The 144179-nt window shown below is 43.3% G+C and overlaps 1 protein-coding gene across 4 annotated transcripts; it reads left to right on the top strand.

Annotated features, from left to right (window-relative positions):
- Window positions 1-54055: 54055 nt before the first annotated feature.
- LOC121574941 (protein FAM107B) lies at window positions 54056-108071 on the top strand. Of its 4 annotated transcripts, none has more exons than XM_041887643.2 (5): window positions 54056-54522; window positions 78992-79058; window positions 86111-86339; window positions 107096-107258; window positions 107366-108071. In XM_041887643.2, the coding sequence occupies exons 1-5, from the start codon at window positions 54499-54501 to the stop codon at window positions 107477-107479; spliced, it is 597 nt and encodes a 198-aa protein (XP_041743577.1). In that variant the 5' UTR covers window positions 54056-54498; the 3' UTR covers window positions 107480-108071. The 4 variants fall into 4 exon arrangements, with proteins under 4 accessions (XP_041743577.1, XP_041743578.1, XP_041743576.1 ...); XM_041887644.2 differs by lacking the exon at window positions 54056-54522 and adding an exon at window positions 68054-68080; XM_041887642.2 differs by lacking the exon at window positions 54056-54522 and adding an exon at window positions 78529-78746.
- Window positions 108072-144179: the final 36108 nt, after the last annotated feature.

Raw genomic sequence — 144179 nt, 5'->3', positions numbered from 1 at the left:
CTGCTAACAATATGCTTATCCAAATCAATGTGACATCACAGAAGCTACGAAAAAAACAATGTTAATGCTGTTTTCACCACCTTATTGACTCCAGCTCTCTCCAACCAAAATGCCACGTTATTGACCTTGGAGGCCCATGTTGGAATCAGACGGGCTGCAGTAGGCTGTAAAAAAACATTGGCCGTCATAGTAGTTCAAGAGAGCTTCACATTTTAACCGCATTTCAATTCCGTAACCTTTTGTTCAAGTGGCCACAGATTGGATCGGTTTCTGGAAGAGATTGCTTCCTGAATCGTAAATGTTGTGCCCGTGTCATGGGCACATGGGTGCTCACTCTCCACTCTTATCAAAGCCTCAAGGTCAACATTGTTGACACTCAGCTCTCCATCCTGACCCCAGCACAACAGTAACTGGCTAAAATATGCAAAGTGTTGGTCACAAGTCCCCAAAAACCTCCAATATCTCAAGACGGGTCATGCTGAGACCCCAGTCTCAAGTGGCACTAATACTGTGTGTTTATTCACAGCAGTTTGGAATCATTATAAAGTGACAAAAGCATAATTGCTTGGATGTGACATTTCATGTATTGTGTTATATAACAGCCTGAAACAGTGAGCCATCTCCTTAAAGGTCTCATTAGCAACCTTGTGATCTTACAGAGAGCAGAGGTCAAACACCTCGAACACTCATTGATTTCTAGCACAAGTATGGTTGCAAAATTCCGGAACTTTCAAAAAATTACCTGGTATTCCAGATATCCTGGTTGGAGGATTCCGGATGTCTTGTTTATTCCCTCCTGATTCCGTTCTTTCAGTCCTTTCATTTCTCTTGGTGCATCTGTGTCTCTTTCCCAAGTTTGCCGCAATCCATTTGTTCACCACTTTGAACTGTGTTTGTCCAACGGGCTTGAAAGCGTCACATCACAGGAAATACTTCATGACTGTGGCCGTTATTCGATAACTTGCTGTGTGATATTGATGTCTTTGTAATCTTACCACATTAAATAAAATGGATGGCCATCAATACATGAACCAGAAGTAAGATGGGCCTGTGTATTTGAACCATAAGAAATATGCATACTGTAAATGTGACCAAGCTGACAAGCATCAGTTTCATGCATTTATTTTGGTTGCTTTGAACGGTTGTAGGCTATGTACACTACCGGTCAAAAGTTTTAGAACACCTACTCATTCAAGGATTTTTCTTTATTTTTACTATTTTCTACGTTGTAGAATAATAGTGAAGACATCAAAACTATTAAATAACCCATATGGAATCATGTAGTAACCAAAAAAGTGTTAAACAAATCAAAATATATTTTATATTTGAGATTCTTCAAATTGCCACCCTTTGCCTTGATGACAGCTTTGCACACTCTTGACATTCTCTCAACCAACTTCATGAGGTAGTCACCTGGAATGCATTTCAATTAACAGGTGTGCCTTCTTAAAAGTTAATTTGTGGAATTTAATTCCTTCTTAATGCGTTTGAGCCAATCAGTTGTGTTGTGACAAGGCGGGGGGGTATACAGACGATAGCCCTATTTGGTAAAATACCAAGTCCATATTAACAGCTCAAATAAGCAAAAAGAAACAACAGTCCATCATTACTTTAAGACATGAAGGTTAGTCAATACGGAACATTTCAAGAACTTTGAAAGTTTCTTTAAGTGCAGTCGCAAAAACCATCAAGCGCTATGATGAAACTGGCTCTCATGAGGACCGCCACAGGAATGGAAGACCCAGAGTTACCTCTGCTGCAGAGGATAGGTTCATTAGAGTTACCAGCCTCAGAAATTGCAGCCCAAATAAATGCTTCACAGAGTTCAAGTAACAGACACATCTCAACATCAACTGTTCAGAGGGGACTGTGTGAATCAGGCCTTCATGGTCGAATTGCTGTAAAGAAACCACTACTAAAGGACACCAATAAGAAGAAGAGACTTGCTTGGGCCAAGAAACACGAGCAATGGACATTAGATCGTGGACATTTGTCCTTTGGTCTGGAGTCCAAATTGAAGATTTGTGGTTCCAACCGCTGTGTCTTTGTGAGACGCGGTGTGGGTGAACAGATGATCTCCACATGTATATTTCCCACCGTAAAGCATGGAGGAGGAGGTGTGATGGTGCTTTGCTGGTGACACTGTCTGTGATTTATTTAGAATTGAAGGCACACTTACCCAGCATGGCTACCACAGCATTCTGCAGCGATACGCCATCCCATCTGGTTTGGGCTTAGTGGGACTATAATTTGTTTTTCAACAGGACAATGACCCAACACACCTCCAGGCTGTGTAAGGGCTATTTGACCAAGAAGGAGAGTGGAGTGCTGCATCAGATGACATGGCCTCCACAATCCCCTGACCTCATCCCAATTGAGATGGTTTGGGATGAGTCGGACTGCAGAGTGAAGAAAAAGCAGCCAACAAGTGCTCATCCCACGGGGGGGCCAGTATGACAAAAAAATAATGTATGCACTCACTAACTGTAAGTCGCTCTGGATAAGAGCGTCTGCTAAATGAGTAAAATGTAAAATGTAAAATGTAAATCATATGTGGGAACTCCTTGAATGAGTTGGTGTCCTAAAACCTTTGACCAGTAGTATATATTCTAAAGATGTTTACTTTGAAGGTTAAAAGCACCATAACAATGTGGTTGGGAGAAAAAAATCAAAGGTTGTCTAACATCAAAGTATTACCTACATCCAGCATGTGTGCCTATCTATCCCTGACCAATATGATACCATCTCCAGAATATTATTCATTTTTCAGTTAGTTTGGTTCAGTCCAAAAAGCACTTTGATTTACAACTTTGGTTCCATCAGTGTCTCTAATGAATGCCATTTATCTGTGTCTCTCAGTGCATAGTGGCTTTGATGATTTGAGGGCACCTTATACTTTGAGCTGTATTCATCCAGCATCAATGGAGTTTAAATCTACCGCTAGCATGCTGTATGTCTCACATGTTAGCTTGATCCAACAATCTATGTAATCTAGGGAAAGTTGTAGAGTGTGCTTTGATCTAACACTGCTCTAAGAAGATAAATAATGGGGATGATGTAAGTGGATGCAGGGGAGCAGTCCGTCAAATGAATACATTCTTTGCAACCCTTTTGATATCCATCTTTATACTGCATGTGCAGGTCTACAGGGCTGACTGTTCATACTGGGGAACCCCAAAGATTATGAACACACTACATAGACTACATAAGACTACATAGGACTATATAGGAAGGTGGCGGACCCTTATGATGTGGTGGAGAATGAGGCAACACTGAATAATGAGGTATTCAGAACGGCCTCTCTTCTTTGTGAGGGGAGCAACTTCACTCTGACCCTACAAACAGTGCTGATACAGTAATTAACAGTGGACAGACAAAGCCACTGAGAGCTATTTTCACAGAGAGCGGAGCAGCCAGCAAAAGGTTCCCCTGACAAAGAGCAAGTACACTACGGTACAGAAGACAAGCCCTGTGCTTTGCAAATGTAATCGTAAAACAATGCCAACGCCTCTGAATGAGCCAAAGCGAGAAGGAAGCTTCAAAAATGCTGGCAAGGTGCTCGGGAGCTGATGACATCATGCCTATTTTCTCTCCTTTCTCCCTCTATCTATCCGTTGGTGCATGAGAGAAGTATTTGATGTATGAGGGAGGAGGGAGGAGGGAGGAAGTGAGAGATGAAAGGGATGTATCAAAGTGTCAGGGGATGAACTGTGTTTATGCCAAAATCACTGAAACGCCTGAGCGTAAAATAAATGGGGGGGGGGTTCTCACCTGCTCTGTTTAACCAATCCAGTAAATGTGGAGGAGGAGTTAAGATGGAGTGTCACCTTGTTAAAGTCCCAAAGTGAAAGTTCTGTCACAGGCTCTCTTTCCATTTTCCCTGAAAACCAGATGCATCTGGTTGTTTCTGCCCCGCAGAGGGTGGTCAGGGTCAGACACAGAGGAAGGGAGGAATATAGAGAGAGAATGGAGGAGAAAGAAAGGTGTAAACTTATACACACAAAAATGCAATCCTGTATTATTTAAAAAAGAACACACAAATAAAACAAAAGAGAACTGTATTTCATGAGGTGGTTTGATGTCAAACTCCTACAGGCTTGTTATATCATGACATATATCTTTATTTCATTATTAATGGGAATTCAATATAGTGTTTATTTGCATATCACCTCTACAGTCACCTTTTGTGCTACATTTCATCTCCAAAACAAGCCGTCAGCCTTCTCAGAGCTATTCTGGCCATCTGTGTCTTCACATAAGCTCCAATAACTTTGAAAAGGTTTCAACCACAGGCACTTGAAGACAATCTCAGGATTTGTTGTTCAATATTTGTTGTGTAACAATTTGTGATGTGAGAGTGAGGCATTCTGCAAGATGTAGAAATGGATAACAGACTTAAGGTCATCCAGTATGAAAATGTATGCACTCACTAACTGTAAGTCGCTCTGGATAAGAGCGTCTGCTAAATGACTAAAATGTAATCCAGAAATTGTTTTTGTTGTCATTGTGGATGTATTGTTGCATAAATCAACTATAAAGAAATTAAGTCATTGCTGTCATTATTATTCTGGTGTGTGTGTGTGTGTGTGTGTGTGTGTGTGTGTGTGTGTGTGTGTGCGTGCATGTGTGTGGTTGCAGTATCTTGTGGCCAAAACCCTCATAGCGTTTTAATCTGTGCTGGGATGCTGAGGAGCCCTGTGGCATGGGCAGTAATAATCTCGTCGGACCTAGACAGAGTGGTGCACTGATGGGATCGGCAGATAGCTTTATGTCCCCTTTCCTCCAGGACAGTAGCATTGAGTTTAGGGAGGAGAGAGAGCACTAGAGAGAGACAACGAGAGTGAGAGATGGAGGCAGGGAGAGAGGGAGAAAGAAAGAAAGAGTGTGTCCTATAATAAAAGAGAAAGGGGGAATTGAGAGAAAGTAAAATGTTCTGCTGTATGAGCAATGTCACTATAGTTTGATTGCTTTTATTGCAGAGGCACATAACTATACTCATTGTAAGTATTTACAATCAAAGAAGAGATCAACAGCTTTTTCAAAAATTGCTCTACTGTGCAACCAAGATACACAATAAACAAATAATTATCAAGTTGTTATCATCTTTTATACAGTGCAAGGACAGTCGCTCTTCTTTGTTACTGTGAAATAGAACACTGAGTAGTAAATGAAGAATAATACGATTGGATTATCACATGCACAGGTTCTCAGATGTAGTTGCAGTTTTATTTTACCCTTATTTTACCAGGTAAGTTGACTGAGAACACATTCTCATTGACAGCAATGACCTGGGGAATAGTTACAGGGGAGAGGAAGGGGGATGAATGAGCCAATTGGAAACTGGGGATGATTAGGTGTCCATGATTGTATAAGGCCCAGATTGGGAATTTAGCCAGGACACCGGGGTTAACACCTCTACTCTTGCCATTGGATCTTTAGTGACCTCAGAGAGTCAAGAAACCCGTTAAACGTCCCATCCGAAAGACGGCACCCTACACAGGGCAATGTCCCCAATCACTGCCCTGGGGCATTGGGATATTTTTTTAGACCAGAGGAAAGAGTGCGTCCTAGTGGCCCTCCAACACCATTTTACTAAACTTTTCGGTCCAAGTATTACCTGAACCAAAAACAAACTTAGCTCCAACTTGATTACATTATGCATGTTCATTTATTATTATTATTATTATTATTATTATTATTATTATTATGTCCTCACCTCACACCCTCTTGGTTCATGGCATTCCAACATTCCAATCGTCCTGCTACGCCACCATGTCAGTGTCAATTCTCAGTTAATCTGATTATTCTCTCATCATTGATTTGACTTACTTATTTCAGCAATTTTAGACTTTGCTCTGCAATTGTCTAATGCTATCCTTAATCACTATGATGAATAAAATATTTTTTCTTGAGTGTACTTTTAACAGAGCTGAGACTGTTGGTTATCAAAACGACATGCCAGGGTAATCCTACACGAAAACACAGCCATTATTTTAAGTGTTTCTAAAATTCCCTATGGGAAAAATGAATGGTGGAAAAAACAATTGGAACCATTTCCCTGTTTGACCGCTAGGTTTTATGGGTATTATGACACCTCCACTGTGTGGCTCTATAAACTTTGATTTGATTTTATATCAACGTGTGTCAAATATGTAAGGTGAAAAAAAAAATGGCCTACGTTTTCTCAAGTTGGAGCTACGTTTGGGCCAACACTTCTTTTTACTTCAGGTAACACTTGGAACGATAAGTTGAGTTAACAAAAAAAAAAAGGCTGTGAAACAACTAGATTTTTTTTACAGTGTATATGCTCACACACACAACCACACACAAAGAAACACACATGGCCTATTCACAGAGCTTTTAACTGTCTCAATTCAAACAGGCTCTTTGCATCACTAAGCATGCAGATATCCATATGAATGGACAGACAGACGATGATGACAACATAAACCCAGAAAAATAAACTGGACTACATGAACCATATCCTGCAATCATGGATCTCTTACTATAAACAATCAGTGTCCATTCTCTCTCCATTGTCTTCTCCTCGTCCTGATAAACCCATTAGCTGTTGTTCTTCAGTTTCTGTCCGTTAGAGGCTGGGTCTGCATCATAGACTGGCACACAAGCAGTGGAAACGCATCCCTCTGTGGTGTCTAAAGTGTACCAACAGTGCCACCATTAGACAGGCAGATGTATTTATTGAAAGGGTTTTGAAAATGCAGATAATAAAAAATCACGAACTTAGTGTACTTTAAAGGCAGATTTAATGAGTCTGAATACAAGTTGGGATTTTTTAAAATAGCAAAGACATTTTCAAAGACATTTTTGTAAATCAAACAAACCTCAACAAGCTTTAGGCCTCTGAGCTGTCAGCCTGCGTCTCCTCTCACAGTAATGTGTGTAGCCTACATCTGACTTAGATTAAACGGACAATCTCCGGTGATTGTACAGGAACGAACCGCAGTGTTATTCTGAGTGGAATTCATTGTCATCCATCATTCCTCCATCTCCTTCTCTTGTAAGTGGAACATCAGTGTTGGATTTCATGATTAATTAAATCACTTATTAATTAAATCAATATTCAGTGTGCTAACAGACAGATAAGCTTTTGGTGGTGTGTTCAAGATGATTTTGTTTAGTGATGATGGGAGGAGGACACAGTTATTGTTGGTTTATACACGCCAGCCTCCTCCATTGCTTTGATGTGATGGAATTGCTCTAGTGGTGTGCTGAAATGGAACCTCTTCCACCACCCAAGATTAGACGTGGTCACAAAGAAATAATTACAAATATTGATCGTGCGTACAGTGCGAGGAAGCGATCTCGGACAGGAGAGATAGAGTTCAGCCTTCCAGGCCGAATTGGTTTCTGGGGCTGTGGCAGAGTGAATTACACTGTGCCTAATGCCGTGCCCCTCAGGAGAGAGAGAGAGAGAGAGAGAGAGAGAGAGAGAGAGAGAGAGAGAGAGAGAGAGAGAGAGAGAGAGAGAGAGAGAGAGAGAGAGAGAGAGAGAGAGAGAGAGAGAGAGAGAGAGAGAGAGAAAGAGAGAATATTATCTCTCTCTGTGTGTGTGCGGTGAGGAGGTATAATGTTGTGATTTATTATGACCATTGTGTAAGACACGGTGAGCTGAGGCACAGGGGACCTCCTTTCTCTAACAAAGGCCAAATGCAACCCAGCGTAATCCCTCGATGGCAGGAACCAAGACACTCACAGAGCATTCGGAACATCCTAGTCTTTCTACGGAACCAAATGATGTATTAGCTGCATAGAGAATTAGCTTTTATACATTTGACTTGCAAACCTCGGGACTCCCTTTGTCCATGTTACAGTAATGTCTAATGCTTGCAAGTGGCAATACTATATCTTTTGTTCCACAATATGTGTTTCACAAAGACACTTGCTTTTTATGTTTATGCCTTAAAAAATATATGTTTTCATGCCTTACAATTCTATAGACTATACAGATAGACACACACACACACACGTACATACATAGCAGCAGCACTTTTCTATGGCTCGATGGTTTGGTCTGGGTGAACGGCGGGATAGGAGTTGTCCTTCATCTGCAAGGTTTCAGCGCCTGTCTGTGTCTGAACAGAATCCCACTGTAACCTTACATTTCTCCCAAGGTCACAGTCCGAAAACCTTATTAACCTGAAACACTGAGACACAGTTGTTGTTTGTAACATATTGTCTTTATCTGTCTACATTGTTCTTGTTTGTCTGGCTTTATAAATAAATGTGTTTGCCCCCTGAAACATTTTGTGAATTTTCTCAGATGAACACGCCATTGCAAGCTGTGCTCTCCAGAGGTGGACAATGAAAATGTATACATGCATTGATCCAGATGAAACTCCAAGTGAAAGGGCTCTCAGTAGCTAGAAACATGAAGAGAATACAAGTAGCTAAAAGAAAAACCAACAAAGTATGGATAAATGTCACACAGACACGACACTGTCTCGCTCCCCAGACTGTCTAGCTCCCCAGACTGTCTCGCTCCCCAGACTGTCTCGCTCCCCAGACTGTCTCGCTCCCCAGACTGTCTCACTCCCCAGACTGTCTCGCTCCCCAGACTGCCTCTCAGATGTAGTGAAGGCCTTGCATTGCTCCTCTCAAACAAAGGCTTTAGGGTCATACTGCCCCACTGTAGCAGATTCTCTTGATGTCATAGAAAGTGTAAGGGCAGAGAGACAGAGGCCACTCAACTATCAATCTCTCATTACTTCTCTTTATTACTCTGTCGGTCTGTATCTCTGTCATTGTCCCAATGTCTCTCTCTCTCTCTCTCTCTCTGCACAGCCTATCTGTTGTTTTTGAGCTACACTAAACTGTATATTTTTCACTGTGATATATTTTGAGCTATGCACACTCGTAATCTGTTTCACATTAACGTTTGTGAGGGATACGCACAGCCTATATCTTTTCCTTCACAATTATGTTTTGGAGCTGCTATGCACACACTATATCTGTTTCACGCTGATGTTCTCTGAGCTCACATTGTGCACGGCTCCACTGACCTTAACACCCACGGTTCGTTTGGTGACGGACAGGTCCATCTGTATTTTATTCACCCGGTCGTGCACATGCATCTGATTACATCACTGATTCTGCCCCAGCCCTCCCTCCTCTGTGGCGGAGCACGTCATCGAGGTCTTTAGCTCTGGTAATTACCCAATGCTCATTGGGTTTGATTAATACATTGTGGCCGCTGACTGGCCCTAAAATGAGTCACCCTCTGTTCATTATCTCAGTGGCGGCTTCACCCTACCAGGGCACCAGCGGCCATCTTTCACTGGCCTGCTGTCACCTTACTGACAGGCTAGCTAAAGCAGCTGTTATCACATCCAGTCAAATCAAAGTCCAGGGTAAAACAACTCCATACACTCGCTCTGATATGGATATTACACAGGGTTTTCTCCTAGCTGTGTGTTTGAAAAGAATGTGCAGCAATCTTTAATATTTTCAGATTTCAAACTCCTGTCTGACTCTTTCAGTTTCAAGTTTCCTTTTGTTTCCCAATGGCCATTTCACTCCTTACCCTTAATCACCGATCTGTAGATGAATATATGTTCACAGAAGAAGTCACTGGTGCCGTATCAGTTTGGTACTACCATGGTATTGCATGGCAGTGTCACGACTTCCTCCGAAGCTGCCTCCCCTCCTTGTTCGGGCAGGATTCGGCGTACATCGTCACCGGCCTACTAGCCACTGCCGCTCCATATCTCATCATTCCATTTGTCTTGTCTTGTCAATTACACACACCTGGTTCATATCCCCTCATTAGTACATGTATAAGTGTTCCCTCTGCCCCCCCTTGTCCTTGTGGGTGATTGTTATTTGTGAGTTGAGTGTAGCTCGGTTGAGCTACCCGTACCTTGCATTTCCGTGGATATTGTTCCCCGTGTGCCTGTATTTGGTTGACGCTATCCAGCATAACTGTGTCCTATGGAATAAACTCTGTATTCAGTGATTTACCTCCTTCAAATCACACTCACAGAATCACCCACCCGCAACTATGGAGTCAGAGGGAGAGGAGCGCATGCCTGGAGTCGTGGCACGGGTCCAGGAGCATTCCACAATGCTGGCCAGCTTGGGGGAAGCGATGAATCGGGTTCTTCAGGTCATCCAATGCCTGGAGAGGAGAGGACCGATCTGTCGAGACCAGCTGGTCAACCGGATCCAGCCACCTACACCCCAGCACCCGGAGGGATCCAGATATCCCGACCACGGGAGTTTGACGGGACGGCGGCGCTCTGCCAAGGATTCCTCCTCCAACTGGAGCTCTATTTCTCCAGCATCAGGCCGGCCCCATCGGAGCGGGAGAAGGTGTCCGCCCTCGTCTCCTGCCTCTCAGGGAAAGCCCTGGAGTGGGCCAACGCGGTGTGGAACGAAGGAGGAGCCGCATTGAAGAACTACGGGGAGTTCGCTCGCCTCTTCCGGGCGGTCTTCAATCACCCGCCCGAAGGTCGAGAGGCGGACGAGCGGCTGGTACACCTCAGGCAGGGGACGAGGACCGCGCAGGACTTCGCTTTGGAGTTTCGGACTCTGGCAGCGGGGTCCGGGTGGAACGAGCGGGCCCTTATCGACCATTTCCGGTGCCATCTGCGGGAGGACGACCGACGGGAGCTAGCTTGCCGGGACACCATGTTGTCTTTCTCGCAACCGGTGGACATGGCCATCCGTTTGGACAACCTGCTGGCAGTCAGAGGACATCCTGGAAGGGGTCTGCTCGTTCCCACCCCAGCCGACTCGGATCCCGAGCTGATGGAGCTGGGTGGAGCCGCCATCCGAGAGAGTGGAGGACGACAGTGACAGTACACCACACGGCATCGTCAATGCTTTTTTGGGTCTGGAGGCGGCAGGCAGGGCACTCTCACATCACCCCAGGTATCGAACACCCACACTTGTTCAGAGCCCTCTGCTGCGCACTGTACCATACCCATCTACTTTCCCGATCACATGGTAGTTCCCCAGTGTAAGGCGCTAGTCGATTCAGGCGCAGCTGGGAACTTTATGGACAGGGCATTCTCACGCCGTCTAGGTATTTAATTGGTTCCCCTATCCATTCCACTCCCCATCAGAGCACTTGATAGTCTACCATTAGGGTCCGGGTTTGTTCAGGAAGTTACTGCACCAGTCACCATGATTACCCAGGAGACTCATTGTGAGCAGATCACTTTTTTTTATTATTGAGTCCCCTGCTTTCCCTGTGGTATTAGGTATCCCTTGGTTAGCACTCCACAACCCCACCTTCTCATGGCCGCAGAGGGTTCTCACGGGGTGGTCGCGAGAGTGTCAGGGTAGGTGTCTAGGTGTTTCCATTGGTGCAACCACGGTGGAAAGTCTAGACAGTACCTCCACCGTGCGCATTCCCCCCGAATACCTCGATTTGGCTACCAAGTTACCAAGTTACCAACTCATCGGGCGGGGGATTGTGCGATAAACCTCTGGGTAGACGCTGTACCTCCCAGGAGTCATGTGTACCCCCTGTCGCAGGCTGAAACGGCGGCTATGGAAACATACGTCACCGAGTTCCTGCACCAGGGGTATATACGTCCCTCCACTTCACCCGCCTCCTCAAGTTTCTTCTTTGTGAAGAAGAAAGACGGCGGTCTGCGCCCTTGCATTGATTATCGACCACTGAACAAGGAGACGATCAGGTTTAGTTATCCTCTCCCCCTCATTCCGTCAGTGATCGAATCAATGCCTGGGGCGCGCTTCTTCACCAAATTAGATCTCAGGAGTGCGTACAACCTGGTGCGTGTTCGGGAGGGGGATAAGTGGAAGACAGCATTCAGCACAACCACGGGGCATTATGGTGATGCCCTTCGGTTTGATGAATGCTCCATCCGTCTTTCAGTCCTTTGTGAACGAGGTGTTTCGGGACATGCTTGGTCGGTGTGTAGTGGTCTACATCGATTACATTCTGGTGTATTCCGCTACGCGCGCCGAGCATGTGTCCCTGGTTCGCAAAGTGCTGGCCTGACTGTTGGAGAATGACCTTCATGCCAAGGCAGAGAAGTGTATGTTTTTCCAGCAGTCCATCTCCTTCCTCGGATACCGCATTACCACCTCAGGGGTGGAGATGGAGGGGGATCGCATTTCAGCCGTGCGTAATTGGCCGACTCCCACCTCCACACAGAGGAGAAGCCCAGAGACAACACCCCCATACTCCCGGCTTCCTGCATTGTGGCGCCGGTAGTATGGGCGATGGACACGGATATAGAGCAGGCATTACGCACAGATCCATCTCCCCCTCAGTGTCCAGCTGGGCTGCGATACGTGCCTGCTCTTATCGGTGATCGTCTGATCTACTGGGCACACACGTCACCCTCCTCTGGTCACCCAGGTATTGGTCGTACAGTGCGCTGCCTGACCGGAAAGTACTGGTGGCCTACCTTGGCTAAGGACGTGAGGGTGTATGTCTCCTCCTGCTCGGTGTGCGCCCAGAGTAAGGCACCTAGGCACCTCCCAGCGGGTAAGTTACAACCTTTACCAATTCCACACCGACCATGGTCTCATCTAAGTGTTGATTTCCTGATTGATCTTCCCCTCTCCCAAGGTAAAACCACCATCCTGGTCATTGTGGACCTGCCGCCTCCTTCCTCTGCCCGGTCTCCCCACGGCCCTGCAAACTGCGGAGGCCCTGTTTACACACGTCTTCCAGCACTACGGGGTACCAGAGGATATAGTGTCTGACGAGGTCCCCAGTTCACATCCAAGGTCTGGAAGGCGTTCATGGAACGTCTGGGGGTCTCGATCAGCCTGACCTCTGGGTTCCACCCCGAGTCTAATGGGCAGGTGGAACGGGTAAATCAGGATGTGGGTAGTTTCCTGCGGTCCTACTGCCAGGACCGGCCGGGGGAGTGGTCGGTGTTCTTGCCATGGGCCGAATATGCCCAGAACTCTCTCCGGCACTCCTCCACTAACCTTACGCCATTTCAATGTGTGTTGGGTTACCAACCGGTTCTGGCACCGTGGCACCAGAGCCAGACCGAGGCTCCTGCGGTGGATGTCTGGTTTCGGCATGCGGAGGAGACGTGGGACGCTGCCCACATCCACCTCCAACGCGCCGTGCTTTGTCAGAAGGCCAACGCTGACCGCCACCGCAGTGAGGCCCCGAACTTCGTACCGGGTGATCGGGTCTGGCTCTCGACCCGGAATCTGCCCCTCCGCCTGCCCTGCTGGAAGCTGAGCCCGCGGTTTGTGGGCCCGTTTAAAGTCCTGAGGAGAATCAACGAGGTCACCTATAGGTTATTACTTCCCCTCGATTACCGTATTAACCCCTCGTTTCATGTGTCTCTCCTCAGGCCGGTGGTGGCTAGTCCGCTCCAGGAGTCTGAGGTGCGGGAGGTCCCTCCGCCTCCTCTGGACATCGAGGGGGCCCCGGCGTACTCCGTCCGTTCCTGTCACGACTTCCTCCGAAGCTGCCTCCCCTCCTTGTTCGGGCAGGCTTCGGCGTTCATCGTCACCTGCCTACTAGCCACTGCCGCTCCATATCTCGTCATTCCATTTGTCTTGTCTTGTCAATTACATACACCTGGTTCATATCCCCTCATTAGTACATGTATAAGTGTTCCCTCTGCCCCCCCCTTGTCCTTGTGGGTGATTGTTATTTTTGAGTTGAGTGTAGCTCGGTTGAGGTTCCCTGTGTGCCTGTATTTGGTTGACGCTATCCAGCGTAACTGTGTCCTACGGAATAAACTCTGCATTCGGTGATTTACCCTCCTGTGCCTGACTCCTTCAAATCACACTCTCACAGTCAGTCTACTGTGGTATTGTAATAGTATTGGTACTGTTTTACATTTCAGTACTGTTTCAGTACTGAGCTCTAGTATTACACTGTCTCCCAAGCCTTATTTGGTGGCTCTGTGATCAAGAATGAACGCACACACACACACACACACACACACACACACACACACACACACACACACACACACACACACACACACAGTTCTTAAATGATCTCTCTGCCCATATCAGCACTCACTATCTTAATAACGTAATACTTCCTATTTTCCCAATGACACCCGCTCCCATTATTCTCCAGTAAATGTTGGTGCAAGGGGAGGGTTTAGGGATGAAAGCTATCAGATGAAAACAATCTCCAGCTATTTCTTTCTGTTGTTGTTATCAGCATGAAATGATATTAAGATATTAATCATGGAACAGGATGTGGGGATGAGGATGTTTGAGTTAGTTTGGTCTCTTTCTTCTTCTCTTTTCTTCTTGGAAAATGTCTGACATCAGAAAAAGGTGATTCTCCCTTTTCTCTGTTCTGTCTTTTATCCAGCAGTATTTGCAATTAGTTTTGAGCGCTGTGATTTTCCTATTGTAATTGCCAGTCTAGCCCCATCAAGAGACATTGTATCATATTTATCCACAGCACAGTGGAAGTGGCAGTGCTATACCAAGCGTCATTGTAATATTAAGAGGCAGTAGTGCTATAATGTACTGATCATTCACTGGTGGTATACTGTAATGTAGTTGTCAATTAACAAGGTAGTAGTAGAAGTAGTAGTAGAATTAGTAGTAGTAGTAGTAGTAGTAGTAGAATTAGTAGTAGTAATAGTAGAAGGAGTAAGTGTCTTCACTGACATTTTCAACCTGTCCCTGACCAAAGTCTGTAATACCAGCATGTTTCAAGCAGACCACCACAGTCCCTGTGACATAACATTTGATTTGATTTGAGTAGTTGTAGTAGGTGTTAATAGTTATATAAACTACAGCAGTAGTGGTAATAGTATAGTGGTAAAATACATAATATATTGCGCTCCTGATAACATCACATACAGTATTTCTAGAAATAGATTTAGTACATATAACCCATGACATCAATCCTTTATTGTTAGCAGCAAAAATATGAGTGTGTCCTCTGAGGTGGTGGCTGGCCATGTGGAATGAATTGAGTGCACTGTGGGGCAGGCAGAAAGGCTCTGGAAGCTTGACCACAGCGTCAGCAGGTTAAATCTCAGAGGCCCAAACCATTCTCCCTGTGTCCTTGATCAAGTTTCCCTACCAGGGAGGATACTTGGGAAACTAGGCCAAACAGCAGAGTGGAAGATTTATATAGAAATGTCAGATTAATCCTCTTCCAACCACTTGCAGTGGGATTTTGCTACTTGCGCCAAGAGACGAGTCGAGATGAGAGATGGTTGCAATGTCTTTTTGTTTGTCGCGCATTGCCAACAGCTAGATTTGTTTTTCACAGTCAGTGACTGGAGTCATCAATGCCTTCCACCTTCTCAGTACAACACCAGATCTGGGCCTGTACATGGCTGCACTCACTAGTTGGTTGACATTCTTTTTTTAAATCCCTGGTAATGTCTGCTTATCCCACTTTCAGTCCCATCTGAGTAACAAGCTACCCACTGGACACAAACTGATTGAATCAATGTCAACCTAATTTATCAACATATTGTGATGTGAAATCCACATGGAAAATACATTGTATTTGAAAAAAGTCATCTTTGGTTTAGATGGAGACGTAAACTGTTGTTTTGAGGATTACATTTCAACCACAGGATTATGTCATCATGGTAACAAGATTTCAACATAAATACACTTTGTATAAAATATGTTGAATTTGTACCTTTAAAACAACCTCAGATCTTCAACCTTATATCCACTATCAGAAAAAAAACTATAAGCTGTGCAGCACCTCCTACTGGAGAATGTATCTACAACCATTTGGTCTCCCGTCCAGGGTTTTAACCAAGCCCAGCCTGCTTAGCTATGATATGTCACTGATTATTACCAATGTGCTATCGTGCGAATGATTGTTGACTGATCTCCACTTAAAAACGAAATATTCACTGTTGCTGTTGAAGTCATTCCAGAGGGTAGGTTTAACGGAGCAAATAAAATGTGACCATCATTTATCACTGATATATCATCAATGATACTATTTAAGCCTACATAGCATTTGCAAAGTCATCAACAGCTATTGTTTCAATTCAACACAGAATTAAACTAAAAATAGACAATAAAATAGGCCTAGGGTTTCAAGCTCTGGTTGATTTAAAATGTAATGATATTTAGTGATATTGAATTGTGTTTGGTTGTCAACTCAACCAACGAGTTGTATCTTCATTACATTTGAAAATCAACCAAAAATGGAAACCCTAGGCCTATAGTATTGTCTATTTTTAGTTGAATTCTGGATTGAATTGAAACAATAACTGTTGATTACTTTGCAAATGCTATATATGCCTAAATAGCATCCTTGATGACATATGAGTGATCAATTATGGTCACATTTTATTTGCTCTGTGAAACCTACCCTCTGGACCGAGATTTGGGTGACAACTAAATAAAATTCAGAAATAGTTTTCTCATTGGAATTTGGTTGTGGTTTTAGATGGTTGAAATCATAATGATAACACATTGGAAATTCAACTAACTTTTGGATGTATTTTTGAGTGGGTGAATATAGGTTGTAATCTCATTGACCAACATCTCAACAAAATATTACCCAATTATCCACTTTGAAATGACATGGTGTGCCTAGTGGGTAGCTCATCCCTCTGTACGGCACAATGCAGCGCTGGTGCCTGATATGTAAATATCTAACACAAACATTTTGTCCAGCAACTTCCTCTCCCTGTTGTGCAACTCATTAAATGCATCTCTTCTCTCTTTGAGTGCAGGATGATTTCAGCCACGTGTCACCTCTCTCCTCTAGCCTCTAGCTTGTAGGCTTAAACATGCTTTGAAATCTCCTGAAGACAGTGGTCATGTCCAAATACCCTTAATAGCGTACTACATACTTAAACTGCATACTATGTACTCATCGTTGCATACTATTTAGCATGTACCGTTTAGTAAAATGTATTATGCCACGGCCGAACGCAGTAGTGGCTCCTGACTGGCTGAGTAGGTGGGGCTGGGCCCAGTGTGGGTGGATTTTTCCAAATTCAACAGACATGCATCCATTAACAAGCCTGATAATAGCTATTTTCCAATTTGACTGATTTCTCTAAACGCTGAATAGAATAGGAATGGAGTTATAGGCCTACTCAGGCTGGTTATAGGCAGAGTATCCCATTCGACCCATATAGCCCATCTATCCTATTTAAAAAGGACTGATCATTTGGTTCCATTTCATCATATTTATTAGTGAAACCAAAGTGCTTTAACATATACTCTACAAAAATATAAACACAACATGCAACAATTTCAATGATTTTACTGAGTTGCAGTTCATATACAGTGGGGAGAACAAGTACAACAGGTTTTCCTACTTACAAAGCATGTAGAGGTCTGTAATTTTTTATCATAGGTACACTTAAACTGTGAGAGACGGAATCTAAAACAAAAATCCAGAAAATCACATTGTATGATTTTTAAGTAATTAATTTGCATTTTATTGCATGACCTAAGTATTTGATCACCTACCAACCAGTAAGAATTCCGGCTCTCACAGACCTGTTAGTTTTTCTTTAAGAAGCCCTCCTGTTCTCCACTCATTACCTGTATTAACTGCACCTGTTTGAACTCGTTACCTGTATAAAAGACACCTGTCCACACACTCAATCAAACAGACTCCAACCTCTCCACAATGGCCAAGACCAGAGAGCTGTGTAAGGACATCAGGGATACAATTGTAGACCTGCACACGGCTGGGATGGGCTACAGGACAATAGGCAAGCAGCTTGGTGAGAAGGCAACAACTGTTGGCGCAATTATTAGAAAATGGAAGAAGTTCAAGATGACGGTCAATCACCCTCGGTCTGGGGCTCCATGCAAGATCTAATCTCGTGGGGCATCAATGATCATGAGGAAGGTGAGGGATCAGCCCAGAACTACACGGCAGGACCTGGTCAATGACCTGAAGAGAGCTGGGACCACAGTCTCAAAGAAAACCATTAGTAACACACTACGCCGTCATGGATTAAAATCCTGCAGCGTACGCAAGGTCCCCCTGCTCAAGCAAGCGCATGTCCAGGCCCGTCTGAAGTTTGCCAATGACCATCTGGACGATCCAGAGGAGGAATGGGAGAAGGTCATGTGGTCTGATGAGACAAAAATATAGCTTTTTGTTCTAAACTCCACTCACCGTGTTTGGAGGAAGAAGAAGGATGAGTACAACCCCAAGAACACCATCCCAACCGTGAAGCATGGAGGTGGAAACATCATTCTTTGGGGATGCTTTTCTGCAAAGGGGACAGGACGACTGCACCGTATTGAGGGGAGGATGGATGGGGCCATATATCGCGAGATCTTGGCCAACAACCTCCTTCCCTCAGTAAGAGCATTGAAGATGGGTCGTGGCTGGGTCTTCCAGCATGACAACGACCCGAAACACACAGCCAGGGCAACTAAGGAGTGGCTCCGTAAGAAGCATCTCAAGGTCCTGGAGTGGCCTAGCCAGTCTCCAGACCTGAACCCAATAGAAAATCTTTGGAGGGGAGCTGAAAGTCCGTATTGCCCAGCAACAGCCCCGAAACCTGAAGGATCTGGAGAAGGTCTGTATGGAGGAGTGGGCCAAAATCCCTGCTACAGTGTGTGCAAACCTGGTCAAGACCTACAGGAAACGTATGATCTCTGTAATTGCAGACAAAGGTTTCTGTACCAAATATTAAGTTCTGCTTTTCTGATGTATCAAATACTCATCTCATCCAATAAAATGCAAATTAATTACTTAAAAATCATACAATGTGATTTTCTGGATTTTTGTTTTAGATTCCGTCTCTCACAGTTTAAGTGTACCTATGATAAAAATTACAGACCTCTACATGCTTTGTAAGTAGGAAAACCTGCAAAATCGGCAGTGTATCAAATACTTGTTCTCCCCACTGTAAGTCAATCAGTCAATTGAAATAAATAAATGAGGCCCTAATCTATGGATTTCACATGACTGGGAATATAGATATGCATCTGTTAGTCACAGATACCTTAAAAAAAGGCAGGGGCATGGATCAGAAAATCAGTCAGTATCTGGTGTGACCACCATTTGCCTCATGCAGCGCTACACAATCCATATGTTTAAATCAAAAGCCCTGATTAACATGACATCAATAACGCAGCCACATCCTGAGTCCCCTGTGCTAACACATTCAGAAATCAAAAGAGGGTTTAGTATTTCATTTAAAAGCTCTGACGAAGGCCAAGAGAACAAGACATTTTCAATGAGAAAACTAAAATCCACTTTGGGTGATATTTTTAAAGACTTGCAGCCTAAAATGCAGCCTACCATGCAATACTTGTGATCATATTAGCCTAGTTTTGTTGTTGGCTACTTGAATAGAACTAGGGCCTATCCCTCGCAGTCCATCTTTTCAATGCATTGTGGAAAGGTGTGCATCGAATTCTACTAAATTAAGAGCCAAAATGAGTATAACATCCTGGCATTTAAACCATACTCGGTTTTCGAAAATTCACATAGGCCTACTATAAAACATTCTATTTTCGCATACTGAGAATGCATCATGCGCGATTGAGTTGTTTTCCGCTATTTGTTGATTTTGGTAGCGCATCCCCATACAGTGCCTTGCAAAAGTATTCATCACCCTTGGCGTTTCTCCTATTTTGTTGCATTACAACCTATAATTTAAATTGATTTTTATTTGGATTTCATGTAATGGACATACACAAAATAGGCCAAATTGGTGAAGTGAAATTAAAAAAATTACTTGTTTCAAAATATTGGTGCGTGCATATGTATTCCCACCCTTTGCTATGAAGCCCCTAAATAAGATATGGTGCAACCAATTACCTTCAGAAGTCACATAATTAGTTAAGCAAGGGGCACCACCAAGCAAGCGGCACCATGAAGACCAAGGAGCTCTCCAAACAGGTCAGGGACAAAGTTCAGTGTTGGGTTATAGAAAAATATCCAAAACTTTGAACATCCCATGGAGCACCATTAAATCCATTATAAAAAAATTGAAAGAATATGGCACCACAACAAATCTGCCAAGAGAGGGGCGCCCACCAAAACTCACGGACCAGGCAAGGAGAGCATTAATCAGAGAGGCAACAAAGAGACCAAAGATAACCCTGAAGGAGCTGCAAAGCTCCACAGCGGAGAATGGAGTATCTGTCCATAGGACCACTTTGAGCCATACACTCCACAGAGGTGGGCTTTACGGAAGAGTGGCCAGAAAAAAGCCATTGCTTAAAGAAAAAAATAAGCAAAGACGTTTGGTGTTCGCCAAAAGGCATGCGGGAGACTCCCCAAACATATGGAAGAAGGTACTCTGGTCAGATGAGACTAAAATTGAGCTTTTTGGCCATCAAGGAAAACGCTATGTCTGGCGCAAACCCAACACCTCTCATCACCCCACAGTGAAGCATGGTGGTGGCAGCATCATGCTGTGGGGATGTTTTTCATCGGCAGGGACTGGGAAACTGGTCAGAATTGAAGGAATGATGTATGGCGCTAAATACAGGGAAATTCTTGAGGGAAACCTGTTTCAGTCTTCCAGAGATTTGAGACTGGGATGGAGGTTCACCTTCCAGCAGGACAATGACCCTAAGCATACTGCTAAAGCAACACTCGAGTGGTTTAAGGGGAAACATTTAAATTTCTTGGAATGGCCTAGAACTCAATCCAATTGAGAATCATTGGTATGACTTAAAGATTGCTGTACACCAGCGGAACCCATCCAACTTGAAGGAGCTGGAGCAGTTTTGCCTTGAAGAATGGGCATAAATCCCAGTGGCTAGATGTGCCAAGCTTATAGAGACATACCCCAAGAGACTTGCAGCTGTAATTGCTGTCTTATTTCTTGTTTGTTTCACAATAAAAAATATTCTGCATCTTCAAAGTGGTAGGCATGTTGTGTAAATCAAATGATACAAGAAATCCATTTTAATTCCAGGTTGTAAGCAACAAAATAGGAAAAATACCAAGGGGGGGTGAATACTTTCGCAAGCCACTGTATCTAATTGATCAGCTGTTGTCAAAGCCAAAATTAGTATGAAATCTGGGCATTTAAAGTATGCTAGATTTTCGAAATGTCGCATACAATTAAACAGTATTTTTTGGCATTATCAAACGTCCTACTATTTAGGACGAAGTATGAAAAACTAATGTATGCACTCACTAACTGTAAGTTGCTCTGGATAAGAGCGTCTGCTAAATGACTAAAATGTAAATGTAAAATGTAGGACACAAGTATGGGTATTCAAGTATGGGTATTTGGACAAGGCCACTGTCATAAAAAGGTTGTGTTGTCTCAGTACGTACACTACCAGTCAAACGTTTGGACACACCTACTCATTCAAGGGTTTTTCTTTATTTTTACATTGTAGAATAATATTGAAGACATTAAAACTATGAAATAACACATATGGAATCATGTAGTAACCAAAAAAGTGTTAAACAAATCAACATATATTTGATGACAGCTTTGCACACTCTTGGCATTCTCTCAACCAGCTTCATGAGGTAGTCACCTGGAATGCATTTCAATTATCAGGTGTGCCTTCTTAAAAGTTAATTTGTGGAATTTCTTTCCTTCTTAATGCGTTTTGAGCCAATCAGTTGTGTTGTGACAAGGTAGGGGGGTATACAGAAGATAGCCCTATACGGTAAAAGACCAAGTCCATATTATGGCAAGAACAGCTGAAATAAGCAAAGAGAAACGACATTCCATCATTACTTTAAGACATGTACATTTCAAGAACTTTGAAAGTTTCTTCAAGTGCAGTCGCAAAAATCATCAAGCGCTACGATGAAACGGGCTCTCAAGAGGACCGCCAGAGGAATGGAAGACCCAAATTTACCTCTGCTACAGAGGATAAGTTCATTAGAGTTACCAGCCTCATAAATTGCAGCCCAAATAAATGCTTTACAGAGTTCAAGTCACAGACACATCTCAACATCAACTGTTCAGATGGGACTGTGTGAATCAGGCCTTCATGGTCGAATTGCTGCAAATAAACCACTACTAAAGGACACCAATAAGAAGAAGAGGCGTGCTTGGGCCAAGAAACACAAGCAATGGACATTAGACCGGTGGAAATTTTACCTTTGGTCTGGAGTCCAAATTTGAGATTTTTGGTTTCAACCACTGTGTCTTTGTGAGACGCGGTGTGGGTGAATGGATGATCTCCACATGTGTATTTCCCATTGTAAAGCATGGAGGAGGAGGTGTTATGGTGTGGGGGTGCTTTGCTTGTGACACTGTCTGTGATTTATGTAGAATTCAAGGCACACTTAACCAGCATGGCTACCACAGCATTCTGCAGCGTTACGCCATCCCATCTGGGTTGGGCTTAGTGGGACTATCATTTGTTTTTCAACAGTACAATGACCCAACACACCTCCAGGCTGTGTAAGGGCTATTTTAACAAGAAGGAACACTTTTTTGGTTACTACATCATTCCATATGTGTTATTTCATAGTTTTGATGTCTTCACTATTATTCTACAATGTAGAAAATAGTAAAATAAAAAAAAGCCCTTGAATGAGTAGGTGTCCAAACTTTGACTTGTAATTCAAAGAAGCACCCCAACTCTAGTACAATATTTCATTCACAGTTTCTCCCTCTCTTGTTCTCTTTCTTTCTATCTCTGTATGTACAGTGAGTTAAAAAAGTTTTGATCCCCTGCTGATTTTGTACGTTTGCCCACTGACAAAGAAATGATCAGTCTATAATTTTAATGGTAGGTTTATTTGAACAGTGAGAGACAGAATAACAACAAAAACATCCAGAAAAACGCATGTCAAAAATGTTATAAATTGATTTGCATTTTAATGAGAGAAATGAGTATTTGATCCCCTCTCAATCAGAAAGATTTCTGGCTCCCAGGTGTCTTTTATACAGGTAACGAGCTGAGATTAGGAGCACACTCTTAAAGGGAGTGCTCCTAATCTCAGTTTGTTACCTGTATAAAAGACACCTGTCCACAGAAGCAATCAATCAATCAGATTCCAAACTCTTCACTATGGCCAAGACCAAAGAGCTCTCCAAGGATGTCAGGGACAAGATTGTAGACCTACACAAGGCTGGAATGGGCTACAAGACCATCGCCAAGCAGCTTGGTGAGAAGGTGACAACAGTTGGTGTGATTATTCGCAAATGGAAGAAACACAAAATAACTGTCAATCTCCCTCGACCTGGAGCTCCATGCAAGATCTCACCTCGTGGAGTTGCAATGATCATGAGAACGGTGAGGAATCAGCCCAGAACTACACAGGAGGATCTTGTCAATGATCTCAAGGCAGCTGGGACCATAGTCACCAAGAAAACAATTGGTAACACACTACGCCGTGAAGGACTGAAATCCTGCAGCGCCCGCAAGGTTCCCCTGCTCAAGAAAGCACATATATCAAATCAAATCAAATCAAATTTTATTGGTCACATGCGCCGAATACAACAGGTGCAGACATCACAGTGAAATGCTTACTTACAGCCCTTAACCAACAGTGCATTTATTTTAAACAAAAAAAGTAAAAATAAAACAACAACAAAAAAAGTGTTGAGAAAAAAAAGAGCAGAAGTAAAATAAAATAACAGTAGGGAGGCTATATATACAGGGGGGTACCGTTGCAGAGATCAATGTGCGGGGGCACCGGCTAGTTGAGGTAGTTGAGGTAATATGTACATGTGGGTAGAGTTAAAGTGACTATGCATAAATAATTAACAGAGTAGCAGCAGCGTAAAAAGGATGGGGTGGGGGGCAGTGCAAATAGTCTGGGTAGCCATGATTAGCTGTTCAGGAGTCTTATGGCTTGGGGGTAGAAGCTGTTGAGAAGTCTTTTGGACCTAGACTTGGCACTCCGGTACCACTTGCCGTGCGGTAGCAGAGAGAACAGTCTATGACTAGGGTGGCTGGAGTCTTTGACAATTTTGAGGGCCTTCCTCTGACACCGCCTGGTATAGAGGTCCTGGATGGCAGGAAGCTTGGCCCCAGTGATGTACTGGGCCGTACGCACTACCCTCTGTAGTGCCTTGCGGTCGGAGGCCAAGCAGTTGCCATACCAGGCGGTGATGCAACCAGTCAGGATGCTCTCGATGGTGCAGCTGTAGAATTTTTTTGGAGGATCTGAGGACCCATGCCAAATCTTTTCAGTCTCCTGAGGGGGAATAGGCTTTGTCGTGCCCTCTTCACGACTGTCTTGGTGTGTTTGGACCATGATAGTTCGTTGGTGATGTGGACACCAAGGAACTTGAAGCTCTCAACCTGTTCCACTACAGCCCCGTCGATGAGAATGGGGGCGTGCTCAGTCCTCTTTTTTTTTTCCTGTAGTCCACAATCATCTCCTTTGTCTTGGTCACGTTGAGGTAGAGGTTGTTGTCCTGGCACCACACGGCCAGGTCTCTGACCTCCTCCCTATAGGCTGTCTCATCTATACAGGCCCATCTGAAGTTTGCCAATGAACATCTGAATGATTCAGAGGAGAACTGGGTGAAAGTGACCAAAATGGATCTCTTTGGCATCAACTCAACTCGCCGTGTTTGGAGGAGGAGGAATGCTGCCTATGACCCCAAGAACACCATCCCCACCGTCAAACATGGAGGTGGAAACATTATGCTTTGGGGGTGTTTTTCTGCTAAGGGGGCAGGACAACTTCACCGCATCAAAGGGACGATGGACAGCGCCATGTACCGTCAAATCTTGGGTGAGAACCTCCTTCCCTCAGCCAGGGCATTGAAAATGGGTCGTGGATGGGTATTGACAATGACCCAAAACACACGGCCAAGGGAACAAAGGAGTGGCTCAAGAAGAAGCACATTAAGGTCCTGGAGTGGCCTAGCCAGTCTCCAGACCTTAATCCCATAGAAAATCTGTGGAGGGAGCTGAAGGTTCGAGTTGCCAAACGTCAGGCTCAAAACCTTAATGACTTGGAGGTGATCTACAAAGAGGAGTGGGACAAAATCCTGGTGTGCAAACCTGGTGGCCAACTACAAGAAACGTCTGACCTCTGTGATTGCCAACAAGGGTTTTGCCACCAAGTCATGTTTTGCAGAGGGGTCAAATACTTATTTCTCTCATTAAAATGCAAATCAATTTATAACATTTTTGACATGCGTTTCTCTGGATTTTTTTGTTGTTATTCTGTCTCTCACTGTTCAAATAAATAATGTCTTTGTCAGTGGACAAACGTACAAAATCAGCAGGGGATCAAATACTTTTTTCTCTCACTGTATGTGTGTGTGTGTGTATGTGTGTGTGTGTGCCAGTATGACTGTCATCTTGTACTCATTCCACACTTGTCAGTATACTGCTAACCTACACTACTTATATATATGTTAATTTGCCTCTATTTACAAATGTTCAACATCTAAAGAAGCTTGGTGCCATTGTGGGGGAGTTATATCAAAGTCTATAAAACCCAGAATAAAGCATTGAGGATTTATCTATCCTCTCTAATGACTGTTTATTCAGTTTCTGGCTGATCTGTTGATCTTGATGATGTCGTTGTTTTGTTATAACTGAGGCGTGGGCGGTGACGGTCCCTGTTGTGGAAGACGGGCTGACAGTTCAGGAGCAGCCATATGCTGCGTCTACATTTCCCTGTTGTAAATCAGCAATAGTAGAGAGAGTGATGTGCTTACGCCTCGATCACACTGACAGAGTCATTGCACAAAATGGTATGCAACATCATCTGGATATGTATGCAACAAAAGTTCAACATTCACCTTCTGCTACCATTTCTGTCAAGCCGTCTACGCATACAATTTGATGCATTTGTTTGATAAATCAAACGTATGCACCAAACAGAACGCACTGCAACTGCCTCTGCAACGCAATGCTGCAAGGCAAACGCACCGTGCCATTGGAAATGAATGTACTTTTGGTGTAACAAAACGCAATGTCGCTGTCAGTGTGATTGTCTACATTGCATAGGTTGTGTTCTGTGAACCACAGAAAAAGCAGGATGGCTCATCATCTCCTCCTACTGGAGAGTTGATAAACTTCTTAAAACAGACCTCACGCATTACATTTTCACAGAACAGCCTTGAAATCACCCTTCAACTCTTAATCCTCCCCAACCTCGCTCTCCTCTTTCAAATCCCCAACCGGAAAATGTTATTTAGAAGAAAAAAGTGTGAACCTTGGTGCAAATGAAGATAATGTCTGAAGATGCGGAGGGAGAACGTCTGACAAATCGCACAGCGAGAGAGAAATTAATAGATTACACAACGTCAAACTGTGACTGTCTGTGAAAAATGTGTTGCCACTGATAAGTGTTAATCTTCACTGATTTAGTGGTACTTTTGAATAAGAAATCGAGCAGCTACGGAAAGAAACTATTGTGTCACATTCAGGCTTCATGTCAACACCCGGTCAGGAAACAAATGTCCTCAGTTTGCTTTTTGATATCATTAAGAGCATGTTGATATGACAGAGGTTGCGAGGGCTGTGCTTATGTGATTACTTTAACTTTCAGGGATAGTAAAAAACAGATAACTCTGATTTATCATGTCCAAAGATTTGAAGCTGGAGCAAACAACCAAAGCACAGCACATTAACCTAAAAGCTCCTATACAGTTGAAGTTGGAAGTTTACATACACCTTAGCCAAATATATTTAAACTAAGTTTTTCACAATTCCTGACATTTAATCCTAGTAACAATTCCCTGTCTTAGGTCAGTTAGGATCACCACTTTATTTTAAGAATGTGAAATGTTAGAATAATAGTAGAGAGAATGATTTATTTCAGCTTTTATTTATTTCATCACATTCCCAGTGGGTCAGAAGTTTACATACACTCAATTAGTATTTGGTAGCGTTGCCTTTAAATTGTTTAATTTTGGTCAAACGTTTCGGGTAGCCTTCCACAAGCTTCCTACAATAAGTTGGGTGTATTTTGGCCCATTCCTCCTGACAGAGCTGGTGTAACAGAGTCAGATTTGTAGGCCTCCTTGCTCGCACACGCTTTTTCAGTTCTGCCCACAAATGTTCTATAGGATTGAGGTCAGGGCTTTGTGATGGCCACTCCAATACTTTGACTTTGTTGTCCTTAAGCCATTATGCCACAACTTTGGAAGTATGTTTGGGGTCATTGTCCATTTGGAAGACCCATTTGCGACCAAGCTTTAACTTCCTGACTGATGTCTTGAGATGTTGCTTCAATATATCCACATCATTTTCCTTCCTCATGATGCCATCTATTTTGTGAAGTGCACCAGTCCCTCCTGCAGCAAAGCACCCCCACAGCATGATGCTGCCACCCCCGTGCTTCACGGTTGGGATGGTGTTCTTCGGCTTGCAAGCTACCCCCTTTTTCCTCCAAACATAACAATGGTCATTATGGCCAAACAGTTCTATTTTTGTTTCATCAGACCAGAGGACATTTCTCCAAAAAGTATGATCTTTGTCCCCATGTGCAGTTGCAATCCGTAGTCTGGCTTTTTTTATGGCGGTTTGGAGCAGTGGCTTCTTCCTTGCTGAGCGGCCTTTCAGGTTATGTCAATATAGGACACGTTTTACTGTGGATATAGAAACTTTTGTACCTGTTTCCTCCAGCATCTTCACAAGGTCCTTTGCTGTTGTTCTGGGATTGATTTGCACTTTTCGCACCAAAGTACGTTCATCTCTAGGAGACAGAACGCGTCTCCTTCCTGAGCGGTATGACGGCAGTGTGGTTCCATGGTGTTTATACTTGCGTACTATTGTTTGTACAGATGAACGTGGTACCTTCAGGCATTTGGAAATTGCTCCCAAGGATGAACCAGACTTGTGGAGGTCTACAATTTTGTTCTGAGGTCATGGCTGATTTCTTTGGATTTTCCCATGATGTCAAGCAAATAGGCACTGGGTTTGAAGGTAGGCCTTGAAATACATCCACAGGTACACCTCCAATTGACTCAAATTATGTCAATTAGCTTATCAGAAGCTTCTAAAGCCATGACATCATTTTCTGGAATTTTCCAAGCTGTTTAAAGGCAAAGTCAACTTCTTGTATGTAAACTTCTGACCCACTAGAATTGTGATACAGTGAATTATAAGTGAAATGATCTGTCTGTAAACAACTGTTGGAAAAATAACTTGTGTCATGCACAAAGTAGATGTCCTAACCGACTTGCCAAAACTATAGTTTGTTAACAAGACATTTGTGGTGAGGTTGAAAAACAAGTTTTAATGACTCCAACCTAAGTGTATGTAAACTTCCGACATCAACTGTAAATGTCCAGCACTCGTTGTACAAAAGAAACTCTTCTTCTTCATTCGCTGGAAAATCAACCAAATCGTTTTACAGTCTAAATATTGACTGTGAAACTCTGTAAAAGCCGTTCTTTTTGGGCTATGGAAACGAAAGGAGAGATAGAAAATGGCCTTGAGATCAGAATGCAGTCTCCACTCCAGTAACATGTCACAAGATGTTAAGATCAGCAGGACTCTGGTATATTTCCCCAGTAAGTGGAGTAGTATTGATTGGCAGAGCACTCCTTTGACACCACTGAGTGGGAGAGCGGCTGGGTGAAGCTGTTTCAAAAATGGCTGTGGCTATGTTTGGGAAAAAGCTATGCACCTAGACAGATGACAGCAAAAGTGTGTTTCTATGAGCTCAAAAGAGACAATTAATCTGCTGTACCTCAGATCACATCACCTCCAGGCTACCATATCACAAACATGTACAGTGGCTTGCGAAAGTATTCACCCCCCTTGGCATTTTTTCTATTTTGTTGCCTTACAACCTGGAATTAAAATTGGGGGGTTTTATCATTTGATTTACCACTTTGAAGATGCAAAATATTTTTTCTTGTGAAACAATCAAGAAATAACACAACAAAACAGAAAAGTTGAGCGGCCATAACTATTCACCCCCACAAAGTCAATACTTTGTTGAGCCACCTTTTGCAGCAATTACAGCTGCAAGTCTCTTTGGGGTATGTCTCTATAAGCTTGGCACATCTAGCCACTGGGATTTTTGCCCATTCTTCAAGGCAAAACTGCTCCAGCTCCTTCAAGTTGGATGGGTTCCGCTGGTGTACAGCAATCTTTAAGTCATACCACAGATTCTCAATTAGATTGAGGTCTGGGCTTTGACTAGGCCATTCCAAGACATTTAAATGTTTCCCCTTAAACCACTCGCGTGTTGCTTTAGCAGTATGCTTAGGGTCCTTGTCCTGCTGGAAGGTGAACCTCCGTCCCAGTCTCAAATCTCTGGAAGACTGAAACAAGTTTCTCTCAAGAATTTCCCGGTATTTAGCGCCATCCATCATTCCTTCAATTCTGACCAATTTCCCAGTCCCTGCCGATGAAAAACATCCCCACAGCATGATGCTGCCACCACCATGCTTCACTGTGGGGATGGTGTTCTCGGGTGATGAGAGGTGTAGCGTTTTCCTTGATGGGCAAAAAGCTAAATTTTAGTCTCATCTGACCAGAGTACCTTCTTCCATACGTTTGGGGAGTCTCCCACATGCCTTTTGGCGAACACCAAACGTGTTTCCTTATTTTTTTCTTTAAGCAATGGCTTTTTTCTGGCCACTCTTCCGTAAAGCCCAGCTCTGTGGAGTGTACGGCTTAAAGTGGTCCTATGGACAGATACTCCAATCTCCGCTGTGGAGCTTTGCAGCTCCTTCAGGGTTATCTTTGGTCTCTTTGTTGCCTCTCTGATTAATGCCCTCCTTGCCTGGTCCGTGAGTTTTGGTGGGCAGCCCTCTCTTGACAGGTTTGTTGTGGTGCCATATTCTTTCCATTTTTTAATAATGGATTTAATGGTGCTCCGTGGGATGTTCAAAGATTCAGATATTTTTTTATAACCCAACCCTGATCTGTACTTCTCCACAACTTTGTCCCTGACCTGTTTGGAGAGCTCCTTGGTCTTCATGGTGCCGCTTGCTTGGTGGTGCCCCTTGCTTAGTGGTGTTGCAGACTCTGGGGCCTTTCATAACAGGTGTATATATATCATGTGACAGATCATGTGACACTTAGATTGCACACAGGTGGACTTTATTTAACTAATTATGTGACTTCTGAAGGTAATTGGTTGCACCAGATCTTATTTAGGGGCTTCATAGCAAAGGGGTTGAATACATACGCACGCACCACTTTTCCGTAATTTATTTTTTATAGTTTTTTGAAACCAGTTATTTGGTTCATTCCACTTCACCATTTTGGACTATTTTGTGTATGTCCATTACATTAAATGCAAATAAAAATCCATTTAAATTACAGATTGTAATGCAACAAAATAGGAAAAACGTCAAGGGGGATGAATACCTTTGCAAGACACTGTACACATACAGTGAGGGAAAAAAGTATTTGATCCCCTGCTGATTTTGTACGTTTGCCCAATGACAAAGACATGATCAGTCTATCATTTTAATGGTAGGTTTATTTGAACAGTGAGAGACAGAATAACAACAACAACAAAAATCCAGAAAAAGGCATGTCAAAAATGTTATAAATTGATTTGCATTTTAATGAGGGAAATAAGTATTTGACCCCTCTGCAAAACATGACTTAGTTCTTGGTTGCAAAACCCTTGTTGGCAATCACAGAGGTCAGACGTTTCTTGTAGTTGGCCACCAGGTTTGCACACATCTCAGGAGGGATTTTGTCCCACTCCTCTTTGCAGATCTTCTCCAAGTCATTAAGGTTTCGAGCCTGACATTTGGCAACTCGAACCTTCAGCTCCCTCCACAGATTTTCTATGGGATTAAGGTCTGGAGACTGGCTAGGCCACTCCAGGACCTTAATGTGCTTCTTCTTGAGCCACTCCTTTGTTGCCTTGGCCGGGGGCACCGGCTAGTTGAGGTAGTTGAGGTAATATGTACATGTGGGTAGAGTTAAAGTGACTATGCATAAATAATTAACAGAGTAGCAGCAGCGTAAAAATATGGGATGGGGGTGCAAATAGTCCGGTTAGCCATGATTAGCTGTTCAGGAGTCTTATGGCTTGGGGGTAGAAGCTGTTGAGAAGTCTTTTGGACCTAGACTTGGCACTCCGGTACCGCTTGCCGTGCGGTAGCAGAGAGAACAGCCTATGACAAGTGTGGCTGGAGTCTTTGACAATTTTGAGGGCCTTCCTCTGACACCGCCTGGTATAGAGGTCCTGGATGGCAGGAAGCTTGGCCCCAGTGATGTACTGGGCCGTACGCACTACCCTCTATAGTGCTTTGTGGTCAGAGGCCGAGCAGTTGCCATACCAGGCGGTGATGCAACCAGTCAGGATGCTCTCGATGGTGTAGCTGTAGAATTTTTTGAAATCTGAGGACCCATGCCAAATCTTTTCAGTCTCCTGAGGGGGAATAGGCTTTGTCGTGCCCTCTTCACGACTGTCTTGGTGTGTTTGGACCATGATAGTTTGTTGGTGATGTGGACACCAAGGAACTTGAAGCTCTCAACCTGTTCCACTACAGCCCCGTCGATAAGAATGGGGGCGTGCTCAGTCTTCTTTTTTTTCCTGTAGTCCACAATCATCTCCTTTGTCTTGGTCACGTTGAGGGGAGAGGTTGTTATCCTGGCACCACACGGCCAGGTCTCTGACCTCCTCCCCTATAGGCTGTCTCATTGTTGTCGGTGATCAGGCCTTCCACTGTTGTGTCAGTCGGCAAACTTAATGATGGTGTTGGAGTCGTGCCTGGCCATGCAGTCATGGGTGAACAGGGAGTACAGGAGGGGACTGAGCACGCACCCCTGAGGGGCCCCCGTGTTGAGGATCAGTGTGGGAGATGTGTTGTTACCTACCCTTACCACCTGGGGGCGGCCCGTCAGGAAGTCTAGGATCCAGATGCAGAGGGAGGTGTTTAGTCCCAGGATCCTTAGCTTATTGATGAGCTTTGAGGGCACTATGGTGTTGAATGCTGAGCTGTAGTCAATGAATAGCATTCTCACGTAGGTGTCTTCTTGTCCAGGTGGGAAAGGGCAGTGGGGAGTGCAATAGAGATTGCATCATCTGTGGATCTGTTGTGGCGGTATGCAAATTGGAGTGGGTCTAGGGTTTCTGGGATAATGGTGTTGAAGTGAGCCATGACCAGCCTTTCAAACCACTTCATGGCTACAGACGTCAGTGCTATGGGTCGGTAGTCATTTAGGCAGGTTATCTTAGTGTCCTTGGGCACGGGGACTATGGTGGTCTGCTTGAAACATATTGGTATTACAGACTCAGTCAGGGACATGTTGAAAATGTTAGTGAAGACACTTACCAGTTGGTCAGCACATGCTCGGAGTACACGTCCTGGTAATCCGTCTGGCCCTGGGGCCTTGTGAATGTTGACCTGCTTAAAAGTCTTACTCACATTGGCTACGGAGAGCGTGATCACATAGTCATCCGGAACAGCTGGTGCTCTCATGCATGCTTCAGTGTTGCTTGCCTTGAAGCGAGCATAGAAGTGGTTTAGCTCGTCTAGAAGTCTTGTGTCACTGGGCAGCTCGCGGCTGTGCTTCCCTTTGTAGTCTGTAATAGTTTTCAAGCCCTGCCACATCCAACGAGCATCAGAGCCGGTGTAGTACGATTAAATCTTAGTCCTGTGTTGACTCTTTGCCTGTTTGATGGTTCGTCTGAGGGCATAGCGGGATTTCTTATAAGTGTCCGGGTTAGAGTCCCGCTCCTTGAAAGTGGCAGCTCTACCCTTTAGCTCAGTGCGGATGTTGCCTGTAATCCATGGCTTCTGGTTGGGGTATGTAAGTACGGTCACTGTTGGGACGACGTCATCGATGCACTTATTGATGAAGCCAGTGACTGATGCGGTGTACTCCTCAATGCTATCTGAAGAATCCCGGAACATGTTCCAGTCTGTGCTAGCAAAACAGCCCTGTAGCTTAGCATCTGCGTCATCTGACCACTTTTTTATTAACTGAGTCACTGGTGCTTCCTGCTTTAGTTTTTGCTTATAAGCAGAAATCAGGAGGATAGAGTTATGGTCAGATTTGCCAAATGGAGGGCGAGGGAGAGCTTTGTATGCGTCTCTGTGTGTGGAGTAAAGGTGTGTGGAGTTTTTTTCCCCTCTGGTTGCACATTTAACATGCTGGTAGAAATTAGGTAGAACGGATTTAAGTTTCCCTGCATTAAAGTCCCCGGCCACTAGGAGCGCTGCCTCTGGATGAGCGTTTTCCTGTTCACTTCTGGCCTTATACATCTCATTCAGTACAATCTTAATGCCAGCGTTGGTTTGTGGTGGTAAATAGACAGCTATGAAAAATATAGATGAAAACTCTCTTGGTAAATAGTGTGATCTACAGCTTATCATAATATACTCTACCTCAGGTGAGCAAAACCTTGAGACTTCCTTAGTATTTGATTTTGTGCACCAGCTGTTGTTTACAAATATACACAGACCGCCACCCCTTGTCTTACCGGAGTCAGCCGTTCTATCCTGCCGATGTAGCGTATAGCCCGCTAGCTGTATGTTGTCCATGTCGTTCAGCCACGACTCGGTGAAACATAAGATATTACAGTTTTTAATGTTCCGTTGGTAGGATAACCGTAATCTTAGGTCATCTAATTTATTCTCAAATGATTGAACATTGGCTAATAGGATTGATGGAAGAGGCAGTTTACTCGCTCGCCATCGGATCCTTACAAGGCACCCGACCTACGTCCATGATATCTCCGTCTCTTTCTCATGCGAATGACAGGGATTTGGGTGTCTGTAGGATATCCTTCGCATCCGACTTGTTGAAGAAAAAATCTTCGTCCAATACGAGGTGAGTAATCGCTGTCCTGATATCAAAAAGCTATTTTTGGTTATAAGAGACGATGGCAGAAACATTATTGTCACGCCCTGACTCAGGGAACTCTTATATGTTGAGTCAGGGTGTGTATATTCTATGTTGTGTATATTCTAGTATGTGTATTTCTATGTTGGACGGTGCGGTTCCCAATCAGAGGCAGCTGTCGCTCGTTGTCTCTGATTGGGGATCATACTTTGGCAGCCTATTGGCACTAGGTAGTTGTGGGATCTTGTTCCGTGTTGGAAGCTTGTATTGTTTGTTAGCCGTAGGACTTCACATTTAGTTTGTTTATTGTTTTGTCGAGTGTTTATCAGTTGAATAAACATGTACGCATATCACGCTGCGCCTTGGTCTGACCCGTCCTTGAACGAACGTGACAGAAGATCCCACCAAACACGGACCAAGCAGCGTGCCCAGGAGGACCGAACACCCTGGACACAGGTGGGGAAGATTTGGTCATGGGAGGAGATATTTGTGGGAAAAGGACCCTGGGCGAAAAAGGAAGCCCAGGCAGGAGAGGAGCAACGGCAACACGGAAGCCGGCCGAGGAGGAAGCCCGAGAAGCAGCCCCAAGAAAAATATTTGGGGGGGCTAAAGGGGTGGTCGGGGAGCGAGAGAGAAGAGCCCCGACCACTGCACCCAGTTGGTTTCCAGATTGGGTCCCTACGACCATGGGAAGAGGAGTGGGAACAGTATTATACTGAGGAGTCTGAGGATGACAACGACGACGAGTTTCTGTTCCCTAACTCGTGGGGGCTCCCGGAGGAGTCTTCATGGGAGGAGGAGTGCCGGGTAAGAGAGGAGGCCACCATATTACGGGGGCTGTTAGATAGAATAGAGCGTGAGAGATCCATTCAGGAGGAGGCACTGCAGGAGGCGTGTAGGGAGAAGGAGGAAGTAAAGGCACGGCGAGAGGAGCTGGTTAGGCAGCATCAGGAGCGGGGGTTAATAAAGGAACCCAGTCCTGCTCCTCACTCCAAGCCAGTGGTGCGCGTCGCCAGTCCGGCCCGGCCTGTTCCTGCTCCTCGCACCAAACCTGTGGTGCGCGTCGCCAGTCCGGCCCGGCCCGGCCTGTTCCTGCTCCTCGCACCAGCCAGTGGTGCGCGTCGCCAGTCCGGCCCGGCCTGTTCCTGCTCCTCGCACCAAGCCAGTGGTGCGTGGTTCCCAGTCCGGTCCGGCCTGTTCCTGCTCCTCGCACCAAGCCAGTGGTGCGCGGCCGCCAGTCCGGCCCGGCCTGTTCCTGCTCCTCGCACTAGCCAGTGGTGCGCGTCGCCAGTCCGGCCCGGCCTGTTCCTGCTCCTCGCACCAAGCCAGTGGTGCGCGCGCCAGTCCGGCACGGCCTGTTCCTGCTCCTCGCACCAAGCCTGTGGTGAGCGCCGCCAGTCCGGCCCGGCCTGTTCCTGCTCCTCGCACCAAACCTGTGGTGCGCGTCGCCAGTCCGGCCCGGCCTGTTCTGCCCTCGCACCAAGCCAGTGGTGCGCGTCGCCAGTCCGGCCCGGCCTGTTCCTGCTCCTCGCACCAAGCCAGTGGTGCGTGGTCCCAGTCCGGTCCGGCCTGTTCCTGCTCCTCGCACCAAGCCAGTGGTGCGCCGCCGCCAGTCCGGCCCGGCCTGTTCCTGCTCCTGCACCAGCCAGTGGTGCGCGTCGCCAGTCCGGCCCGGCCTGTTCCTGCTCCCGCACCAAGCCAGTGGTGCGCGTCGCCAGTCCGGCCCGGCCTGTTCCTGCTCCTCGCACCAAGCCTGTGGTGAGCGTCGCCAGTCCGGCCCGGCCTGTTCCTGCTCCCGCACCAAGCCAGTGGTGCGCGTTGCCAGTCCGGCCCGGCCTGTTCTGCTCCTCGCACCAGGCCAGTGGTGCGCGTCGCCAGTCCGGCCCGGCCTGTTCCTGCTCCCCGCACCAAGCCAGTGGTGCGCGTCGCCAGTCCGGCCCGGCCTGTTCCTGCTCCTCGCACTAAGCCTGTGGTGAGCGCCGCCAGTCCCGGCCCGGCCTGTTCCTGCTCCTCGCACCAAGTCAGTGGTGAGCGTCGCCAGTCCGGCCTGGCCTGTTCCTGCTCCTCGCACCAAGGCAGTGGTGCGTGTCGCCAGTCCGGCCCGGCCCGTTCCTGCTCCGCGCACCAAGCTAGTGGTGCATGTTCCCAGTCCGGTACGGCCCGTGCCTGCTCCCCGCACCAAGCCAGTGGTGCGCATCGCCAGTCCGGCCCGGCCCGTTCCTGCTCCTCGCACCAAGCCAGTGGTGTGTGTTCCTAGTCGTGTCCAGTCCGGAGCCTGAGCAGCCCGCTCCACCGTCGTCTTGTCCAGCTCCGTTCAGCGGCTCCAGTCCAGACCCAGACGTCAGCCCCTCTCCAGGTTCGGGGTCTCCCACAACAGTGTCCAGACAGGGCCTGGAGTATCGTGGGAGGAAGGAGAGGGGAAGCAGCGCGCCGAGGTCCAGACCAGACCAAGGGCGCAACAGGGAGGCGGAGAGTAAGAGGTCGTCACGCCCGGAACCGGATCCGCCTCCGAGGCGGAATGCCCACCCTGCCCCTACCCTGTCATGTGAAGGTTGTGCGGTCGTGTGTTTATCAGTTGAATAAACATGTACGCATATCACGCTGCGCCATGGTCTGACCCGTCCTTGAACGAACGTGACAATTATATACAGAATAAATTACAAATAACGCGGAAAAACACATAATAGTACAATTGGTTAGAGGGCTGTAAAACGGCAGCCATCTTCTCCGGCGCCATTCAAATATATACCAAGCTGCTTGGCGATGGTCTTGTAGCCCATTCCAGCCTTGTGTAGGTCTACAATCTTGTCCCAGACATCATTGAAGAGCTCTTTGGTCTTGGCCATGGTGGAGAGTTTGGAATCTGATTGATTGATTGCTTCTGTGGACAGGTGTATTTTATACAGGTAACAAACTAAGATTAGGAACACTCCCTTTAAGAGTGTGCTCCTAATCTCAGCTTGTTACCTGTATAAAAGACACCTGGGAGCCAGAACTCTTTCTGATTGAGAGGGGGTCAAATACTTATTTCCCTCATTAAAATGCAAATCAATTTATAACATTTTTGACATGCATTTTTCTGGATTTTTTTGTTGTTATTCTGTCTCTCACTGTTCAAATAAACCTACCATTAAAATTATAGACTGATCATTTCTTTGTCAGTGGGCAAACGTACAAAATCAGCAGGGGATCAAATACTTTTTTCCCTCACTGTACACAAACCCAGAGAAATAGGAGAGAGAGTAATTCATACTATAGTTCCACTAGTATTGATTCGTGGTCTCTGTGTCTCTCGCTGTAAGCATTGAGTAGAACATTGAGGGGACTCAAACAACCCAGTATCACAGATTATTGTGAAATAGACACAAATTGCTTATTGAAAATCTGTGACAGGCACACGAAAAATATTATGTATACAGTGCATTTCAATCACAGATAAAAACCGTAGGTTACTTAAGACAGAAATGATAGGAGGGAAAGGCAACTGAAGGCAACTTTGCAACTACTTACTACTTTTTAGCTACTTTGCAACTATTTAGCATGTTGGCTAACCCTTCCCCTTTAACCTAACTCCTAACCTTAACCCTTTAACTACTTAGCTAGCATGTTAAGCCTAACCTTAACCCCTAACCCTAACCCCTAAACCTAACCCTAACCTTAACCCCTAACCCTAACCCCTGGCCTAGCTAACGTTAGCCACCTAGCTAGCCTAGCTAACGGAATGTGTAATGTACACAAATGCGTTATGACGAAAGAAAATCATGTAATACACATGAAATGCGTTGTGATGAAAATCCTGTCATGAATTTCGATTTAAGTAATTTGTGTCTATTTCAAAATAAGCCGTGATAGTGTGTTTACTCAACAGGGAACTCCCCTCCATCCCCAACTCCCCTCCACTTCCTCACAAATAATAATAATAATAAATAAAAGAAATGCCTCTGAACTGTGAAATACCCTGCAGTTGGAGTTACTTCAGATGAGAAGCATTTGCATTTTCTCAATTAAATATACAAAATACTGTTCACATCCACATCCTTCCAAATATTCACAAAGTTTCACAATATCCTAAAAACACATTGTTGTCTCCCACAGTGTTTCACTTTCATCATACCTAATGGACACATACCGCTTATGGAATCTCAAAGCTAGATAATACATTTCTACTGCTGGTCATTGTGAAAACTAAGACTCTCACACAGTACAGCAGGAAACATTGGATGCTTCATAATGGAGTACTGATTCATACTCTGTACATGTATACACTCAGTAAAAATCTCTTTATTTATAAAGCCATCCCAACTTTTCACAAAAGCTGCTATCCTCATCTGCAGTAACATGATTATACTGTTTGGTGGGGGTAAGACATAGCAAACATGAGGGGAGAGGTAGAGAAGAAGAGAGGTAGAGCAAATCTCCTGCTTTACTCCAGTCTCCCAGAAAGAGGAATAAAGAGTCACAATGTATTGCTCTTCCCACGGGACAGTCTTGACAAAGTTACAATTCATAGCAAATTACATCCTCACCATGTGATAGTTGTGGTAAACCAGAGTGTGTACAATACCATTGACATTACTGTATAGTTGTGTTCTTAACTCTCTGCCTCAGATCACAGTCATGACTATGAACATAACTCTGGATCAGCATTATAATATTTTTTTTTATTGAGGAACATAGGATGCTCTAACGAGAGACCTGATTTGAGGAGAGTTTAGTCAAACCCATGGTATAAGGCCACACCATGCTGGAGGGCTTGTAAAGGTGCATTTCATCAAGGGTTAAAAAGACAGGATGTAGACCTGATCAACCATTAAAATGTTATACTTGGTGGGCTGAAACATTCCCTAGTCTCCTTTCTAAAGGGCCTGTTTTCACTCTGTACCTCTCCACAGCCTTCAGCTAGGTTAATTAGTCCCTCACCCCTGCACTTCAGAAAGGCTGTGTTTTTAACATTTGGTCTTATATCTATAAACGATACAGTATACATAGTATGGAGAATACTGTGTGCATGCATGGATGTTTCCATGCACAAAGGTGTGTACACGTGCACTATGCATGTCTGTTCTCCTTCCATATAATCAAACCAAATCTATTTGAAGCCTTTTTCAGTTAAAAACATACTGTATGGTCTCATAGACCTTCTCTCCTACAGAGAGGTCATGTGAGGAGTGAATAGCCAGCCACAGACCAGCAGTGGGTGTTCGACATCCAATGCCCAGAGGGACTCTATTAGTTCAACAAATCGTTAGGTAGGCCAAGCTCACAGCCCAGATATCCCTGGATCTATCTATGTCTGCTGAGACCTGCTTTAACATACAAGGTCTATATACTTTTTATCTTTTAAGACTTAAAACCTCTCCTTGTGTAACTGCTATCCACTCTGTGTTTTAGCACCTTTAGTGTGTGTGTGTTTGTGTGTGTGTGTGTGTCATGTTAGGTGCAATCCCTGAAACGAAAAACCCTTGTTTCAGTTTCTTACCAGAGCCATCATGGCAAAACATGGAAAAATCTCTGCCATAATTTTCCCATGTGGGAATATGGGACCAAATACTAAACTTCTGACTACTTTATTTATAAGAATCTTTAGGGGTGTCAATAATTTTGACCCTACCTTTTTGAGAAAACAAGTATTACTTGTTAAACAATATCTCTTTCTCTGAGCAATTGTATTAGTATAAAATAATATAATTTCCCATTTTCTTTTTGCATACAATATAGCTCAGTATTTTCTACAGTCATTATTGCTCATCTTTATCAAGGGTGTCAATAATTTGACCCCACTGTACATCAATACTTCAGGGTGACATGAACAAACTATTTGAGTAAGACATCCTTTTGTCATTCTCATACCGGTACATTACTGTTGTTACTGTGGGGAAAATAGTCTAATGTCTTCTGACCGTTAGATTCTTAAAATGTCAAAACACATATGGCAAGGCTATCCAGTTACAAGGCTTCCGCCTATAGCTTAGACATTAATGGCATTGCATGTTAAAATAACATGTTTCATGTTTAATAAGCCCTTAATTGTTGTTAATACATTATTTTACATCTCAATTACCAGACCAAATTGAACAGCAAGACAAAGGAGCTGATCGTAGACTACAAGAAATGGAGGGCCGAGCATGACCCCATTCACATCGATGGGGCTATAGTGGAGCGAGCCGAGAGCTTCATGTTCCTCGGTGTCCACATCACTAAATCAAATCATATTTTAGATGTCACATGCGCTGAATACAACAGGTGTAGAGCTTACAATGAAATGCTTACTTACAAGCCCTTAACCAACAACGTAGTTTTAAGAAAGAATACCTGTAAAAAAATAAATATAATAATAATTAAAGAGCAGCAGGAAAATAACAATTGCGAGGCTATATACAGGGGGAACCGGTACCGAGTCAATGTGCGGGGGCACCGGTTAGTGGAGTGTCACGTTCGTTTAAGGACGGGTCAGACCAAGGCGCAGCGTAAAATGCGTACATGTTTATTAAACTGGACTCCGACCGCACAACCTTTACATAACAGGGTAGGGGCCGGGTGGGCATTCCGCCTCGGAGGCGGATCCGGCTCCGGGCGTGACAACCACATACTCTCCGCCTCTCTGTTGCGCCCCTGGTCTGGTCTGGACCTCGGCGTGCTGCTTCCCCTCTCCTTCCTCCCACGATACTCCAAGTCCTGTCTGGACCCTGGTGTGGGAGACCCCAAACCTGGAGAGGGGCTGATGTCTGGGTCTGGACTGGAACCGCTGACCGGAGCTGGACCAGACGCCGGTGGAGCGGGCTGCTCAGGCTCCGGACTGGAGCCGCTGACCGGAGCTGGACTGGGCACCGGTGGAGCGGACTGCTCTGGCTCCGGAGTGGAGCCGCTGACCGGAGCTGGACTGGGCACCGGTGGAGCGGACTGCTCTGGCTCCGGAGTGGTGCCGCTGACCGGAGCTGGCCTGGACCCCGGTGGAGCGGACTGCTCCGGAGTGGAGCAGCTGACCGGAGCTGGATCAGGCACCGATGGAGCGGACTGCTCTGGCTCCGGAGTGGAGCCGCTGACCGGAGCTGGACTAGGCACCGGTGGAACGGGCACGGGCTGTGCCGGACTGGGGACAAGCACCACTGGCTTGGTGCGAGGAGCAGGACAAGGCCGGGCCGGCGACACGCACCACTGGATTGGTGCGAGGAGCAGGAAAGGGCCGGGCCAGACTGGGGACACGCACCACTGGCTTGGTGCGAGGAGCAGGAACAGGCCGGGCCGGACTGGGGACACGCACCACTGGCTTGGTGCAAGGAGCAGGAACGGGCCGGGCCGGACTGGCGACACGCACCACTGGCTTCGTGCGAGGAGCAGGAACAGGCCGGGCCGGACTGGGAACACACACCACTGCCTTGGTGCGAGGAGCAGAAACGGTCCGGGCCGGACTGGCGACACGCACCACTGGCTTGGTGCGAGGAGCAGGAACAGGCCGGGCCGGACTGGCGACACGCACCACTGGCTTGGTGCGAGGAGCAGGAACAGGCCGGGCCGGACTGGGAACACGCACCACTGGCTTGGTGCGGGAGCAGGTACCCGTCGGGCATGGCCGCACCACTGGCTTGGTGTGGGGAGCAGTACGGGCGTCCGGGCGTCCGGCTGGCGACACGCACCACTGGCTTGGTGCGGGGAGCAGGCACGGGCCGGGCCGGACTGGAAACACGCACCACTGGCTTGGTGCGAGGAACAGGAACGGGCCGGGCCGGACTGGGAACACGCACCACTGGCTTGGTGCGAGGAGCAGGAACAGGCCGGGCCGGACTGGCGGCACGCACTACTGGCTTGGTGCGAGGAGCAGGAACAGGCCGGGCCAGACTGGGAACACGCACCACTGGCTTGGTGCGAGGAACAGGAACGGGCCGGGCCGAACTGGGAACACGCACCACTGGCCTGGTGCGAGTAGCAGGAACGGGCCGTACCGGGCTAGCGACACGCACCACTGGCTTGGTGCAAGACGCAGGCACGAGGTGTACCGGACTGGGAACTGACGTCAGAGATCTCCGACTGTACCAGTCTTTCACTCTCTGCGCCCAGTCCTCCTCCCGTGAGGACTCCACCATGAGCCCCCACGAGTGAAGTGGTCGGGGCTCTTCTCCATCGCTCCCCGACCACCCCTTTAGCCCCCCCCAAAAAAAATATTGGGGCTGTCTCTCGGGCTTCTTCCTCGGCCGGCGCCTTCTGCGTTGCCGTTGCTCCTCTCTATACTGGGCCTCCACTGTCTCCTCCCGAGGACGGCGATCCATCCCAGCCTGAATCTCTTCCCATGTCCAGAATCCCTTTCCGTCCAGGATCTCCTCCCATGTCCAGGCTGTCTGCTCCTGGGCACGCTGCTTGGTCCGTGTTTGGTGGGATCTTCTGTCACGTTCGTTTAAGGGCGGTCCAGACCAAGGCGCAGCGTGATATGCATACATGTTTATTCAACTGATACACACACGACAAAACAATAAACAAACAAAATGTGAAGTCCTAAGGTTGAACACACAACAAACCTATACACGGAACAAGATCCCACAACTAATGCATGCATACAGGCTGCCTAAGTATGATCCCCAATCAGAGACAACGAGCGACAGCTGTCTCTGATTGGGAATCACACCCGACCAAACACAGAACTACAACACCTAGACTGAAACACCATAGAACACCACACCCTTACTCAACATATAAGAGTCCCCTGAGTCAGGGCGTGACATGGAGGTAATTGAGGTAATATATACATGTAGGTAGAGTTATTAAGGTGACTATGCATAGATAATTAACAGAGAGTAGCAGCAGCGTAAAGGGGGAGGGGGGGGGGGATGTGATGCAAATAGTCTGGGTAGCCATTTGATTAGATGTTCAGGAGTCTTATGGCTTGGGGGTAGAAGCTGTTTAGAGGCCTCTTGGACCTAGACTTGGCGCCCAGGTACCACTTGCCGTGCGGTAGCAGAGAGAACAGTCTGTGACTATGGTGTCTGGAGTGTTTGACAATGTTAAGGGCCATCCTCTGACACCGCCTGGTATAGAGGTCCTGGATGGCAGGAAGCTTGACCCCAGTGATGTACTAGGCCATACGCATTACCCTCTGTAGTGCCTTGCAGTCGGAGGCCGAGCAGCTGCCATATCAGGCAGTGATGCAACCAGTCAGGATGCTCTCGATGGTGCAGCTGTAGAACCTTTTGAGGATCTGAGGACACATGCCAAATATTTTCAGTCTCCTGAGGGGGAATAGGCTTTGTCGTGCCCTCTTCACGACTGTCTTGGTGTGCTTGGACCATGTTAGTTTGTTGGGGATGTGGACACCAAGGAACTTCAAGCTTTCAACCTGCTCCACTACAGCCCCGTCGATGCTCAGTCCTCTTCTTTTTCCTGTAGTCCACAATAATCTCCTTTGTCTTGATCACGTTGAGGGAGAGGTTGTTATCCTGGCACCACACAGCCAGGTCACTGACCTCCTCCCTATAGGCTGTCTCATCGTTGTCGGTGATCAGGACTACCACTGTTGTGTCATTGGCAGAATTAATGATTGTGTTGGAGTTGTGCATGGCCATGCGGTCATGAATGAACAGGGAGTACAGGAGGGGACTGAGCATGCACAACTGAGGAGCCTGTGTTGAGGATCAGCGTGGCGGATGTGTTGTTACCTATCCTTACCACCTGGGGGTGGCCCGTCAGGAAGTCCAGGATCCAGTTGCGGAGGGAGGTGTTTAGTCCCAGGGTCCTTATTTTAGTGCAGGTTACCTTAGTGTTCTTGGGCACAGGAACTATGGTGGTCTGCTTGAAACATGTTGGTATTACAGACTCAGACAGGGAGAGGTTGAAAATGTCAGTGAAGACACTTGCCAGTTGGTCAGCGCATGCTCTGAGTACACGTCCTGATAATCCGTCTGAATGTTGACTTGTTTCCCATACCACAGATTCTCAATTGGATTGAGGTCTGGGCATTGACTAGGCCATTCCAAGACATTTAAATGTTTCCCCTTAAACCACTCGAGTGTTACTTTAGCAGTATGCTTAGGTTCATTGTCCTGCTGGAAGGTGAACCTCCGTCCCAGTAGCAAATCTCTGGAAGACTGAAACAGGTTTCCCTCAAGAATTTCCCTGTATTTAGCGCCATCCATTTCCTTCAATTCTGACCAGTTTCCCAGTCCCTGCCGATGAAAAACATCCTCACAGCATGATGCTGCCACCACCATGCTTCACTGTGAGGATGGTGTTCTCGGGGTGATGAGAAGTGTTGGGTTTGCGCCAGACATATAATTTTCCTTGATGGCCAAAAAGCTCAATTTTAGTCTCATCTGACCAGAGTCTCCCACATGCCTTTTGGCGAACACCAAACGTGTTTGCTTATTTTTTTCTTTAAGCAATGGCTTTTTTCTGGCCACTCTTCCGTAAAGCCCAGCTCTGTGGAGTGTACGGCTTAAAGTGGTCCTATGGACAGATACTCCAATCTCCGCTGTGGAGCTTTGCAGCTCCTTCAGGGTTATCTTTGGTCTCTTTGTTGCCTCTCTGATTAATGCCCTCCTTGCCTGGTCCGTGAGTTTTGGTGGGCGGCCCTCTCTTGACAGGTTTGTTGTGGTGCCATATTCTTTCCATTTTTTAATAATGGATTTAATGGTGCTCCGTGGGATGTTCAAAGTTTCGGATATTTTTTTATAATCCAACCCTGATCCGTACTTCTCCACAACTGTGTCCCTGACCTGTTTGTAGAGCTCCTTGGTCTTCATGGTGCCGCTTGCTTGGTGGTGCCCCTTGCTTAGTGGTGTTGCAGACTCTGGGGCCTTTCAGAATAGGTGTATATATATATATATATATATATATACTGAGATCGTGTGACACTTAGATTGCACACAGGTGGACTTTATTTAACTAATTATGTGACTTCTGAAGGTAATTGGTTGCAGCAGATCTTATTTAGGGGCTTCATAGAAAAGGGGTTGAATACATATGCATGCACCACTTTTCCTTTATTTATTTTTTAGAATTTTTTGAAACAAGTTATTTTCTTCATTTCTTTTCACCAATTTGGACTATTTTGTGTATGTCCATTACATGAAATCCAAATAAAAATCCATATAAATTACAGGTTGTAATGCAACAAAATAGGAAAAACACCAAGGGGGATGAATACTTCTGCAAGGCACTGTATGTACAGTACGTACAATCACTGTGGGGATGACGTCATCGATGCACTTATTGATGAAGCCAGTGACTGATGTGGTGTACTCCTCAATGCCATCGGAAGAATCTCGGAACATATTCCAGTCTGTGCTAGCAAAACAGTCCTGTAGCTTAGCATCTGCTTCATCTGACCACTTTTTTATTGACCGAGTCACTGCTGCTTCCTGCTTTAGTTTTTGCTTGTAAGCAGGAATCAGGAGGATAGAATTATGGTCTGATTTGCCAAATGGACAGCGAGGGAGAGCTTTGTACACGTCTCTGTAGTCCCCTGTAGCTCAGTTGGTAGAGCATGGTGCTTGCAACGCCAGGGTTGTGGGTTCGTTTCCCACGGGGGGCCAGTATGAAAAATGTATGCACTCACTAACTGTAAGTCGCTCTGGATAAGAGCATCTGCTAAATGACTAAAATGTAAATGTCTCTGTGTGTGGAGTAAAGGTGGTCTACAGTTTTTCTCCCTCTGGTTTCACAATTAACATGCTGGTAGAAAGCGCCGCCTCTGGATGAGCGTTTTCCTGTTTGCTTATGGCCGTATCCAGCTCATTGAGTGCGATCTTAGTGCCAGCATCGGTATGTGGTGGTAAATAGACAGCTACGAAGAACATAGATGAAAACTCTCTTGGTAGATAGTGTGGTCTGCAGCTTATCATGAGATACTCTACCTCAGGCGAGCAAAACCTCGAGACTTCCTTAGATATTGTGCACCAGCTGTTGTTTACAAATATACATTAGACCACCACCCCTTGTCTTACCAGAGGCTGCTGTTCTATCCTGCCGATACAGTGTATAACCCACCAGCTGTATGTTATTCATGTAGTCATTCAGCTACGATTCGGTGAAACATAAGATATTACCGTTTTTAATGTCCCATTGGTAGGATATACATGCTTGTAGTTTGTCCACTTTATTATCAAACGATTGTACATTGGCCAATAGTACAGATGGCAAAGGCAGATTAGCCACTCGTCGCCGGATACTTACCAGGCACCCCGATCTCCTTCCGCGATATCTCTGTCTCTTTCTACTGCGAATGATGGGGATGAGGGCTCTGTCGGGTGTCTGGAGCGAATCCCTCTCGTTCGACTCATTAAAGAAAAATTATTCGTCCAGTTCAAGGTAAGTAATCGCTGTCCTGATGTCCAGAAGCTCTTTTTGGTCGTAAGAGATGGTAGCAGCAACATTATGTACAAAATAAGTTACAAACAATGATACAAATAAAAAATAAATGGCAGCTATCACCTCCGGCGCCATTGTATTCTAAGGAGATGGTAGCAGCAACATTATGTACAAAATAAGTTACAAACAATGATAAAAATAAATAAAAAATGGCAGCTATCACCTCTGGCGCCATTGTATTCTAAGGGCCCATGGTCCAAACACACCAACACAGTCGTGAAGAGGGCACGACAATGCCTCTTCCCCATCAGGAGGCTGAAAAGATATGGCATGGGCCCTCAGATCCTCAAAAAGTTATAGAGTTGCACCATTGAGAGCATCTTGACTGGCTGCATCACCGCTTGGTATGGCAACTGCTTGGCATCTGACCGCAAGGGGCTACAGAGGGTAGTGCGTACAGCCCAGTAAATCACTGGGGCCGAGCTCCCTGCCATCCAGGACCTTAATACCAGGTGCTGTCAGAGGAAGGCACTAAAAATTGTCAAAGACTCCATCCAAGTCATAGACTGTTCTTTCTGCTACCGCACGGCAAGCGGTACCGGAGCACCAAGTCTGGGACCAAAAGGCTCCTGAACAGTTTCTACCCCCAAGCCATAAGACTGCTGAACAGTTAATAAAATGGCTACCCAGACTATTTGCATTAACCCCCTTTTTTAGAAAAAAAATTTTGCACTGACATTATTGCACTGGCTCTATACACACACTCACTGGACTCTACCCAGACACTCACACATACTACACTGACACTCCAACACACACACACACACACACACACGCTACATGTGCTCACACACACACACAAAACATGTGCTCACACACACACACACATGCACACACACACACACACACACACACACACTCTTCACATACACTGCTGCTACTCTGTTTATTATCTATCCTGATTTCTTACCCATACCTACACATACATATTACCTCAATTACCTCAACTACCTTGTACCCCTGCACATTGACTTGGTACCAGCACTCCTTTTATGTAACCTCGTTATTGTTATTTTACTGCGTTACTAATTCCTTTTTTTTTCTTATTTGCTCATCTTTTCTTACTTTTTAACTCTGCATTGTTGGGAAAGGGCTCGTAAGTAAGCATTTCATGGTAAAGTCTACACCTGTTGTATTCAGCGTATGTGACAAATAAAATGTGATTTGATTTGAACAACCTCGAACCCAATGCTATTCAAAGTGAATGTACACCAGCTAACTTTGCCTTTCTTGTAAGAAGTGGGGGCTGCTTTGATGGCAAGACATGAGTTACGGGAGAGAGGTACTGAGAACGGGTCATTTTGGAACTAAGCACACATCTCAATTGTGACCGAACGCCTCGATTCGGTCTTATGTAGCAACATTTGAAATTGTGTTTTTTACATTGGATAAAAGTAGAGACAGAGCTAGAAAATTGTATATCATACACTGCAGTTGAGGAACAATGGGAAAATAATTCTGCTTTGTAACCCCACTTTTGAGAAAATGTTCCTTGAATGTGTTGGTACCCCTACTGGAGAGCTCTTCTTTGTCTACACCCATTCAGCATCGTTCACACCCTCTTAAGCATTAGCCCCACCCAATTCTTTAAGGATTCACATGTGAGGCCATGTGGTAAACACACCCTATATCAAGTTTATTTGTCACATGCACAGGATATAGAAGGTGTAAACGGTACAGTGATACTACTTCCATACTTGCATAGTAGCAATATCAAAAACAAAGTGTCAAGATAAAAATATTTTATAAATTCTTTATCGTTATTAGATGACACTTACCCGACAAACTTATCTAAATTGATGGGTCATGTGAAGGAAATGCTATAACCACCCCACAGCCACATCTAGCTAAGTGGATGGGTCACTATTGTCTAGACATGTACACATGTTCATGAAATGCAATAGATGGCGGTAATCACCCCCAGACACACCTGGCTAATTTGATGGGTCATGTAATAATCTGGTCTTTTGTTTAGACATGTAGCTAGCTACCTAGCTAGCTAGCTAAACAATGAACTGGCATAATCCCAACTCATACTACTACCAAAACAAACATTGTAATAGCTGTAGTATGAATCTACAGGTAGCTAAAGCTAACAAACTAGGTTCAATGTTAACTAGCTAACATTAGGTTATAACTAGCAATGCAAATGGATTTCTGATTCAAATAATATTACTACACAGATCATACACGTAACGTTAGTGTGATGAGGTGTGAATGAAGGAGTCAGGCGCAGGAGGTAAAACACCGAAGTCCAGAGTTTATTCCGTTTACATAAATAAAACGCACCAAGCTTCAAAACGAAACTATCACAAGGGAATATTTCCACCTTCGCAATAACAAATGGAAGAGTAGCTCAACCGAGCTACTTGCTCTCACAATGAAACAATCACTCACAAATACAAGGGGAACAGAGGGAACACTTATACACATACTAATTAGGGGAATGAGCACCAGGTGTGTGTGATTGACAAGACAAGACATGACAAGTGGAGTGATGAGAATGGGATCGGTGACGACGAACGCCGAAACCTTCCCGAACAAGGAGGGGAGGCAGCCTTGGCGGAAGTCGTGACAGTCCCCCCCAACACCGACCACTTCGATAGTAGTTGGCAAAGCCAAGGAAGCGCTGCACCTCCTTCACCGTGTTTGGAGTCGGCCAATTACGCACGGCTGAAATGCGATCTCCCTCCATCTCCACACCTGTGGTAGTAATGCGGTATCCGAGGAAGGAGATTGACTGCTGGAAAAACTCACACTTCTCTGTCTTGGCATGAAGATCATTTTCCAGCAGTCGGACCAGTACCTTGCGAACCAGGGACACATGCTCGGCGTGCGTAGAAGAATACACCAGGATGTCATCGATGTAACCACCACACCGCGACCAAGCATGTCCCGAAACACCTTGTTCACAAAGGACTGGAAAACGGATGGAGCATTCATCAAACCGTAGGGCATCACCAGGTATTCATAATGCCCCGATGTTGTGCTTAATGCTGTTTTCCACTCATCCCCTTCCCGAATACACACCAGGTTGTAGGCACTCCTGAGGTCTAATTTCTTGAAAGAACGGGCCCCATGCATTGACTCAATCACTGAAGGAATGAGGGGAAGAAGATAACTAAATCGTAAGCGTCACCTTATTCAGTGGTCGATAATCAATGCACGGGCGTAAACCGCCATCTTTCTTCTTCACAAAGAAGAAACTTGAGGAGGCGGGTGAAGTGGAGGGACGTATATACCCCTGGCGCAGGGACTCGGTGACGTATGTTTCCATAGCCTCCGTCTCAGCCTGCGACACCGGATACACATGACTCCTGGGAGGTACAGCGTCTACCCGAAGGTTTATCGCGCAATCCCCCTCCTGATGAGGTGGTAATTTAGTCGCTTGCGTCTTGGAAAACGTGAGCGCCAGATCATGGTATTCGGGGGGAATGCACATGGTGGGGTTACCGTCTGAACTTTCCACCGTGGTCGCACCAACGGAAACACCTAGACACCTACCCGGACACTCACGCGACCACCCCGTAAGAACCCTCTGCAGCCATGAAAAATTGGGGTTGTGAAGGGCTAACCACAGAATACCTAAGACTACAGGGTAAGCAGGAGACTCAATAATGAAAAAGGTGATCTGCTCAACATGCGTCTCCTGTGTAATCATGGTGACTTTTACAGTAACCTCCTTAACCAACCCGGACCCTAATGGTCGACTATCAAGTGCTCTGATGGGGAGTGGAATGGATAGGGGAACCAATTAAATGCCTTAACAGCGTGCAAATGCCCTGTCCATAAAGATCCCAGCTGCGCCTGAATCGACTAGCGCCTTACACTGGGAAACTACCAGGTGATCGGGAAAGGAGATAGATAAGGTACAGTGCGCCGCAAAGGGCTCTGAACAAGTTTGGGTGTTCGTTACCTGGGGTGATGCGAGGGTACCCTGCCTACCGCCTCCAGACCCAAAGGAACGTTGACTGCGACGTGAGGTGGATTGTCCCTTCGTGCCACCAGAGTGGCACTGTCGCTGTCCTCCTGCGCTCTTCTCAACCGGTGGCTCCCCCAGCTCCATCTGCTCGGGGTCAGAGTCGTCCGGAGTGGGAACGGGCAGACCCCTACCAGGACGTCCTCTGGCTGCTAGCAGATTGTCCAGCCTGATGGCCATGTCCACCAGTTGGGAGAACGATAGCATGGCATCACGGCAGGCTAGCTCCCTTCGGACGTCCTCCCTTAGGTGGCACCAGAAATGGTCGATCAGGGCCCGCTCATTCCACCCGGACCCAGCTGCCAGCGTCCGGAACTCCAGCGCGTAGTCCTGTGCGGTCCTCGTCCCCTGCCTCAGATGGACCAGTCGTTCACCCGCCTCTCGAAAACGGCCCTAAAGAGGTGAGCAAACTCCCCGTAGTCCTCCAACGCGGCAACTCCCTCGTTCCACACCGCGTTGGCTCACTACAGGGCTCTCCCACAAAGGCAGGAAACGAGGACGGATACCTTCTTCCGCTCCAGTGGCGCCGGCCTGATGCTGGAGAAATACAACTCTAGTTGGAGCAGAAATCCCTTACATCGCGCTGCCGTCCCATCAAATGCCGGTGGCTGGGATATCTGGATCCGTCCAGGGGCTGGGGTGTAACCAGCTGGATCCGGTTGACCAGCTGGTTTCGATAGATCGGGTCCTCTCTTCTCCCGGCGTTGTACTACCTGAAGAACCCAATCCATTGCCTCCCCCAAGCTGGCCAGCATCGAGGAATGCTCCTGGACCCTTGCCACAACTCCAGGCATGCAGTCTTCTCCTGCTGACTCCATTCAGCGGGTGAGTGATTCTGTGACGAGGTGTGAATGAAGGAGTCAGGCGCAGGAGGTAAAACACCGAAGTCCAGAGTTTAATCCGTTTACATAAATAAAACGCACCAAGCGTCAAAACGAAACTATCACAAGGGAAATATTCCACCTTGGCTACTCGCTCTCACAATGAAACAATCACTCACAAAAACAAAAACAAGGGGACAGAGGGAACACTTATACACATACTAATTAGGGGAATGAGCACCAGGTGTGTGTGATTGACAAGACAAGACGACAAGTGGAGTGATGAGAATGGGATCGGCAGTAGCTAGTAAGCCGGTGACGACGAACGCCGAAACCTGACCAAACAACGAGGGGAGGCAGCCTCGGTGGAAGTCGTGACAGTTAGCTAGCGAGCCAGCAAGCTAAGGTTTGCTAGCTAACTAACAGTACGCTCTAACTTGCAATAAAAAATACTTTCTGACAAAATTAGAAACTTTTATCTGAAAATGTAGCTAGACTCTTACCCGTATACATGGATGAACGCTTCACGGCAGACTGGAACCATTTAACTCTGTTTTGTTTGTAGCTACATCTTGTTTGGCCAGCGTTGTGTCAAGTCACTCTGGTTCACACTTACCGTGGCGTGTGCAGAAAGTAGTCCATCACTTTTTCCAACTAATCTGTCGATAGCGCCTGCTAATTTAGGGCATCAATGTTGTTGAGAAAAGTAGCAAAATGTTGGTATTTCTCGATGGCTAACGTTATATCTTTCAAAAATGGCGTGGTAGAAGGTACTGTCAACACATACTGAACAGCTCACGTTATAGACAGAAGCATGCTACATGGCAGACTAATCCAAACTCATCTCCCGGCATGTCCAGGCCAACCATTATCATAGCCAATCATGGCTAGCGGGAAGGTTCCTGTCTTTTTCCATGGCAAAACCAACTAGGCTCGTAATTTAACAAATGTTTTCATATTTTTGGATGGAATAAAAGTTTGTTATTAAGGCACGTGAAAGTTCACATGTTCCAGAAGTAATTTCTGCCCCAAAACTCATTTTGATAAAAATGTAATGTTTACGTTCAAATGCCGCTCTTGTGAAGTAGTGACGTGCGACACGCCTAGTTTTCTGAAACGAGTCACAATTTAACTGCAGTTTCTGTGAAAGCGATGAATGGAGCACACAGCCTACAGATGGCAGTAGAAACTCACTATTGTTACCCAGTCTGTTGTACTGAGATAGCAGAGCTTACTACAATTGAATAGAAAGTCTAAATATGTATAATTGGCTGTGCCCTAACAGTCTTAACTGGCTGACTTTTCTTGCCTCTCATTCTGCATGACTTCTGATCTGAAAATGAACAAAACAATCGAATATCATTCAAGGTCAAGGCCACTCACCATTCCGTAAGGGAGCAGTACAGGGGAAGAATACTACAGTATTCCAAAGTATTGGGACGTAGTCTGGGAATGTATACTGTACAGTTTGAAACAGTGTGTCACAGTGCAATGTGACACATTTTATTCATTTTAGCATGATGAGTGGCGTTTACAACAACATCGGGGTCAGGCTGAACATTGTCCTTGTGAATGGTGAGTTTCATTAGAGAAGCCCTTCTGTGTAAAAGGCATACACTTTAAAGACACAAAGGCACTTTGACAACTTTTGAATAGTTTTTCAGTAAGTAAATTCAAAGTGTGTGTGTCTTTCAAGGTGAAAGTGGAGAGATTGAATATATTGATTCCTCAACATGTATTCTGAAAGTAAGTGCCTCTGGTCTCTGCATATAAAGAGGAATTCAACATAATAAATAACTTAAATGTAACTTCCTGGTACTATTTTGGTGCATCCCAAAGAAATAAGCTTTAGGTAATTACAGTTTTACATTGCAATTCGCAGGTACCTGGTAAATAGTGGACTGTAAAACCCTGCATAAAAAAAATGCTTCCTGCATTTAGGTGTGGACCCGTTGGTGTGTTTCCTGAGGGAGATCAAAATCCAAACAATTGTTCTGGTGGCCTCAGATGATCCAGCGACAAAGTATGTTGACAATAAAAAGGAGCTGAATTGACTTAATTGATCCCAAACCTGCACAGTAACTCCAACCCTGGATCGGGAAAGACTAAGGGGACTTTTCTGACCAGCATCCCATTAACAACCAGATTAGACAAAATCTAAAACTGTCTGATGCTGTCTCTCAGGATGACTGATGTGATCAGGGAGACGTTTATCAGTCTGGGGAGCACTGGGGTGAAGTCACTGGAGACCAGAGATGGCTGGGTCTTTGTCAGAGCAGGTTATATGAATGGACAGAGCCCCTTTGAGAAGGTACAGTAAGCATGTACTTTTCATTTTAAGGTTATAAAGTTGAAAAAAAATCATATTGAATGCACTTTGCGTCAGTTAATCATACATGTTCTTGTTTGTTTGTTTGTTTGTGTACATTGATGTCTAGTTCTAGTTTACTTCAACTGTATCAGTTTATCTATCCTTTTAGAATTGATGTGTGATTTTAGAATACTTGTGTAGAATAAATCTATTGATTGTACATTATCTATCATCTTTGATAGATAATGTACAAAGGGACTTCTCTTTCTCCACCTGTCTTACCCTAGGGGCTGTTAAGCAAGTGAAGAAGCAAAGTTGAGAGTTAAAGTTTCAGAGCTAAATGTAAACTTAGGAAAGCAAGTTAGATGGAGCGATGGAATGAGAACAAGAACAAAGACATTGTGTGCACAGTAGGAGTGAACCAAACCAAAGGCGGCCTTTGAACTCTCTGTGGGCTGCCTTAGCTGTGCCTCCAGAGCTACCCCTCTGTGATGTCATAAGCTTGCCCTGGGACACTTGCCCGATCTGTGGCAGCTGCTCCTAGTGGCAAAATTCCCAGACAGGGAAAGGGAAGACACTGAGAACCCAGGGCTGTATTTCATTCAGTGAACGAGGGACAAGGGAGTAAACAAGTGCATAAGTGATGGAGCAATATCTGGAATGAAATGCAGCCTTAGCAGAGCCTGAGAAGGTGAGAAGACGAAAATACCATAACAAACATCTAGAAACTCCCACACACACATACACACACTCACACGTCTAGGCATAGTCCGTCCAGCCCAGTGCTGTCCAGCTCCTGGTAGTAGCCAGGGTGGTGACTGGTGACAGTGACAGCCATGACACAGTGTGCTTTCTTCCTGGCTTCCTGCTCTGTCAGGCCCAATTACCATAATCCCCCCTACTGTCCTTAAGTCCGCTAAGAGTGGGGAGTCAGCCAGCAACAGGTGGCTGAGAAGGGTCGGCTCTTCTACACTGGCCATGCTCAGAAGTCCTTCCCCTCACTCACACACATACAGTACACACACTCCTTTCTCTCTCTCACACACACACACTTCCCAGCCTTATCTCTCTCCCTCTCTTTATACAATCTGACTCATAGCATGACCTTGCAATAGTTGAGGTTTGATTTGTGGTGTTATGGATCCCTCCTCAACCAGCCAGGAGAGCTAGTCTTAAGGAACACCTTGTAAACTAGTCTTGTCTGGAGTACAGTACAGCACCCCTGTCTGTTGTTGTCACAGTGCCAGAGGGAGAGCTAGGAGGCTCCTCTTCGCCCCCGTCCGTCTGCCCCCTCCCTGGAGCATGCAGGAAGGGTGGACAGAGCAGAGCTGAGCTGAGGGAGAGCCTGGAGCCTGGCCCTGCCTAGAGGAGTGGAGGGACTTAGGGAGTGGGAGACCCAGAGGAGCTACACCTGACCAGGCAAACGGAGTAGAGCGACCTGCACACCCAGCAGTATGGGGGCATCTTATTCAAAGAAGGTAAGTCGGCTTCCTATTCTAAGACGGGTTGGAGTTGCTGTTCAATACTGTTAATTTGTCATACTGTACTGCCCCAATACATCTTGTTAACCATAGATATGTTTGTTTGCTTATTTATTTATTTATTTATTTACCTGTTGATGGTGTAGTTTAGGTATAAGGGGGAGTCACATGAGTGGGCCTTTGTGCTAGACAACAACTTGTAACTAAAGCTATGTTATCTAATTTGCTGAACACTTATGATTTGTTTGAAGAGTCATTATAAAGAACCAAGAACACCTTTTGGCTTAAAATAGACAGATACACCTGTGTCTGTTTACAATAATACTATATTCAGTGTATGGTAACTGTGGACATTACAGACTAACAACATAACTTCACACAGAACATAACTTGTATTAGTCAGTCTTGACACTTGTCATATTAGCGGTTTGAATGGCAGGATTACCAACCTTGACCTTCCCATTGTTTCCCATCACGCAGCCATGCATCAATGTAACTGTGCATAATGCTGGGCATGAAGGCATTTATAGAGAATGTAAATTCTGCAAATACTCCAGAGGTTTCTCATTATCCAGGGAACCTCATTGTTGGCCGTTGAGCAGGCAGACCATGTCCAATAGAGTACGCGTACTGTTGAATTCACAAATATTTGAGCTATGGGGTGGGACACGCCAGTTTAAGGGTGTGGATCGGGGTGTGTTGATACCATGAAGACAGCGAATGACAGCTGACAGTTGGGGTTCCCAGAGGGTTACTAGAGCATTATGGGATGCATGTGTCCTCTCATCATGGGTCTTGTGTCATATCTGAGGGGAATTTATGACAGTCAGATTAATGGGAGTATATCTGACTCTGATTCATACAGTATCTATTTCTGTGCTATGGTGAAGCCAGCCTGGAGTCAAAATGTGTTAATGTGAATGAGCAGTGAAATTAATAGTGCAAAAGTTATTAAGTTTGTCAAAAGAGAACACATTACAATATCGCCTACATCAGACACCTGCAGGTGCTTTTCCCTCATTGATATAGATTCACTGCAGTTTGCATTGCTTTGTTTACCATGCCATTATCACCAAGTAAAGGAGAAAGGTGCACACACAGCACATACAAATAGTCTTATACTGTGATGAAATACAACCATCATGACATTCACGGATCTCAACACAGTGTGACTGTATCTTCAGGTATCTCTTGTCATCTTCACCAAATGACTCAACCTTGCCCAACACCACCACCATTTCAACTCCGAAGTCCAAATCAGAATTACCCCCATGGGTAAATATGAGGAGGAGGCATATGCTTGATCTCTTTTTGCCCCACACATCCATTAGTGGAAGGGAGGATGGAGAGATAGAGGGAACGAGCACTGAGTGATGGAGAGAGAGGGAGAGAGGGAAAGAGCACTGAGTGATGGAGGGAGGGAGCGAGAGGGAGAGAGGGAAAGAGCACTGAGTGATGGAGGGAGGGAGAGAGAGGGAGAGAGGGAAAGAGCACTGAGTGATGGAGGGAGGGAGCGAGAGGGAGAGAGGGAAAGAGCACTGAGTGATGGAGGGAGAGGGAGAGAGGGAAAGAGCACTGAGTGATGGAGGGAGGGAGCGAGAGGGAGAGAGGGAAAGAGCACTGAGTGATGGAGGGAGGGAGAGAGAGGGAGAGAGGGAAAGAGCACTGAGTGATGGAGGGAGGGAGCGAGAGGGAGAGAGGGAAAGAGCACTGAGTGATGGAGGGAGAGGGAGAGAGGGAAAGAGCACTGAGTGATGGAGGGAGGGAGCGAGAGGGAGAGAGGGAAAGAGCACTGGGCTCTCAGAGCAGTGAAAATGTCACTGCACGACCAGGCTGTAATTTCATCCCCTCTGCCAGTTTCCGGGCCCCGCTTGGCACCATGTGAATACCCGGTCGGTCTGGACCTCACAGAACAGCGCCGGTACCAGCCATCAGCCCCACCAGCACAACACAACACTCCCTTTCACTGCGACTAGCACAGAGACTGGAGGGGAATGGAGGAGGAAACTATTTGGCTGGAGCTTCCCCTCTTCTTGTGTTGCTGGGATGGGTGGGTGTTTGGGTGGTATGGCCTAAATGTAGCAAGCATCTCTGTAAACAACGTAAGTGAGGCGTTAAGAATCATACTCACATGCTTCGCTACACCAGCTAAAGGGGGCCATTATTATAATGAGGAAATTATGCTCTGATTAATTTTCACCCCAAAAAATCTGGTTATTTAACGGGTTATGTAACAGAATACAGTTCATTAGACAACTAGCTGTAACATGAGAAACTATTTTGTTTTCATCTCTCCCAATTGTTTCTAATTGGATGGCTGGCTTTCTTATAGGTTATAGATTTATAAAACTGTCTCAGGTACCATAACAAACTCCTCTTAATCACAGAGGGGAAGAGATGGCTGTAACACCATGGGGAAGAGATTGATGTAACACCAGGGTATTTGATTTGGCTGCACCCATGATGAGAGAGCAGCATAGTCATGGCGCACAGTGTCTGCACTGATAATACTGTGATTGTCCTACTGCTATCTGGGACATCAAGTAGAGTTAAATCTGTCTTGTGCCAAAGACCCACTGTGGCAGATTAAGGCAATCAGACAAAATCCCTATCTACATTACCCAACGGACAGGCTAAAAATACTGGTTACCTCTTAGAAAGAGTTTAACTGTGAAGTACCTGGTGTTATGGACCCAGGCATGCAGTGAAACTACAGTATCAGTTATTTGTTTTCTCACCGATCTAAAGTTATCCTAAAGCTTGCCATCTTCTTTTCAGACATAATTGCAAAGTAATGTATGTGATATAACAGCACTATAAGAATGCTGTATAACAACCATTCCTCTGTTACATTTCCGACTACACAACCAGAAGAGTACATAACTGTTTAATTAGACTTCCAGACATAAAAACAGACCCATGCAGCTATTTGGGATGCTTTTCTATTCAACTGTCTGGCTCATCAAAGGGGTTCTTTAGTCACTATTGTCTGTGGCCACCAACATTGTCTAATTCAGGGAGGGAGAGAGATGTTGGAGGGAGATGAGACTAGAAGGTGGTTAGTAGCCTACAGGTCCTTAAAGTGCTGGGTCATGGCTAAGTACATGTGTGTATGTGCTAAGAGTGTTTAAAAAAGGAAAGCATTCTGAATCCCCAAACAGTTAACAGTCAATGCACAATTGAACTGGAGTACACAGGGTACAAAAGGAAACATTAACAATTAAATGTTGAAATGTACTCACTACACTTAATGTTATTTTCCATAAGTACCATCAGATCAGTTGTGGAGTTTATGTAAACAGAGCTTTGGGAGTAAATCAGGGCATGGTTGAGGTGAGTCACGGTAGGTTTAGTATCTGTATTGATCTGGCTGTAGTGAGAGAGTGAGGGGTAGGGTATCGTAGGCAGATGGCTACACCGATTTAGGAAACATCCATTAGCTAAGTTTGTTGATGATTTGTGGACCCCGATGCCAAACCAGATGTACTGCTTACATATTACTCACACAGAGATGGTAATGATGCTCCCATTCTGACTAAACCCCTCAAGACCAACAATAAACTCAGAATCCGTAATGCAAGGGTTTACTGTAATACCATTCAATGTTCAAGACGCTCCGAAGACCAAACTCTGGGCAGGACAAATTCCTGCTTGAAAACCAACATAGTCACATGAGCTATATGTTGAAAACTGAGACAGAAGACTAGTACTTACTATTTCAACTGAACACCAGCCATTCTCAAGATTAAGGTTAAAGAGTAAGCCACACACTAACCTTTCCCTGACCAATGACCCTTTGTGATACAGGGGGAAAGACACATGAGAAGGCATGTGTGTGTTCAACCCTCTTTAGGGCATGTACAGTACACAGCCCCCCTGAGGGATTCGCACATGGTGTTGAGTGTGTGCTGTTGGATGTGTTGTGGTGAGGGAGGAAAGGGTTGACGTCACCTCAGACACAGCTTGCCCTGGCGGTGTCCGTAAGACTTCATTAAACAGGAGGAATTCAGGATCAGTCTCAGTGAGCTACAGAGATTTCTGTGGATAATGGGTTTAAATATGTCCAAAACAGTAGGTTGTGTCCCTGTGAATTTCCTTATAAGGCAATTTGGAAAATATAATAATACACAGAAGTAGACACTGCAAATGAGGAGAGCTGTGGGTATCTGTATCTGTTGTTATTGTTAGGGGTCACTGAATGCTTAAAAGGAGGGGTTGACCTTTGCCCTCTGGGTCCTGAAGTTTGGCCAAATGCTTTTGATCCATGTTGAGCTCTAACCAACTCAGGGCATCCAATCACCAGTCACTCCCTCAACCATGATGCCAACAGTGTGTGGTACTGTATAAGACTCAAAGCAGGAGACTCATAGCCTTCATAATACTTATCACAGGGAGAGATAAAAGAGAGAACCATACAATGTAGCTGAGAGTGACTGGACTGAACTGGGCTGAACTGCTTGTGCTGTTCTGTGCTCTTCCATTATATCTTCTTAAGCAGCAGAGGGTAATGGAACAAAAACTCCTCTAACTACTTCTTCAATAAACTATAATTGCTATTATTGTTATCAAGCAGACTGTTTTTGCAACAAACTAAATGTCTCTCTGCCTTATATTATGGTAACAGTAATAATTACTGTGCTGATTAAATATCTTTCACATGACATGAGAACATTACAATCATTACAATACGACTGTCTGTCCTTGAGATCATTAGAGTCTTCTAGAATTTGAAATATGCACCAACAACAGGCGAGAATGATGTCTGTATCATGGCAATAGTGAAAATACACTGCTCAAAAAAATAAAGGGAACACTTAAACAACACATCCTAGATCTGAATGAATGAAATAATCGTATTAAATACTTTTTTCTTTACATAGTTGAATGTGCTGACAACAAAATCACACAAAAATTATCAATGGAAATACAATTTATCAACCCATGGAGGTCTGGATTTGGAGTCACCCTCAAAATTAAAGTGGAAAACCACACTACAGGCTGATCCAACTTTGATGTAATGTCCTTAAAACAAGTCAAAATGAGGCTCAGTACTGTGTGTGGCCTCCACGTGCCTGTATGACCTCCCTACAACGCCTGGGCATGCTCCTGATGAGGTGGCGGATGGTCTCCTGAGGGATCTCCTCCCAGACCTGGACTAAAGCATCCGCCAACTCCTGGACAGTCTGTGGTGCAACGTGGCGTTGGTGGATGGAGCGAGACATGATGTCCCAGATGTGCTCAATTGGTTTCAGGTTTGGGGAACGGGCGGGCCAGTCCATACCATCAATGCCTTCCTCTTGCAGGAACTGCTGACACACTCCAGCCACATGAGGTCTAGCATTGTCTTGCATTAGGAGGAACCCAGGGCCAACCGCACCAGCATATGGTCTCACAAGGGGTCTGAGGATCTCATCTCGGTACCTAATGGCAGTCAAGCTTCCTCTGGCGAGCACATGGAGGGCTGTGCGGCCTCCCAAAGAAATGCCACCCCACACCATGACTGACCCACCGCCAAACCGGTCATGCTGGAGGATGTTGCAGGCAGCAGAACGTTCTCCACGGCGTCTCCAGACTCTGTCACGTCTGTCACATGTGCTCAGTGTGAACCTGCTTTCATCTGTGAAGAGCACAGGGCGCCAGTGGCGAATTTGCCAATCTTGGTGTTCTCTGGCAAATGCCAAACGTCCTGCACGGTGTTGGGCTGTAAGCACAACCCCCACCTGTGGACGTCGGGCCCTCATACCACCCTCATGGAGTCTGTTTCTGACCGTTTGAGCAGACACATGCACATTTGTGGCTTGCTGGAGGTCATTTTGCAGGGCTCTGGCAGTGCTCCTCCTGCTCCTCCTTGCACAAAGGCAGAGGTAGCGGTCCTGCTGCTGGGTTGTTGTCCTCCTACGGCCTCCTCCACGTCTCCTGATGTACTGGCCTGTCTCCTGGTAGCGCCTCCATGCTCTGGACACTACGCTGACAGACACAGCAAACCTTCTTGCCACAGCTCGCATTGATGTGCCATCCTGGATGAGCTGCACTACCTGAGCCACTTGTGTGGGTTGTAGACTCCGTCTCATGCTACCACTAGAGTGAAAGCACCGCCAGCATTCAAAAGTTACCAAAACATCAGCCAGGAAGCATAGGAACTGAGAAGTGGTCTGTGGTCACCACCTGCAGAACCACTTCTTTATTGGGGGTGTCTTGCTAATTGCCTACAATTTCCACCTGTTGTCTATTCCATTTGCACAACAGCATGTGACATTTATTGTCAATCAGTGTTGCTTCCTAAGTAGACAGTTTGATTTCACAGAAGTGTGATTGACTTGGAGTTACATTGTGTTGTTTAAGTGTTCCCTTTATTTTTTTGAGCAGTGTATATAAAAAGTGGAGTACCCACAAATTCTGATAGATGCTGTAAAGAGGTCAATGGAATACAGACAGTGGTGGATAGAAGAAGGACGCCGGATTGGCGCACATTCACCAAGTCTGACCTAACAAAGTGGATATTCGTCAAATCCGTCATGATTGATGTATTGTAACAGGCCCACAATGTGGTTACTAAGTCCAATTTGGATATATTTGGCTGTTTTCTCTGCATAACATTTAGAAGTGAGTGCTAAACGCTAACTCTCATTAGTATAAGCTGTTAGCATAGCTAGCATACAGAAATCTGTGGTGGTAGTCAAAGTCGTTTTTAACTGCAAAGCAGTTGATTGGTGACGATGACATGAACATGTGTTGGGGTTGACATCCATACATCCATACCTATGATGGAACTACAACCTGTCCTGTGTCATCCGTCCTTGCTGTCAGACATCTGTCCCTGGCATGTGACAGTGTTGTAGTACTCGAGACCGGTCTCCGTCTCGAGTCCAGTCTCGAGACCACATATTGAGTGTCTTGGTCTTGTCTCGGTATCGGCTACATTTGTACTCGGTCACGGACAGTGAGGACTCGTCATTTCTTCCTGAGACCAGCAGAGACCAGCAGAGTTAAAAAACAAATAATTATCAGCTTCCGTTCAGTCAGCGCATAAAACCGCTTCGCCAGGCCAAATATATATATATAGATATATATATATATATATATATATATATATATACTCCTTTTTGAAACATTAATATCTTATCAGACTTATCTATTATAGACATGTTTGAGCTGTGGCGAACCTATAGGCCTTTAGTGTGTGACAGGTTCGTGATTCTGAAAGGACAGCAACCGTAATACCAGCACACTAATGTAGGAGAGTGCCCTTTTTCTAAAACACAAAGGGCCGGTGGTGTAGTGGAGGGTATACGCAGGTATAAACCTTATACCCATTTTTGTTTCAGTGGGCATTGCGTATACTCACTTCTTAATCCTTACTGTTTCGTATTAAAGTAGTGTAGTGAGGTATATGATTTATCAATTATGTAGTACAATAGAGAAATCACATTCAAAGTAGCCTAGACAATCGCAAAGCACGTGAAATATATTCACATGCACGCTGCACACATAGCCTAGTTTCAATGGAATATAATCTGCAGGCAGCAACAGTGTGCAGCTCTCAACTGGTTTTTGCATGGAGCAGCTCACAGAAGAATGACATCGGTAGCCGGTAGGGTAGGAAAGATGTTTAAATGTATGATATCTGCCAGTAAATGCTAACTAAGGCAACAAACAAGGTATTGAAAAAGTTGTCCGAAGTGTCCCTTACGAAAAGAATTTGCAGTCAGATTGCAATATAACTGCAGCACACTGTAGAATAACTGTAGTTATAAACTGGGTGGTTCGAGCCCTGAATGCTGATTGGCTGAAAGCCGTGGTATATCAGACCATATACCATGGGTAATTACGTTGGTAACCAGTTTATAATAGCAATAAGGCACCTCGGGGGTTTGTCCTAAGGGCTGTGTCCTAGAATTCCGCGTTGCGTTGTGCCTAAGAACAGTCCTTAGCCGTGGTATATTGTCCATATACCACACCCCCTCGGGCCTTATTGCTTAATTAGAGTGCAGTATAACTGCAGTACGCTGCAAATACTGCATCCAAAATAAATTAAGAAATTACTGCTGTAATTTTGCAGTGGAACTGCAGTTACAGTGCAGTATAACTGCAGTTCAAATGCAGTACACTGCAGTTAGTCTGCAATTACTGCATCCAAGATACCACAGTCGACTGCAGTTCCTGCACTTTTACTGCAGTTTCAAAACTGGAATATTTTTTTGTAAGGGGTAGGCTATTTGTGATTGTCATCATGCCTGTTTGCATCAGGGGCGTAGACACGGATGAGCCTGGGTGGACACAGGCCCACCCACTGGGGAGCCAGGCCGTAACAGGCCCACCCAATCAGATTGATTTGGTTTGAGCATTGTTGTGGACTTAGACCATCAAACTTTGCTATTTTTCTATTTTTTTAAAGTGTGATTTTGAGAGTGAAAATCAGAAAAATCTATTGGGGAATTCACACAAGGTGCCTTTCCTTCGCTGGGCGGGCCGTTTGGGAACTTATGGGGAAAATTAGAGTATACCCACTTCTCCAGGCACCACTACACCACTGTATAGGCTCGATGGAAAGACAGCAGTCACAAACAGTATGATGTTAAAGGATAAGCAGTCCATAAACGCGGACATAATACCTTATCTGCCACCCTAGACCCACTTCAATTTGCTTACCGCCCCAATAGATCCACAGACGATGCAATCGCCATCACACCGCACACTGCCCTATCCCATCTGGACAAGAGGAATACCTATGTAAGAATGCTGTTCATTGACTATAGTTCACCATTCAACACCAAAGTACCCTCCAAGCTCATCATTAAGCTCGAGGCCCTGGGTCTGAACCCCGCCCTGTGCAACTGGGTCCTGGACTTCCTGACGGGCCGCCCCCAGGTGGTGAAGGTAGGAAACAACACCTCCACTTCACTGATCCTCAACACTGGGGCCCCACAAGGGTGCGTGCTCAGCCCCCTCCTGTACTCCCTGTTCACCCATGACTGCGTGGCCAAGCACGCCTCCAACTCAACCATCAAGTCTGCAGACGACACAACAGTAGTAGGCTTGATTACCAACAATGACGAGACAGCCTACTGGGAGGAGGTGAGGGCTCTGGGAGTGTGGTGCCAGGAAAATAACCTCTCACTCAACATCAACAAAACAAAGGAGATGATCGTGGACTTCAGGAAACAGCAGAGGGAGCACCCACCTATCCACATCGACGGGACCGCAGTGGAGAAGGTGGAAAGATTCAAGTTCCTCGGCGTACACATCACTGACAAACTGAAGTGTTCCACCCACACAGACAGTGTGGTGAAGAAGGCGCAACAGCGCCTCTTCAACCTCAGGAGGCTGAAGAAATTTGGCTTGGCACCTAAAACCCTCACAAACTTTTACAGATGCACAATTGAGAGCATCCTGTTGGGCTGTATCACCGCCTGGTACGGCAACTGCACTGCCCGCAACTTCAGGGCTCTCCAGAGGGTGGTGCGGTCTGCCCAACACATCACCGGGGGAAAACTACCAGCCCTCCAGGACACCTACAGCACCCGATGTCACAGGTAGGACAAAAAGATAATCAAGGACAAAAACCACCCGAGTCACTGCCTGTTCACCCCGCTATCATCCAGAAGGCGAGGTCAATACAGGTGCATCAAAGCTGGGACCGAGAGACTGAAAAACAGATACTATCTCAAGGCCATCAGACTGTTAAATAGCCTTCACTAGCACATTAGAGGCTGCTGCCTATATATATAGATTAGAAATCACTGGCCACTTTAATAAATGGAACACTAGTCACTTTAATAATGTTTACATACAGTGGCTTGTGAAAGTATTCACCCCCCTTGGCATATTTCCAAATTTTTTGCCTTACAACATGGAATTAAAATAGATTTTGGGGGGGTTTGTATCATTTGATTTACACAACATGCCTACCACTTTGAAGATGCAAAATCATTTTTGGGGTGAAACAAACAAGAAAAAAGACAAAAAAACAGAACACTTGAGCGTGCATAACTATTCAATCCCCCCCCCCCCAAACTCAATACTTTGTAGAGCCACCTTTTGCAGGAATTACAGCTGCAAGTCTCTTGGGGTATGTCTCTATAAGCTTGGCACATCTAGCCACTGGGATTTTTGCCCATTCTTCAAGGCAAAACTGCTCTAGCTCCTTCAAGTTGGATGGGTTCTGCTGGTGTACAGCAATCTTTAAATCATACCACAGATTCTCAATTGGATTGAGGTCTGGGCTTTGACTAGGCCATTCCAAGATACATAGAGTTTTGCTTGATGGCCAAAAAGCTCAATTTTAGTCTCATCTGACCAGAGTACCTTCTTCTGTATGTTTGGGGAGTCTCCCACATGCCTGTTGGCGAACACCAAACGTCTTTGCTTATTTTTTTCTTTAAGCAATGGCTTTTTTCTGGCCACTCTTCCGTAAAGCCCAGCTCTGTGGAGTGTACGGCTTAAAGTGGTCCTGTGGACAGATACTCCAATCTCAGCTGTGGAGCTTTGCAGCTCCTTCAGGGTTATCTTTGGTCGCTTTGTTGCCTCTCTGATTAATGCCCTCCTTGCCTGGTCCGTGAGTTTTGGTGGGCGGCCCTATCTTGACAGGTTTGTTGTGGTGCCATATTCTTTCCATTTTTTAATAATGGATTTAATGGTGCTCCGTGGGATGTTCAAAGTTTCTGATATTTTTTTATAAGAGCAGGTGTATATATACCGAGATCATGTGACAGATCATGTGACACTTAGATTGCACACAGGTGGACTTAATTTAACTAATTATGTGACTTCTGAAGGTAATGGTTGCACCAGATCTTATTTAGGGGCTTCATAGCAAAGGGGGTGAACACATATGCACGCACCACTTTTCCGTTATTTATTGTTTAGAATTTTTGTAAACAAGTTATTTTTTTCATTTCACTTCACTAACTTCGATGATTTTGTGTATGTCCATTACATGAATTCCAAATAAAAATCAATTTAAATGACAGGTTGTAATGCAACAAAATAGGAAAAACGCCAAGGGGGATGAATACTTTTGCAAGGCACTGTATCTTGCGTTACTCATCTCATATGTATATACTGTATTCTATACTATTCTACTGTATCTTAGTCTATGCCGCTTTGACATTGCTCGTCCATATATTTATTTATATATTCTTAATTCCGTTGCTTTACTTAGATTTGTTTGAATTGGGTATAGTGGGGGGGAAAAGTATTTAGTCAGCCACCAATTGTGCAAGTTCTCCCACTTAAAAAGATGAGAGAGGCCTGTAATTTTCATCATAGGTACACGTCAACTATGACAGACAAAATGAGAAAAAAAAATCCAGAAAATCACATTGTAGGATTTTTAATGAATTTATTTGCAAATTATGGTGGAAAATAAGTATTTGGTCAATAACAAAAGTTTCTCAATACTTTGTTATATACCCTTTGTTGGCAATGACACAGGTCAAACGTTTTCTGTAAGTCTTCACAAGGTTTTCACACACTGTTGCTGGTATTTTGGCCCATTCCTCCATGCAGATCTCCTCTAGAGCAGTGATGTTTTGGGGCTGTCGCTGGGCAACACGGACTTTCAACTCCCTCCAAAGATTTTCTATGGGGTTGAGATCTGGAGACTGGCTAGGCCACTCCAGGACCTTGAAATGCTTCTTACGAAGCCACTCCTTCGTTCCCCGGCGGTGTGTTTGGGATCATTGTCATGCTGAAAGACCCAGCCACGTTTCATCTTCAATGCCCTTGCTGATGGAAGGAGGTTTTCACTCAAAATCTCACGATACATGGCCCCATTCATTCTTTCCTTTACACGGATCAGTCGTCCTGGTCCCTTTGCAGAAAAACACCCCCAAAGCATGATGTTTCCACCCCCATGCTTCACAGTAGGTATGGTGTTCTTTGGATGCAACTCAGCATTCTTTGTCCTCCAAACACGACGAGTTGAGTTTTTACCAAAAAAGTTATATTTTGGTTTCATCTGACCATATGATATTCTCCCAATCCTCTTCTGGATCATCCAAATGCACTCTAGCAAACTTCAGACGGGCCTGGACATGTACTGGCTTAAGCAGGGGGACACGTCTGGCACTGCAGGATTTGAGTCCCTGGCGGCGTAGTGTGTTACTGATGGTAGGCTTTGTTACTTTGGTCCCAGCTCTCTGCAGGTCATTCACTAGGTCCCCCCGTGTGTTTCTGGGATTTCTGCTCAACGTACTTGTGATCATTTTGACCCCACAGGGTGAGATCTTGCGTGGAGCCCCAGATCGAGGGAGATTATCAGTGGTCTTGTATGTCTTCCATTTCCTAATAATTGCTCCCACAGTTGATTTATTCAAACCAAGCTGCTTACCTATTGCAGATTCAGTCTTCCCAGCCTGGTGCAGGTCTACAATTTTGTTTCTGGTGTCCTTTGACAGCTCTTTGGTCTTGGCCATAGTGGCGTTTGGAGTGTGACTGTTTGAGGTTGTGGACAGGTGTCTTTTATACTGATAACAAGTTCAAACAGGTGCCATTAATACAGGTAACGAGTGGAGGACAGAGGAGCCTCTTAAAGAAGAAGTTACAGGTCTGTGAGAGCCAGAAATCTTGCTTGTTTGTAGGTGACCAAATACTTATTTTCCACCATAATTTGCAAATAAATTCATTCTCATTTTGTCTGTCATAGTTGATGTGTACCTATGATGAAAATTACAGGCCTCTCTCATCTTTTTAAGTGGGAGAACTTGCACAATTGGTGGCTGACTAAATACTTTTTTTCCCCACTGTATGTTGTGAAATTGTTAGATATTACTTGTTAGATATACTGCACTGTTAGAGCTAGAAACACAAGCATTTCGCTACACCCGGAATAACATCTGCTAAACATGTGTATGTGACAAATAACATTTGATTTGATTGGATTTGAGTAGGTCCCAAACATAAGAATACAAAAACACAAACATAAAGCATTTCCCAATCGAAATTTACAACTGTTACTCCCATTGCAATAAATATTTCACGTTTAGCACACAAAGTAACCGGTGACCTAAAGTTTAAAGTGGAACTGACAGCGTTTTAACTACTTTGTAGATATGAAACAAACAGATAATCATAATAATATTAGTCAAAAATATAAAATTCCCAGTATATGCTACAAAATCAACTTCATAAGAGGTTTTAAAAATGTGTTCCATGACGTACACTTAGGCATTGGTTATTTATTTTTATTTTTTAGGCATTGTTGGCAGACTATGCATGATTAATATAATTCACCAATACATTTCTTGGTAGTCCAAAAAATATTGGTATCAGGTTGTAAATCACAGCTGGCCTGGAACATTGTTTGCTGTCTCCATTCGGGATGCACTGTTTGAGTTTCAATGACTCAATATTCTGGACAGAAAGTGAGGAATTTAACTAAGGCTGGGAATGTAAATACAATCAAACTAGCAAGGGCAATGATCACAAGTCAGTCATAATAACGTGGCTAATAGGCTAGCCTGTCTATTTATGTAGCAAGCTAAAAACACAGAGCCTAACGTTAGCTAGATAGCTAGCTAGCTGCTAGGAGGATGTCATGCCATTGGAGGAGTGGGTGAGTGACTGACTTTTCCCCCTCATATTGTTTTTCGTTAAATATACACAGCCAGAGATGCAGGTGTCATTTGGTTAGCTAGCAAGAACTTGAATGACTATTATCCAGTTAGCATATCTTGAGTTTGCAAATTCACTCTGGCTATCTACTCCGATTTCAGAGCACTCTCTTCTGAGTGTGCCAGAGCGCAGAGCATCTGATTTAATTTATGAACGCGCAACACCCGTTGAATATGACCGGTGTCAGTAAACATCGGCAAAAAAAGTAATAGCTAGTCAAGAACGCTCTAGTTAACATGTAAACATCCTAACCAGCTCTGCTACTGGTCAGTGAAGTGTTCTCTCATTCATGTCTGGAAGTAGCTATCTAGCAAGCTAGCTAGATAGCCAGTTAGCTGGGGTGCTTGGTTGGGTCAAGCAAGCATTGGAAGGCAAGCTGCAGAAGACGAGGAGGCTACAATTCCACATTGTTTGTCAGTGCAATTTTGACGGCCAACTAGCTGAAAAAGTTTGAGAGGGTTTATCTAATGTTCCTTTGTTAGATTTTAGCTCATCTTGCTTTGGCTAGCATTAGTTGTTTATCTTGTTGTTGATGTGCATAACTGAGGGAGAGAGAGAGCCTACCTTTTCATGGTTGTTTCATCAATAGGACTGTAAAGTTCCCAAATGTATGAGGACTTCCGTGGTGTTTACATATTTTCAGAAATCCATTCAGGTGAATTTTGGTGAATGCATTCTAATGATCTAAAGTTGCGCTGTTGCAACTGCCTGTAAACACACAGTCCAGTTCAAATTCAATGATAGCAGGCCCAGTGGCAAATGGCTTGTTTGTATAAAGGCCTACTGTAGCTCTGATTGGCTATAGCACACTGGTCTGTGCAGACTCCGGTCCAGGAAAAGACAATGTTTTAATTCTGTTTTATTTACTGCAGTGTCTGTCTATTAATTGTCCAAACGCACGGCCGCTTTTCCACTATATATTGCTATAGAATTAAATGCCTTAGTATATGTAATTCCAAAACATTCTAAGAATTTATGAAATCTTGAAAATGACCATATGTGACCGATCGCCTCGATTCTGTCTTATGTAGCAAAATTTGATTATTTTTTAATTTATTTTATTTTTTACATTGGATAAAACTAGAGACTCAAAGCTAGAAAATGGTATGTCATACACTGCAGTTGAGGAACAATGGGAAAGTAATTCTGCTTTGAAAGTTGATAAACTTGTAACCCCACTTTTGAGAAAATGGCCCTTGAATGTTTTGGTACGCCTACTGGAGAGCTCTTCTTTGTCTACACCCATTCAGCGTCGTTCACACCCTCTTAAGACTTAGCCCCACCCATCTCTTGAAGGATTCCCATGAGGCCATGTGGTAAACACATGCTATATCAAGTTTATTTGTCACATGCACGGGATACAGAAGGTGTAAACAGTACACTGAAATGGTTAATTGCATAGTAGCAATATCAAAAACAGAGAGTGCTCAGATAAAAATATTTTATAATTATTAGATGACACTTACCCGACACACTTGTCTAAATTGATGGGTCATGTGAAGGAAATGCTATAACCACCCCACAGCCACATCTAGCTAAGTGGATGGGTCACTATTGTCTAGACATGTACACATGTTCATGAAATAAAATAGATGGCCGTAATCACCCCCAGACACACCTGGCTAATTTGATGGGTCATGTAATAATCCGGCCGAAGTGGAATCTTTTGTTTAGACATGTAGCTAGCTAGCTATGTAGCTAGCTAGCTAAACAATGGACCGGCATAATCCCAACTCATACTACTACCAATACAAACATTGTCATAGCTGTAGTATGAATGTACAGGTAGCTAAAGCGAGCCAGCAAGCTAAGGTTTTTTAGCTAACTAACAGTACGCTCTAACTTGCAATAAAAATGACTTTCTGACAAAATTAGAAACTTATATCTGAAAATGTACCTAGACTCTTACCTATGGATGAACACTTCACAGTAGACTGGAACCATTTAACTCCATTTTGTTTGTAGCTACAGTGAGGGGAAAAAAGTATTTGCTCCCCTGCTGATTTTGTACGTTTGCCTACTGACAAAGACATGATCAGTCTATAATTTTAATGGTAGGTTTATTTGAACAGTGAGAGACAGAATAACAACCAAAAAATCCAGAAAAACACATGTCAAAAATGTTATATATTGATTTGCATTTTAATGAGGGAAATAAGTATTTGACCCCTCTGCAAAACATGACTTAGTACTTGGTGGCAAAACCCTTGTTGGCAATCACAGAGGTCAGACGTTTCTTGTAGTTGGCCACCAGGTTTGCACACATCTCAGGAGGGATTTTGTCCCACTCCTCTTTGCAGATCTTCTCCAAGTCATTAAGGTTCGAGGCTGACGTTTGGCAACTCAAACCTTCAGCTCCCTCCACAGATTTTCTATGGGATTAAGGTCTGGACACTGGCTAGGCCACTCCAGGACCTTAATGTGCTTCTTCTTGAGCCACTCCTTTGTTGCCTTGGCTGTGTGTTTTGGGTCAATGTCATGCTGGAATACCCATCCACGACCCATTTTCAATGCCCTGGCTGAGGGAAGGAGGTTCTCACCCAAGATTTGACGGTACATGGCCCCGTCCATCGTCCCTTTGATGCGGTGAAGTTGTCCTGTCCCCTTAGCAGAAAAACACCCCCAAAGCATAATGTTTCCACCTCCATGTTTGACGGTGGGGATGGTGTTCTTGGGGTCATAGGCAGCATTCCTCCTCCTCCAAACACGGCGAGTTGAGTTGATGCCAAAGAGCTCGATTTTGGTCTCATCTGACCACAACACTTTCACCCAGTTCTCCTCTGAATCATTCAGATGTTCATTGGCAAACTTCAGACAGGCCTGTATATGTGCTTTCTTGAGCAGGGGGGACCTTGCGGGCGCTGCAGGATTTCAGTCCTTCACGGCGTAGTGTGTTACCAATTGTTTTCTTGGTGACTATGGTCCCAGCTGCCTTGAGATCATTGACAAGATCCTCCCGTGTAGTTCTGGGCTGATTCCTCACCATTCTCATGATCATTGCAACTCCACGAGGTGAGATCTTGCATGGAGCCCCAGGCCGAGGGAGATTGACAGTTATTTTGTGTTTCTTCCATTTGCGAATAATCGCACCAACTGTTGTAACCTTCTCACCAAGCTGCTTGGCGATGGTCTTGTAGCCCATTCTAGCCTTGTGTAGGTCTACAATCTTTGCCCTGACATCCTTGGAGAGCTCTTTGGTCTTGGCCATGGTGGAGAGTTTGGAATCTGATTGATTGATTGCTTCTGTGCACAGGTGTCTTTTTTATACAGGTAACAAACTGAGATTAGTAGCACTCCCTTTAAGAGTGTGTTCCTAATCTCAGCTCGTTACCTGTATAAAAGACACCTGGGAGCCAGAAATCTTTCTGATCTAGGATCAGCTTCATGGAGTGGTTCCCATCTTTGTTCTGCTGTGACCATCGACGGCTGGGATTCAATCCGACCGGTGGTAGAGCTGAGTTATAGCGCGCTTGACATTTAACGGTAATTTCCGATTGTTTATTTAGTAGCACAGACACATGCTGGTGACAGGCCCTTCAGCAGTGTACAACACGGTCAGTGTTGCAGTTTGCCCACTGATTACTCCAGTTAGGATTGGGAAAAGCTACGCTAGTTCCTTGGTAAGTCAGGATCCACATGGAGTTCGTTTTGGGTCGCTAACTGGGTCTCTATTGACAGGGCCTGGTAGGTAGGCAGGTAGTTTAGTGGTTAAGAGCGTTGTGCCAGTAACCGAAAGGTCGCTGGTTCTAATCCCCGAGCCGACTAGGTGAAAAATCTGTCTGTGCCCTTGAGCAAGGCACTTAACCCTAATTGCTCATGTAAGTCGCTCTGGATAAGAGCGTCTGCTAAATGACTAAAATGTAAATGAAAACTTAGGGCGGGATTCAATCCGATTGCGTTTTGCACCTTTTAAATAAAACAATGCATTTTTTATGGTGAGCGAGCATTGCGCCTTTTCCTTTTCAATGCCTTACTACAGGTGTCAGGTTCTAATTCAGCATTTTGGAGAGTGTGTGTCAAGCCAACAATCTCTGTGGCAGTAGTTCCCTCTGTCTCATCTAATGGCTAGTGGGAAGGTTCCTGTCTTTTTCTGTGGCTAAACCAACTAGGCTCGTAATTTAACAATTTTATTTGTATTTATGGATGGAATACACGTTTGTTATTAAGGCACATGAAAGTTCACATGTTCCAGAAGGCATTTCTGCCAAAAACGCATTTTGATAAAAATGTAATGTTTACGTTCAAATGCCACTCCTGTGAAATAGTGACGTGTGAAATACGCCTAGTTTCCTGAAATGAGTCACATATCTAAGTGGTGGTCTCTTGTCAGAAAATGATTTTAAGTGTAATATTCTTCCTGGGGGTGTAAATGAACAGATTTGAATGAAATTTCATGTTGCTAAAATGCTGTCAGTTCCACTTTAAATGCAACAATGTTTCACACACATAAGTTATTTTCAAAGAGATGGCTAACAACAGCAAATGCGCTGCAATAAAAAACACAGTTCCACTCACCAGATGATGATCATTTGAAACTGAACTTCTTGTTGAAAGTTATTCTTGAAAAGGGAGAAGCTAACCAATTAGCAACAACCTCCTCTTTGATAACACCTGCTGCAGCCACTGCAAACTAGTCGACAACAAAAGCTAGCTAGACCGTGGGAAAACTACTGCTCGCTATTGAGCAGTGACCTGTTGGCCTTCAAGAAGGTAGAAGTTTCCATAAGTTTTTGTAAAAACAGTCCCACCCATTAAGTCAAAATGTGATTGGTTGATTCCACTGTTACTCTAAAATGTTGCCCTAATACAGTTGAATGGCATATGCCTTTATCTAGCTTCTGAAGGCCTAGCCAATGGATGACATAGCTAGCTAGATGTACAGTGGGGAGAACAAGTATTTGATACACTGCCGATTTTGCAGGTGTTCCTACTTACAAAGCATGTAGAGGTCTGTAATTTTTATCATAGGTACACTTCAACTGTGAGAGACGGAATCTAAAACAAAAATCACATTGTATGATTTTTAAGTAATTAATTTGCATTTTATTGTATGAAATAAGTATTTGATACATCAGAAAAGCAGAACTTAATATTTGGTACAGAAACCTTTGTTTGCAATTACAGAGATCATACTTTTCCTGTAGGTCTTGACCAGGTTTGCACACACTGCAGCAGGGATTTTGGCCCACTCCTCCATACAGACCTTCTCCAGATCCTTCAGGTTTCGGGGCTGTCGCTGGGCAATACGGACTTTCAGCTCCCTCCAAAGATTTTCTATTGGGTTCAGGTCTGGAGACTGGCTAGGCCACTCCAGGACCTTGAGATGCTCTTACGGAGCCACTCCTTAGTTGCCCTGGCTGTGTGTTTCGGTCGTTGTCATGCTGGAAGACCCAGCCACGACCCATCTTCAATGCTCTTACTGAGGGAAGGAGGTTGTTGGCCAAGATCTCGCGATACATGGCCACATCCATCCTCCCCTCAATACGGTGCAGTCGTCCTGTCCCCTTTGCAGAAAAGCATTCCCAAAGAATGAGGTTCCCACCTCCATGCTTCACGGTTGGGATGGTGTTCTTGGGGTTGTACTCATCCTTCTTCTTCCTCCAAATACGGCGAGTGGAGTTTAGACCAAAAAGCTCTATTTTTGTCTCATCAGACCACATGACCTTCTCCCATTCCTCCTCTGGATCATCCAGATGGTCATTGGCAAACTTCAGACGGGCCTGGACATGCGCTGGTTTGAGCAGGGGGACCTTGCGTGCACCACAGGATTTTAATCCATGACGGCGTAGTGTGTTACTAATGGTTTTCTTTGAGACTGTGGTCCCAGCTCTCTTCAGGTCATTGACCAGGTCCTGCCGTGTAGTTCTGGGCTGATCCCTCACCTTCCTCATGATCATTGATGCCCCACGAGGTGAGATCTTGCATGGAGCCCCAGACCAAGGGTGATTGACCGTCATCTTGAACTTCTTCCATTTTCTAATAATTGCGCCAACAGTTTTTGCCTTCTCACCAAGCTGCTCGCCTATTGTCCTGTAGCCCATCCCAGCCTTGTGCAGGTCTACAATTTTATCCCTGATGTCCTTACACAGCTCTCTGGTCTTGGCCATTGTGGAGAGGTTGGAGTCTGTTTGATTGAGTGTGTTGCCTGGTGTCTTTTATACAGGTAACGAGTTCAAACAGGTGCAGTTAATACAGGTAATGAGTGGAGAACAGGAGGGCTTCTTAAAGAAAAACTAACAGGTCTGTGAGACCTGGAATTCTTACTGGTTGGTAGGTGATCAAATACTTATGTTGTGCAATAAAATGCAAATTAATTACTTAAAAATCATTCAATGTGATTTTTGTTTTAGATTCCGTCTCTCACAGTTGAAGTGTACCTATGATAAAAATTACAGACATCTACATGCTTTGTAAGTAGGAAAACCAGCAAAATCGGCAGTGTATCAAATACTTGTTCTCCCCACTGTATCTCCCCAGAGACCAGCAAAGAACAATCCTGATTGGATCTCGTTTTCTCTTCAGTGTTAACCCTTTCCTTTCCAACAAAAACTGAAGGGATTAAATCAGAACATCATTGAAAATTCTGAAGGTCTAAAGAATCCATATATTGTTCTGAAATATGAACACAGAAATATTGGACAGTTTGAACTCTTATTATGGTGGTGATTTGACAAAATTACAATCATGGTCTTGAATTGGACTCTCATTTTTCTGGTCTCGGTCTTGCCTCGGTCTGAAACCCTTTGTCCCCCACCCGGTCTTGGTCTTGACTCGGACTCGGTTTGCTCCGTTTTTGGTCTTGAATCGGTCTCGCTTTCGATGGTCTCGAACACAACACTGATGTGACCTACAGAGGCCCAGCTGCAGATCTTTAGGATCAGATGGTGTTTGTGTTTACCTGCATGGTCCTGTCCTCATTACAAGCTCTTCTGGCTCCACCATATAGGACATTATACTGAAAACTGTTAAAATCCCTCAGATATCTGTTTATTCACTGAAGCTGCAACATATGGTTAGTGCTAGACAAGTGCATGACCTGAAATGGTACTGTAGCTGTAATGGGCTTAGTTGTCTTGAACGTGCCTAGCTCTGAAGTTAATTACTGCCACCACGATCTGTAGAGAGCGGAGAAGTATACCTGTTTCTCCACTAGGTGGCAGACTCAACTCAATTTCAACACACCATTCAATCTGATCATGCAAAAATCTGAATCAGTACCATTGCATGTATTGTGGGTTGTTGTTGAGTGTGTGTGTGTGTGTGTGTTTGTGTGTGTGTATGTATTGTGCATGTTAAAGCCTGTTGCAGGAAAGGGAACGCTTTGTAGTTTACAAGGCCTCCCAGATGTGAACGTTACATCTTAAAACCATCTGTAAAACATTGTGTCCTGCCTGAGTACATCAATTTTCCTTCCTGGAGGGTAACTGGCATAGTGGAACATGGTTCATGTTGAGCTGTGATGACCTGTGGTGCAGAATCTGCCTTCCTGAGATCAAAGACAGGCGGAGGTGAGAGTGACTAATGTACTGGCCTGAGGTGGACTCTGTCCCTAAGCACTGATCTAGGATCAGCTTAATGGAGTGGTTCCCATCTTTGTTGTGCTGTGACCATCGAAAGCTGGGATTCAATCCCACCGGCGGTAGAGCTGCGTTATAGCGCGCTTGACATTTAATGGTAATTTCTGATTGAGCCGACATATGCAGCATTTCATGTGATTGCGGTCTCCGCGAATGTGGAAACATTGTCTTATAGACTTATTTAGGAAAAGTCCAGGACGGAGGGGGGCATGACTTTAAAAATGGCAGAAAAGTGGAAAAGTTTATTTAGTAGCACAGACACATGCTGGTGACAGGCCCTTCAGCAGTGTACAACACGGTCAGTGTTGCAGTTTGCCCACTGATTACTCCAGTTTGGATTGGGAAAAGCTACGCTAGTTCCTTGGTAAGTCAGGATCCACATGGAGTTCGTTTTGGGTCGCTAACTGGGTCTCTATTGACAGGGCCTGGTAGGTAGGCAGGTAGCTTAGTGGTTAAGAGCGTTGTGCCAGTAACCGAAAGGTCGCTGGTTCTAATCCCCGAGCCGACTAGGTGAAAAATATGTCGATCTGCCCTTGAGCAAGGCACTTAACCCTAATTGCTCATGTAAGTCGCTCTGGATAAGAGCGTCTGCTAAATTACTAAAATGTAAATGAAAACTTAGGGCGGGATTCAATCTGATCGCGTTTTGCAACTTTTAAATAAAACAATGCATTTTTTATGGTGAGCGAGCGTTGCGCCTTTTCCTTTTCAATGCCTTACTACAGGTGTCAGGTTCTAATTCTGCATTTTGGAGAGTGTGTGTCAAGCCAACAATCTCTGGGGCAGTAGTTCCCTCTGTCTCATCTAATGGCAGTGTCTTGAATGCCTCTGACAAGCTCTCTGCTTTTACTGCCCTTTCATCTCACCAGGAGAGCACTATGTTAAGGGCTCATATGACTCAGGGGGAGGTAAAACAAAAAAGGCTGATGAAGGCTGTCGCCCAAACGTGTCTGTTTGCTCTGACCTCTGCTGCTAAAAAATACATTGAAACTTAAATAATATTTTAGTGAGTGCGGGTTTTTCCTTTTTCATGGGGGACGTTAAAACATCCAAATACCTCATGTAGGGAACACAGTGTACTGTACTGAGGCAGTGTCAGCCACAATATTCTGTAATTAAAGGAAGATGTATTTATTTATATCCATGGTTGAACTTACTAATGTTGACACAGCGTTCAATATTCAAATATTGAGTAGGACTCTATTCAAAGGGATAATGCAAACATAATCATAACTTTTTGTAATTATAATGATATACTCACATTTTGTGTGGGTGCATGTGTGCGTACATACGTGTTTGCGTATGTGTAACTGAGTGCTTAAGAGTGCTTAACTGAGCCTGAGCGTGTAATCAGGCAATATCAAGGTTATTAGTAAGGTTAGGGTTCAAGTTAGAGTTAGTGGTTGGAAGGTGCATTGCTTGTGTACTTTTCTAGCAACCCTACTCTCCCGTCCAGGGCCTCTACTAACAACCTGTGTTGTCTGGGTAACCTGACTACCCTGAGGGGTGAAACCAGAGCACCAGATCACCGGATCAGGGTCCAAATTGATTTGACAAAATAAAGTCTAACCTCTTTGTCTCACCCCTTATTTTGGGGTTAGAGGTATAGAGGCACTTTCTCAGTCTGCTTAATAAAACATGAGGGACATCAAACAGGACTCTGATTGGAAAGGTCAAATGACCACTGATGGTCATGAGACACTGGGCCAGGGAAAAATACAACAGAATATCTAAACCCGGGTCAGCCAGTCTGCACAGTAGGGACAAGGTCCAGTGCTTCCAGAATGGATTTAGACCAGGAATCTTCCAACTGGGATTTCTGGAAAGTTACCAGAATTTTGCAACCCTACTGAGACCTGTTATAGGACAGGTTCAGCCTGTTTGGATTTGATTGTTCACTTACAGAGGCAAGCCATGAACCTCGATACACTCCTAGGGCAGGAAAATTAAGAGGATAAAGTTATGGACACTCATAATCACTGGAGATCAATACAGAGCTTACTATTCTTTATTCACACAGCTCAAAGACGTTACGAGGTGACTCATCAACGAAAGAGGGGTTTATGCAGTGTGACTGTAAATATGGAGTTTTAATTCCCCTCTAAGCTCATTTCAAACATGACTCAATTGTTATTAGCACAGGCTTTGCTTCTTAGACCTTCTTAGTGAGCCCCTGGTAATCATAATGCTGCTTAGAGCAACTCTGTTGTACTTCAAAGCAATGAGAGAGAGCATGAATATAAGGAGCAATGTGTTGTAGAAAAGTAATTATTTCCATTATTACTATTACATTTTACACAACATAAATGTATTGGATTTAGCATTTTTAAAAACTAGTCTCTAGACATTATCATAACTGAAGCCTCTATTTTGATCATGTCAGAAAAAATAACATGTATCATAGTACATGATACAATCAACAGAGTTGAGGTATTTTCCATGTGAGGTCATGTATTATTCATGTTTGTTGCTGTTTGTCATATTTACAGAACATTTTACATGAGGAACACCCTGTCCCAACACAGCGACAGAGGCACATTTAGGAGAAAGAGATCATTCATTAAAACACTGCCCTCCCCAAACCTCCATTCACCCAAACTCTCAATTTCCATGCACGACACAGACTTCACCCTATACCCCACCAGTGGATTAACAGAAATGCCCCCACCCCCAGTAATGCCAGGGAGGTAGTGGAGGGGGGGGAGACTCAAGACAGTAAGGGCCTTGTCATCAAACCAAGCCTGTGAAGGCCTCTCCTAGCAACCATAGACGGCAACACATTATCCTTTCACACAGCCGAGAGAGTGTCCAAAAGGCCCTTTGAATGGAGCTCAGCTCACCCCTGTGAAGAGGCTGTGCTGCAAGGCTTCAGTATGGACAACCAGGCCTCAGAGAGAGAGAGAGAGAGAGAGAGAGAGGCAGTAACAGGAGGTGAGGAGGAGGCTGAGGAGAGGAATGGATAGAAGTAAAAGGAGTAGAAGTGAGAGGGATGGAGGAAGAATGGAAGGGCGAGAGGGCCAGGACACCAGGGTGAGTGTTTAATGTCTGCTGTCACTGTGTGCCAGTGGCCTTTAGCTGTTTATAGCCCCCAGACCGGTAATGTCCATTTAAAATCAATGAGGAGACACTAATGACATCACAAGCATGCTGGGCGGATGTGAGAAATGGCAATGATCAGTGTCTGATGTATCGTCTGAACCAATCTCTATTTCTCTCCCACCCCACCCATCTCTCTCTGTTCTTCTTTACCTCTCTCTCTCTCCCTCTTTCTACAGAAGACGTATAATGTCGACCAACAGCAGCAGCAGTGTGTGAAAAATGGAAAGCACCGGAATGGCAGAGGTATGTCTGGCCCTCTCCGGTTACAGTCTTATGCAACAATAACATGCCTGGGAAGTAAAGCCAAGCACCTCTGAGTTACCATTGTGTGTTATCACTGCCTCTCCATGTACATAGAGGAGTAATGGACCTGGCCCTCCACTCACAGTGACCATACCTGCCAGCCAGGCAGAGGTACTTCCGCACACTTGGCACGTTTGGCTGTTTACTGGTCTGGATACACTGTTTGTGTTATGTATGAAACATTTTTTTAAAGGGCTCAAAGCATCCAGTAAAACCTTGAAGAGTCTTAAAAGAGTCTTACAATTTAGTGCCTGTGCTAACATGATATAAAATCTGATTACGTTGATTTTGTGAAATACAAGGGATTTCGTGGTACTCGACATAGACTAAAGTGTCCAACTTTGAGATCAACATGTCTTGAAGAGTTTTCATCAGAGTGCTGAAGAGATTAATTTTTTTTCCTAATCCAATGTCTTACTTTGCTGACAAATTTAGGATATTTTTTATCAAAAACATTATTTATAACTGTAACAAATAAGTCACTTGTCACTCAGTTATTTTCTAAAGTGGTAAGTGACCCTCTCTTTGTCAGGAGAAAAATGTCAGATTGATACTGACAACCCTCTGACTGATTGCGGGCTAGCTCATAATCTCTATCTAGCTAACACTGTATACATTCTACATCCCCTTAAAGCAGAGGCATTGGGAAAGCCATGTGTAGATGAACAGCCCAGGGTGCTCTCTCCCAGTACTGTCAGCCTGGCTACTGTACTACACTGAGTATGAAAGCGCCCAGATGATTTATGGTTAATATGAGCATTAGGCCAGAGTTTAAGCCCTCTGCTAATCCTACCAGCTACAGACCACTGAGGGAGGGAGGGAGGGAGGGAGAGAGGGAGAGAGGGAGAGAGGGGGAGAGAGAGAGAGGGGGAGAGAGAGAGAGGGGGGAGAGAGAGAGGGGGAGAGAGAGAGAGAGGGGGAGAGAGAGAGAGAGAGAGAGGGAGAGGGGGAGAAGAGAGAGAGAGAGAGAGAGAGAGAGAGAGACTAACAGCAGGTTAGAGAGGGAGGGGAGAGGCAATAGAGAGAGTAATAATATTAGAGATGAAGAGTGAGAGAAAGAGAGAGAGCGACAGGGTGCGAGAGAGGGAGGGGCGGGCAGTGGAATGCCCGGGGGTCATGTGACTGTTTACTCTAGCCTGGGCAGAGAAGCATGCTTAAAGGAGTGCTGCAGCAGGACACACATAGATACACCCGGACACAGAGAGAGCGAGACAGACAGACAGACACCGAGAGAGGCATGGCACAGAGAGTCACCCACAGTCACAGCCTGTTCCCTTCTGGCCAGGCTGGGAGGCCCAGGGATGTACTGGTCAAGTCAGGTAAGACCCATGCAGAGCTACGCTCCACTCTGTCACTGTGGCAGAACAGCAGGGCTGACACAGAGGCTTCAGCAGAAGCCAGATTTTGCAGGACAGTGTTTTATATGTTATAGACTTTGTTTATTTATGGGAAAGGAAATTGTGCAAGTAGAGAGAAGGTAGTGAGATCTGTACAGTATGTTGATAAAACAACATGGTTTTGCGAGGACACTGGAATGTATTACTGAAGTTAACTGGAGGGAACTTTGTAGATACTAGATGTTGTTATCTGTTACAATTGTCTCTACTTATTAGGGAGAAGGTATTTTAGATACATTTAGGAGGGCTCATTGTTTGGGCCTGGAAAAGACCAACATGGAGTGAAATGTACTGTACATGTATGTGTACCTGAGACACAGAGCATCAGATCAGTCTCATAGCAAAATCCACTGAGGACAGCTAGCTATGTCTATAATTTATGCATTGGCACAGCAGCACAGATCGTCATGTTAACAGTTTGGGAACGATGTGCTGGACACACCAAGGTGTTATCACCAGGCACTATGACTTCAAATAGCAAGATTCATTCAGGTAATGTCCTCATAATGCTTAAGCAGGATTTTTTTTGTTTTGTACTCTTGAGTCTTGGGACATTTACATGTTCTTTGTATAGAAGAGCCCCTCCATCCTCTGTCCATCAATTGGACAATACAGGACCTGTTATGTGCACATTGAACTGATCAATGGCAGCTCTGTTGTCATATATGTCTCAAACTGTTTGAGCCACCTTTCGCAAACTCTTTTTATGTGTGTTCCACTTGCAGTATTTGGATGTCTTATTGATTTAAATAGCATAACACCGGGTTCACCTTTGTGTGATCAAGTCAAATAAACTGTGCTGCCTGCCGGGCATGTTTGAACAGTTATCAGGGGATTGTGACTAACTGCCCTGAGTACAGAAACAGTAAAATACTGCACTTAAACAAGCACACCATTTACTGGGGTCACTTATTCAAGCAGTATGTCTGTACCATTCTGTCTGTATAACTGATTCATCTAGTGACCCTGAGTGAATAATTTGCTTAATTCAACTCTACAATTCCATGAAGTTTACTGTATGTTCTGAATTATTCTGATGGCATGTCTGGTTAGTGGCCTAACATGCGTCTTCGTTGGCTTCTGCTGTTATGTTAGACCCTTGCCTATTTTAATGATAATGACTTCATGGAGCCTCAGTCTGAATTTCATGGTGTGTCAACAATCTGTATTCACAGTGTATTCTGGGAAAACAACTCCCCCGCATTGCCCCTTGGGAGACTGGGTGCTCTGGGCATCTAAGGGGCTACGCTTGCATTGCCACGACAACAACCAGTGTTCTGTTTGTATACAATCTGAAAACTCTTTCACTCTCAGATTTTTCCTCCCAAGGTGCATAGCGTCATAAAACGAGACAGGAATTAAATCATTTCCCTACCCAAACCATCTGCATCCACCTCCTGGAGTAACAGGGAAGTAAATCTCTCACTGAAAAAATCTGAATGAGCTTTGGCGAAAGGCAAAAGGAAATAGTTGGTTGACAGGCCCAGCTATTTCACAATAATTTCCCAAACTCATTTATAATCAAACAATGTGTAGCCTGCTTTGACTCCAATTACCACTTACTCAGAATATGCAAACAGAACCTAAGTGACATTATAAAGCATTTCAAAGAACAAACAGCGACTCAAACGACATATTTCCGTAAAATGGTTTACTGCAAAGATTGTGGGAGAATGAAGATTGAAAAGGCTCCTGTTTCTCTAGCCACTGTACTGTAGCCTGAGCCTCATCCCCTGCCATAGACACACAGAGGAAAATATGATTTGCCATGCTCCTCCAGGGATCCATCTAAATGCATTGACCCAATGTAACTGGATGATGGACTCAGTGCACAGAGATATTACTAACTTACCCAGGGTGCATCGAGATGACATCTAGCATGTCCTAAATGTCAAATCAATACAACCACAGCCAGGATTATATGACTCAAGAATTACCGATTTATCCTACATGTCTGTCTCCTATGTGACTAGGGTTGCAAAGGGAGGGTATTTTACTGGAAACTTTCTAAACCTTCTTACCAGTAAACTACCAGAATTTTTAAAATGTTCAAGGATTTTATGTAATCTATCACATCTTTTTGGGTACTTCAGATTTTTACAGGTGTATGTAATTATCTTTGGCCTTATCACATGTCAAATCTATGAAGTAATTCAATAAGATTAGAAAAAAACTAATAGAATGACAAAGCTATAAAACATTATCCTAAATATAAACCATGACCTTAGTGAATACCACTGGTTTTTAATCAGTCTTTCAGCATGAAATATACTATTTATTTTACATACTTTTATTTATTTTACTGTCAGTCGTATTTGATGTCAATGTTTTGTCGTCAAACTGGTGGCAGTTGTGAACAAATTAAATAGTTGAAATAGTTGCAGAGTTGAAAATAATGCCATTTGTTGATTAGATGCTTTTTTTGTTATTAGGCTATTTTCTCTTGAACCATATGGTCTATCTACTAGAAACGTGTGGACAATATGGACACAGATATAAACAAGGGAACAGTAAATGTTGTCCCCCACGAATGATGGAGCGCCCCCCTTTTGGGCCAATTGAGATATCGTGTGTGACTAACTAGTTTCAGTCATTACTATAGCTCCTGCCTTGGGCCAATCAGTGTAATTTTGTAAATGGCATCTATGGCAAGATGCATCATTCACTCAAGTTTAGTCAAAATCGGCCCAGTGCTGTCTGAGATATCGCGTGTGACTAAAGAACAAACGTACAGACGAATGGACGGAGACAGATTTTAAAAGTTATCCAAGTATAAATGACTAAATGTACGATAGATTGCCATCGATTTTCTGTTAATTACCAAAATTACTGAAGAATCCGGTAACTTTGGTAAACTACCGGTAGCTTTGCAACTCTACATGTGACACTGCATGTCTGTCTTGATCTTTTGAGGGAGTCTTGTCTATTTTTATGAAGGATAAGCAAACATTCACACAGAAGATTGTGGATTTGTATTGCATAACAAATGATGCAACCGGTCTTCCTTTTTTGTTTGTTGCCTCGCTGGCCTCATAGACTAGATGTAACATAGTAAATGAAAATCCGACACTCAAATTAGTATGATATGTTACGTTTGGTATGGTTACATAAGACATATGGTTACTTAAGGCAAAAACGAAAGTTGGGTGGTTGGTCAGGATGGATGGGTGAGAGTATAACGTGAATGTCTAGCAACCCAAATGTTGGGAGTTTGAATCTCATCACGGATTGAGCTAATTAGCAACTTTTCAACTACTTGCTACTTTTGAGTTACTTTGCAACTACTTAGCATGTTAGCTAACCCTTCCCCTAACCCTTTTAGCTAACCCTAACCTTAACCTTTTTAGCTAACTCTTCTCTAACCCTAACTTTAACCCTTTAACCTAACTCCTAAACTTAACCCTAACCTTAACCCTAGCCTAGCTGACATTAGCCAGCTAGCTAATGTTAGCCACCTAGCTACAATTCGAAACATATCATATATTTTGCAATTTCATAACATATTTTACATTTAGCAAATTCGTAACATATAATACAAATTGTAATTCATAACATATCATACAAAATGGGTCTTGGACATACACCAATTAATACATACCATACGAAACGTAACATATCATACTTAATAGAGTGTCCCGGAATGACATACGTAATAATACGAAATGCTCTGAGACCAGGTTGTTGTTGCTGGTCAAAACGCATGCACAGGATCACAAGGCCAGCACAAAATGTTGCACATACAGATGTGAATGTACACCCAAACATGAACACACACAGTACAATACATACTCTCAGCATGCATGTTCATTAGTATGTCCTGTAAGTGTTACATTATAGCCATAGAGAGGGAATGAGTATTAGTGATTGTGTAGGGATCCAGCAGAGAGCTGGTGGACAGTAAGCTGCTTTAGACTTCGCTACTGCTTTAGAAACATCTCCCTCCATTTACCTCCAAGGCTTTAGAAGGCATCTGTGATTTCAGTGAGTCTGCATCGCTGGACCAGCGCTCATAAAAAAACAATGACCCTGGGCTTCTCTTTCTCTCTCTCCGTCTCTCTCTTTCTATGTATCCCTCCCTATTCTGTGTTGCTCACTTTCTTTATATTACTTTTTATCCCGTCTCTCTCCATACCCCCGTCTCTCTCATTGTAATACTTCTGTTATCTCCAGCTCTCTCTGTATTGCTCTCTTTCTTTCGATTACTTTCTCTTTGATTTCCTTCTCTGTATTGCTTTCTCTCTTTCTATTACTTTCTATCTTTCCCTCTATGAATTGTGTTCTCCCTGTGCTCTCCCTCTCTCACACAGATGACATATCTCTGTAGAGCAACAGGCCCACTCTATTCAGTAATTAATAATGCCCTTATAATCCTCAGACAAACGAGACAGCCTGGGTCACATGGTTCTGCTGTTGTTCCTTCAGAGTTACTGCATTGTACACGACTAAAACGCAATACTTTTATTGTACTTGTCAATCTGCTGTTAGTGGCATTCTGTCAGAATGAGAATGAGGCAGATTAACAAAATGGCCCAACTAGCATTTCAAGCAATGGCCTGAATTCAATCACCTGTATTTGATAAGGCAACACAGGAACCAGATTTATTTTTCCATCTAAAATGTGTTGATGTGTTTGTTACTGTTTCCAATGCCCAGATAATATCCCGTTGGCCCCAGCCCATCAACATCCTGTCACTAGCCCTGATTGGGAAGTGCTGAGACAAGACAACCACAGCTCATTTCATTTTTCTGAAATATTAAGTAGCAGAGATGGTGTCTGGTTGCACTTGAGAAAGAGAGTCATTGTTCTGAGCTGGCCTGCTTGCGTATGACATCTGATCTCTTACAGAAACACTCTGGCACAGATCAGGTGCCTCTTAATCTGTTTGTTCTGATGGAACAAAACCCACTGAAATATGTGGAAAATACAATAGGCTGGGACATTTGGGACAGACAGTACGAAACCATGTCTATGCTTGAATGTATCTGTGTATGTTCTTATGGGACCATTCACATCCTAACGACGGAAGCAACATTCTATGAATGATCCTATCACTTCCATTGAGAGTGCTGCAGAATGACTAAATCCCATTCACGTCACAGATGTCACTGAGGGATTGAGTGATAGTCGCCACACCTTTATGGAATACCTAATAATTGACTCAGAAAGTTAAGGCTCAGTGAACATGACATTCCCGTTGCTTGCGTGTATGGTTTACAGTGAGCAAAGAAGGTGTAACCTAGCGTGTCAGCATCTCAACCCATAGCAGAGAGGGGAAAGGGGGATATGGAATTTCCTCTAGCTCTAAAGAACACAAACGGAGCCAAGTGCCTGGCAGCTCACCTGCCGTTGTTCAGCTGCTGCCCGGCTAATGTGTGCAAATGAGCAGGAATGTTTCCTCATCTCCTGAGGATCCAGAGATTATTGCCCCATGATGGGACTTGGGAACCTCTGCTATGGACACCTTCCTGTTTCCTTCAGTCACGCCTCAATTTCTAGTATACGTTTCCCCTGTTTTGTTTCTTAATCACTAACAATGGTGTCTTTCTCTGTCCATTTCTCCTGTCCTACCCTCTCTCCTCCTCTTTGTCCTCCAGCGTCAGCCTATGCGGACCTGCAGTGGGAGCAGCAGCCCAGGCAGGATGGGAGCCACCTACCTCAGGACTACCCTCACAGAGACCAGCCCCCTGTGGCTGGCTATGTCCCCCAGCCAGACTACATCGAGGGAGATGATGATCTCATCAAGCCCAAAAAGCTCCTTAATCCAGTGAAAGCCTCCAAAAGCCACCAGGAGCTCCACCGAGAGCTGCTTATGAGCCAGAAACGGTACAACTCCCACCCAACAGAGTCCCATACAAGATCTTAAACTAACAGCTGATTTAGGTTATTATCCAGCAATCTAGCTATCGGTGTGGTTTCAGCTCTTACACACTGTGCTTGTTTGCATGTGTATGCATCTGTGTGTGCACAGACGGTCAACCTGACAAGTAATTCAGAATTCTCAGCCAAGCCCTTTGTAATGTTTTGCCTCACATATACTTATATTATATCACAGAGGATTGATATTCCTAAAGTAATTCCCCATTATAGATTCATATGATATGACATTATAGGCACATACCCATATCATGGCATTACGTAAATAAAGAAATCCAGGATTTCTAGTGATCACTGTATGTACAGTGGGGAAAAAAAGTATTTAGTCAGCCACCAATTGTGCAAGTTCTCCCACTTAAAAAGATGAGAGAGGCCTGTAATTTTCATCATAGGTACACGTCAACTATGACAGACAAATTGAGAAAAGAAAAATCCAGAAAATCACATTGTAGGATTTTTTATGAATTTATTTGCAAATTATGGTGGAAAATAAGTATTTGGTCACCTACAAACAAGCAAGATTTCTGGCTCTCACAGACCTGTAACTTCTTCTTTAAGAGGCTCCTCTGTCCTCCACTCGTTACCTGTATTAATGGCACCTGTTTGAACTTGTTATCAGTATAAAAGACACCTGTCCACAACCTCAAACAGTCACACTCCAAACTCCACTATGGCCAAGACCAAAGAGCTGTCAAAGGACACCAGAAACAAAATTGTAGACCTGCACCAGGCTGGGAAGACTGAATCTGCAATAGGTAAGCAGCTTGGTTTGAAGAAATCAACTGTGGGAGCAATTATTAGGAAATGGAAGACATACAAGACCACTGATAATCTCCCTCGATCTGGGGCTCCACGCAAGATCTCACCCTGTGGGGTCAAAATGATCACAAGAATGGTGAGCAAAAATCCCAGAACCACACAGGGGGACCTAGTGAATGACCTGCAGAGAGCTGGGACCAAAGTAACAAAGCCTACCATCAGTAACACACTACGCCGCCAAGGACTCAAATCCTGCAGTGCCAGACGTGTCCCCCTGCTTAAGCCAGTACATGTCCAGGCCCGTCTGAAGTTTGCTAGAGTGCATTTGGATGATCCACAAGAGGATTGGGAGAATGTCATATGGTCAGATGAAACCAAAATATAACTTTTTGGTAAAAACTCAACTCGTCGTGTTTGGAGGACAAAGAATGCTGAGTTGCATCCAAAGAACACCATACCTACTGTGAAGCATGGGGGTGGAAACATCATGCTTTGGGGCTGTTTTTCTGCAAAGGGACTAGGACGACTGATCCGTGTAAAGGAAAGAATGAATGGGGCCATGTATCGTGAGATTTTGAGTGGAAACTTCCTTCCATCAGCAAGGGCATTGAAGATGAAACGTGGCTGGGTCTTTCAGTATGACAATGATCCCAAACACACCGCCCGGGCAACGAAGGAGTGGCTTCGTAAGAAGCATTTCAAGGTCCTGGAGTGGCCTAGCCAGTCTCCAGATCTCAACCCCCATAGAAAATCTTTGGAGGGAGTTGAAAGTCCGTGTTGCCCAGCGACAGCCCCAAAACATCACTGCTCTAGAGGAGATCTGCATGGAGGAATGGGCCAAAATACCAGCAACAGTGTGTGAAAACCTTGTAAAGACTTACAGAAAACGTTTGACCTGTGTCATTGCCAACAAAGGGTATATAACAAAGTATTGAGAAACTTTTGTTTTTGACCAAATACTTATTTTCCACCATAATTTGCAAATAAATTCATAAAAAATCCTACAATGTGATTTTCTGGATTTTTTTTTCTCATTTTGTCTGTCATAGTTGACGTGTACCTATGATGGAAATTACAGGCCTCTCTCATCTTTTTAAGTGGGAGAACTTGCACAATTGGTGGCTGACTAAATACTTTTTTTCCCCACTGTACCTCAACATGTATGGATTTACATAAAAGGAAAAGTACATTCTAAAACATAGACATTAGTCACGAAAGGTCAGATGACAACTGATCATAATGCTACAACGGTGTAATCCCACTTCTCAATTATATAAGCCAAAGGTACTGTATTGTAATAACATAACAAACAGAAAGGATGGGTTTAAAAAGGGTCATAATGATCGAAACAAAGTGTGATCATAGGCAACATTCCCATTTACCCTCTTGCCTTTTCCTGACAAGAACCTCTTACACTGCCCCTCCAAAATGCTTTCTAAAAGCGTCTTGGTAATCCACTCACAACATAGGCTAGTAAGTACAGTGGGGGAAAAAAGTATTTAGTCAACCACCAATTGTGCAAGTTCTCCCACTTAAAAAGATGAGAGAGGCCTGTAATTTTCATCATAGGTACACGTCAACTATGACAGACAAAATGAGAAATAAAAATCCAGAAAATCACATTGTAGGATTTTTAATGAATTTATTTGCAAATTATGGTGGAAAATAAGTATTTGGTCAATAACAAAAGTTTCTCAATACTTTGTTATATACCCTTTGTAGAGCAGTGATGTTTTGGGGCTATCGCTGGGCAACACAGACTTTCAACTCCCTCCAAAGATTTTCTATGGGGTTGAGATCTGGAGACTAGCTAGGCCACTCCAGGACCTTGAAATGCTTCTTAAGAAGCCACTCCTTCGTTGCCCGGGCGGTGTGTTTGGGATCATTGTCATGCTGAAAGACCCAGCCACGTTTCATCTTCAATGCCCTTGCTGATGGAATGAGGTTTTCACTCAAAATCTCACGATACATGGCCCCATTCATTCTTTCCTTTACACGGATCAGTCGTCCTGGTCCCTTTGCAGAAAAACAGCCCCAAAGCATGATGTTTCCACCCCCATGCTTCACAGTAGGTATGTTGTTCTTTGGATGCAACTCAGCATTCTTTGTCCTCCAAACAAAACGAGTTGAGTTTTTACCAAAAAGTTATATTTTGGTTTCATCTGACCATATGACATTCTCCCAATCCTCTTCTGGATCATCCAAATGCACTCTAGCAAACTTCAGACGGGCCTGGACATGTACTGGCTTAAGCAGGGGGACACGTCTGGCACTGCAGGATTTGAGTCCCTGGCGGCGTAGCGTGTTACTGATGGTAGGCTTTGTTACTTTGGTCCCAGCTCTCTGCAGGTCATTCACTAGGTCCCCCGTGTGGTTCTGGGATTTTTGCTCACCGTTCTTGTGATCATTTTGACCCCACGGGGTGAGATCTTGCGTGGAGCCCCAGATCGAGGGAGATTATCAGTGGTCTTGTATGTCTTCCATTTCCTAATAATTGCTCCCACAGTTGATTTCTTCAAACCAAGCTGCTTACCTATTGCAGATTCAGTCTTCCCAGCCTGGTGCAGGTCTACAATTGTGTTTCTGGTGTCCTTTGACAGCTCTTTGGTCTTGGCCATAGTGGAGTTTGGAGTGTGACTGTTTGAGGTTGTGGACAGGTGTCTTTTATACTGATAACAAGTTCAAACAGGTGCCATTAATACAGGTAACGAGTGGAGGACAGAGGAGCCTCTTAAAGAAGAAGTTACAGGTCTGTGAGAGCCAGAAATCTTGCTTGTTTGTAGGTGACCAAATACTTATTTTCCACCATAATTTGCAAATAAAATCATAAAAAATCCTACAATGTGATTTTCTGGATTTTCTTTTTCTCAATTTGTCTGTAATAGTTGACGTGTACCTATGATGGAAATTACAGGCCTCACTCATCTTTTTAAGTGGGAGAACTTGCACAATTGGTGGCTGACTAAATACTTTTTTCCCCCCACTGTACACTTGAAAGTTCCAAAAATATTTAGCTAGCTCCTGCAGCACTGCAGGTAAGAGGACTGTTTAAAGAGCAGATGCCTCCCTTTAAACTAAGGAAGCAGGATATTTTCAACATGCCAGGTTTGGGTATGGGGGATGGAAGGGAAAAACACCCCCTATTTAAAAAGTCTCAAATAGGAATTCTAAATGGGCTACAGAGAATCAGCTCTGTTAGGAGTTTGGTATGAAGAAAAACATGCCAGCATTTAGGAAAAATTTGCAAGTTCATCACAAGTCCAGCTGTGATTGCAATAGTGGTGAGGTGTACAGAAAAGTGTGGTTCAACTTTATACTGCTGCTAAGTTATGACAAAACAAGCCAGTGATCATATCTAGTTCATATTTGTGTTAACACCAAAAGTTTTAATCAATCCTAGACTCAGTTGTTATTCTTTTACCCCTACGAATATGAATAAATGCCATTATAAATAAATACTGCACAGACAGTGTATGGCATATCAAATAGCAACTACCCAAACAGAGCAGTGTTTTCTCTCCATTGAAGCCTGTCGTCTGTCTCTCTCTTTCAATGTCAACATCTCTTTAATTAGCAGGCCCATTAGAAGCCAGTTGTTGCTAGGTGACAGCCCACCACGATCCTGTCCCTATCACTGAGTTGTTGGGAACTGGGCAAATCCCCATTCCTCCAGCACTCCAACCCTCCATGAGGTGACAGTGGGAACTCAGACCCTTAAGCGAGTGGGCAACAGAGGACCTTTTATGCCCCTCCAGCCCTGCTGTTTCACTGCCATTGAAGAGTAGGCCCATAGAAAATCAGGCTCTGGAAGTAAAAATGACATTCTTCTAGTGTTCTTCTTGTTTGCGTCATTATGCAGTTGGATTTCTCTTTATAATCATTGATAATCATGATTTTCAGTGATCATAAACATGAATCCTTATATTCTCCAATATGCAAGAAGAATGTCATTATAGAATGCCACATAATGTCAAAGAATGTCATTATCCGGAAACCCTGTTTCCAGGAATATGGAATGCTGTATACAATGGGCAAATACCTCCCTTATCTGCTCTTAACTTCCCTTTCTGTAATCTCTCTACAGTACGATCATTTCCCGACTTATCTGTGTGGTGTGTCTGACCTGTATCTGAACTTGTTTACTCTGTAGCATTGGTCAGTTAATCATTCAGGCGCTAAATAGGTTATGATAACAATATCCTACAGGAGAGCCAGACCAATCAGTCATAACCCACTAGTCAACTAATAAATAATTAATTGTGAAGCAAATCTGGTAGAAAAGGACATGCATGTCTCGCCTGCTGTCTGTCTATCTTCTGGTAATATGACTCTTATCGAATATATCCACATCCTAGGATTGATCTGACAGAGAGAGAAAGACACAGTACACTAAAACCTGGAGTGTACTTAATGTGAGAAATGGGAAGAATATAAAACATAGACATTAATAGATAATATATCAGAACTTTCAAGTCTAATTTACGGTCTCCAATATCTTCCCACATAAAAAATACTATAGAATACGATAGTACTTACTATATAACTCTATATAATTCTGTAGTTAAACTGTAGTACACTGTAGAATCCTATACTCCACACCGTAGTATCCCTCGAACGTGTAGTGCTTACTACAAACTTTTGTAGTATACTGTAGCGTACTATACTACACACTCTAGTATCCCTCGATCGTGTAGTGGTGCTTAATATAGAATGTTTTAGTATACTGTAGAATACTATTCTACACACTGTAGTATCCCTCAATCAAGTAGTGCTTACTTTATAATTTTTGGATCAATTGGACTGCTAGCCAGCTTTACTGCTAGCTAGAGGTGGGTACATGTACTTAAGTAGATTCTTGGAGGAACTAGTACTTTTCTAGTTACTCTCTGTGGGCTGTACTTGTACTCTTACTCAAGTAATTTCTGAAGGAAGTAACTTACTTTTTACTCCGTTACATTTTACCAAATCACTTCAGCTACATAGATTTATATTATGATATAGTCGCTGTTGGATGAAATCCTCGTAACTCCAAATTTGGTGATTTACTTTATTATTATTTTTTACATGAATCAATACTATTGGTTCCCCTTTACGTCTGTATGAACGTTTCACGACCCCTTGACCAATGAAATGTATTCAAAATAGCTTGTCATCAAAACCCTTAAGTCCATTGGCTTTCAAAGTTGTCCGTCAAACCCTGTATCTCCACCCCGGCTCTTGAAGTGAAGTGCACGTCTTCACTCTTGAGGAGATTTTTGCTCGTAGGTTCTTAGCCAGACGCGATCAGAGGTACAGTTGAAGTCGGAAGTTTCATACACTTAGGTTGGAATCATTAAAACTCGTTTTTCAACCAATCCACAAATATCTTGTTAACAAACGATAGATTTGTCAAGTCGGTTAGGACAGACATCTACTTTGTGCATGACACAAGTAATTTTTCCAACAATTCTTTACAGACAGATTATTTCACTTATAATTCACTGTATCACAATTCCAGTGGGTCAGAAATTGACATACACTAAGTTGACTGTGCCTTTAAATAGCTTGGGAAATTCCAGAAAATGATGTCATGGCTTTAGAAGCTTCTGATAGGCTAATTGACATCATCTGAGTCAATTGGAGGTGTACCTGTGGATGTATTTCAAGGTCTACCTTCAAACTCAGTGCCTCTTTGCTTGACATCATGGGAAAATCAAAATAAATCAGCCAAGACCTCAGAAAAACAATTGTAGACCTCCACAAGTCTGGTTCATCCTTGGGAGCAATTTCCAAACGCCTGAAGGTACCACGTTCATCTGTACAAACAATAGTACGCAAGTATAAACACCATGGGACCACGCAGCCATCTTACCGCTCAGGAAGGAGACGCGTTCTGTCTCCTAGAGATGAATGTACTTTGGTGAAAAAAGTGCAAATCAATCCCAGAACAACAGCAAAGTACCTTGTAAAGATGCTGGAGGAAACAGGTACAAAAGTATCTATATCCACAGTAGAACGAGTCCTATATCGACATAACCTGAAAGGCCGCTCAGCAAGGAAGAAGCCACTGCTCCAAAACCGCCATAAAAAAGCAGGCTACGGTTTGCAACTGCACATGGGGACAAAGATCGTACTTTTTGGAGAAATGTCCTCTGGTCTGATAAAACAAAAATAGAACTGTTTGGCCATAATGACCATCGTTATGTTTGGAGGAAAAAGGGTCTTGCAAGCCGAAGAACACCATCCCAACCGTGAAGCACGGGGGTGGCAGCATCATGCTGTGAGGGTGCTTTGCTGCAGGAGGGACTGGTGCACTTCACAAAATAGATGGCATCATGATGAAGGAAAATTATGTGGCTATATTGAAGCAACATCTCAAGACATCAGTCAGGAAGTTTAAAGCTTGGTCGCAAATGGGTCTTCCAAATGGACAATGACCGCAAGCATACTTCCAAAGTTGTGGCAAAATGGCTTAAGGACAACAAAGTCAAGGTATTGGAGTGGCCATCACAAAGCCCTGACCTCAATCCTATAGAACATTTGTGGGCAGAACTGAAAAGGTGTGTGCGAGCAAGGAGGCCAACAAACCTGACACAGTTACACCAGCTCTGTCAGGAGGAATGGGCCAAAATTCACCCAACTTATTGTGGGAAGCTTGTGGAAGGCTACCCGAAACGTTTGACCCAAGTTAAACTATTTAAAGGCAATGCTATCAAATACTAATTGAGTGTATGTAAACTTCTGACCCACTGGGAATGTGATGAAAGAAATAAAAGCTGAAATAAATCATTCTCTCTACTATTATTCTGACATTTCACATTCTTAAAATAAAGTGGTGATCCTAACTGACCAATGACAGGGAATTTTGACAATGATTAAATGTCAGGAATTGTGAAAAACTGAGTTTAAATGTATTTGGCTAAGGTGTATGTAAACTTCCGACTTCTTCAACTGTAAGTTGCACTTTATTACCTTCTGCCTTTGTAATATTATATATTTCTGGAGTAAGATAAGTATTTCTCAGATACACTGAAGAAAAATATAAATGCAACTTGCAACAACTTCCAAGAGTTACAGTTCATATAAAGTAAATCAGACAATTGAAATAAATTCATTAGGCCCTAATCTATGGATTTCACATGACTGGGAATACAGATATGCATCTGTTGGTCACAGATACCTTAAAAAAAGGAAGAAGCATGGATCAGAAAACCAATCAGTATCTGGTGTGAAGTTGCTGGATATTGGCGGGAACTGGAACACGCTGTCATACACATCGATCCAGATCATCCCAAACATGCTCAATGGGTGAAATGTCTGAGTATGCAGGCCATGGAAGAACTGGGACATTTTCAGCTTCCTGGAATTGTGTACTGATCCTTGCGACATGGGGCCGTGCATTATCATGCTGAAACATGAGGTGATGGCGGCGGATGAATGGCACGGCAATGGTCCTCAGGATCTCGTCACGGTATCTCTGTGCATTCAAATTGCCATCGATAAAATGCAATTGTGTTCGTTGTCCGTAGCTTATGTCTGCCCATACCATAACCCCACCGCCACCATGGGGCACTCTGTTCACAACGTTGACATCAGCAAACTGCTCGCCCACATGACTCCATACATGTTGTCTGCCATCTGCCCAGTTCAAACCGGGATTCATCCGTGAAGAGCACACTTCTCCAGCGAGTGGCCATCGAAGGGGAGCATTTGTCCACTGAAGTCGGTTACGACGCCAAACTGCATTCAGGTCAAGACCCTGGTGAGGACAACAAGCACGCAGATGAGCTTCCCTGAGACGGTTTCTGACAGTTTGTGTAGAAATTCTTCAGTTGTGCAAACACACACTTTCATCAGCTGTCCGGGTGGCTGGTCTCAGACAATCCCGCGGGTGAAGAAGCCGGACGTGGAGGTCCTGGGCTGGCATGACTACACGTGTTCTGCGGTTGTGAGGCCGGTTGGACGTACTGCCAAATTCTCTAAAATGACATTGGTAGAGAAATTAACATTCAAGAAAATAAAATATAGTGACATTTCGATATTGTTATTTGACTGTTGTATCACTTACCTGATCCTCCTTGATATTTCCTTCTGAGTAAAACATTTAAAAACACACTTGGTGTAAATCTTTTTAGTATGCATTCACCATCACGTGTACTTGAAATTATATTGTGAAATTCATTTCCATTAATGCTATTCATTTACCTTTTAATGAAATTGAGCACATTGATAGATATTAAGTCAACATTGAATACGACCAGAGTTGAAACTGTACAGCCTATGGACAGATGTCAGTCTTCATTGGAGACTACCAGTGCTGGAGGACATCTGCAAGATGATGCTGGCAGGCTTAAATGATAAATGAATGTCAAATCAATTGCATTAAGTTGTCCTTTTTGTTTGCTGTCACAGTTTACCATAAGGTGTAAAAAAATTACAAAACTAAATTTGTACTTATGTTTTTTTCTGATCGGATACTTTACTTTTACTTAAGTACAGATTTTCAGTACTCTACCCACCTCTGCTGCTAGCTTTGTCGATGCTGTTTTGATTTGAATGTGTTGTCCTTGGGGAGCTCATGCTGGGGATTTCCTCAGAGGTTCCCCCTCGATCATGTAGTGCTTACTATAGATTTTTGTCATAAACTATACTCCACACTGTAGTATCGCTTGATTGATTTTATTTGGCTATTAAAAAAACAATACAACCACCAATGTGGATATAATGCATTTAGACATTTGTCTAGATTAAAATGCTTTTCCATTGTTGTCCTAGTTCAAAGAAAACATGTTACATATTTACAGGTAACCCACATGAAAAAAATACTATTTTACTACGTTCTAAATACTGTAGTATTACTATATTTATATACACACTATTCGCTGTCGATTCCTATAGTATTCACTGTGTTTTTGCAGACTTTACCGTAGTATTCACTGTAGTGTTTTTGCAGACATGACTAGTATATTGTAATTGTAACCTGTTGACTAGGGTTAGCTAAAATGGTACAACTACCAGACCCTGCCAGTTACTGTTCAATGAGGGAACACCTCTACCAGAATATAAGACACTGGTTTGTGACGGGCCACCTATTGAGTTGGGTCAACAGTTCTAAGCAATGCAACGGACCAGACAACAACTTATCAAAAATATATAATTTTGTACAATTGTAAACGTTAGACAGGTTCTAGACCTATTAAAACGGGACAGTTGAGCGAACGTGCGCTAATGTGATTAGCATGACTGTTGTAAGTAACAGCAAACTTTCCAGGACATAGATATGTCTTATATGGGCACAAAGCTTAAATTCTTGTTAATATAAATGCACTGTCCAATTTACAGTAGCTATTACAGTGAAAACATACCGTGCTATTGTTTGAGGAGAGTGCACAACAACAACAAAAAATTATCACGGGAACTGGTTTGATACATTCACCTCTGAAGGTAAATAATGTACTTACATTCAGTAATCTTGCTCTGATTTGTCATCCTGAGGGTCCCAGAGATAAAATGTAGCATAGTTTTGTTTGATGAAATCCATTTTTATATTCATATGTAGGAACTGGGTTCTACAGTTTAAACCCTTGCTGTCTCTGGCTCCACACGCACACCGCCCGGCCATCTAGATGTGTGAAAGTTAGTGTATAAGCTACTGGTCCATCATGTATGACATTCCTAGGAGTCTGTAAACTTACATTTTGTATTACCATATCATTTTTGTATGTTCTCTATAGTTATGTACTTGAAAAAGAATCAATTGACCAATTCGGCACATTTGGGCAGACTTGACACAAAATAGTCCAGTATTGCAATGCTTCACTGAATCAATCTGAAAGTTTGCACACCCAATGATGCCATCTAGTGGCCAAAATCTAAATTGCGCCTAAACTGCAATATTATATTGTGGCCTTTCTCTTGCATCTCAAAAATGAACCATTTTATTTTTTTAAATACACGTTTTTTTGTTTGTATTATCTTTTACCAGATCTAATGTGTTATATTCTCCTACATTAATTTCACATTTCCACAAACTTAAAAGTGTGTCCTTTCAAATGGTATTAAGAATATGCATATCCTTGCTTCAGGTCCTGAGCTACAGGCAGTTAAATATGGGTATGTCATTTTAGGTGAAAATTGAATAAAAGGGTGTGAACAGTACAGAGGATTATAAAGAACAAGCAACGTTTATTAAAGCTTTGAGGATTAGGTTTGCTTGTTTGACACACAAATAACACATTAAGCGTACACCAAAAAGACTTCGATCTATTACTTCCACTAAAAATATGTTTTTAGTGCTTTCAGAGATTCAGCTGACCAAGTTCACAAGATGACCAAAAATAGTGACAAACAATATTGTACTTCTGATGATAGAAAATAAACAGTTAACTACTCCATTTACATAAACAATAGATATATATTTGAAATGCAAATTACTTTACTTAAAGGCAGTCACCTTCTTAGAGGGCGCTGCCAATAAACTGCCTGGACCTCAAACCAGCAAAGCCTCCAAACAAACCAACTGAAAACAAAAGGACAATTATTAAAGTGGCTTTACTTAATGAACATTGTTGAATGAACTCACTGATGGTCAAACTCAGCACATACCATTCAGAACAATCGAACACAACCGGACAGTTCTTCAAGACCGCATGGTCACAAAATGGTTGCTCACAGAAATAAACAGCAACAACGCCGTACAGCCTATACACACAAAGGACCTTCCGGGTACAAAGCTCACACCTGAACATGACCAAGGGGTGATTTTATACATTTCATGCATGTCCTACCCTAATAAAGGTGCAGAGGGAAACACTGGCCAAATATTTGGTTCATAGCCCGTCATAAAATATTTTTCAGTTACAAGATTGTAGCTGATTGAGGTTTAGGTTAGAGTTATGGTGATGCCCATCAACTGTGGGAGTTAAAGAGCAGGCAGAGATGCAGTTCAGTTTGAGCCTTTGTAGATTCAGATTATGGAGATGATACATGTGCGGGAATGATTGTTGACATGAGACTTGTCTTGAATTGAGACTTGGTTGGCTTTGTATGGTGTATGGTTTATCTAAAAGGAGACAAAACGGTGCAAACAATAACAGCAATGAACATACATCATTATTTGGCCTATAAGCATGTTCATTGGTAAAGCTATGCATAAATATAGCAGTAGTTTAATGAATGGCCAGCAAGAGGGTGCAATAACATGCGGCATGGTAGGCCGAAGCTATAGCAGGCTAATTTATCAATGGCTACATAGCATGGCAAGCAAACAAACAATCCAAAGCTAACTAAAGTAGAAAGCATAGCCATAAAATCGGTGGTGGAAAAAGTACCCAATTGTCATACTTGAGTAAAAGTAAAGATACCTTAATAGAAAATGACTCAAGTAAAAGTGAGTCATCCAGTAAAATACTACTTGAGTAAAAGTCTAAAGGTATTTTGTTTTAAATATACTTAATTATCAAAAGTAAAGGCAATTGCTAAAATATACTTCATCAAAAGTAAAAGTATAAATTATTTAAAATTCCTTATATTAAGCAAACCAGACGGCACCATTTGTATTTTGTTAATGTATGGATAGCCAGGGGCACACTCCAACACTCAGACATAATTTACAAACGAAGCATGTGTGTTTAGTGAGCCGCCAGATCAGAGGCAGTAGGGATGACCAGGGATGTTCTCTTGATAAGTGCGTGAATTTGACCATTTTCTTGTCCTGCTAAGCATTCAAAATGTAATGAGTACTTTTGGGTGTCAGGGAGTAAAAAGTACTTAATTTTCTTTAGAAATGTAGTGAAGTAAAAGCAAAAGTATAGATACCTCCAAAACTTAAGTACTTTACACAACTGCATAAAAGCAGGCCTAGTTAACATAAAGGCAATGCACAAAACTGCAATGTAATGAGCACTTTGTGTCCATTAACAGTACAAGTCCCAAAGAGAACAGATCAATAGACTCAAAATGGCTGTTTGACTGAACCCTTAGCATATCGCGGCTGATATCAACTATACAAAACAAACAATGGTGATGTCCTCTTCTTATCCCATTCTATAAGATAAAAGGCTTGTACTCACATTTAATTGACGCATACTGGTTATTATTTGTGAGAGTCTTTATGGTGCTCAACTACTTAGCTCTGTCTGGGTGAAGGACCCGGATTGAAAGGAGGCGCCCTCGAACCGGCCCGTAAACATACCATAGAGTTATATAGAGGGCACACGAGTGAGCTCCGTCCTCATGTGCCCATAAAGATGGGTAGAAGATACTATCGTCAATAGGCACTAAAGCAGTTAGTGTCTATGAATGACGTGCCATGCCGCATGCTATTGCACCCCCTTTCTGGCCATTCATTGTTAACTGCTGCTATATTTATGGATAGCTTTTCCAATTTATATGTTTAATGCATTTCCATTAACAGCCAATTTAATTATGTACAGTGGGGAAAAAAAGTATTTAGTCAGCCACCAATTGTGCAAGTTCTCCCACTTAAAAAGATGAGAGAGGCCTGTAATTTTCATCATAGGTACACGTCAACTATGACAGACAAAATGAGATTTTTTTTCTCCAGAAAATCACATTGTAGAATTTTTAATGAATTTATTTGCAAATTATGGTGGAAAATAAGTATTTGGTCAATAACAAAAGTTTCTCAATACTTTGTTATATACCCTTTGTTGGCAATGACACAGGTCAAACGTTTTCTGTAACTCTTCACAAGGTTTTCACACACTGTTGCTGGTATTTTGGCCCATTCCTCTATGCAGATCTCCTCTAGAGCAGTGATGTTTTGGGGCTGTCGCTGGGCAACACGGACTTTCAACTCCCTCCAAAGATGTTCTATGGGGTTGAGATCTGGAGACTGGCTAGGCCACTCCAGGACCTTGAAATGCTTCTTACGAAGCCACTCCTTCGTTGCCCGGGCGGTGTGTTTGGGATCATTGTCATGCTGAAAGACCCGGCCACGTTTCATCTTCAATGCCCTTGCTGATGGAAGGAGGTTTTCACTCAAAATCTCACGATACATGGCCCCATTCCTTCTTTCCTTTACACGAATCAGTCGTCCTGGTCCCTTTGCAGAAAAACAGCCCCAAAGCATGATGTTTCCACCCCCATGCTTCACAGTAGGTATGTTGTTCTTTGGATGCAACTCAGCATTCTTTGTCCTCCAAACACGACGAGTTGAGTTTTTACCAAAAAGTTCTATTTTGGTTTCATCTGACCATATGACATTCTCCCAATCCTCTTCTGGATCATCCAAATGCACTCTAGCAAACTTCAGATGGGCCTGGACATGTACTGGCTTAAGCAGGGGGACACGTCTGGCACTGCAGGATTTGAGTCCCTGGCGGCGTAGTGTGTTACTGATGGTAGGCTTTGTTACTTTGGTCCCAGCTCTCTGCAGGTCATTCACTAGGTCCCCCCGTGTGGTTCTGGAATTTTTGCTCACCGTTCTTGTGATCATTTTGACCCCACGGGGTGAGATCTTGCGTGGAGCCCCAGATCGAGGGAGATTATCAGTGGTCTTGTATGTCTTCCATTTCCTAATAATTGCTCCCACAGTTGATTTATTCAAACCAAGCTGCTTACCTATTGCAGATTCAGTCTTCCCAGCCTGGTGCAGGTCTACAATTGTGTTTCTGGTGTTCTTTGACAGCTCTTTGGTCTTGGCCATAGTGGAGTTTGGAGTGTGACTGTTTGAGGTTGTGGACAGGTGTCTTTTATACTGATAACAAGTTCAAACAGGTGCCATTAATACAGGTAACGAGTGGAGGACAGAGGAGCCTCTTAAAGAAGAAGTTACAGGTCTGTGAGAGTCAGAAATCTTGCTTGTTTGTAGGGGACCAAATACTTATTTTCCACCATCATTTGCAAATAAAATCATAAAAAATCCTACAATGTGATTTTCCGGGAAAAAAATGCTCAATTTGTCTGTCATAGTTGACGTGTACCTATGATGAAAATTACAGGCCTCTCTCATCTTTTTAAGTGGGAGAACTTGCACAATTGGTGGCTGACTAAATACTTTTTTTCCCCACTGTACATTACCGGTCAAACATTTTAGAACACCTACTCATTCAAGGGTTTTTCTTTATTTTTACTATTTTCTACATTGTAGAATAATAGTGAAGACATCAACACTATTAAATAACACATATGGAATCATGTAGTAACCCAAAAAGTGTTAAAGAAATCAAAATATATTTTATATTTGAGATTCTTCAAATAGCCACGCTTTGCCTTGATGACAGCTTTGCACACTCTTGGCATTCTCACAACCATGACGTAGTCACCTGGAATGCATTTCAAATAACAGGTGTGCCTTGTTAAAAGTTAATTTGTGGAATTTCTTTCCTTCTTAATGCGTTTGAGCCAATCAATTGTGTTGTGACAAAGTAGGGGGATATACAGAACATAGCCCTATTTGGTAAAAGACCAAGTCCATATTATGGCAAGAACAGCTCAAATAAGCAAAGTGAAACGACAGTCCATCATTACTTTAAGACATGAAGGTCAGTCAATACGTTACATTTCAAGAACTTTGAAAGTTTCTTCAAGTGCAGTCGCAAAAACCATCAAGTGCTATGATGAAACTGGCTATAATGAGGAACGCCACAGGAATGGAAGACCCAGAGTTACCTCTGCTGCAGAGGATAAGTTCATTAGATTTACCAGCCTCATAAATTGCAGTCCAAATAAATACTTCACAGAGTTCAAGTAACAGACACATTTCAACATCAACTGTTCAGAGGAGACTGTGTGAATCCGGCCTTCATGGTCAAATTGCTGCAAAGAAACCACTACTAAAGGACACCAATAAGAAGAAGAGACTTGCTTGGGCCAAGACACACAAGAAATGGACATTAGACCGGTGGAAATTTGTCCTTTGGTCTGGAGTCCAAATTGGAGATTTTTGGTTCCAACCGCTGTGTCTTTGTGAGACGCGGTGTGGGTGAACGGATGATCTACGCATGTGTATTTCCCACCATAAAGCATGGAGGAGGAGGTGTTATGGTGTGGGGGTGCTTTGCTGGTGACACTGTCTGTGATTTATTTAGAATTGAAGGCACACTTACCCAGCATGGCTACCACAGCATTCTCTGCATCCGCCTGCTCTTTAACTGGAGTCCCACAGTAGAAGAATATTGTGTGACAGGCTATGAACCAAATGTTTGGTCAGTGTTTCCCTGAGCACCTTTATTAGCGGAAAACATGCAGGAAATGTATAAAATCACCCCTTGGTCATGGTCATGGTCATGTTCTTATTCAAGCTTTGTACCTGGAAGGTCCTTTGTGTGTATAGGTTGTACAGCATCATTGGTAAAATTGTACCTACACACTGAAGAAGGCTGTAACGCCGAAACGTCTGTGTACGCTATCCCTGATGCAGTAAAACGTCTGTGTACGCTATCCCTGATGCAGTAAAACGTCTGTGTACGCTATCCCTGATGCAGTAAAACGTCTGTGTACGCTATCCCTGATGCAGTGAAACGTCTGTGTACGCTATCCCTGATGCAGTAAAACGTCTGTGTACGCTATCCCTGATGCAGTAAAACGCTCTGTTACGCTATCCCTGATGCAGTGAAACGTCTGTGTACGCTATCCCTGATGCAGTGAAACGTCTGTGTACGCTATCCCTGATGCAGTAAAACGTCTGTGTACGCTATCCCTGATGCAGTGAAACGTCTGTGTACACTATCCCTGATGCAGTGAAACGTCTGTGTACGCTATCCCTGATGCAGTGAAAATCATTTAAAAACATCTAATAATGAAGTAAGCTTTATGCAACATCTTTTTGAGTGCGGACCCATTACACCTTTTTGTTTGTCAGCAACCATTTTATGAACATGTGGGCTTGAAGAAATCTTTGAGGTGTGGTTGATTGTTCTGAATGGTATGTGTTGAGTCTGACCATCAGTGAGTTTATTAATGTGACAATATTCAAATTGTTCATTATGTAAAGCCACTGCAATAATGTCCTTTTGTTTTCAGTTGGTTTGTTTGGAGAGGCTTTGCTGGTTTGAGGTCCAGGCAGTTTATTGGTAGCGCCTTCAATAAGGTGACTGTCTTTAACCTGTCTAACGTTTAGATGTTACAATTGTAATAAAACATATATTTTTTTGATAAGGTGTCATCTGCTCCGTTGCATTGCTCAGAACTGTTGACCCAACTCAATAGGTAGACTGTCACGAACCTATGTCTAATGTCCTGGATGAAGTGTTCCCCTCATTAAACAGTAACTGGCATAGTCTGGAGGTTTGTGCCATTTTAGCTAGCCCTAGTCATCAGTTGTTACTACTATATACTACAGTCCTGTCCGCAAAAATACTACAGTGAATACCATAGTATACTACAGACATGTCTGCAAAAACACTACAGTAAATACTACATCATTTTACAGTCATGTTCACACAAACACTACAGTGAATACTACAGTAAAGTCTGCAGAGCACCACATTGAGGGCCCATTTGGCCATAATCATGGGATGATTATATTGCGTGTATTGCACACACACGCATTCGCTTCTGCTTTTCTACAGGCAGGCAGGCAGATACTCAGAGGTAAGCTGGAAGGGTGCCATGCTTTCAATTAAGCATCTACATGTATATGCTGGGATTGGGTTGGCACTGCTACTGGTGCTAAGAGGGGTATGGCTGTGAGACTCAAAGCCCAGAACAGGCAAACTGTTGGGCACAATGACAGAGAGAGAGCCCTTACAGCGCTGGGAGATCAGCCACACCACTGTGATGGGGGTGCAGGTCATCAACCTGAACAGCCTTTCTCTCTCTTACTGAGTGGTCTCCATTTTCTCTGATTGCTGTTTCACTACCTCTCTCGTTCGCTCTCACACTCTAGATAAGGCATTTTGTGTCAATGTATTGCATTGATGTCTGGAAAATCTGAGGCGGTGGATGTAAGAGGAAAGAGGGAAAAAAGCATGGACCACAACACACAGAGAAAAAAAAACATGTTTTGGTTAAAATGTCAATGCCGTTCACAATGCTGTGTAGTAAGAAAGGACTGTCTATGGATTTCAGAGCAGTGAGAAGGTATAGAGGAGTCAGGGGTCCCAGAGTCTGTCATGAAAAGGCCTATGGACGACAGCAACCAGAAAGTAATATAGTGGACTCCGATATCAGCCCTTTCACTGTGCTATTCTTGTCCTGTGCTTGCCGATCAAACTATACCTTCTACAGATTTTTGGGGATTGTAGTCTATTGGTAGTGTGTTTCTTTCATAAACTATCTACACAGGCTACTGCTACACACTGTGTGTGTGTGTGTGTGTGCGTGGGTGTGGTGTGTTGTGTGTGTGGAGAGGTGAGTGCTGATGAAATTAATTACCTCCATGTTTGTTTGTGTACACTTATTTGATGAGCACAGACAAAATTAACAAAAACACTAATCACACCTCCAATAGCAGCCCTCCCTCTCTCTACCACCAAAAAAAACCAGTGACTGCACCTCCCTAAGGAGGATGAAGGCACTACGTTAATTTAATTAGCAGTCTCGCAGAGAAGAGGTGAGAGGAGGGTTACAAAGAGAGCTCAACACTTTCTATCTTATCCTGAGTGTAATAGCGTTTCACCCTGAAGAGGTCTGATGTGAGATATTGAGGGAAGATATTGAATGAATTATTGACAGGTTTTAGAGGCCACATGCAGTGATTGAATAAACTCAAAGTAGATTCACAATGGAGAAGGATTGTTTTCTTCCTTTCTGATAAAACAAAACAAGGGTCCCACCACCAAGCCTCAGCGGTGTCCTTCCTGCTGTCTTTTTCTTTCTAATAAGAAAAGAGGCTCCTAATTAATCTGGCATCCCCATAGAGATTCATAGACAAACACAGCTCTGTTGATCACAAGTCCCGTAGCCCATGTTAGGACTACAGGAGCATTTATTAGCAGGGAAATAAGCTTTACCTCTATGCAATTGTTATTTGCTAAACTGCAACATAATCCTTTCACATTTTATTTTTGTCATATTAATGTAATTGAATCATGAAAAAAAAATATGGGTGAGCATTGGTGGGTATTCATGGATGTCAAGGGAAGCCAGGTTTCCCCCAAAAATGTAAATAAAAAATAAAAATAAACATACACAATAATGTATTTAATCTCTCTGGGTTTCATAAATGTCCTTCAATTCGCAAGAGGCTGAATATACAGTATCTCACACGAGAAAGCATCCGAACTAACGAAACAGTGCCCCTCTGTCTCAGTATGTGTATCCCATCTATCTGACACTGTCAGGTCAAAAATAGTATGTTGTCAACCATAGCAATGAATGCAAGGGAAGCCAGCGAGCATTTGGCCTCCGTTGATAAAATCATATTTAAATATAGCCAATCAGCGTTGAACTAAACTGAGTGAGCTCAGCTGTGAATAGTCCTGGCGCACCAAAAAACTTGAATTGTTGCGTCTCGTTGTGATGCTGTCCTCCGGTGGCTAGCTAGCTAGCTAAACTCACCCCTTTCCTAAATTAGCCATGGCTGTAGATAGGGATTTGGACTAGAGGCGATTCTGATCAAACCATAAATTCACAAAGTGTGCCCCTGTTCAGAGAGGATTTTAACCAGGCAGCCTAGGACAACAAAAACTAAAAGTGTGTACTGTGTGACAGAGTCATAGACCGTTTAGCAGTGGTGTAAAGTATTTAAGTTAAAATACTGTAAAGTACTACTTAAGTAGTGTTTTTGGGTATCTGTATTTTACTATTCATATTTTTGACAATTTTTACTTTTACTTCACTACATTTCTAAAGAAAATAATGTACTTTTTACTCCATACATTTTCCCTGACACCCAAAAGTACTCATTACATTTTGAATGCTTGGCAGGACAGGAAAATTGTCCAATTCACGCACTTATCAAGTGAACATCCCTGGTCATCCCTACTACCTCTGATCTGACGTACACACTAAACACCAATGCTTCGTTTGTAAATGATGTCTGAGTGTTGGAGTGTGCCCTTGGCTATCCGTAAATAAAATAAAAACAAGAAAATGGTGCCATTTGGTTTGCTTAATATAAGTAATTTGTAATGATTTATACTTTTACTTTTGATACTTAAGTGTATTTAAAACCAAATACCTTTAGACTTTTACTCAAGTAGTATTTTACTGGGTGACTTTCACTTTTACTTGAGTAATTTTCTATTAAGGTATCTTTACTTTTACAAGTATGACAATTGGGTACTTTTTCAACCACTGCCGTTTAGGCAACATGAAAGAGGATGATGGTATTGGCGTTTCTCTACAAGTAGGCTGAGTCAACATGTTCTTTCTTTGCATGCACACATGTGCACACACACAAACACAGAAATCAGTAACATGGACAGACACATAAAATGTAGCTTACGTTGATTAGATTAAATCGTTTTTGGTATCTTTTAGTTGTCACGGTATTAGACTAAGCATAGGTGATTAGATGATGTTGAAATGTTGAAGTTGTAATGGTGCTGGAATAGTGGAGGAAGCGCCTGTTTTCTTTGCGACTTGCGGTAACTCTCCGTGGTTCTAAATCAATAGTTGTTTAGTAGTCCGAAAATGTCTGAAATATTTACTTGCTTGTCCATGCTGTAGGTCATGTAACTGTTTGTGGACTTCACCGGACAGATGTTGCTCTCCGGTTTTGTGATGAAACAAAGATGTGGTTGAATTTATTCTGCCCACTGTGTATTCTTATTGTCTCGGCCTTAGGCCTATATGTCACGTTGTCAAGGCATATGAACTAACAGGATACAGCAAACAACGCAATTATCACAACACATAGGTTATAATATGGCTTTTTCCTGGCTTGGCTTCCCCAGTGATTTTACCCATGCACCGCTACTTTGGGTGAGGAAAGGATATTGTATGAGAGAGCAATATCAGAACATAGCATTTAGCATGATGTGTTCCCTCTGCTGGAGACGAGGAAAATTCAAATGCAGAAGACCTTAGTAAATACCTTCTCTCCCTCGGTCTCTCAGGGGTGGCGGTGTTGGTGTGGAGTCTAAGCCGGAGCTGCAGCGTGTCTTGGAGGCCAGGAAGAGGGAACAGATCATCAAGCAGAGGAAGGAGGAAGATGAGGCCAGAAAGAAGATATCCCCTCTGGAACAAGAGCTCCTCAAGAGGAAGGAGAAGCTAGAAGAGGTAGGAGAGATCATCAATTGGTCAATACAATTGTATTGCTATAGAGCTTTTTACAATTTAATCTAATAGAAATTGATTGAATAAACTCCCTTTTATTTCTGATTCAGCTGGAGAAGGAGCAGGAAAAACAAGAGGAGACAGTGAGAGCCCCAGAGTTTGTCAAGGTCAAGGAGAACTTGAGACGGACGTCCTTTCACAATAATGGAGAGAAAGAGGTGTAGGGACAAACCGGTCCAAGTATACCGTTGAGTTGTAATCTTCTGGAGTTTGTACACTTGTGTGTATTATGCGCGTTGAGTGGACACAGAACTGCTGTGTTGTGTTGCTCTGACTGCACAACTCAAGACAACAGCAAGGAACTTCTACCTACAAGGACTGGTCGGCAAGCCATGACACAATGCCTTCACTAACCCACTCAGAGCAGAGACACAGTGGGAGAGACAGAGAGAGACACAGAGAAGGAAGGTTGACTCTGCAATGGGCTACTGTTACAGGGATAGGTCAAACTGTATCTGTGATATCTTAATGCAGAGTAACTGATATGAGAGTGAGTGTGAGGTTCAAAATGGACAACCTGGACTCGAGGGTAAATGTAACATAGCAAACAGTATGATATGTTACGTTTCGTATGGTATGTATTAATCTGTGATTGTCCATCATCCATTTCGTATGATATATTACGAATGACAATTCCTATGATATGTTACCAATTGCAATTTGTTGTCGCTAACGTTAGCTAGGTGGCATGCGTTAGCTAGGCTAAGCGTTAGGGGTTAAGGTTATGGTTAAGGTTAAGCTTAGGAGTTAGGTTAAATGGTTAAGATTAGGGTTAGGGGAAGGGTGAGCTAACATGCTAAGTAGTTACAAAGTAGCTAAAAAGTAGTAAATAGTTGCAAAGTTGTTAATTAGCTAAAATGCTAAACATTGCCCGTGATGAGATTTGAATACGCAACCTTTGGATTGCTAGATATTCGCGTTATACGCCTACCCATGCACCCCGACCAACCACCCTACTTTTGTTTTTACCTTAAGTAACCTTCTGTCTTATGAAACCATACCAAACATAACATATCATACTAGTGTCAAATGTACGTTTACTATGTTACGTCTAGTCTATAAGACCAGGCTGAAGAAGATGGGAGAAGCTATTCACTAGTGGATGTAGTGTTCCGTACTGCAATGACTCTAGAAACAAGGACCCACGTAAGATGTTAAGAGACAAAGCCAAAGTTGGTTGTTTTTCTCAAGTGTGTCACAAAGCAGTGGTTACTTTTCATTTTAGGCTGTGTATATCCAATAGTAATTCTCTAGGTTACAGTATATGAAGCACACTGTACCTGCATCACACAATCAGCACAGACTGTTAACAGTAAACAATCAAATTTGCCTCCTACTCATGGCAGATTTATCTGCAATTCAAGGTCACATGTCTCAATGTGAAATCTCTCACTGAGAAAGCACCTATCCCTAACAGTGCCTTCCTAGCTCTAGCTGCATGTCATCCTAATCAAAAAGTTCAAACCAAGGAACGCTATCATTATGAAACGGTGGTGCGTGTAACGCTTATACCAACGGTATACTATCAAACCACGTGATCTGAGGAATCAGATAGAGTATTTTTACAGTATGTGTGTGAGTGGTTGTGTGAATGCATGCTGCAGACACAAGAGACTGACACAGATATGGTGGTCCTTTGTAGCTCAGTTGGTAGAGCATGGCGCATGTAACGCCAGGGTAGTGGGTTTGATTGCTGGGACCACCCATACGTAAAATGTATGACTGTAGGTGACTTTGGATAAAAGTATCTGCTAAATGGCATATATTATATTATAGATATAGATTTTTCTCCAACCCCATCTCACCCTTTTTCTGGCAACATATAACCGTTACTGTACATGTTTTGGAAAGTGATATTTATCTTTTGTGCTTAAGGTCTGAGACCAGGTAGATATTCTCACATTTGTAATTGTATCACAGCGCTTTTTAGATTGTATTATGTAGCGATACACAATTAAATGCAATCATTTGAATCTTATTTCAATAAGGCACTTTAGAAAATTGAAATGATGTATCTGAAAATGTATTTTACCGATCAATTATGCATTTGTCATTTTTTAAATGTTTTTATCGTGATTACGTATAGATGGCCATTTGTATTTTGGTGTTTTTTGCACCAAATATTGTTCTACTTGTATGAAATATCTGCCTTTACTGACTCCTGAAGCCACTTAAAATGTTTAATATTGTATAAACATGAATACATTCTTTCTCATTTCTTTTTCAGTCTCTTCATTGCATAGAAGTATGAATATATTAATGTATGATTATTTCAATAGCTTTCACAATGACAGAATGATTGTTATGAATAACATAGGTTTGTACATCAAATTACTATGGTACATGTCTGAGAAGAGAGGTACAAAGAGCTGGAGAAGATTGTATTCCTTTCTAAGAAAATAAGAAAAGGACAAACACTGCATTGATAGTTAAACTGTGACCTTTCATTTGGTCTGAGAATGTCTGGGTCATTCTACAAAAATGGTGGCTTTCCTGTCGCCCGCCTTAACCACCAGGAAAAACACTTAAAAATTTCAAATAATGACACAAAATATACATTTTTGTTTTAACTGAAGTGTAATATTGTTAATAAAACATATGGAAGACAGTTATATTGCAAAACATATATACACATCACCGGTCAAACGTTTTAGAACACCTACTCATTCAAGGGTCTTTCTTATTTTTACTATTTTCTGCATTGTAGAATAATAGTGAAGACATCAAAACTATGAAATAACACACATGGAATCATGATTGTAGTAACCAAAGAAAAGTGTTGAACAAATGAAAATATAGCCTTAAAAGTTAATTTGTGGAATGTATTTCCTTCTTAATGTGTTTGAGCCAATCAGTTGTGTTGTGACAAGGTAGGGGGGGTATACAGAAGATAGCCCTATTTGGTAAAAGACCAAGTCCATATTATGGCAAGAACAGCTCAAATAAGCAAAGAGAAACGACAGTCCATCATTACTTTAAGACATGAAGGCCAGTCAATACGGAACATTTCAAGACCTTTGAAAGTTTCTTCAAGTGCAGTCGCAAAAACCATCAAGTGCTATGATGAAACTGGCTCTCATGAGGACTGCCACAGGAGTGGAAGACCCAGAGTTACCTCTGCTGCAGAGGACAAGTTCATTAGAGTTACCAGCCTCAGAAATTGCAGCCCAAATAAATGCTTCACAGAGTGCAAGTAACAGACACATCTCAACATCAACTGTTCAGAGGAGACTGCGTGAATCAGGCCTTCATGTTTGAATTGCTGCAAAGAAACCACTACTAAAAGACACCAATAAGAAGAAGAGACTTGCTTGGGCCAAGAAACACAAGAATGGACATTAGACCGGTGGAAATTTGTCCTTTGGTCTGGAGTCCAAATTGGAGATTTTGGTTTCATCCGCCGTGTCTTTGAGACGCGGTGTGGGTGAACGGATGATCTCTGCATGTGTATTTCCCACCGTAAAGCATGGAGGAGGAGGTGTTATGGTGTGGGGGTGCTTTGCTGGTGACACTGTCTCTGATTTATTTAGAACTGAAGGCACACTTACCCAGCATGGCTACCACAGCATTCTGCAGCGATACGCCATCCTATCTGGTTTGGGCTTAGTGGGACTATCATTTGTTTTTCACAGGACAATGACCCAACACACTTCCAGGCTGTGTAAGGGCTATTTTACCAAGAAGGAGAGTGATGGAGTGCTGCATCAGATGACCTGGCCTCCACAATCCCCCGACCTCAACCAAATTGAGAATGGTTTGTGATGAGTCGGACCGCAGAGTGAAGGAAAAGCAGCCAACAAGTGCTCAGCATATGTGGGAACTCCTTCAAGACTGTTGGAAAAGCATTCCAGGTGAAGCTGGTTGAGAGAATGCCAAGAGTGTGCAAAGCTGTCATCAAGGTAAAGGGTGGCTATTTGAAGAATCTCAAATACAAAATATATTTGGATTTGTTTAACACTTTTTTGGTTACTACATGATTCCATATGGGTTATTTCATAGTTATTCTACAATGTAGAAAATAGTAAAAATAAAGAAAAACCCTTGAATGAGTGGGTGTTCTAAAACTTTTGACCGGTAGTGTATATATATATATATATATATATATATATATATCGTAGAAAAGAGTTTCCCAAACTCGGTCCTGGGGCCCCGCCTGGGTGTACTTCCGTTTTGGTTTTTGCCCCAGCTGATTCAAATAATCAAAGCTTGATAATGCGTTGGTTATTTGAATCAGCTGTGTAGTGCTAGGGCAAAAACTAAAACGGGCCCCAGGACAGATTTTAGGAAACCCTGTCGTAGAACACGGTCAATACCATGAAAATGGCTTGTCCCTCGGGGTCATGAGTCATGATTTCATGTGAAGCGTTAAAATGTGTCACTGGTGTTGCACAGTTTATAGTAAGGGGGAAAGGAAATTTGATTAAAATAACTGATCAAATCAAATTATTAAGTCATTTATTTACAATTTAATAAGTGTGGTTTGAGCTACTGTGGCCGCCATCTTAGATATTCTATATTTTCTGCAGATTTGTCACTGGTATTACCATCACTGGTGTTACTGTCCTGCTGGATTTAATAGAATAGCCTGAAGATTTGTCACTGGTGTTACTGGTCACTGGTCTTACTGTCACTGGGGTTATTATAGAAAAATGTGTTTTGTTTAAAGTAAATTATTACTAATAAAAAAAATCTTAATATTATCAATAACCTTTTCTGTCTTGATTATATATCCAAAGTAAATAGTCAAATTACTTTCTGGAAAGCCTGAATTGACATTAAAATATACAGTAGGTAACGCCAGTGACAAAAAGGCTTTTTTTTATATTTAATGTAGTAAAAATATAAAATACATTAAGATTTTATTTATGTTGATTAAGGGGCTAACTATTATCTGACTAAGTCAAAATAAATAAATAATAATAATAGATTGTTTTAATTGGGTGGTGAAAAAGCACAACCCGCCTAGACTCATCGATTGTTTATTGAATGTTTGTTGAAGAGGAGATTAATAATAGTATTTGGTGAGCTAAGTTACAGAGACAAACACACCCCTGATCCAGCCGTCTATGTAATGTCACAAACCAGAAAGTGAGACGTGAGCAGCAGTGTCAAGGCTGGAATTCTGAACTGGTGACACCTGAACAGGTAAACAAACCAAAGCCTGGGAGAGAGTGAGTGGCAATGTGTGGCCTCTCCAACTCCGCTAAGCCTTCATTAAGATTGGAAGATAGTGGCAGTACAAAATAAATTGTCACTGAAATTCCATAAATGTGTCTGTCTGTGACATTTTTTTGGAGCCTTCAGTTTAATATCCCAACTTTGACCAACCGTGCAAATTCTCCAAGGTATCCAATGGAATGATTTAATGAGAGTAGGATATTCAAATGCACAAGAGAATGATTTAGACTCAGTCCCTGACCTAAGAATAATTTATTGCTATGAGTAAAACAGAGAGAATATCTATTTGAATATCTTGCTCAGGCAGACGAGACAATTGCAGAAAGGTTTTGTTAAGCATTGGGAGACACCATTAGACATAGTCCTCTGTGCCCTCACTAACTTATTTGGCCCCTTAATTATTGGGGTTGAGTAACGTGACACTCTGCATCACAAGAAGACTCTTTGTCCTCAAACCACTCTATCACCCTCCTGTGTGCTTAATCCTAAAGAATCTTCAGGATCCGATTTGTAGTGCTCCGCTACACAGGAGCCAAATTGTTTCAATGTAGCCTTGGTGACAACCTGGTCTCAGAGCATTTCGTATTATTCTGTACGTAAACCCAAGACACTCATTTTAGGTGGTCCTCTGTAGCTCAGCTGGTAGAGCACGGCGCTTGTAACGCCAGGGTAGTGGGTTCGATCCCCGGGACCACCCATACACAAAAAATGTATGCACGCATGACTGTAAGTCGCTTTGGATAAAAGCGTCTGCTAAATGGCATATTATTATTATTATTATTATTATAGGTTTCGTATGGAATGTATTAATTTGTTAATGTCCATCACCCATTTTGTATGATATGTTATGAATTACAATTACAACTTGCTCTTCATTACAAAGTGGCTAAATACATCAGTGGAAGTAACCTATTTTAGATTATACCGTAGAAACCGATAACTAACGACAAGCTAAGCCAGATATGCAAGTTCTGCTTTCTAAAATGCAAAGACAGAAATGTGTTACTTACAACTAGCCTATGTCATAACTGTTATGGTGATGAAGATATGAATACACACCATGCTACATTTGTGTCTGCGCTTCAGTTTGTTTACTGCAGTATTGCTTGATTGTCTATAATTTTTCCTAATAGAAAAAAATCAAGTTGTCAAGTTCTGTCATTTTGACCTGATACTAAGCTGCACATGGCGCATGCACAGGTAAATGGAGGACAGTGCTTAGAAATAGAGCACCCTCTTTGGCCCTGTTCCACGTGTTGATTCTCCGCACCTTAGCACACATCCACTCACTCATGCACACACCCACACAGACAAACACACATTTACAATGAGTGTACAAAACATTAATTAATTCATCGGGGCATGGACTCTACAAGGTGTCGAAAGTATTCCACAGGGATGCTGGCCCATGTTGATGCCAATGCTTCTCACAGTTGTGTCAAGTTGGCTGGATGTTCTTTGGGTGGTGGACCATTCTTCTTAAACACGGGAAACTGTTGAGTGTGAAAAACCCAGCAGCGTTGCAGTTCTTGACACAAACTGGTGTGCCTGGCACCTACTACCATACCCCGTTCAAAGGCACTTTTGTCTTGCCCATTCACCCTCTGTATGACACACATACGATCAATGTCTCAATTGTCTCAAGGCTTAAAAATCATTCTTTAACCTGTTTCCTCCCCTTCATCTACACTGATTGAAGTGGATTTAACAAGTGACATCAATAAGGGATCATAGCGTTCACCTGGATTCACCTGGTCAGTCTATGTCATAGAAAGAGCAGGTGTTCTTAATGTTACGGATTACAATTTGAACAATATGTTACAAATTTGCAATACGTACTGTATGATATTTCACGAAGTCCAATTTGTTGTGGCTAACGTTAGCTAGGTGGCTAGGTGGCTAATTCTAGCTAGTTGGCTAACATTAGCTAGACTAGGGGTTAGGGTTAGGAGTTAGGTTAAAGGGTTAGGGGAAGGGTTAGCTAACATGCTAAGTAGTTGCAAAGTAACAAAAAAGTAGTTGCAAAGTTGCTAATAAGCTAAAGTTGTCCGTGAGGAGATTTGATCACGCAACAATTGGGCTGCTAGAAGTTTGCATTATAGCCCACCCATCCACACCAACCAACCAACCAACCACCCTCGCTCCTTTTGCATTAACATTTACATTTTAGTCATTTAGCAGACGCTCTTATCCAAAGCGACTTACAGTTTAGTGAGTGCATTATTACATTTTTTATACTGGCCCCCCGTGGGAATTGAACCCACAACCCTGGCGTTGCAAATGCCATGCTCTACCAACTGAGCTACATCCCTGCCGGCCATTCCCTCCCCTACCCTGGACGACGCTGGGCCAATTGTGCGCCGCCCCATGGGTCTCCCGGTCGCGGCTGGCTACGACAGAGCCTGGATTCAAACCAGGATCTCTAGTGGCACAGCTAGCACTGCGATGCAGTGCCTTAGACCACTGCGCCACTCGGGAGTATTAAGTATCCTTCTGTCATATGTAACCACACCAAACGTAACATATCATACTAATTTGAGTTTCCCGGATTTTCGTTTACTATGTTATGTCTAGTCTATGAGATCAGGATAGACTGAGAAACATTGCTCTGTAAATTGATCCTCCAGGGCAGTGGTGCAGCTCCCACTACCATGCTCTGACATACATGGGAACAAAGACAGCTCAGGACATTGACCCTGACATTGTTACAATCTGTTTCATTTGCACCAGCCTCAAATATCACATTTGATTTCTAGTATAAGAATTGTTACTAGTCCTGAACTTGAACAGCTGTGGCTAACTCAACAGGCAGTAGTAATATGGAGTACTTCATATTCTGCAATACAGTAAAGCCTGCTATGTGTAACACAATTTGTGAGGATTACATTACTTTTTGAATTCACAGGAGGACAGTTCAAAGATGCTGTTGAATGGCGATACTGAGGCAGGGGTGAAATCGGTAAGTTACAAGTTTTTCAAACGTTTGATTATCAAAAACATGGTGCACAGTCCATAATATTTTGTTTTCTGTGTCTTGTTTTCAGAGCCCTAGCAGTGGGGCTATGCTGGAAGGCTCAGGGATGTAGCCCTGGGGTGTAATGTAGCATCATCAGGCCAGGCCAAGGCCAGGAGAGCTAGAGCAGAGAGAGAGGAGAAGCTATAATGAACGACAAACTGCAAGGCCAAATATTCCACTTTATTCATCATTATCTCATGGGGTGGGAGGAATCATTAAACATTTAAATACTGTAAATATAGAACTCCAAGGTCTTTGTGAAATATGGATGTATTCTAATATTGTTATTCTATCTGCTTTGTCAAACCACTTGATTTATGATTTGTGAGTCTTCCTAAGATTTGTTCCACAGTAATTTTTAACACTTGTTTTATTAGTTAACCTTATAAAGGATTATATATATGCTGACCTTCATATTGGTGCTTTGTAAGAATGGTGCACACTTCATTTATTTAGCAAGTTATCGTTGTAGCATCATAGATCTTAAATTGCTTAGGTACAGTTCTTTATCAGCCATGCATTGTCCAAAGAAAAATATATTTATCTTTGAAAGTCATAAGTGGTAAAACGTGATCTACGAGAGGCAACTTGAAGTAGAAGTACAATAATAATGTTATGTGGTGCAATGGAAAATATTATAATGTCATTCTTGCAGAGTTTTACAAAACACATTTTTTATAGTGATGTTTTGTAATGAGCCTACTCCCAAGTAAAATAGTTTACTTATAAGGGAATTTATAATGTACAATTAAATTCCCCATAGTCTGTTTTACCTGTACTTAAATATCTAGCTTACTGATTTAGAAATATGTATGTCTGTGTAAATATCTCAATAAATTAATATTTTAATCAATTGTTGTCATTTTTATGTGGTGTCTAAGATAATTACCTATGTAGATTGGGGAAATGCTATTAAGTGCTATTAAGTGTGAGACAATATTATTTCACATGAAGAGAGCAATGGAAAGAGCTATGTAAGCTTGTAAAGAGGGAAAAACTGTATCTGCAATATAGAATGAAATATCAGTATCTCGGAAGGCAAAATGCCTTTTTGAGAAATCTGTAAATCAGAACAAGCTTTGTAAATCTACACTCTGCTGCCATCCGCAGGCAAAAAATGAAACCATGCTTAGAACCATGACCCAGAAAGGAACCTCACAGATTTCTGAAAATATAGAATTACTACCCTAAACAATACATGCATGTAATCTTCATGTAAAAGATAATTCATTCTCACTGGAAATTCCTTTCCCTACCAGGAGAGTGAAAATACATGTGAATCCAACCTACCTGCATCTGTCCATTGTCATCCCCAGCACAGTGAAAGAGATTATGTAGTATTATGTATATTATATTATGTATTTTATTTATTTATTTATTTATTTATTATTTGTTTCCTGTTTGGACCCCAGGAAGAGTAGCATTAGCATGTTGACAGGGGTCTTGGCAGGTCCAGACAAGGCTATCAGGGAGAACTACGGTATGGACACCTGACACTGTGTTCTGACACTGTTCCTACCCTGTCCCTGGTGAGATGTTGCTAGGAGAAGCCAGGCAGGGAAGTATGGAGGCCTGTCAGCTATACCGTGGGAGAAGAAATGCTCTAGTGAGCCGGGAAATGGACCAAGTCCGGAGCTGGGCTGGGCTGGGAAGGGAATGGGAGAGGTGTTGTAAGGACAGAGGTCTGAGAAAAAGGAACACCACAAAAACAAACAGGACGCACAAAAGGTACTTTGATTTTCTAGAATGTAAACTGCTGGCACAATTGTTAGCCCTCTGATTTAGTGAGTTAGGGTGTTAGTCCCATGAGATAAACATCTAAGACAGTAATATGGACCAGAGCACTCAAAAGGATGTTGTACATTCGTTTCTAATGAGTAATCTAATTATTCTGCAGGAAGTCTTTTCATGCTCAATGCCATAAAGCATTAGCAAACTTTCTTTCTGTTATTGCTCCAGAAAAACCAATGGATCAATGTGACCGACTGGGTTCAAACCAAGGTCTCCTATGCACCTGTATTAGACCGCTGAGCAAATGTTTAGGCCTAACTGTCTGTCTGTCCATCTGTCTGTAACCATATAACATGCTTGGCTGCCACTGACTATCTACTATGCTACTGCCACAAGAGGGCAGAAACGCTCTGCATGTATTTGCTGCTATAATTGCTCTCAACTCTCAAATGATGTGTTTTCAGATGTTGCTGCCCAGTAATGGAACAGTGAAGTCTAAGGTCGAGTTCCTGCCAGACTAGATGCGCAAACATTGCATTGTATCAACCAATGGTTGCGTGCCACGTCATCGACTGTGCAGTCGGGCATGAAATTGCTGTATCACATGATGTGGTAAGCTGACATGTTAACACCTATCCTGCCGTTATGAGATCTGGAATGCGTCTGTAATGTTTTCGGGCCGCTGGCGTACCACTCACCCCGCAGCCCCGGCAAGGGGGGGCATGGGGCCCCTGGGGCCCCTGGACATAGGTCTACCTCAATTCAAACTCAAAAGTTGTTAACCTGCTTAGACGTTGCATGCATTAACCAATGGTTACGTGGCACGTCATCGACTGTGCCATCAGGCACCAGATTGCTATAACGTATGATTTTAGTGGCTCCATGAAATGCTACTGTTGACAACTTCACACACTATAGCAGTGTTTCCCAACTCCAGTCCCAGAGTACTCCTCAACAGCACACATTTTTGTTGTAGCCCCGGACAAACTCACCTGATTCAACTCAATTAGGGCTTGATGATTAGTTGACAAGTTGGAATCAGGTGTGCTTGTCCAGGGCTACAACATAAATGTGTGCTGTGGCGGTACTTGAGGTCTGGAGTTGGGAAACACTGTACCATAGCACTGTTATTCAAATCTTACCCTGAAGAAGTAAGCCTACTGCTGGTTTTCTGTTTTACCTAATAATTAATTGCACCCACCTGTTGTCAGGTGTAAATCAGTCCTAAATTATAGCAGAAAAAAAGCAGTGGAACTGGCTTTGAGGTCCAGATCTTTATTTGAGAGCACTACATCCTGAAGTATGCCAAGGGCTAGGTTAGATAGTCCTACATATTAGGTTGCTTAGGCTTAATAAACCTTACATGAACGTAGGGCTAATAAACCTAACCTTAAAGGGATAGTGCGAGATTTTGGCAATTAAATATTTTTCTACTTACCCAGAGTCAGATTAACTCATGGATACCAATTTTATGTCTCTGAGTGCAGTTTGAAGGAAGTTTAACGTCATTTTGTGAGCCATTGCTAACTAGCATTAGCGCAATGACAGGAAGTCTACAGGTAAAGCTAGCATGTAACTTCCGTCAAACTGCACGGAGAGACATAGTAGCCTATCCATGAGTTAATCTGACTCTGATGTATGCCAAATAATATCCATTGATTTCAAAGTTTAACAAACCATGCAACTCTATGCACAAGGACTATTTAAAAAAATTTACACAGAAAATCTGACAAAACGCATTTATTTGAAGAACAGTGCAGATGTAAATTTTGATAACAGAATGATGGTTTGTGTTGTTGATGCCGTCATTCTCTTACCAAACTTTGCATATGAACTGTTCTTCTAAATGTGTTTTTGTCAAATTTTCTGTGTAAATTGTTAAAAGTAATCCTTGTGCATAGAGTTGCATGGTTGTTGTACATTTTAAAGTGAGTCTCACTTCCGCTCTGCTTATTTCATGTCAAAATAAAAGTTCCCCACAACCACAAGATATTCATTTTTTTGTGCACATGTGCAGGGCTTTAATTTTGACATGAGGTAAGCAAAGAGGAAGACAGCCCCACAGTGGAGGTGTCATAATATCAATAAAACCTAGCGGTTAAACAGGGAAATGGTTCAAATCATTTTTCCACCATTCACTTAAAATAAGGGCTGTGTTTTGTGTAGGCTTACTCTGACGTGACGTTTTGATAACCATGTACAGTGCCTTGCAAAAGTATTCATCCCCTTTGGCGCTTTTCCTATTTTGTTGCATTACAACCTGTAATTTAAATTGATTTTTATTTGGATTTCATGTAATATACATACACAAAATAGTCCACATTGGTGAAGTGGAATTTAAAAAATAACTTGTTTCAAAACATTCTAAAAAATAAATAACGGAAAAGTGGTGCGTGCATATGTATTCACCCCCTTTGCTATGAAGCCCATAAATATGATCTGGTGCAACCAATTACCTTCAGAAGTCACATAATTAGTTAAATAAAGTCCACCTGTGTGCAATCTAAGTGTCACATGATATGTCACATGATCTCAGTATATATACACCTGTTCTGAAAGGCCCCAGAGTCTGCAACACCACTAAGTAAGGGGCACCACCAAGCAAACGGCACCATGAAGACCAACGAGCTCTTCAAACAGGTCAGGGACAAAGTTGTGGAGAAGTACAGATCAGGGTTGGGTTATAAAAAAATATCAGAAACTTTGAACATCCCACAGAGCACCATTAAATCCATTATTAAAATATGGAAAGAAATGGCACCACAGCAAACCTGCCAAGAGAGGGCCGCCCACCAAAGCTCACGGACCAGGCAAGGAGGGCATTAATCAGAGAGGCAACAAAGAGAGCAAAGATAACCCTGAAGGAGCTGCAAAGCTCCACAGCGGAGATTGGAGTATCTGTCCATAGGACCACTTTAAGCCGTACACTCCACAGAGCTGGGCTTTTCGGAAAAGTGGGCAGAAAAAAGCCATTGCTTAAAGAAAAAAATAAGCAAACACGTTTGGTGTTCGCCAAAAGGCATGTGGGAGACTCCCCAAACATATGGAAGAAGGTACTCTGGGCAGACAAGACTAAAATTGAGCTTTTTGGCAATCAAGGAAAACGCTATGTCTGATGCAAACCCAACGCCTCTCATCACCCCGAGAACACCATCCCCACAGTGAAGCATGGTGGTGGCAGCATCATGCTGTGGGGATGTTTTTCATTGGCAGGGACTGGGAAACTGGTCAGAATTGAATGAATGATGGATGGCGCTAAATACAGGGAAATTCTCGAGGGAAACCTGTTTCAGTCTTCCAGAGATTTGAGACTGGGACGGAGGTTCACCTTCCAGCAGGACAATGACCCTAAGCATACTGCTAAAGCAACACTCAAGTGGTTTAAGGGGAAACATTTAAATGTCTTGGAATGGCCTAGTCAAAGCCCAGACCTGAATCCAATTGAGATTCTGTGGTATGACTTAAAGATTGCTGTACACCAGCGGAACCCATCCAACTTGAAGGAGCTGGAGCAGTTTTGCCTTGAAGAATGGGCAAAAATCCCAGTGGCTAGATGTGCCAAGCTCATAGAGACATACCCCAAGAGACGTGAATAGTTATGCACGCTCAAGTTTTCAGTTTTTTTGTCTTATTCCTTGTTTGTTTCACAAGAAACAAATATTTTGCATCTTCAACTTCATGTTGTGTAAATCAAATGATACAAACCCACAATTTTAATTCCAGGTTGTAAGGCAAAAAAATAGGAAAGATGCCAAGGGGGGTGAATACTTTCGCAAGCCACTGTAAATTTCTCTTGGACAATGTGACTTTTATCAATATCTGGCTCTATTTTCTCTCAGATTCAAAACTGCTAATTAGCATCAAAGTAGACATTATGAAAGACCACAAATCCCTGCAAGCTCCTGCTTTTCATCGCTAGCTGACACCTTTGCTAACAGATATTGTGTCAATTTAAAACTTGCACAAGACAGATCACAGAATTGTCCCTTGAAAGAAATGTAGCCAATTTATTCATTAGATAGTTAATCCAGAGAATCTTACCTTTACCTCGATTCGGCAGTCTTGTCCAGATCATCATGACATTTGTAGTTCTTTATGATAGCCACATTAGCAGCTAACTAGCTCTTCATTTTTGGGGAGTAAATACATAATATGTTCCTTTAGATATTTTGTCTCAAATTCCCACCGGCACAGTAAGTTTAAATTGAATTTTATTCCTGCGGAATGTGTAAATACACCAGCGATGCTAAAAGCAGCTAATCCTGGCAGTGCTCCGAGAGAGTGTGGATTATGTTTTTAGTTTACCACTAAATTACATCCTTAAAAGGGAAATTTCACCCTGGGAGAATCTGGGCTTGTTTTAATCATGTCCAAGGCATTTCTAGGTCAGTGAGATGTGTTTCACACATAATTGCCCAGGAGGAAGGCAGGTCTGGGCTTTGCGCGCTGAATGATACAACCTATGACGGCTTCTGGTGTATTGGATGGGGGCCGTCTGAAAATAAATGTAGTCCTGATTTGTGTCATTTCACAAAGGCTCTATGTGATACTGATCGCACTATATGTTTCTGTGCGTGTAGATATGGTTGTCCTTGTTTGATAGAGCCATTGGACGTCTTTCAGCAATGTTCCTATTAGCATTGCTAAATATACAAGCTGATACATTATTTCCAGTCTCTGAAAGTCTACAACTTGTGAGGGGTGATGCTTCGTGCTCTGGACCCATCCTTTTCCCAAGGCAGGCTTTTTTGAAAGGGAGGTGGACACTAACAACACAATCCTTTGGGAAAAACTGAAAGAACTGACCAGACCGCAATGGCTTCAAGTGATTCCTCCCATCAATACGAATTTGACGATGGAGCATTATTTTGCTACGTGATGACATTCAACCATAGATGTTTCATCTGGAATATAGTGAAGAGGATTCCAAACAAAGAGTTGGATTTAGCTAGAAGCTCAGTCACAGCCGATACCAGCACCAAGAGGGCAGATGACAAATACGGTGGCTAGCTAAGTAAGTTATCTTTCCTGCAAGCCACCTAGCTAGCTAGCTAACTTTAGTTTATCTATTGAAACCCATATTGTGTATTGCTGGCTAACATACTACTGTGTTACAGTGGGAGGAAATAAAACAAGTGTATGTTTGCTAACTTAGGTAGGTAGCTAGCTAGTCTAGCTATCTAAGTTAGCTAAACAACTACAGGTAGCCATATCTATGACAAAAAATACAAGAGGTTTTACAATTGAGATCTATATGGCTACTAAACAGCAAGCTACAACATTACAACCAGCCAACTAAAGCTCAGTTTAACAGCAAACGTTAGCACATGACTGGAGTTGACTAGCTAGTTAGCCTGGTACCTCCTAACTTGTTACTATGCGCCATGCCTCGCATTTGTAACTTTTTAGCAAACGTGTAACATCAGCAACTAAATACTTTTACTAGCTAGCTATGTAACATAATTGTCAAGGATTGACATTGGTTATGATTATGACCATGGATGCATTTAAATATCACAAAATTATAGGCATGACACTAGATAGGATTCCAAACAGATGTAAATAACTATTATTGGCCATCCAGCAAGCTAGCTAAGTGTAATAGCTAATAGTGAGGAGAAACAATAATATAACAATTTACCTGTTGTAAATCTCTAAAACTGATAAGCTGGTTTTACTATAAAAATATTTTCCGAAGCATGCCTGTTAGACATGGCCGTAACTAGATACTGTCTGCCTACCTACCTAGCTGCATTTGTACGGTCTGGTCACTGTGCAAAGGTTGAGGGTTGTGCCATATTTATTTCTATTAGGCTAGATATTGTTCTAAATCTAATCTCTGTGCACATGTATGCATGTTCAACTAGTCTACCCTAATGTTGTTATGTTGGCACAGTTCAACTGTCGTTCAAACTGTCCAATGGAGAATAGTGTATCTTTTTTTGTCTTACAGACAACACTCTGTGGTGCCTGGGCTTCTTCCTGGAGTGGATTCTTGGAGAGAAACAGAATTCCTTTGCCTGCGTGTGTCATTGTAGCAGGTCTGTATCCCGTTAACTGTATCACTCTCGATGGATTGGACATTATGCTGGATTTCAAGTAGAAAATGACTCAACTAGGAGTTGAATGGCAGTTTTATCATGACAACACTCCTCCCACAGCTTTACAAGTATTCCCTGAACTTTACGACATTGATCATACTGTATTTTCTTACTATATGTTTCTTTGGAATGGCAATTTTATCATGACCACCTCTCCCATTATCTGCTGATAACCAGTTCTCTTAGCTACAGATTGTTACACCAGATAATGTGATTTAACCAAATATTTTTGGTATCCATTACTGGCAGGTATAGGATAGGTAGAGTTTGGTGTAGCACAGATAATTTTTGTCCAACATTAGCTTGGCGATGCGGTCTCCGTCCTCGATTTGTAGAAACAGGAGTCTCATAAAATGTCTGTGTCCAGTTGCAGGGGGTCAGAATTTAGAAAATGCTCAGTTATTAAAATAAATACTTTTTTTGCTCCATGCAGTAGTCCAACAATGTCTCGTTGACTGAGAAAGGACGAAGACAGCATCGCCAAGCTAAGGTTGTTCAAAATTCTCTGTGCTACACCAAACAGTATCTATCCTGTAACTCCCAGTAATGGATACCAAAAATGATCTGTTGTAACAATCTGTAGCTACAGTTCTTTGCACTTTGCTACACCTGAGACACACTCGGACACACTGAACTGTACAACACTGTTCATACATTCTTGTTGGATAGCCAGCTCTCTTTTTGAGTTAGCATTAAATATTGTACATTCCCCTGTATTTTAGATTTTGACAAATAAACATTCTTTGGATATATCTGAATGTCTAACATCGGTTTGATGCTACTGAACCCTGTACAGGTTATATAAATATATCCTGTGAATCCATAAAGGCAGACACATTTCTAGGATTGATCGAAAATATCCATATTTATTTTATGGTCCTTTATCCAGCTTCGGTACACTGACAATGTTGTTTGGCATGGTGGGCTGTGGAAGCTGAGTGCTTGTCCTGTCTGCAGTGTACTGCCAGCTGGATAAGATGCTGGAAGTGGTGTAGGGCTCGAAGACCTTAACCACCAACTGTTTGGACCTCTTGCAGAAGATTTGCTGGTACTGGTCGTCTCCTGGAAAGACATGGTTGTGGTGTTACCATTTTACACTTTTTGTGGAAGGGATGTAGGGTAACACGCTTTTGTTGGTAAAGGTGTCAACCGATTTGGACCTAAGTGTTTAGAGGCAGTCTATTGTATTTTTTAGGGACAATGAGGGACATTGGGAGCTGCTTTTGAGAGGAAAGATCAGTCAACAAAGTGAATGGGCTGGGGGGCTTCAGAAGGTGTGAAAAGTCTTCTTACACAGTATGTATTGTTGTGTATGGGAGATTGAGGAGAAATGGCACCTTTCATTCGTTCTCATACACAACAATACATTTACTGTCTCTAATTACAACCAAAACCCCCTTCCTCATCTCGAAGACCTATCTGTAAACCTCCCCCAGCCCATTTACTTTGACAGATCATTCTTGTCAATAATAGCCCTTGGCAGGGGATATTTGTAGACGTGTCTTTGTATTGTGTTTTGAAAATATGCAGAGAGAAGAATGAGGTGGTTGTGTCATTACTGTTGTAGTCTTGATTGTATAGCTTTTAGTGTCCCTTGCTCATTTTGTCCCTCAATCTTGATGTGCTCCATAACCGCGAGGTGTGTCCCCTCCCTCATGCTGGTGTACCCAAAATTATGCCGCTTTGGGGTGTTTTTCAGCAGGGCCTGTGGAAGGACTCCAGATAACTTGAGTTTTACAAAGAGAAAAGGTCTTTTTGCCAATTTACCTTCAACTTGTGCAGAGCTAGGGGTTGAAAGCACATGCTGGTGGAATCAGATTATGTACCACCTACAACAAAACACACAACAACACACAATTTAACCACCCCACTAATTGCATTGATCTCTATTAGACTGGCTAGCTTAGCACACCTAACATGGACATTTCAATATTGTCAGCTTGCTGTTAGCTAGTTAGCATCACCAAATTGGCAGCAAGATTGCTAGCCAGCTGAGAACCAACTAACCAACCATAGACAATTTATACACATTCATTATTACTAATTTACCAATACACCGAGAGTGAGTTAGCTATATCAACAAGGCTGGAATAGATGGCTACCCGACTGAGTTACTCTTATATGCTTATGTTAGCTAGCTTTCATTAGTTAATGTTAGTCAAAGATAGAACAAACCTTCTGCTGAAGGTAGCTACCAGTCTAGCAGTGACTACCATGGCATAGGTGAAATTGATTGACAGTGTGTATCCAAAAGATACAGTAGCTATATGATTTAGCTGATGGCTTTCAGAGTTCAATACAGGACTGTAACGTTAGCTAGCTAATTTATCTAGTCCAGCTAACGTTACGTTACCTCTAATCGATAATCTTCTGTTTTGTCGTGAAGGGAGAAAACGATGGTATCACATCACTTCTCAGCTGTTGTCTGAATGGATTCCCCATCTGTTCAGCCTGAAAATCCCTCTGATAATCTTTGGTCACCATAAGCATCATTCTTGATAGCCGCAAACCACTGGTAGCATCGGGGTAAATCTCTGGTAGGTAGAACGGTGAAAAGGTGAAAGATAACTCATTTTCGCGCTTGTTCGTAATTAGCACAGACATGCAGGACACCACACAGGCATGATTACAAACATTAGTGTAGAACAACCTTTTTCAAAATAATTTGCATAAAGAAGTTCTGAGTTTACTGTGTTCCAACTGTGTGTTGGTCGTTCGAAGTAAACAACACCATCAACAAAGTTTGTTGGCATGCCTACCGGGGCGGTATCTGCATTCGCTATGAATGCTGGACGTTATGGTTCACTATGAGCAGAAGAATACACAGGAAGTCAAAACTTCCCGATTCTACCAGTGAAATGAAAATGCGCTCATTCTAACTTGTGGTTTGGTATTTGGTATTTTTTGTATTTCATTAGGATCCCCATTAGCTGTTGCGAAAGCCGCAGCTAATCAAATCAAATCAAATTGTATTTGTCACACACACACGTGTTTAGCAGATGTTATTGCGAGTGTAGCGAAATGCTTGTGCTTCTAGCTCCGACAGTGCAGTAATATCTAACAAGTAATATCTAACAATTTCACAACATATACCCAATACACACAAATCTAGTAAGGAATGGAATTTAAGAATATATACAAATATGGACAAGCAATGACAGAGCAGCATGGACTAAGATACAGTAGAATACTATAGAAGAGAATACAGTATATACATATGAGATGAGTAGTGCAAGATATGTAAACATTATTAAAGTGACCAGTGTTCCATTTTGTCACGTTCGTTGATTGACGGGTCAGACCAAGGCGCAGCGTGATATGCATACATGTTTATTTGACTATTAAACACAACGACAAAACAAGAAACGAAACGTGAAGTCCAAGGTACACAAACAACATACCTAACACGGAACAAGATCCCACAACCCACTAGTGCCAATAGGCTGCCTAAGTATGGTCCCCAATCAGAGACAACGAGCTACAGCTGCCTCTGATTGGGAACCACACCGGCCAACATAGAAATACACATAATAGAACACCAACATAGAAATACCCAACATAGAACATACACACCCTGACTCCACATTTAAGCGTCCCCTGAGTCAGGGCGTGACACATTTCTTAAAGTGGCCAGTGATTTCAATAGGCAGCAGCAGCCTCTAATGTGCTAGTGATGGCTATTTAACAGTCTGATGACCTTGAAATAGAAGATGTTTTTCATTCTCTCGGTCCCAGCTTTGATGCTCCTGTACTGACCTCGCCTTCTGGATGATAGCAGGGTGAACAGGCAGTGGCTCGGGTGGTGTCCCTGGGTTCAGACCCAGGGCCTCGAGCTTAATGATGAGCTTGGAGGGTACTATGGTGTTGAATGCTGAGCTATAGTCAATGAACAGCATTCTTACATAGGTATTCCTCTTGTCCAGATGGGATAGGGCAGTGTGCAGTGTGATGGCGATTGCATCGTCTATGGATCTATTGGGGCGGTAAGCAAATTGAAGTGGGTCTAGGGTGACAGGTAAGGTAGAGGTGATATGATCCTTGACTAGTCTCTCAAAGCACTTCATGATGACAGAGGTGAGTGCTACGGGGCGATAGTCATTAACTCTTCCTGCGGTCCACACAGAACATGAAACATGACATAATACAGAACATTAATAGACAAGAACAGCTCAAGGACAGAACTACATACATTTAAAAATGGCACACATAGCCTACATATCAATACATACACACAACATATCTAGGTCAAATAGGGGAGAGGTGTTGTGCCGTGAGGTGTTGCTTTATCTGTTTTTTTTAACCAGGTTTGCTGTTCATTTGAGCAATATGAGATAGAAGGGAGTTCCATGCAATAATGGCTCTATGCAATATTGTACGCTTTCTTGAATTTGTTCTGGATTTGGGGACTATGAAAAGACCCCTGGTGGCATGTCTGGTGGGGTAAGTGTGTGTGTCAGATCTATGCGTACTGTAAGTTGACTATGCAAACCATTTGGAATTTTCAACACATTAATGTTTCTTATGAAAAGAAGAAGTGATGCAGTCAGTCTCTCTTCAACTCTTAGACAAGAGAGACTGGTATGCATAGTATTTATATTAGCCCTCTGATTGCAATGAAGAGCCAGCTGGGCCAGCTGCAGCTTAACTAGGTCTTTCTTAACAGCACTTGACCACATGGCTGGACAAGATAAGATAAGATAAGATCAAGATAAGACGAAACTAGAGCCTGCAGGACTTGCTTTGTGGAGTGTGGTGTCAAAAAAGCAGAACATCTCTTTAATACGGACAGAACTCTCCCCATCTTTACAACCATTGAATCTATATGTTTTGACCATGACAGTTTACAACCTAAGGTAACACCAAGTAATTTAGTCTCCTCAACTTGTTCAACAGCCACACCATGCATTACCAGATTCAGGTCTAGAGCTTAGTGAATGATTTGTAACAAATACAAAGTTCTTAGTTTTAGAGATGTTCAGGACCAGTTTATTACTGGCCACCCATTCCAAAACTGACTGCAACTCCTTGTTAAGGGTTTCAGTGACTTCATTAGCTGTGGTTGCTGACACGTATATGGTTGAATCATCAGCATACATGGACACACAGGCTTTGTTTAATGCCAGTGGCATGTCATTGGTAGAAATAGAAAAAAGTAGAGGGCCTAGAGAACTGCCCTGCAGTACACCACACCCTACATGTTTAATGACATTAGAGAAGCTTCCATTAAAGATAGATAGCTCTGAATCCATGATATGGCAGAGCTTGAAAAGCCATAAAACATAAGTATTCTCAACAACAGGTTATGGTCAATAATATCAAAGGCTGCACTGAAATCTAACAGTACAGCTCCCACAATCTTCTTATTATCAATTTATTTCAACCAATCATCAGTCATTTGTGTCAGCGCAGTACATGTTGAGTGCCCTTCTCTATAAGCATGCTGAAAGTCTGTTGTCAACTTGTTTAGAGAAATAACATTGTATTTGGCCAAACACAATTTTTCCCAACAGTTTGCTAAGAGCAGCGAGCTGATTGGTCTGCTGTTAGAACCAGTAAAGGCCACTTTACCACTCTTGGGTAGTGGAATGACTTTGGCTTCCCTCCAGGCCTGAGGACAAACATCTTCCTCTAGACTCAGATTAAAGATAAAACAGATAGGAGAGGCCATAGAGTTAGCTACCATCCTAATTGTCAATTTCAGGAGGTTTGTAATTGTTGATCGATAACAATAATTATTCCACCTGTCCCACACTAACTTTACAAAATTCAAACTTACAATGCTTTCTTTCATTATTCATTTTTTTATGCATGAATACAAATGGCTCACAGTTTGTTGTTGGCGTTTCCTGAATGTACAGTGAGGGAAAAAAGTATTTGATATCCTTCTGATTTTGTGCGTTTGCCCACTGACAAAGACATGATCAGTCTATAATTTTAATGGTAGGTTTATTTGAACAGTGAGAGACAGAATAACAACAAATAAATCCAGCAAACGCATGTCAAAAATGTTATAAATTGATTTGCATTTTAATGAGGGAAATAAGTATTTGACCCCTCTGCAAAACATGACTTAGTACTTGGTGGCAAAACCCTTGTTGGCAATCACAAAGGTCAGACGTTTCTTGTAGTTGGCCACCAGGTTTGCACACATCTCAGGAGGGATTTTGTCCCACTCCTCTTTGCAGATCTTCTCCAAGTCATTAAGGTTTCAAGGCTGACGTTTGGCAACTCAAACCTTCAGCTCCCTCCACAGATTTTCTATGGGATTAAGGTCTGGAGACTGGCTAGGCCACTCCAGGTCCTTAATGTGCCTCTTCTTGAGCCACTCCTTTGTTGCCTCGGCCGTGTGTTTTGGGTCATTGTCATGCTGGAATACCCATCCACTACCCATTTTCAATGCCCTGGCTGAGGGAAGGAGGTTCTCACCCAAGATTTGACGGTACATGGCCCCGTCCATCGTCCCTTTGATGCGTTGAAGTTGTCCTGTCCCCTTAGCAGAAAAACACCCCCAAAGCATAATGTTTTCACCTCCATGTTTGGCGGTGGGGATGGTGTTTTTGGGGTCATAGGCAGCATTCCTACTCCTTCAAACACGGTGAGTTGAGTTGATGCCAAAGAGCTCGATTTTGGTCTCATCTGACCACAACACTTTCACCCAGTTCTCCTCTGAATCATTCAGATGTTCATCGGCAAACTTCAGACGGGCCTGTATATGTGCTTTCTTGAGCAGGGGGACCTTGCGGGCGCTGCAGGATTTCAGTCCTTCACGGCGTAGTGTGTTACCAATTGTTTTCTTGGTGACTATGGTCCCAGCTGCCTTGAGATCATTGACAAGATCCTCCCGTGTAGTTCTGGGATGATTCCTCACCGTTCTCATGATCATTGCAACTCCACGAGGTGAAATCTTGCATGGAGCCCCAGGCCGAGGGAGATGGACAGTGCTTTTGTGTTTCTTCCATTTGCGAATAATCGCACCAACTGTTGTCACCTTCTCACCAAGCTGCTTGGCGATGGTCTTGTAGCCCATTCCAGCCTTGTGTAGGTCTACAATCTTGTCCCTGACATCCTTGGAGAGCTCTTTGGTCTTGGCCATAGTGGAGAGTTTGGAATCTGATTGATTGATTGCTTCTGTGGACAGGTGTCTTTTATACAGGTAACAAACTGAGATTAGGAGCACTCCCTTTAAGAGTGTGCTCCTAATCTCAGCTCATTACCTGTATAAAAGACACCTGGGAGCCAGAAATCTTTCTGATTGAGAGGGGGTCAAATACTTATTTCCCTCATTAAAATGCAAATCAATTTATAACATTTTTGACATGCGTTTTTCTGTTTTTTCTGTCTCTCACTGTTCAAATAAACCTACCATTAAAATTATAGACTGATAATTTCTTTGTCAGTGGGCAAACGTACAAAATCAGCAGGGGATCAAATACTTTTTTCCCTCACTGTAGGTAGGGGTGAAGTGAATATGCATAGATAATAAACAGCGAGTAGCAGCAGCGTAAAAACAAAGGGGGGAGGGAGGTGGGGGTCAATGCAAATAGTCTGGGTGGCCATTTGATTAACTGTTCAGCAGTCTTATGGCTTGGGAGGTAGAAGCTGTTAAGACTTGGCACTCCGGTACCGCTTGTCGTGCGGTAGCAGAGAGAACAGTCTGTGACTTGGGTGGCTTGTGAAAGTATTCACCCCCTTGGCATTTTTCCTATTTTGTTGCCTTACAACCTGGAATTAAAATGGATTTTGGAATTAAAATATGTTTTCTTGTGAAACAAACAAGAAATAAGACAAAAAACTTGAGCATGCATAACTATTCACCCCGCCCCCAAAGTCAATACTTTGTAGAGCCACCTTTTGGGGTATGTCTCTATAAGGTTGGCACATCTAGCCACTGGGATTTTTGCCCATTCTTCAAGGCAAAACTGCTCCAGCTCCTTCAAGTTGGATGGGTTCCACTGGTGCACATCAATCTTTAAGTCATACCACAGATTCTCAATTGGATTGAGGTCTGGGCTTTGACTAGGCCATTCCAAGACATTTAAATGTTTCCCCTTAAAACACTTGAGTGTTGCTTTAGCAGTATGCTTAGGGTCATGGTCCTGCTTGAAGGTGAACCTCCATCCCAGTCTCAAATCTCTGGAAGACTGAAACAGGTTTCACTCAAGAATTTCCCTGTTTTTAGTGCCATCCATCATTCCTTCAATTCTGACCAGTTTCCCCGTCCCTGCCGATGAAAAACATCCACACAGCATGATGCTGCCACCACCATGCTTCACTGTGGGGATGGTGTTCTCGGGGTGATGAGAGGTGTTGGGTTTGCGCCAGACATAGCGCTTTCCTTGATGGCCAAAAAGCTCAATTTTAGTCGCATCTGACCAGAGTACCTTCTTCCATATGTTAGGAAAGTCTCCCACATGCCTTTTGGCGAACACCAAACGTGTTTGCTTATTTTTTTCATTAAGCAATGGCTTTTTTCTGGCCACTCTTTTGTAAAGTCCAGCTCTGTGGAGTGTACGGCTTAAAGTGGTCCTATGGACAGATACTCCAATCTCCGCTGTGGAGCTTTGCAGCTCCTTCAGGGTTATCTTTGGTCTCTTTGTTGCCTCTCTAATTAATGCCCTCCTTGCCTGGTCCATGAGTTTTAGTGGGCGGCCCTCTCTTGTCAGGTTTGTTGTGGTGCCATATTCTTTCAATTTTTTTATAATGGATTTAATGGTGCTCCGTGGGATGTTCAAAGTTTCAGATATTTTTTTATAACCCAAACACAACTTTGTTCCTGACCTGTTTGGAGAGTTCCTTGGTCTTCATTGTGCCGCTTGCTTGGTGGTGCCCCTTGCTTAGTGGTGTTGCAGACTCTGGGACCTTTCAGAACAGGTGTATATATACTGAGATCATGTGACATATCATGTGACACTTAGATTGCACACAGGTGGACTTTATTTAACTAATTATGTGACTTCTGAAGGTAATTGGTTGCACCAGATCTTATTTAGGGGCTTCATAGCAAAGGGGGTGAATACGTATGCACGCACAACTTTTCCGTTATTATTCTTTAGAATTTTTTTTTTCATTTCACTTTACCAATTTGGACTATTTTGTGTATGTCCATTACATGAAATCCAAATAAAAATCCATTTAAATTACAGGTTGTAATGCAACAATATAAGAAAAATGCCAAGGGGGATGAATACTTTTGCAAGGCACTGTATATGGGTCCTGGATGGCAGGAAGCTTGGTCCCAGTGATGTACTGGGCTGTACGCACTACCCTCTGTAGCGCCTTATGGTCGGATGCCGAGCAGTTGCCATACCAGGCGGTGATGCAACTTGTCAGGATGCTCTCGATGGTGCAGCTGATAGTTTGTTGCTGATTTGGACACGAAGGAACTTGAAACTCTCGACCCGCTCCACTACAGCCCTGTCGATGTGAATTGGGGCATGTTCGGCCCTCCTTTTCCTGTAGTCCCGATCATCTCCTCTGTCTTGCTCACGTTGAGGGAGAGGTTGTTGTCCTGGCACCACACTGCCAGGTCTCTGACCTTCTCCCTACAGGGTGTCTCATCGTTGTTGGTGATCAGGCCTACCACCGTTCTGTCGTCAGCAAACTTAATGATGTGTTGGAGTCGTGCTTGACCACGTAGTCGTGGGTGATCAGGGAGTAAAGGAGGGGACTAAGCACACACCCCTGAGGGCCCCCCATGTTGAGGACCAGCGTGGCAGATGTGTTGGTGCCTACCCTTACCACCTGGGGGCAGCCCGTCAGGAAGTCCAGGATCCAGTTGCAGAGGGAGGTGTTTAGTCCCAGGGTCCTTTGCTTAGTTATGAGCTTTGTGGGCACCATGGTGTTGAACGCTGAGCTGTAGTCAATGAACAGCATTCTCACATAGGTGTTCCTTTTGTCCAGGTGGGAAAGGACAGTGTGGAGTGCGATTGAGATTGCTTCATATGTGGATCTGTTGGGGCGGTATGCGAATTGGAGTGGGTCTAGGGTTTCCGAGATGATGGTGTTGATGTGAGCCATGACCAGCCTTTCAAAGCAATTCATGGCTACTGACGTGAGTGCTACAGCACAGGGACTATGGTGGTCTGCTTGAAACATGTAGGTATTATAGACTCGGTCAGGGAGAGGTTGAAAATGTCAGTGAAGACACTTGCCAGTTGAACCGCGCATGCTCTGAGTACACGTCCTGGTAATCTGTCTGGCCTCACGGCCTTGGGAATGTTGACCTGTTTAAAGGTCTTGCTCACATCGGCTACAGAGAGCGTGATCACACAGTCGTCCGGAACAGCTGGTGCTCTCATGCATGCTTCAGTGTTGCTTGCCTCGAAGCGAGCATAAAAGGCATTTAGCCAGTTTGGTAGGCTCACGTCACTGGGCAGCTCGCGGCTGGGTTTCCCTTTGTAGTCCGTTATAGTTTTCAAGCCCTGCCACATCCTACGAGCATTGACGCTTTGCCTGTTTGATGGTTCGTCTGAGGGCATAGCGGGATTACTTATAAGCATCGGGATTAGTGTCCCGCTCCTTGAAAGCGGCAGCTTTAGCCTTTAGCTCTGTGCGGATGTTGTTTGTAATCCACGGCTTCTGGTTGGGATATGTATGTACGGTCACAGAGGGTAGTGCGTACGGCCCAGTACATCACTGGGGCCAAGCTTCCTGCCATCCAGGACCTCTATACCAGGCGGTGTCAGAGGAAGGCCCTCAAAATTGTCAAAGACTCCAGCCACCCTAGTCATAGACTGTTCTCTCTGCTACCGCACGGCAAGCGGTACCGGAGCGCCAAGTCTAGGTCCAAAAGGCTTCTCAACAGCTTCTACCCCCAAGCCATTAGACTCCTGAACAGCTAATCATGGCTACTATGGTAATATTTTATGTATCATTAAGGAAAATGTTGGGAAATGTCAAAGGTAAAATATAGTAAACATGATTTACATTTTATAATCCAGATGCATGTCTAAATAAGGAAAATAGCCAATACAGTGTGTAAACATGCTTTAATGAATGTATGTATTTTATTTTTTAAAGTGTCTGAGCCACGTCACCAATATAATGAGATAAGGGGGAGAGGCCCCATATGGAAAAGCGCCCATGGTCTTTTGGAGTAAACAACATGTGTTGTTGGACTTTGAAAGATAATAGTGGCGTGGCAGTTAAAGATGTTAATCAGTTATCTTAAGGGAAGTAGCTTTGTATGCTATGTAAACATGACTGTGCATTTGTGTGTGTATAAAATAGATTTCTGAGCCAGAGAGAGACAGCCGTTCCATGGAGTGGCTCGGCTTTGTTGCGCAAATAATAAAGTCTCATTTTTGGATTCACAAGCTCCAGTCTCTTGAGAGATATTTTTGAGTTGACTACTTTTGAGTCAAATATTTCTACGACATATTTGGCGAGCGTTGCCAGGAGTTGAAAACAGGGACCAGAGACGGTGTACATCTGCAGTTGTGAAACGGCTTGGACGGACCATACAAACAAAAGCGGCCGCTTTTAAAAGGTAAGCCAAGTTCTTACTTATATAGTATGATGTTTGTGTGGTTCGATCCGGGGCCGGGCATCAGATACAGAAATACCAAGTAGGTCTCTCCAAATTTAAGAACCAGAAAATTAGAGACTGGGAGCTTTTGAATTTAAGAATACATGTCATTTACATTTACGTCATTTAGCAGACGCTCTTATCCAGAGCGACTTACAAATTGGTGCATTCACCTTATAGCCAGTGGGATAACCACTTTACAATGTTGTTGTTTTTTGGGGGGGGAGCTTGTTCGTGAGGGAGCATGTTCCACCATTGGGGTGCCAGAGCAGCGAACAGTTTTGACTGGGCTGAGCGGGAACTGTGCTTCCGTAGAGGTAGGGGGGCCAGCAGGCCAGAGGTGGATGAACGCAATGCCCTTGTTTGGGTGTAGGGACTGATCAGAGCCTGAAGGTACGGAGGTGCCGTTCCCCTCACAGCTCCGTAGGCAAGCACCATGGTCTTGTAGCAGATGCGAGCTTCAACTGGAAGCCAGTGGAGTGTGCGGAGGAGCGGGGTGACGTGAGAGAACTTGGGAAGGTTGAACACCAGACGGGCTGCGGCATTCTGGATGAGTTGTAGGGGTTTAATGGCACAGGCAGGGAGCCCAGCCAACAGCGAATTGCAGTAATCCAGACGGAAGATGACAAGTGCCTGGATTAGGACCTGTGCCTCTTCCTGTGTAAGGCAGGGTCGTACTCTCCGAATGTTGTAGAGCATGAACCTACAGGATCGGGTCACCGCCTTGGTGTTAGCGGAGAACAACAGGGTGTTGTCCAGGGTCACGCCAAGGCTCTTCACACTCTGGGAGGAGGACACAACAGAGTTGTCAACCGTGATGGCGACATCATGGAACGGGCAGTCCTTCCCCGGGAGGAAGAGCAGCTCCGTCTTGCCAAGGTTCAGCTTGAGGTGGTGATCTGTCATCCACACTGATATGTCTGCCAGACATGCAGAGATACACCTGGTTATCAGAAGGGGGAAAGGAGAAGATTAGTTGTGTGTCGTCTGCGTAGCAATGATAGGAGAGGCCATGTGAGGATATGACAGAGCCAAGTGACTTGGTGTATAGCGAGAATAGGAGAGGGCCTAGAACTGAGCCCTGGGGGACACTAGTGGTGAGAGCACGTGGTGCCGTGACAGCTTCTCGCCACGCCACTTGGTAGGAGCGACCGGTCAGGTAGGACGCAATCCAAGAGTGAGCCGCGCCGGAGATGCCCAGCTCGGAGAGGGTGGAGAGGAGGATCTGATGGTTCACAGTATCAAAGGCAGCAGACAGGTCTAGAAGGACAAGAGTAGAGGAGAGAGAGTTAGCTTTAGCAGTGCTGAGAGCCTCCGTGACACAGAGAAGAGCAGTCTCAGTTGAATGACCAGTCTTGAAACCTGACTGGTTTGGATCAAGAAGGTCATTCTGAGAGAGATAGCAAGAGAGTTGGCTAAAGACGGCACGCTCAAGAGTTTTGGAGAGAAAATAAAGAAGGGATACTGGTCTGTAGTTGTTGACATCAGAGGGATCGAGTGTTGGTTTTTTGAGAAGGGGTGCAACTCTCGCTCTCTTGAAGACGGAAGGGACATAGCCAGCGGTCAAGGATGAGTTGATGAGCGAGGTGAGGTAAGGGGGAAGGTCACCGGAGATGGTCTGGAGAAGAGAGGAGGGGAAAGGATCAAGCGGGCAGGTTGTTGGGCGGCCGGCCGTCACAAGTCGCAAGATTTTATCTGGAGAGAGAGGGGAGAAAGAAGTCAAAGCATAGGGTAGGGCAGTGTGAGCAGGACCAGCAGTGTCATTTGACTTAACAAACGAGGATCGGATGTCATCAACCTTCTTTTCAAAATGGTTGACGAAGTCATCCACAGAGAGGGAGGAGGGGGGAGGGGGGGAGGAGGTTTCAGCAGGGAGGAGAAGGTGATGTCACTCTGTTGTTCGTCTGTTCAATTCATTTGATTCATTTGATTCATTTGATTCATCCTGCTGATCACTTTGTCTGGGTCATTTCGACACGGGCGATTGTCCATCTGGTTGAGCGATCAGACAATAACATGTTAGAAAGTCCTGCGAATACCGCTTTAAAATGTGTCGAGGAAGTGAATCGTTTTTTAGGTCTGCTTAGGTAGGCGAAATCCTGTGCAATACCGCTTCTTTTCTGTGTCGAGGAAGTGTATAAAAAAAAAAGGGCAGAATTTACAGGTCGCTTAGGAAAGCGTAGTAGAAGTCCAGATGTGTCGAGGAAGTGTATCACCTAGGGGGCTAAATACATAGAAATCCTGTATAAAATAGTTTTTCTTGTGTCGGGGAAGTGAATCAGAAAGGGTCGATCATCCGGAGTAGGTGACATAAATTGGAAGTTAACATCGGTCATCCTGAGTAGGTGAACGGGTTAAACAGTCACTAAGGCTTCAAAATATAGAGAACGTGTTAGATAGAGTAGGGTCTAATCATCTCATGTGGATGAGTGGTTTGCTTGGGCTACTGTGAGTCATTCAACTGTCTGATTAATTTGGGCACAAGTGGCTGCTCATCTGTGTGAGTGAGAATAATAAGAAATCCTGCAAGTAATAGCCTTTCTGTAAGGAAAGGAACTATATTTGAGGTCGTTTGAAGCTTCTGCCTGGTGGAGAAAGGGCATGCCTAATCTCGCATTAGGAAAAAGAAGAATATGGATGTGGATATACGTTTACCAACTGAGTGGAAAATTCACATTACTAGGAGGGGTATGAGGAATCCTGTTGGAGGAACAGGTCACGTGTACCGGTGTGATCATATGACGTCTATGCATTGTATTTGTTAAGCTATGGTTAAACCCAGCACTCAGAGAAACAAAACACGACTAAGGGAGTGGAAGAAACAAAAATTATTTTAATAAAAGTTCAATTTGTCTTAGTCCAAAAACAACTGAAGAAAAGGAACAGAGTGGGCTAGTCGGCTCCGGAGGAAGGAGAGGCTGAGGCAGGCAGGCTGGAAGGCAGGCAGGCAGGTTGGGAGGTATGTCTGAACTGAAGACAAAACAAACGACAGGTTAAGGAGAGTAAAGAGCCAGGCTGAAGACAAAGACAATTTACTCTACTGGTGAGCCAAGTTACCGCTCTAGTAAGAACAACAATCTGGCGCCGGTGGAGAGCCATGCCCAGGAATTAGTAGTGCAGGTTGATGAGAGAATAGGATGCAGCTGCGTGAGGCAGGAATCTCTGGAAACAACCCGCAGCTGCACAGGAGAGGCAGATCCTGAGCACGCCCCCCGATCCACTCCAGACACACCCACATAATGGGGACAAACACACATACAGATACAACAGACAAAGAGGGGACAAAACAAGGAGGAAGGGAAACAGAAAAGGGAGAGACAAGCTGCCCACATAACAGTATTTTGATCAATCTTTTAGGGTATGTTTCTGACATTATATTTGGAAACTTTAGAGGTGATGTAGTATTATTATAAATTGACTACAGTAAAATAATAACTGGGATAGGGTTAACATTCCAAATTTGGGCCCTTTGATAGAATAAAATATTCCTGTAGGTTATACAAATAGTAATTAAGCGCGTTTGAGAACAACATTGTATAAATATGGAATGAGAGTGGTATAAATGGTGTAAATGAGTCGCACTCTGAAGTTTGAATGATGAGATATAGAGGTGTGTATGATAATTATATATACGTTGGAATAATAAGCTTTTCTTGTAAATGATATCTTGGAGTTTCGTACAACAATGCCTGTCATAGAATTTTGTAAGATCAGTGAATAGTGACCAGCCTATACGATTCTGGGAGGATTCTATGACTGAGGGGAAGGATTTGGGTAATTTGTTGTTCGTTCCGCTGAGACTAGATTGTGATTAACTGATTTGTGGCAATAAAGAATCATTAGAAACATGAATGGTTTGGTAGATGTGAATATATTAGAATTTTATGAATTTTATGTGAGTGTAATTTAATACGAGGGATTGGATAAAATACTAGGTGTTGACTTGCACGCCCAAACACGTAGACGTACGTGGGGGATGGGAGACAGTACATAGAGCATGTGGTGGAATTAAGCATTATAATAAGCTATCTATTATTTAAGAAGCAGAGGTGATATAGTCAAGGAATTTTAGTATATTAGGGGGAAAATATAATTCATTTGGATAGGTCGTTAGATCTGTTTCCAAATCAATGAATGTGGGGTTTGACTCGTTGACTGCTAAGTTGTTTACGTTGAGCGTGTGAGATCTGTGTCCTTCAAAGCTATTTTCTGATAAAGTGTGGTATGTGCCAGATACTAAAACTACTGACCATTATCATTGGAATAAAGGAGGATTAACTTGTCATTTCAATAAAGCATAGATTCTGCATCGCTGATTGGAGTCTAGGTTTTCTAAGTATAGTTCAACTATGGTTGTGGGTTGTTTAGATTGACGGAACAGTCAGGATAAGACTGGACGATTTAGCAGCCTGCGTCTTTTCAGACTGAAGGACTCACTTATTCAAACGGGAAAGAAGGAGGAGTGACTATAGTCTAATCAGAAAGGACAGTTACATACATTTGAATAGCGGACTGGCAATTGCGATAGAGTTATGGCCATAATTTGAATTGTTTAGGTAGACTGGAATGAAAGTAAGTTCTTTTAATTATATGAATATAAATATACTATTAGTTATTGTTGGGTTGTGAATAGACTTTACTAATGCCATGATCTAGTTCTCGGGTAAAAGAGAGTTGTACTTGCTTGACTGTATCGAGCTGAAAGAGATATTTGAAGCAAGTTTGAATAGTTGGATGGAAAACATTTATTTGACAAATTCTAATTGTTATTACTTTATTCTATAGTTTGCGTGACACCAGAGAAGTATGCGAATAGTTGATGAATTCTAGAACTATAATTTATTTTCGTTACGTGAACCAGGGGATGCAAGGAGCTTTGGCTATTATGCTGAGGGAATAGCACCAATTTATAGTGGGTTCTAGATTTGTTGAATAAACAAACGTATATTTTAAACTAAAGTAATGCAATAGGCTACAATTATAACATTATCAGAAAAAGGCACTATACGCTCATCTGTGGTCCTCTGTAGCTCAGTTGGTAGAGCACGGCGCTTGTAACGCCAGGGTAGTGGGTTCGATCCTCGGGACCACCCATACACAAAAATGTATGCACGCATGACTGTAAGTCGCTTTGGATAATTATTATTATTATCTGGAAAAAGCAGAAGGACAATAAAAAACCCAGAAATAATGGATACTAGGGGTGCCCAGAGAATCCTAAAGGGGTCAGCTAGTGGCAGTAACTATGCTGGCTGATGAAGAACCTATGCTAAAGGTTCAGGTGAAGAATAGAGGCACCCCAATGATGATAGATACTGGAGCAACTTACTCATGTGTAAATCCAAATTATGCCTCTCACCAACCCCATGTCAGGCAAAGATGCACAGGCAATAGAATTTTCATGACAAACGCAGTTAATACATATGACAGTTCCAGTAGAATAAAAAGAAGGAAAAAGCTACATGTGTACATCTATTAGTGTCAGAACAAATTTCAGTTAATTTAGTAGAAAGAAATACACTGTGTAGAATGGGGTCCAGATTAAATGCAGATCAGAGGGACTAATAATAGTTAAGGAAGCGGTATGTCCACAGAAGGTAATGGGGAAACCATCATCACATTAGTAAACTATTTTGGTAGAAGGGCCGCGGCTTTTGTGGAGCGACGGGTAACGGTGCTTCGAGGGTGACTGTTGTCGATGTGTGCAGAGGGTCCCTGGTTCGAGCCCAGGTAGGGACGAGGAGAGGGACGGAAGCAAAACTGTTACATTGATGCTGTTGACCCGGATCACTGGTTGCTGCGGAAAAGGAGGAGGTCAAAAGGGGGTTGAGTGTAACCGGTGTGAAATGGCTAGCTAGTTAGCGGTGCGCACTAGTAGCGTTTCAATCGGTGAAGTCACTCGCTCTGAGACCTTGAAGTAGTTGTTTCCCTTGCTCTGCTAGGGCCACAGGCATGTGGGGAAGTACAACAAACGAGGCAAGGGATAGCATATTTGAGTTTTCGAGGTCACGAAGCATGTTGGGGGTGATTGAGTGGTAGCAGTGCGGCTAAGGAAAAGCCCAGGGGTTTAAGTCTTATGGGATTTTATTTCATTTTAAGTGCGCTGAATTGTGGAATTCACCGGAGAAGGGAGCAGTCACAAGTGATGTTCTTGAGGGTTGTCTGAAAGGAGGGATCAGGAGATGTGGCAAGAGAGTGAGAATTTCGAATTTAGATTGTGTGGACTGATTAAGAGGTATCAAAATGAAAACTAACTAAATGTGTACTTTTTCTTCCAGGAAAAAGGGGGGAGTGATTATTTTTTCTTTGAAATATTTTCTGAGACTATAAATAAGGCCTGGACATTTTTTGTTTGTTTATTGTTTTACTATATGGTGTTCGAATAACCACAAACAAACTACTTAGTATGAAATGTTAGCTGTATAGGATTTGTATTTCTATTTTGGGTTTTTTGATGGGAAGGAAGTGAAATATCTTAAAGGGGCATACACATGTAATTTGGGTTTTTATTTACTGAGGGATAAGTAAATATGTGTGATTTATTTTGAAAAGAGCTGTACTAAGGACTTACTGTACACTCGGGATACAACATTTATGAAATGTCTTGATGGTTGTTAATGAGTAGTATACTATTGGATGAAACAATTCATTGAATGATTTCAATGACCTCTGAAATCTGTCCTGGCTTTATAGTGTGACCTGATCACCCGCACTGTAAATTCCAGAGGCATGCTGAATTAGGGGGTTAGATATAATAAGGATAATTGTGAAGAAGTTTATAATTTGGAAAAAAATCCTATATAAAAATTACTCCAAACAGGACAAAGATGAAGTGGGAGAGTTAGTCTTGGGGAAGAGATATCCTTGAATAATGTTATCGAATGCAATTGGGTTAAGATATCATCAAGGGTTGTCATTTTAAGTTTAGTTATTATTTTTGGTTTGATAGCCAATATTGTTGTTGTTTTGTTTTTTGAACACATGAATCATGATGTGATGGGGGAAGTTGGGCTTACAGAGGTTTTAATGTTTTATAATGGTTTTGTGGGGAAATATGCAAGGTGTATTAAGGATATGAGCAGTAGTAATAATGTGTTATGGGTTAGGTTAAATCTTTTTTGTTTTTGTGATAGGAGGCATGGTGTAGAGGAGGTCTGTATATGAAATAAGTGGACTACAATAAGATGGAAGCAGGTGTGCTTCATAATCTCAAGGCCTCTCTTGATGGATGAGAGGACATAAGTAGCATACTGTGTCTCACCTAACCTAACAATGCTCTTAAGATTTTCTTTTCATGGGTGAAGATAACTCTGCCCAACTGAGTAGGAGAGTCTGAGCATTCTCTGCGCCCTGGAGACTATGTGATGGCAAAAGACTACAGAATAAAGAGCTGGAAAGACCCTATGTGGAGGGGCTTGTACCAGGTGTTCTTGGCTACCTTAATGATGGTAAAAGTGGTGGAGACAGATACTTAGATCCATGTTTCCCACTATAGGAGTGTTCCAACCTCAGCCATTGGGTAGCATTGTTGTCTTTTGTGTGTGTCTGTGCTTGTGTCTTTGCAGCAGTAACTCAGAGCTTCCCTATGGGTAGGCTGATAGAAGAACACTCTTCGCAGACCGATGTCGATAGATTGAGAGGGACTCTGGCTGATTCGGAGACCCTAGTGATGGAAGAAGGTTAACAGCTAAAGTGACCATACATCGTTGTCCAGGTTACACAAACAGCGGTACGGATTGAGGGGAGCGCGATCGGGTATCATCTAAACCATTGTACCAGAGTGATGGAACTGATGACTAAGAGACCACCGAGACTTTCAAGACCTCCCAAGACCTTCCAGACCGCCGAGAGATTCCAGACAACCGAGAGATTCCAGACCTCCAAGACGCACCAGATATCCTCATCATTGATTTCTCTGTACTTGACTAGTTCCCTGAGAATAAGGGGAATGGGGTACTGATAATAGTAGAGAGCAGAAGAACAAGACATAGAAGGGATATAGACAGGATTATAATGTATATTCTTGCACAGGCAGGAACCATAACTAAAATGCAGGAAGGGATCACTATTAAAATACAAGGGTTAAAATATTATTGGTGTGTGAGGAACCAGCACAAAGAGTATGGGGAAGTCACATGGGGTAGTGTGACCTTAACATAATGAAAGAAAGAGACAGGTGAATCATAGACATAAGGAGAACAGTCCAAGACTTAGATAAACAATTTGATGTAGTATTTAGTGTTAGAATTCCAGGGGGAAGTGTTATTGGAGTAGTTATTCCTTGGTAAAGTACACTAAACCCTGTACATGTTAGAGCCATACCAAATACAGAAGAAAGGGAATTGAAGGAGCCGTTAAACAATGATTGGTGTAGATGAGTACAATATATTGCATTAAAATTAAATAAAAGAAAATAGTCTAATATGCACCACATCTCTGTTTTAAATAGTTAACAGTAGGTCAACATCTTCACAGTTACTAGGACTGTGTGCTAGGATTCAATCACAACTTTTGTAATATTTAGGAAATTCTAACTATAAACAATTTTATGATCAACCAGGACGAGGAGAGAAGTGTAAGCAATTGTTAGAATAGGAACAATGTAAGTAATGTCAAATAGATTATGAGCAAAAATATAGGAATGTTAAAGTAAAACAATTGGGTTATATAGTTTGGGAGAATTCAAGGGAGAATGTGAAAATAGAGGGTGTTTAAACAGATAGCCTTTGGAATACAGGGACCCCTCAAAGAAAAATCTATCAGGCATTAGATAGAACTGGGTATTAAGAATGAGTGATGAAACATAATGATTTGTCAAGTAGACAATGTTAATAGGGATGTTTTGGATTGGAAATTAACTCAACTAAAATGTTATGATCTGTCCTTTCCTGAGGTTACTACGGATGGTGTCGTAATGCATAGCAGAGATAATTCGGTCCAGAGCGGTGTAAACCTCAATAAAAACCAAAATCCCTCTACCCGGCTGAAGAGGAACAACAAAGGCGTTGAAGACGTTCCTGTCCGACACCACCTCTGCCAGGAGACCTGAATCCAGCATCAAATCAAAGCAATCAATTGCCTTCTCTTTTGTGCCTTTTCTCTCAAGAATGTGACAGGAGTCCATGTGGAGTGAGCAGGAAGAGAGAGGTCTATGCCAATGCAACGTTCTTCGTAGTTTGAGTATACTGGTTGGCAAATGGACAAAACAGAATGGGGGTAGAGGTGAGGTGGTTCAGGTGTAACATTGGAATTGGGACGTTGCCATGGGTAATCCAAGATTAACTATGAAGCTATCTGAAGAACATAATGAA

The sequence above is a fragment of the Coregonus clupeaformis genome, chromosome 10 (assembly GCF_020615455.1).
Source record: "Coregonus clupeaformis isolate EN_2021a chromosome 10, ASM2061545v1, whole genome shotgun sequence".
NCBI lineage: Eukaryota > Metazoa > Chordata > Actinopteri > Salmoniformes > Salmonidae > Coregonus > Coregonus clupeaformis.
The sequence above is the reverse complement of the archived record's forward strand: the minus strand, read 5'-3'. Positions and strand labels throughout refer to the sequence as shown.

Coding starts and splice junctions, on each gene's coding strand:
- LOC121574941 (XM_041887641.2), top strand. CDS start 80,269: ATGCTTAAAGGAGTGCTGCAGCAGGACACACATAGATACACCCGGACA. Junction 80,438..86,110: donor GGATGTACTGGTCAAGTCAG/GTAAGACCCATG, acceptor TTTGTCCTCCAG/CGTCAGCCTATGCGGACCTG. Junction 107,259..107,365: donor GGAAGGAGAAGCTAGAAGAG/GTAGGAGAGATC, acceptor TTTCTGATTCAG/CTGGAGAAGGAGCAGGAAAA.